The 111,562-nt window shown below is 45.5% G+C and overlaps 2 protein-coding genes across 2 annotated transcripts in view; one reads left to right on the forward strand and one right to left on the reverse strand.

The window, feature by feature from the left end:
• Positions 1 to 15,668: 15,668 nt before the first annotated feature.
• On the forward strand, positions 15,669 to 94,941 carry TMCO4 (transmembrane and coiled-coil domains 4). The gene is made up of 14 exons (XM_026660048.2): positions 15,669 to 15,785; positions 25,132 to 25,316; positions 28,109 to 28,283; positions 34,001 to 34,028; positions 36,876 to 37,008; positions 51,311 to 51,408; positions 52,464 to 52,607; positions 53,246 to 53,365; positions 57,699 to 57,863; positions 58,969 to 59,105; positions 63,458 to 63,542; positions 69,685 to 69,802; positions 72,846 to 72,963; positions 93,972 to 94,941. Exons 2-14 carry the CDS (start codon positions 25,138 to 25,140, stop codon positions 94,434 to 94,436), a joined length of 1,965 nt encoding a protein of 654 aa, XP_026515833.1. The 5' UTR covers positions 15,669 to 15,785; positions 25,132 to 25,137; the 3' UTR covers positions 94,437 to 94,941.
• Positions 94,942 to 99,644: 4,703 nt separating this feature from the next.
• Positions 99,645 to 111,562, reverse strand: part of HTR6 (5-hydroxytryptamine receptor 6) — a 15,538-nt gene continuing 3,620 nt past the window's right edge. The window contains exons 2-3 of the mRNA XM_024217281.1: positions 100,999 to 101,157; positions 99,645 to 100,070 (exon numbers count right to left, since the gene is read on the reverse strand). Coding sequence (XP_024073049.1) covers positions 99,645 to 100,070; positions 100,999 to 101,157 — 585 coding nt within the window. The remainder of the gene's footprint in view (positions 100,071 to 100,998; positions 101,158 to 111,562) is intronic.

Raw genomic sequence — 111,562 nt, forward strand, 5'->3', positions numbered from 1 at the left:
CAAGGTAAAGAGCACTGATACTGAAATTGATTGTGCGAAACAAACTTAAAACCTATCAAAGTCCTATATAGTGGATATTTGTTGAAGTCTCTTATTCTATCAAAGAGTCATTCTTGGTGCGGGAGAAAGGATTAATTCTGTTGTTCAATTCTGAATTGAAAATAATAGTCACTTTTGTGCCTTAGACAAAAAAGACAGACACAGAAGGGAGAGAAGCGATAGAATAGTAAAGATGGGGAAAATATTGCTTTTGTGATGTTCTCAGGATACAAGGCAGTCAGTCAGTCCTGGAGGGATGCTTTGGGCTGGCAGTTGGCACGACAGCTCTTAATTTGGACTTCGACTCACCTCCCTGGTCAGGGACATCATCTTGTTGGTCTGGTCAAGTCCCTCTCATTCACTGATCCTTCTCAGACTGGGCAGAGCTGGATGGTCCGTCTCGTCTCACTATGCTGCTGCAATGCATTACAGCTGATTTCAGGATCAGGTGAAAACTTGAGAGAGATAGGACAGTAGGAAAATGGGAGGCAGAAAGGAGCACTTGAGGGAGGGCAAGACAGAGAAGGATCTCGCATGTATCACATGGGGATCGTCACTGATGCTGTGATGAAGATCAAGTGTCTCCACCCAAGGTCTGGTGTCATGGCAACAACCCTTCCACCACAGCCATGCTGATGGTAAAAGTTCTTGTTGTGTTCTCCCACAGAGTCTCTTTTAAAGGGCCCAAACAGGCGATGGGTGGAATAATCCATCCTCACTTTATTCTGTCCAGCAATTAGGCCTATTTTCCAACACCCCAGTTTGGTTTCTTGATTTCCAATCCTCTGCTCCTCTTGTTTACCAGTCATCATCTTAACACAGTCCTTGAGTGGTATAATTTGGCCCTTTCTGTTTAAAACAATTCAGTCTTTCTGTCTCCACCTTTTCTTAAACTGTTCTCTATAACAAATCATTGTGATAATTCATGAACCTCTACCCATTTTTCACCAGTTGAGTTTACAGTTAGGATAAATGTGTAGGCCCAGTTATCACAATATCAACAAAGTGCAGCCTCCTCTCCGACTAGTGAAGCCTACCCCTAAGAGTTTTTTGTTTTCTTATCGATTGCCACCCCACGCACACACTTTGGAGGGCCCTGCTCTGAGCCAATGTCCTCCCAGCAAACTAACCTGTATTCTTGTGATCCCACCAACCTTTAGCTTCCATAGATCTGCTCCCCAGTCTACGCTCCATATTAGCTGCCGACATCATAGACCTCTAGTGACAAGCACCCTATGATTCTGCTCATTCGTGAAGCCTTGCCGCTCCCCAATGTGCTATGTGGGTTGCTGTTGTCTCCCTGGAGCCTCAGATGTCTTATTCCTCACAGGACCACAGAAACCTGTGATTAGCTCTGCAAGTGTTCCCCCTTCAGAGAGGCTCAAGAGGGGAGGTTCAGCAGCAAAAGTCCTTTGAGTGAAAGATGAGAGGCTGGATTTTATTAACTCATGGTCATTGTCCATTGTGATCCTTGCCTGAGAGATCATTCTTATAAGCCTTACCCCTGCTCTAAAACTTCCTCCCAAAATTAGGAAGTGGGCCAGAAATACCAGAACAATGATTGTGTCTCTTGCCAGAATCCCAAAGGTCACAGAGGGTGGATTTCTCTGTTTCCCTAGAAAGCTATAACTCCAGGAAGCTTTCTCAGCTAGAAAACTAGCTGTCTTTTCTGGAAGAGGGTTTGATAAAGAAAACTTCCTGTAGTTTGACATCTAACTCTCCATGGATCATCTTGAACTGCACCACAAACTACAGAGTACAGTATGTGAAAGCAGAGGCTTTTTATGGCATCTCTAGAGCTTTTATAATCCCTGTTAGGAACTGTGGGCGACAAAGGCATGATTTTTGATAGACAATCTACCTTATCGTGCTGTAACATTCTCAGTGGAGTTCCCCAGGAAGTATTGATGGCTGCTGTGCAGCCTTTAATGCTGTAGAAAAGGTCAAGGAGATGATAAAAACACAAGGACAAAGGAGGAAGCCAAGCCACAGCTCAGTCCCCAAGATTCTCCCGCTTAGGGGGCCAGAGAGAAACTTGCTACTTTTTTATTCTATTTAGTTCCTGATGAATATTCATTTACATCAAGCTCTCCAGCTCCTCTTTTCTCTTTCTTGCTTCCTTTCCTTTCTTTGTCTAATTCCCTCTCCTTCTCTTTCCACTCTCTCCTTTGTTTCTGTCCCTTTGACCACACTTCCACCCCCAAATAATGCTCTACTTTGCCAGTCTCCATGGGCCTGATCTGAAATTCACCGAAGTCAAGAGGACTCCCATTGACTTCACTGGGCTTTAGATCAGGCCCCCAAAGCCCTCCTTCATTCTCCTCTCCCAGCTCTCTTCTAGAAGTGGGCACAATTTTTCAGACAAAACTTATTTTTTTTTTCCAGATTCGGGACAACTAAAACATTTCACCAATTTGTGTCGAAATGGAAAAAAAAAATCAGAAATGTCAAAAGAACCATGTCAACATTATCAAAATGAAACATTTTGGGGGGCTAGAGTCACAAGGGAATTTGGCATCAGTCACAAAAACACAGGAGATGGAGATGCTCCTGGTAACCTCTAGCCTAGGGAATAGCGTACTCACCAGGGACATGGGACACCTGTAGAAGGACCCCCACCACCTTGTTTTCCTTCTTCTCTGGTTGTTGTGAATGTGGTCTCTCGTTTCTTTTGCTTTTATTAAAAATGCCCAAACCAAATTTTTTCTGATTTGATTCACTGAAAATCCCCCTCCCCCCAAAGAAATGGGTTGGGTTTGAACTGAACTATTTTATTTTTCAGAATTGGCTGTGAACCAAACAATCAGTTATTCACATAGTTCTGTCCCCTTCTCCCTCTTCTCTCCATTCCTTTCTCTACCCATTTTTGCTCATTCTACCTCAGGGATAAATGGCCATCAGGTTTGGGGGGGTTTATTTCTTTATGCTTTTCCTAGTTGAAAAAATATGGCCTCCATTCTCATCCAATCGAAGGAACTTCTGACACTGTACTCTGGGTACTGACCCTGCACAGCAAGCTTTACTTTACAGAAAAGTATGATGGCCTTCTGCAGAAATAGCCCCAATACAGTTTACATGATATCTGTGAGATTGCAAGGTCTGGGGCCATTACTGTACAATAGTGTGATGTAAGTGGTGAGTTCAACTCCTGGTATGGCGCTTGAAAGTATGATCTTTTGGCCCACAGGTAAGACAAGATAATAGGCTGGTAGGGGTGCAGCATTTTGGGGTGTGTGGGTGGGTGGTGATGTGAAGTATGAAAGGCAGGGGGGACCCTCATCTGTTAGGTTTACCATCGAGAAATAGAGTGATCAGGACCTCTTTCACTCTGCTGAGAGCAAACAGCACTCCGACCATAAAATATCCTTCCCACCCTTGTCAGTGACAACTGGTTCAAAGACCATCTGGCCATCCACTACCAGTGCAATCATGTGCTGTCCCTACATCAATAACTCATGTTCCATTTATTTATCACCCCTGGACTCTGCACTTTATTTATTGCCCTGTTTTCTTATTAGAACTATGATGACCTTAGCAGGATTTGCCTGCTGTTTTCAGGACCGCTGCATTCCAGATGAATTGACAGCTGATTAATTTCTAGTTCCCTTTGTCTGGGAAGTTGATTGAAGTGACATTGTCTGATGGCCCCCCGGGAAATGCTCAGAATGGTAGAAAAGGACATTGAGGCAGAAAAAGTGAGTCGATTCCCTTGGAATGAGCATTACAAATATGCTGCCTAAGCTCAGCCATGTAGTCCTGCCCCAGAGCAGGACCGACGGGGCAAGCTAAGGTGGCCACTTGTGACTGTGTGTAAAACTGGGCCTGGCTCCCCTGTGTCAGCGAAAGGGAGCCAAATCCAGCCAGTTACAAGGGGCTGGGCTACACCCATGCCTATGAAGGACTGCCAGAGGGCAGGAAATACTAGAAGTGGGAAGCTGCCAGGAACAAGGGCACCAGAAACCCCTGCGAGGGGTGACCTTGAAGCCTGAGAGCAAAGGACTGAGTTAAAAGACTGGTTGCTGTTACTTTATTTGCCTGTGTTAAGTGAATAGACCTTTTTAAAGAAGACAGGGCGTGGCAGCAAGTGGTTGGAAACTAGGGAAAAGCCCTGCGACAATGTGTCTATGTGGATTTTCAGGTCTTGTCCAGCAAGTTGAACGTGTCTGATAGAGTGTGGCTTTATTTCTATGCTGAGCTCCATCATCAATACCCTCTTTTTCTTTGTCAGTGTAATAAATTCCTTGGCTTTTAAGGGTAAGCCTAAAGGTCCAGCCATAACAACAAACAAGACCTGGGACTGTCTGGGATGCAATACAGGGGGTGTCTCACGATAGCCTCAGTAACTCATGGCCTAGTTTCACCACTCCCAGCTCCCCAGCAGTAGGATCAAAGGGGCGTGTCCCATGCTTCTGGGGGCTTTGTGAGATTATTATTGTTTGGGATCCCACAAACCATGATGGTATCTCCAGTAGCCTAGGAGAAAGAAGGAAAGAATTGTGCTGCACTCTCTTCTCACTTGCTCTGCTGAAAATCAGGAGTAACTCCATTGAAGTCAGTGGAGTTACACCAGTGTAAAATTGGTGTATGGGGGAAAAGAGAATGCGTTCTAATGTCTGTCCATCTGTAAATATCTCTATTTCCTCTGTTAGAATCATAGAATATCAGGGTTGGAAGGGACCTCAGGAGGTCATCTAGTCCAATCCGCTGCTCAAAGCGGGACCAATCCCCAGACATATTTTTGCCCCAGATCCCTAAATGACCCCCTCAAGGACTGAACTTACAACCCTGAGTTTAGTAGGCCGATGCTCAAACCACTGAGCTATCCCTCCCCCACATGTTGCTACATTGTAAGTTGCATTAAAAGTCTGAAGGTGCATTTATATTCGCTGAAGTTTGCTGCTTTACTCATATTTACTGTGGGTGACAGGCAACACATCAAGAGTCTCTGCATCTGAACTGACTGTACAAACTGACTTTTGATCAGCATTGCTGGGGTAGCAGATGGAAGGTGCTTACGTGCCCCTGGTAGCCATTTTACACTAAGGCTGCTGCTTAAGACAGAAAATAAACTGTGGGGCATGTTGAGGAATCAACACAACTGTTGTTTGCTCTCTTCACTCGAAAAAAATATTGTTTCAAAACATATCTGTTTCCAAGATCTGGGGAACATGTTAGGTCTGAGGAAAGGTGTGGTCATTCTCCTATCCCAAAGTTAGAACATTTGAAATGTATCATGAACAGTAGAAGCAGCTCAGGGGACTATCAATAGGGCCCTACCAAATTCACGGTCCATTTTGGTCAATTTCACAGTCATAGGATTTTTAAAATTGTAAATTTCATGATTTCAGCTATTTAAATCTGAAACTTCACCGTGTTGTAATTGCAGGGGTCCTGACCCAAAAATGGGTTGGGGTTGTGTGTCACAAGATTATTGTAGGGGGGTCACGGTATTGCCACCCTTACTTCTGTGCTGTTGCCTTCAGAGCTGGGCCCTTGGCCTGCAGACGCCACTCTCCGGGGCGCCCAGCTCTGAAGGCAGCAGCGCAGAAGTAAGAGTGGCATGGTATGGTATTGCCACCCTTGCTTCTGCTGGCAGGGCACTGCCTTCGGAGCTGGGCTCTCCAGCCACCCAGCTCTGAAGGCAGCACAGAAGTAAGGGTGGCAATACTGTGACCCCCTACAATAACCTTGCGACCCCTCCCCTCCATGATCCCCTTTTGGGTTGGAACCCTCAGTTTGAGAAACGCTGGTCTCTCCCGTGAAATCTGTATAGTATAGAGTAAAAGTACACAAAAGACCCGATTTCACGGGGGAGACCAGATTTCACGGTCCATGATGTGTTTTTCACAGTGGTAATTTGGTAGGGCCCTAATATCAATATTCTCTCATTGGACACCAGGCTTGTGAAGTTGTGAGCTTGGTTATGGTATTCGATGCCCCACAGCAATCCTGTCCTTTGACTTTCCCTGCTTGCTATAAGGAAATCTCATGAGAAGAAACATTCCACAGAAATGCTTTTTTGTATGCAGATGAAGAGAGACGAAGACTGAGGATACCAAGCGATCACAAATGATTAAAGAAACAGTAATAGTATTAAATATTTACCGTACCATAGTCCTATTCTCAGATAAGTGAGTGCAACTTGCAGGGAAGTCATTTGCAGTTGCACCCATGTAGCAAAGGACATAACTTGGCCAAAAGTTCTTTCCAAATGTTGGGGCAGATCCTTCAAGCCCTCTGCAAACACAACTCCCATACACTGCACTGAGAGTTTCATGCGTGGAAGCTTCTGGGATCAGGCCCATTAAATAGGTGGTTTTTAATCCCATTTAACAGATCTGAAAAGAGAGCTCAGGAGTGCTCTGGCTCCAGCTTCCTGGGCGTTACCCTACCATACAGCCTCACTTAAGGCTATGTTGTGCTTTTAGGCCTAGCCAGGAGCAAGGGTTAGCATATAAATTGCATCACATGGGAGGCATTGCTCCCTTGAGAAGCAGTGCCTTTCTTGCTTACCCCTTGCTCCAGACAGTTGTAATCTGCCATTGGTCTACATCAGCTACAAATTATAATGTCCCCATGTCACCTCCACTGTTCTGGTTGGTGTGTTGTAGGAGATAGAGCCAAGACTCCACTCTTTACAGCCCAATTTCCGCTGCCTAAGCAGGGGGTGAAAGGTGGGCTGCGAAGACAGGAACACGTGAGCATGCAGTGCCTACATCTTCCAGCGCACCAGGACTCAAGATGCATATAGCCTTTGCAGGGGGTTGAGGGAGGTACAACCCAGCTTGAAGGACTCACAGTTTGAAGGACTCAAAGGCTTCTTGTTCCAGAATGAACTAATTGGTATCCATGGGTATTAACGAATCACTAACAGACCACCTAGCTACCCATTATCATTGATTAGGTTAGGTAAAGATTACAGGAGAGGTGCCTTTTACCACCAATAAAGAAATGTGTACAGTATCTAGGAACTGCAAAGCTCTAGAAATCAGAGGGAGTCGAGAGTAAACCCATAGCATGGGGGCTAATTAATGACAATGAAAGAGCGCATGGCTTACTGTGTTTGTTTGGAAGGTGAGTACAGGCCTCCTCTCCATCCACTTTTTTGGGGCAGGGTTTGTTTCAGGACTGAACTTGTCTGGGCTGCTGTTTCTAATCAATCACCATTTCTGACTTTCATTTTCATTCCCCACCGCAAGCTCATCTGGAAGAGGTGTGGATTTAAAGCGGTTGTAGGTCCCACGGGCAGGATCACCTTGGCATATTCATATACCCCGGTAGTGGCATGTGTTGGTTTTTCTGTAGCACTTGTCTGTCTGGGTTTCAGTATCCATTTCCCATCACACACAAGGGGGCTGGGTATTTGTTTAATGTGGCCCAGCAGATTCAGTTATTCTGGTTTCTCCAACAATTGACTGAGACTGTTCAAATTCTAGGACCTGATTATGGGGAACTGACAGTCTAAATGCGGGAGAGACACGGTGGGCAAGGTAATATCTTTTATTGGACCAACTTATGTTGGTGAGAGAGACAAGCTTTCGAGTTTACACAGAGCTCTTCATCAGGTCTGGGAAACTAGTATTGTGTAAGCTCGGAAGCTCGTCTCTCTCCACAACAGAAGTTGGTCCAATAAAAGATATGACCTCACCCACTTTGTCTCTCTAATATCCTGGGACCGATACAGCTACAACAACACTGCATTATTTTAATGAGTAACTTTGGAAGCACATGTAGAATCAGGCCCATCATTTTCACTTTTCCCTATACCTGCTCTTCTCCTGTGGAACTCCTCTGACTTAAATGGAGATTTCTCCTGATTCTCGCTAGTGTAAGAGCGGTCTATCCACAAGACTGCACTACCTAATATCACTAATAATGCCATCAGTCTAATAACAAAATTCCTCCAACTCTGTCTCAGTCCAACATAGTGGCATTTGAGAACTAGTTGAAATTGCTTTCAAAAAACCAAGTACTGCTTTTATGATTATAGTGGTTCTATTGCCAGAGTCTGACCACCTTAGCAAGACTGGTTTGTCACTTCAATTTTATTAATGCCACAAGGTCTACTTCTTGGAGAGGAATTGCTCTGTGATGTTATCAGGCATTATAAAATATCTTAGCCGTTAAGTTACTGATTAACACAGATTCCCGCCTTGTAAAAACGTCATTGTTGTCATAGAGTACGAGGTGCTTGAAGCCAGCAGTCACTATTCAAACACACACAACAGGAATAAAACACTGTATAAAGAGAGCCACAGAATCAGTAAACACTTTAACTGAGCAAAGTAAAACTGCCCCAAGATCTCGCTCCATGGAGGGATCAACTGGCAAGCTACACATCGAAAATGAATCAAGGTCTCCTGGACCATCAGCTGCAGACATGGACAGACTGGAGTCCACTAAAGAAGAAGCTGTAGACAAGGATTGTCCAGGCTCCTCTTCACCATCGGCCACAGAACTGAACAATCCAGATGCCTCTAAACCAGCAGCTTCAGAAATGAACTGTCCAAACTCAAGTAAGCCTCCAGTGACAGTAATGGACTCTCTTGACTCCTGTAAAGTATTAGTTTCAGAAATGGACCACCGACGTTCATCCAAAGCATCAATGGCAGATATAGACTGCCTCATCTGCTTCAACAGGTATCACATTTACAGGAGACCTAAGCTTCTGGCTTGCCAACATGCCTTCTGTGAAGTCTGCCTCAAGCTCATCCTTCAGAACGAGGACAATACCTGGATGATCACCTGCCCTCTGTGCAGAAAACCCACTGTTGTGTTTGGAGGGCTTATCCGCACCCTTCTTGATAAAGAAGATATCGTAGGCCGTTTGGAAAGCCCTTGTCCAAATGCTGAGATACACCTCTCTGCTGAAGGGCTACATGGTACTGGTGGAACTCAATCCAGCCATGCCACTGTCTGTGAAAACCAGGACATTCCCAGTATCAATCAAACAGCTGTCCAAAGACTTGTGTTGCTCTTGCTGCTCGTGGTGATCCTGATCATCCTCGTACTCCCATTTGTGTACACTGGACTGATTAAATGGGTCCTCTGCCTTGTGCTTATATTGGGGTTGATCATGTCTTTGGTGCTTTGCTGCAACCCTAACTTCAATTGCAGCTCTTTGGGGATTTCAATTCCCTTCTTCCACAAGAAAGAGAGCCACGTTATATCCATTGCCTGAAAACTGGCGTGTATTCTAGAGACAGCGGACTGGCGTTATTTGCAAGTTGCCAAATGGGAAACAATGGCTGATCATTACAATATAGATCTTTAGGAACCACTGTTCTTAGAATAAATTCAAAACACATCCTTAAAGTATCCCGGTAAGAAGTAGCCACAACACACAATATCGCTTAATTTTATTATTTGACCTAGTGAAATATTTGTATTTAATATTTTTGATATGTGAGATACAATTAGTAAGGATTTTCCTTGTTTGGGTTTGGTTTTGTTCTGGCGTATTGCATTTTGACTTGTACTGCAGAATGTTTATTATATGAAATGCTTATCAGCTGGCTTCCTGGGAAGACCAGTAAAACATCTGCCAGTGTGTTTGTAGATACCCTTCTTAGCTTGTGTATATTTGTTTTTGGTAGAGAGGCCTGGGATAAAGTTAAAAACAACCATAAAGACAATGCTCTTGGTGGGCACATTGAGTCTGTTTTTTAAGTAGGGTTTCTGGTATGTAGAATTTCTCCATAGCCTTGATGGAGACTCTCCTGTGTTCTTTACCAAGCAAATGGTTCCACTTACTTGAACAAAGAACACTAACCTGAATCTGAATTTCTCACTATTCAGTCTTATGCCTGCCCCACCTCTGTTCTTGCCCTCTTCACATAAAGCCTAGAGTATGACATTGTATTCTGAGATGTGTGGTTCCTTAGGCAGGGATCAAAGAGAAGGAACTTGTTAATCACTAAAACACACCTTGTGGTATTTCTGTATGCAATGTGTCCATTAAAGTTTAATAACATTAATTGCTCTTTGACTTCTGTGTCTCATTAGGTTTCACACATAAATTAGCTGTCAGAACAGTTCAGAGCTCTCTTCCTGAAGGGAACTGGAGCTGATAAAGCACCTAAGAAATGTAGTGAAATAAGAATCAGCAATTAAAGCTGAGAGATTATGGGCTACCTCTATTGGTGCGGGGCAAACAGTAATTGAGTTGATATGAAGAAAAGACTGTATAACCCAACTAAAATTATTGGTCTGTATTAAACTGGGGGAACTAAAGTTTTCACTAACCAGTTATATTTTTGGGAAGACTTCCACTGATGTCAGTGGGCTTTGGATCAGGCCCCTGGTAACTATTAATATTTGTTAAGGTCAAAACACTAAGAAGGGAAACTGAAGTACTCTAGCTGTGAATGTCTTTGATGGACAGAGAGATTAGTGAGACAGACTGACTAAAATAGATGATGCCCTTTTAAAGGCATCAGCCTTGGCAGAACTATTCTTCTCTGGGATAAAACACAAATCTTTCTTCCGGCTTAAACTCTTTGAAGAGCATAAAATCTCTGGGTCTTCCTATATATTTGGGCACTACTGTAATACTAATAATCCCAAAAAGAATGGGAGTCTCCACTGACACTAAGAAACCCAGCTGTAGATTTGAGGCCCGAGTGTTAACTATTTCAGTAGATGCTGAAAATCCATTTAGTGGGAATAGAAATAGAAACCTTTCTTATGCTTTGAAGGTTAGAAAGCAAGTTGAATAGTAAGAGACTGACAGCCCTGGAGAATGTTGTTCTTTATGGATCCACAGAACATGATCACAGGCAGAGGCAGTACTGGTTTCCCTCCCACTGCCTTGTGTCAATATACTTCAAGCCTGACTTGAAGGGCCTAGTATGAGAGGGGTAGCCATGTTAGTCTGAATCTGTAAAAAGCAACAGAGGGTCCTGTGGCACCTTTAAGACTAACAGAAGTATTGGAGCATAAGCTTTCGTGGGTGAATGCCCACTTCATCATTACTTGCGTCTGATGAAGTGGGCATTCACCCATGAAAGCTTATGCTCCAATACTTCTGTTAGTCTTAAAGGTGCCACAGGACCCTCTGTTGCTTTTTGAAGGGCCTAGAGATCTATCGGATAAGAGGTAGTTCAGCTTAGATGTCTCTTCAGTCCTTGAGAAGACTGCTGACAATGGGTTTGATCACAAGCCCATTGGAGGGAACGGGAATCTTTCAACTAATTTCAGTGGGAGGTGGATTGGGCCCTAGGAGCTTGACTCATTTCACAACTGCTGCTAAATCGCACCTGGAGAAACACGCTCCAGTGTGCAAATAAATATTTGCAACAGTGAACAACTAGGTTTTTAGAGCAAAGGACAAATAAACTTTCTATTCATACTGTACAAGACAATAGGACTTTCTTGCGCTCATTATGTATCATACCAATTTTTTCCCTTTTTAGGAGAATTTCAGCTCTTCTTAGTTAGAATTCCTGAGAATTTTTTGCTCTTCCTAGCTTTCAGTCTCTCTTGTTTCTGAATTAGCATAATGATTAGGCAACAGGCTTCAGCCTGACAGGGAGAGAGGTTATTAATGAGAAAAGTGTTGAGGTGGTAATAAGGTGCAAATTACATGCAGAATAAATATCTTGCAACTGTGACTTCAGAACTCAAATCCCATCAAGAGATTCTAAGGGCATGATAAGACCTGACAGTTAAGTTTAAGTAGTTTGTGTAGGCAGCAGAATCTTGAGTCTGAGAATTCAAATTTGCCTGGTTGATCTTTCATATATTAAATTATCCACTCTTCTCTCATCTTCTATTTCTTCTTCCCCCCTGCTTCTTATCCCGCCAGAAGAAGAGCCAAATGAGCTGTAATCATCTTGGAGCTGATCTACAGCTTGTATAAATAAATGTAACTCCATTAATTTCAGTGCTGATTCACACCATCAGATCTGGTCCCTTGTTCTGATTAGTTGATTTTGACAACTACCTGTAGTGTCATACTTGTGACTTATCAGAAGGTTTCTTCCCTGGGTTAAAATGTGTTTCCCACCGCAGTCCTTTTTATGTCATCATAATTACACTGCTGCTTTCATGTTCCACTTCAGTAACTAACTACCCACTTTGCAACCCACCAATCAACAGGGACAACCTTGTGTCAGACTCCTATTTCTAAAGTAATAATTGCACACAACTATTTGCCTTTATAGCCATCAGTGGACTAGTTCATAAAAAGCAATCTCTGGCTTTTGCAGACTGCACCAGAGTTAAGCTATTTGTAGAGGAATTACTGCAGCATAAGTCCACTTGACATCAGCCTGTTCTCTTGCCAACTACAGTAGAGGTGTAAGGCACTGCTAAGTACAGAAGCCTAATTTTATGTTATTTACCCAACTTCAAATCATACTGTAATTAGGTTGGTTTTCTTTATTTTAGTACAATAAAACCATATTATAATGTCCCTAAAGTTTATAACATCCGATAATACTCAGTTGCAACAATCATTCCATTCTGTTTTCTTCACTTACAACATCCCCAGCTATAACTTATGTTTATAAACTAGGGATGTAAATATTGTTTAAAAAGTTAACCATTTAAATGATTAAAATTCTATCGTTTAAATGGTTGACCGATTAAAAGGAGAGGGGCTGGGGTTGCTGTGGCCGGCGAGGCGGGGGCTGCGGTTGGTCGGCCGGCCACGAGGCAGGGGTCAGCTGGCCGGCCGCCAGGGCACGGCCGGGGCTGGGGTCCGGCCAGCGGGGCCAGGATCCAATGCTGTGTGGCCAGGGTCTGGTGTTGCGTGGCACGGCTGGGGGCCAGCACTGCTCGGCTGGGGTCCGGCCCGGGGGGGGTGGGTCGGGGTCTGGCCGGGCCCGGGGTCCGGCCGGGGGGCGGGTCTGGGGTTGGGGTGCGATCGGGGCTGGGGGCCAGGGGCCGGCCGGGGGTTAACGGTTAATATTGGTTAACTGGCTCCTGAGTGGCCCTTCACTCAGTTCAAGGCTACCCTGGATTACACTGTGGTTGGCCTGTATTTGGCCTCTGGGAGTCACTTTAGCCACCTGTATGTAAAGGTATTGTGCCTTATGTACTTTAATATATGGTTTTGCCTAGAGATGCGCTCAAGCAAAAATCTCAGAGCAGAACACTCCTAAATTTTGGTGAAATACAGATCCAGTTTTTTGCAGCTTGCATCAAGTTATATAATGGACTGGACCAAAATCCTCATTCTGAATGCTTCAAGTTTGTGGCTCTGCATCCAAACTTTGCATTTGGGCCTATTTTTAAAAAAGCTTCAAATATTTGTTCAGTTTCAAAAGCAAATTTTGATTCAGCCAAATTCATGAACTAGATGACTCCTGAGGTCCCTTACAGCCCTACATTTCTATGATCCTCTTGTCATGTCTTACTGCCATTTGAGCACCTAAGTTTTACGAGCACTAATACTCATCACAAATACATTTTAAGACTGAATGTTCTATATTCACCAAAAGTGACATGTTTGAGTTTATAATTCACAATTCATGCTATGTTGGTGAGTTATCTGATTCCTCTAGTCAAGGAACAGAAAGCATTTGATTTACCACATGAATTGTGTAATGACCCACCACAGACCAGTTGCAAGTTTGGGATATTCATAACTAACTGTGAATCTTCTGAAGACCAAGAATTATTCACTGAGGAAATATGTAAATCAGGGGTTTATTGCAGATTTTCAATTACCCATTTGCAATTGTAAAGATCTGTCAGTAGATAATTTGAGAGCTGGGGGAAAAAAGACAAGTTAGATCAAGATGGGACAGTTCAGTCTTCACAGAATATCAGGGTTGGAAGGGACCTCAGGAGATCATCTAGTCCAACCTGCTGCTCAAAATAGGACCAATCCCCAGACAGATTTTTGTCCCCAATCACCCCCTCAAAGATTGAACTCACAACCCTGGGTTTAGCAGGCCAATGCTCAAACCACTGAGCTATCCCTCCTGTTGGCTTTACCTCTGGCTGAAGGATGAGGGTGGTCACAATCTGTCTCTTGATACAGCCCCTGGGCTTCTGATAAATTGTCATTGTGGCCCCTGATTATTAAAAAAGTTTTGACACTGTTGTTTTAAATGATCCTCTTAGGTTTTAAATTTCCTTATCCAACTTTAATCTCAAGAATAATGACTGTACAAAGGCTCTGAGTTGTATTATATAAGAAATGCACTCTAGGTCAGTCATCTTTGATTTCGAGGCTGCAATCTCAATACAGAAACCCAGAAAATGTGAGTCTGTACTGAGTAATATATACTCCTCTCTCCCTTTCTCTTTCTCAGAGGGTGTTAACATTTGCCAGGCCAAGAAATATGTGTCACACTGATTGAAAAAAAGGTATTTTATAATGAGCTTCGCAGGAACTCAAAGCCACAGAACCCTGGCACAGTGAAATCCCACAGCCAAAGCAGGAGACAATGCCATGGAGAAGAATTGAACAATGAAAAAAGCATGGTAAAAGCAGATGGGTCAGCAGTGGTGTCCAGCCTCTGAAAAGGAATGAAAGTTGATAGATATCAGGAGGCATTGGCATTTACATAGCACTTTTCATATTCAGCGCTTACAAACCCTGAGTAATCCTGACAACGCACCCATGAGATAGACAAATAAATATGATCATCCCCACTTTACCGACAGGGAATTGAGGAAGTGACGTTAAAATTGCCTTCCACAAACCACAAAATGAGTCAGTGTCCCAGGAGGATGTAGGCCTAGAAAACACCCGGATTCTAGTACTGTACTCTGGCCCATAGGCAGTTATACCCTTGGGATGCATGACACATATGTTTGGCATGTGGCCAAGTAGGACAATACTGACCAATCAGGACCACTTGGTTGGGTGGGCTCATTGAACAACATGAGTTTTAATAAAGCCAGATGCAAGATCTTACATCTAGGAACAAAGATGATGGGGAACTGTACCCTGGAATGCAGTGACACTGAAAAAGACTTGGGGATCATGGTAGATAACCAATTGAACATGAGCTCCCACTATGATGCTATAGCTAAGACGACTTACGCAATCCTTGGATGCATAAAAAGAGGAATGCCAAGTAGGAGTGGGGAGGAGGGATTATCTCTGAATACTGCATTAGTAAGACTACTGGACTCAGTAAGTCCAGTTCTGGTGTCCACACACCAAAAAGAAGGTTGAAAAATTATAAAGGGTTCAGACAAGAGCTACAAGAACGTTTTGTGGTCTGGAAAACATGCCCTGTAATGAAAGACTTAAGAAGCTGTAACTATTTAATTTATCCAAACGAAGATTAAGGCTGGCTGGGAGGATCCTGGCCCATCTGAGTTAGAGCGAGGGGGGGGCCCACTGAGGTGTCTGGCTCCACATGTACCTGAAACTGAGAGTCAGGCTAGGAGCCCCCTGTTCTAGGCTATGGAGAGTTGTGTGGTGATCTCATGCTACTACGATGGTGTTTAATGGGCCCGGCCCTGCCTGGAGCAAGCCACCTCCTGACAAGGGCCCAGCCACACGGCCGAGCTGGAGCTCAAAGTCCAGCCGGAGCGCCCCGCTCCCGTTACGCACTTTGCGTAGCCGTTTCGCTCCTCCGCGCTGGCTACGTCAGGCAGCCGCCGCATTCACCGTTTGGCAATAGCTCCCCCTACGCGATCTGCGTAACTCGGGCCCTCTCGGCGTCCCTGAGCCTCGGGGTGGGGTTGAGCACCGAGCCGGCCTGAGGAGACGGGAGAGCGGGGAAGCGATGGCGGCTTAGCACGGTGCCTCCCTGACGGTTTGCGGGTGGAGACGCACGGTAGGACAAGGGATGGGTCGTTTCTGCCTGGCTCGGACCCGGACATGCGTGGGGGGCGGGTTCCCCCAGCCCGGGGTCCAGGGGGAGCCCCCCTCACTGGGGTCCGAGCAGGGGGGCTCCCCTCCCCGGGGAGGCGGATCAGGGCGGGGAGTTGCCCTCACGCGCCTAGATCCAGAGGTGGCTCCCCCGCCCCCCACATTGGGGCTCAGGTTCAGACAGGGCTTCGCTGCCCCCCCCCCCCCCCATGCCCAAAGGGGGGGGGGGGTCCTGGAGCCGCCCCCCCGAGTCTGAGCCCTTTGGGGAACCGTGCACTCTGCTGCCCCCGGCTAGTTACCCTAGGGGGCCACAGGGGAGCTGCTGCTGTCGGAGCAGGAGCCTGGACGGGGAATTCAGCGTGAGTGTAAAAAGTTTTTGGAAAGAGGTGTGTGTGTGTGGGGGGGGGGAATGGAGGAAATGGGACCCTCACTCCATATCACCCCCAGCCTTGCACCTGTTCAGTGGGTGATAACAGGTCACATGCACACAAGAGCCTTCCTGCACCCTGGGTGGATCTGGTTTCTGGATCTAATCCTGTGTATAAGCAATCTTATCCATCTGGGTGTTTAGGATTCATGGGGTAAGAATTGTATTTGCACTGATACATTCCCCACTCAGAGATCCACCATCTGCTTTACTGTGTCCCACAGTACGGCTCCACGTTTAACCATCTTCATGCTTTAATAAGAAGTGCTTTCTCCCCTGGAATCTTACTGAAACACGGCCGCTGCCTGTCACTCCGTCTGGCTCCCTGCTACCTTCCCTTCAAGACACTTTAGAGCAGAACGGTGCAGAGCCTTGGTCTCTGCTCTCATCTCTACTCTCCCTTCGCTCGTCCCATGCCTCATACCTAACGTCTCCCTTTCTATTAATCTGCTAGTGCTTCCCTCCCTGGCCTCCTGTAGCAGGCATCTACTCCTTTTTACCTCCCTCCCGAAAATAAGTTTCCTTCATGTCAATTTCCTCCCCAGGGAAGTGCTGTGTGTTTTGTTTTGTTATTAAATATTATTTTCTAACATCTTATCTAAAACAATATTTACACTTATTTTACTCAAATAAAAAGCACTCACAGAACTACACAGGAAACACTATAATAAACAAACAAAAACGAGGAGTCCGGTGGCACCTTAAACACTAACAGATTTACTTGGGCATAAGCTTTCGTGGGTAGAAAACCCACTACTACTTCTTGCATCTGAAGAAGTGAGTTTTTTACCCATGAAAGCTTATGCCCAAATAAATCTGCTAGTCTTTAAGGTGCCACCGGACTCCTTGTTGTTTTTGTGGATACAGACTAACACGGCTACTCCATGATACTATAATATTAAATTATATCCAATTTAAGATCAGTATGGGTCCCCTATTGTCTTAAATGTCTCTGGTTGATCTCTGAAAGTGAAATTCACTCCTCTGAGGACCAGCACAAAGCTGAAGATAGACAAATTCAGACTTGGAATAAGGCATACATCTTTAACAGAGAGGGTAATTACGGTAATCATTGGAACAATTTACCATGGGATGTAGTAGATTTTCCATCATTTAATTTTTTAAATCAAGATTAGCCATCTTTCTAAAAACTTGATCTAGCTTGAACAGGCAGTTATAGGCTTGATACAGCTTCAATGGGTGAAGTACTGTGGCCTGAGCTATACATGAGGTCAGACTAGATTATCATAATGGTCCATTCTGGCCTTAAAATCTACGAAAGGTCTATGCACCATGTAAATCCCACTTGATCCCTATTCTGAGGGTTTAAATTAGATGTAAGTGTTCGTTGGCCTTTTGCTGGCCCTTTGTGCACCCCGAATGGAAAAAAAGGCCTGATCTAAAGACCAGTGAGATCAGTGAGCTTTGCATGAGTTCCCAATAAAATAATACCAATACTGTCAACCCCAAATGTTCAGATTTTGTGAGTCAAGCTGCAAAAATCATGAGTTTGTCTTTAAAATAATGAGTTTTTAAATAAAATAGACTTTGGATTGTTTTTATTTGCCTCTTGTGTTTTTGAACCTTTAGGGCTTCTTAGGTGTGGGCAGAGTGAAGGGGGAGTACAGTGAGATGCGAACAGAGACAGCAAGAGCTGAGTTGTACAGAGCCTTGAAGGTGACTTTCTGGGGAAGGCAGTAGAGGGGTGTAATCACTGTCAGGTCTTTAGGATGCTGTGTGTTTTTAAGCTTTTTTCTGCAAGCATGAGTACTAGCAAAAACTTTTTTTTTTTTTTTAAAGAAAGCTGAGATTTTCCAGGTACTGTCCTGATTCCAGTACTCTGTGGTTTACATTAAGTATATGGCTCTGCAGCGGAATTCTACATTATATTTGTATGTTTTATGTCGATGTATAATCCATTCTGAAAAGTAAATGTTTATTGTGTGCTTCTGCGTCGTGGACCTAGATTATGCAAGCACTTAAACGTGTGTGTGACTTATATGAGTAGTCCAGTGGAAGTTAATGAGAGAACTCATGTGCGTAAAGCTGCTTATGTTCATAAATGTTTTCAAGATTATGGCCTTAACCAGCTTTTCGAGAGGAAGGATGGTCTAGTGGTTAGGGCACTGACTTGAGAGACCCAGGTTCAGTTCCCTGTTCTGCCACAGGCTTCCTGTGTGACCTTGGGCAAATCACTTAGCCTCTCTGTACCTCAGTTTACAAATGAGGCTCATGACACGTCCCTGCCATGTAGGGGTGTTGTGAGGATAACAAATACACTAAAAAGGTTGTGAGGAACTTTGAGATCTACTGATGAAAGATAAGAGTTAGGTGGTGTTATAGCAAATTACAATCTTCATCTGGATAAGATGTTTTTAATGTTGCATTGCATTTTTCTGTCAGCATCTGAAATAACTCTTAGAGGGTCCTGTGGCACCTTTAAGAGTCTTAAAGGTGCCACAGGACCCTCTGTTGCTTTTTACAGATTCAGACTAACACGGCTACCCCTCTGAAATAACTCTTGTGACTGCTATTCTAAAAGCTGTATAAATTAGAATTTCCAAAATACCCATTTGAAGTTCCTTTAATTCGTTTGTCCAAACTGCATTTACAGGAATAATAAGGCATTGGTATGAATAGTAAGAGCATCCACAGTTACATTAGATAAGATTAAAAAAATATAAGGGATACAACCCGCATGGTTGAAGGGATAAACCAATCACTAACTGCCTGAGGTTACAAAGACATTTCCCTTAATGGCAGTTTATTATATAATTGCCCATTTCTGAGGTTTTTTCACTTTCCTCTGAAGCATCTGAGACTGCTAGAAAGAGGATAGTGGACTAAACGGTCTGTTGGTCTCATACGGTGTGTCAGTCTTTGCATTTCTCCACATCCGGTAATAGCTGAGCGATAGAAATTGACAGCAGTGCTTTTGTTTTATCATTGAAAAAGGCATAACTATTCTCTTATCAAAGACATCCATTAACCTTATTGTGCCTTTCCTCCTAAAGACTAAATCAGGGAAACCTAAATAAAATCTCCCTCATTCTATTGACACCAGCAGAGCGCTTTTATGGCCACGTTTCAGGACAGCACCCCAATTTAAGAAAGTGCTCAATCCCACTGAAGTTTACACCATCTTAAAGTTACAAATGTATTTAAATAGTTTCCTAAATAGAAAGGGACTTACACACATGCTAAAGTGCTTTCCTGGACTGGGGCCCTTGTGATTAAAGATTACTTACATGAGTAAGGTTTTGCAGAGTCAAGCCCAATGCTAGGCAATCTGGAGGTATTATTTAATGATCATGAAGAAGAATATATTATCTGGTTGTAATTTTGTTTGTTAAATATGCTCCCCTGCTTTGCATTGAATCCATCATATGGTCACCTTGTGCTCTGTGTGTCTGTAATATTGTTTAGTGTATGTCTATTATATCCTAATCTTGCAATCGGATCCATGTGGGCAGATCTTTGCTGCCACGTAGACCACACTGATTTCAGTGAGTCTCCACGTGGTCAGAAAGTCTGCCCAGGCCAACCCAGTTGCAGGCCTTGAGCCTTTTACTGTAAACTGGTTGGGATTTCCTCCATGATCTATACAGCTCTGAGCATGCTGTCAGCTCTTAACAAATAATACGGTGAGAGATAGTACAGAGCCCCTCAATGCTACTCAGGTATTGTTGTGTGATGCAAGACAGTCCATCCCTCCAGCATCCGAGGTCCCTGCTTCCTCCCTTCTAATCATTCCCGCTCCTTTTTTCTTGGGGAATGAGACTCAGAAACTAAAAGCTAAATTGTGTCTTCCTTTGCACCGATGCAACCCCACTGGGTCAATGAGATGGCTCAGGTGCATTTGAGGGTTCCAAGGATTTAAGCCGTTCTGCTGGTTGGCAGTTCCAAGCATCTATATTTTAGCATTGAGGCGAATGTGAAGCTAGCATGCCTGTGTTTGCTTTTCCACCGGTAGGGAACACTCTAGTGTTTTACAGCTGTGGAGCTTTAATGTAGGATTATTATTTTACTTTTTAAATAGGATTGCTGAAGTCATTATATAAACTACAGCACCTTTCAAGACAACAAAGGGCACTTTATGTGAAAAGCTGCTGGTAAAAATTTTTCAAGTGACAGCTCAGATTATGGAAATGCTTTGGACTGCTGGATTACCTTGCTTGAGACAGGGGCACCTACTTCAGTGAAACAAGCCGAATATAATCCTCAGGATCTGAGCCTGCCTATGGGACCAATTTACTCCCGTTGGAGTCGGTGGCAAAATACCCAGGCCAAAATTTTCAAATTTAGCACCGAACTAAGTGGCCTGATTTTCAGAGGTGTTGAGTTCCTGCAGTTCCCATTGATAGAGCCCTGCGTGGATACAAAATATGTATCCGCATCCGATCCGTGATCTGCAAACGTGGTTCACGGATATCTACAGATTTGCAGGGCTCTACCCATTGATTTCAATAGCAGCAGGGTGTGATTGTTTATCAGGTAGGCCAATATGTTGAATTTGACTAAACCAGATGTTGTTATTCCTGACACTGCACTTCAGAAAATCCAGCTGTTTCTAGATACCTATATATACACCTCTACCCCGATATAACGCTGTCCTCGGGAGCCAAAAAATCTTACTGCGTTATAGGTGAAACCGCATTATATCGAACTTGCTTTGATCCGCTGGAGTATGCAGCCCCGCCCCCCCCGGGGCGCTGCTTTACCGCAGTATATCCGAATTCATGTTATATCGGGTTGCGTTATATCGGGGTAGAGGTGTACTTAGATACCTAACTGTGGGGTCCCACGTTCGAAAATTATTGCCCATAATATCACCTCAAAGCTTTGATTTGTGGATGGCAGAACACAGAGAATAGGGCTTCTTAGAACCTTAATAACTTTTCAGCAAATTCAACATCATTGGTGCGAAACTCCCAAATCCTTTTTTTAATGATCTGTTTGTTGAGTTTTATGGAATAAGGTTACGTACAAAGAAGCTATTGTAGTGTCATTTCTACAGTTGGTTGTATTGGTTACACTAGCAGGAAATAAAGATTAGATCGTGCAGGTGACTGTACTACACACTAGAGTCAAGAATGAGGTAGATCATAAATAGATTGAAAACAATGTGCAGAAACTTCCTGGACAAACAGGGGCTCCCCACGTGAAGAAGGGGAGAGTGACTTTTAGTAAGGGAGTACACTGAACTTTGTTCAGAATGGGAGCATTCGTGTCCCGGGAATGTATATCCAGTCAAAAAATTAGCAGACACATTATATCTGGAATTAAATGTAAAGGTGAAAACACCTACTGTGCAATCCCAGCTTCTGCAGATGGCATTTCTCCCAGGATACTGTCTCTAGAACCTGCTCAGCTGCTCCATTTTTGGTGTCAGCCTATGGATGATAGTACCCAATAAATGTGACTCCCCACACCCTTCTAGTGGCTGGCAGGGAGAAGGAACTTTTTGTCTCTTCAGAGACACCTGAATGCTATTTTCTCCCCCTGGAATCTGTCATTCTTAGGGTTTCCTGTAATACCCAGCATCATAATATCCTAAGAGCTGTTCAGGAAAGTTAGGTCTGTATTAAATTCTCCAGAAGTTGCTAGTTTGGGCCCTTTCACTGGCCAAGAAAATCTTTGCTCTCGCTGGGAGCAAGTGGATTTTTCCAGTCATTTGTTTGTTATAATAATATGCTCACATCTGCAAGTCTGTAGGGCTGATAACAGAAATGCCAAGCTATGGTTTGCAAAAACTGCTGGCACTTGAAATATGAGCTATTTCATGGGAACAATTTATTCAATAAGTTGGAGTCAGGATGACACTTTAGGGCAGGGGTCGGCAGCGTTCGGCACGCGGCTCGCCAGGGTAAGCACCCTAGTGGGCCGGGCCAGTTTATTTACCTGCTGACGCGGCAGGTTCGGCCGATCGCGGCCCCCACTCGCCGCAGTTCGCTGTCCCGGGCCAATGGGGACAGCGGGAAGCCGCGGCCAGCACATCCCTCGGCCCGCGCCGCTTCCCACCGCCCCCATTGGCCCGGGACGGCAAACCGCGGCGAGTGGGGGCTGCGATTGGCCGAACCTGCCATGTCAGCAGGTAAATAAACTGGCCCGGCCCGCTAGGGTGCTTACCCTGGCGAGCCGCATGCCGAACGTTGCTGACCCCTGCTTTAGGGGGATCAGACTCTAGCTAATGCTGTAAAATAGATTTGTTTGCCCCAAAATAGAGCTTTGTGATTAGCTACATGATATGAAGTGTGCGGGTTTTGCTAAGCCTTACACTAAATGGTGTGAGTGCGGTGGAGATCTGCAAGTCACCTGTCCACATTTGAAAACCATGGCTGAACACATGGCCTGTCATAGAGACGACAAGCTGCCTGAACTGATAGATCAGCAGCATACAAGGAAAAGCATGTGAGGCAGTGAGACAAATAGGGACTTTTTTATCATTTGAGATTTCATAGAAAACTGTTAGCGAGTGGAGAAGGTTTAGCTCCCTTCTTCAGAGTTACAGCTTAACCTAGTAAGTGGTGACTCGGTGCTGACCCAAACGTCACATGCCCAAGATGGAACCTCACCCAAGGCCAGCAATGGAGCTGAGGAGACCGCTCAATCCCTTGGGAATCATGTGTCAGCTCCTGCCCTTCTTAGTCCGTACAGAGAATTAATGCAGTTTTATTATTTTGTTCGTTTATGGACTTTGGGTTCCTGCGTTGTGTTGTTTCCATGGAAATGCACTGAGATACCTCAGACCTGCATGGTCAAGTCACAGAACCAGGAGATGCATATGGGAGGGGCCTCAGTTTCCAGAAAGACAGGGGCATGAGTCATTGCGATCACCAGCTCTTGAAGAGAGCGATGGATTTTCATGGCATTTAAACAGTAGCACTTACATAGGGTAGGACTTGAATTGGCATATTTCTGAAATAACGTCAAGGCGATTCTGAATCGGGAGGAGCCCTCTTCCCCCTTTGCAGACAAACCCAGGCTGCCTTGGGATACTGATTAATGAATGATTCTTTTTAAACAGAGAGTTTAAGGTCAGAAGGGACCGTCAGGTCATCTAGTTAGACCAGTCTATCACAGGCCTCTAATACCACCCAGCCACCCACACGCTAAACCCAACATCTGGAATTAGACCAAAGTACTGCAGCCCTCAACAGACTACGCTCTTGTGTGCCACAGGCAGAGAATAGGATAAACCGAGGTGCACCATTACCTGAGGCCCCTGCAGTGGCAGAGAATTGATTAGGTGAGATGTACCGATATGGTCCTAGCAAATGACCCCCAAGGTCACTGTCCTGGGGGGAAATTCCTTCCCAACCCCACCCATGGTGATTGGTCCCATTCTGCACTCCTTTATGAGAAATTGTCACATGGATGCTGTCTGTGCACATCTGCCCACTCTGAAATTCCTAGTCTGATTAATGCTAGCCACAGCAGTCTGCCTTAAAGCTTGCCCTGGACCAGTTAGATCCTCACCCAAAGCCTGGTAAAGTCAATGGGAGTCTCTCCATTGACTCCAATGAGCTTCGAATCAGGCCCTTCATGCCTTGCCCAGCACACACAACGTGATGCATACCTAGAGGGAACATTTTTCACACCTTGACTGGCACACCTAGCCGCAGGTAGCACCCAGCTAGGAATTTAAGTGCAGGCAAGAATACAACTTTCTTGCCAAATCAGGGCCCTAATGCGTTGTTTGGCGGTTTAAAAGCCTATTTGCATATCTAAACCCACCCTTTTACCATTGTTATGGTAAAACCCTAAATGTTTGAAAATCTACACCACTCTATGATTTCCTTTGTTCTGGTTATTGCCAAAATTATTAGCCTCCTTTCTCTAGCAGCATAGATGTGCCTAAAGCATTACGGTAGCAAAGTTGCATATATCAAAACAGAACAAAAGTTCCTGCTACCACAAATCTTACAAACTCTGATCCTGAAATCACCGCTGACGAAATTGGTAGCAGAACCCCCATCAACTTAACTGGGTGTGGGACTGGACCTTAAAAGCAAAAATAGGTATGTTATGATTAACACATAGAGCACACAATGGGGGTGTGTGTATAATCAACACACATAAGCATTGTGGAACAGGTGGGTGGGAGAATTGGGGGTAATAGATGGGGGATTTGAAAGAGGAGCAAGGAGAATATAGGAAGAAATTTATCCCTGTGCAGAGGGCCAGCGCAAGACTATTTTGAGGAAACACGTACTGGGAGGTTGAGCCAAGCAGACTTGAGCTGGCAGTGGACAAAGGATGCAAAGGGAGCAGTGAAGAATGAGCCTTGAGCAGAGTATAGGAAGCAGGATGGGATGTAGAAAATCCAATAATCGCAACAGGAAAGTCCATTAGAAAACAAAAGTTTTCCCTTTAATCAGAGACTGCTTCTGAGCTGAACTTTCTTACCTGAATAAAATGCTTCCAGCATAATGAACAGAGGGGTAATTTGGTTTTGGGGAGGGGCGGGTGTATAAATTCCCAGACTGCAATAAATTAGTCATTGTGATAAGTGGCAGGGCTTTTGTACTACATGTTAATTTAGTGGTTTGCCTGTGTGAGGCATATGCTTCATTAGTATTCAATGAGCCCAGATCCTTTGCAGCTTGAAGTGGATTTCTGATCTGTTGTGTAAAGTGTAAATAATTAACTGTATTATGGAAACACTTGATAATTGTTGAAGGTGAAGACAAGGTGAAGCCTGAAGCCACATTGAGTGTGTTTTGTACAATGTCACACCATTGGGTAAACACACAAGGCTGCCCTTGGCAGACTCAATCAAAGACAGAGCCAGGAAGTGCAATCACTGGAAAGGAAAATCTATCAGTCACTTTCCTCAGTACTTTCACATACCTTTGTTTTTTTCATTATTTTGAAATGACAGGTGAGAATGGCCGAGGAACAGAAGTGGAGCAGGTGGGCTTGGAGACGACTCAGGATGGCTGAACAGACGGATGCAAAGGAGCCGTGTGAGCTTGTGGGCAAACAGCTGGGCGAACCAGGAAGGTTTGCATACGCAGCTCTCTGTGGGATATCTCTGGCTTGCTTGTTTCCTGAAAAGGAGCAAAGGTAGGATGGTGCACAAAGCAGATTTTGTGCAGTAGCTGAGACAGATTCTGATAACACGCCAATCATGTGCGTGGGATAGATTAGATTATATAGAAAAAGAGCGCCATGCTGGCTCTAGTGGTGGCATGAGGCTGTCTTTCCAAAGGCCAAGGAAGAGGACTCTTAAGTATGCCATGGGGCAGGCTGGTTAAATCAGAGGTTTTAGACCAGCTCCTTTGAGGTGCTGAAGTTTATGGGAATTGAGGTTCCACACAGGTTCAGATCCTTTGCTTTTGAAGGTACATCCCTGATTCAGGAAAGGCCCGAGCCTGTGATCTCTCTGAAATCTTACAGGAAAAAGCTTTCTTGTGAGCTTTCCCCAGTGAAATCTTGCAGGAGTTTGTCATGGCCAAGATAACAGTGGCCTGTATTTTTTCTGATCAAAGAGGTTGCACTTACCCGGATCCTGCAAAATGCCTATAGATCTTCTCAAAATGAAGAAAATGTGCATCAGCTGGGCATCCATGAAAGAGATTTGGGGTAGAATTTTTGGAAGTGCCCGAGTGACTTGGGCGCTTAAATCTCAAGGCTTGTCTGCACTGGGAAATGTACTGTCATGACTGTGCTACTATGGTTATACTGCTATAGTTATAGGTGTAACTCCTAGTGTGGACAGTCTTTTATTATAAGCATGTGCGCATGGGGTGGAATACCTGTATAACTACAGCACTATAGTTCTTTCCCCACGTAGACAAGCCCTAAGGCATTTAATGAGACTTAAGCTCCTAAATCTCTTTTGAAAATGGGAAAATGGCACAAGTCACGTTGGCACTTTTGAAAATTTTACCCTTTCTCCTTACAGTGTCGAATACACCATACAACCGCGAATAAAACATGGAAACAAATCTTCCCTTAGTCTCCTGGACCAGGGGTGGCCAACCTGGGGCTCCGGAGCCACATGCAGCTCTTCAGAAATTAATATGCGGCTCCTTGTCTAGGCACCGACTCCGGGGCTGGAGCTACAGGTGCCAACTTTCCAATGTGCCGGGGGGGGGGGCGGCGGGGGTGCTCACTGCTCAACCCCTGACTCTGCCACAGGCCCTGCCCCCACTCCACCCATTCCCGCCCACTCCCCTGAGCCTGCCATGCCCTCGCTCCTCCCACGCCCCCAAGCCTCCTGCACGCCACGAAACAGCTGATTGGGAGGTGCGGCGGGGCTGCCAGTGGGTGGGAGGCGTGGGGGGCGGGAGTGATGGGGGCTGCTGACATATTACTGTGGCTCTTTGGCAATGTACATTGGTAAATTCTGGCTCCTTCTCAGGCTCAGGTTGGCCACCCCTGTCCTGGACTATCAGGCTGCCTCAGTTGTGTCTTTAGATCCTGGGTCAGGACAGCGGGCATTGCATTCTGCTGGTACAGAGACAGAGATTAACTATTCTTCCCTGTGAGCATGCCACTTACTCCCATCCCCATTCGCGGCAACTCACAAGGGGAGCCCATATCCCAGAACGTCAATACAGAGCTTACAAGTCATAAGCATTTCTTTATGTTTGATGCCTAGACAATGTTAATTTCTGGCAGGGAAGAAAATGCAGGTCTTGACTTATATTTTCAGCTGTTTTAAACCCAATTTCTCTGTGATTCCCACAGCCAGAGCCTCTGAAATGTAACAGTATTATTCGTATTGAGTTTGTGCTTCCATAGCGCATTGGAACAGTAAGGAGAGATATACAGCCTAAGACTGATATTAGGGGTTTTCTTGGTTATTTTCTTGACCATATTTACTTTACTTTACATCTAAAATTTCCTTATGCTTCACTGCAAAGTGAGTCTCTTAACACTGCTGATGCCAAGCCCCAGGCCTACAAAGCTTAATGGTACTGTCCACTCCAGACTGCTTCCTTACCTACACAAAAGGCTGATCATGTTCAGATACCTCTGCTGACTTTTCATTGGTGGTTTGATTTTTGTGTGAACAACTAGAGATCTTTAGAAGTTGAAAGTAAGGCCCGGTGAAAGGCCAAGAAAAATCAATAAAGATCTCTAAAGTGCTTTACATTAGTGGTTCTCAAAGCTGGTCCGCCCTTTGTTCAGGGAAAGCCCCTGGCAGGCCAGGCCAGTTTGTTTACCGGCCGCGTCCACAGGTTCGGCCGATCGCGGCTCCCACTGGCCGCGGTTCGCCGCTCCAGACCAATGGGGGCTGCGAGAAGGGTGGCCAGCACATCCCTCAGCCCTCGCCACTTCCTGCAGCTCTCATTGGCCTGGAGTGGCCAGTGGGAGCCGTGATCGGCCGAACCTGCGGACGCGGCAGGTAAACAAACCGGCCCGGCCCGCCAGGGGCTTTCCCTGAACAAGCGGCAGACCAGCTTTGAGAACCACTGCTTTACATGCATTACATTATGTCTTGCACCACCTTTGTGAAGAATCCAAGTGTTTCGATTTCCTAAAACAGAGAGGGGCACAGACAGGTTAAGTGACTTGTCCTAGGTGACATGAAAGAGCCAGGATTGCAATGCAGCAGTGCTAACTTGTAGTCCTGCACTCTAACATCCAGACCACACTGTCACCTTTAAACAGTGATGTAAAACTTTCGCTTGACAGCCCAGGGCATTTTTTATATCCCTACAAAAAAAATTTTCTTTGCTTTCACCGTCTTTCTTTAATAAACTGAAGCGGAGAAGCTGAAGACTAAGGCTGGGCCTTGAATGCCTCTTAATCAGCGTTTCAAATCCTACCTGGAGTCTAAAATGAAGGTGACTTAGGAAAGAGGAAATGATGAATGTTTGACTCGTATTGCTTGTGTTGTCATGCAGCGCCTTTAGGATGGAGTTCATTGAAGGCTTGGTGAAATGGCTTGAGTTGTCAGACGCCGTCTTGCCTGCCATGACTGCGTTCACCAGCGGTTTGGGTGACGAGGGCGCAGAAACCTTTGCTCAGATTTTACTGAAGGATCCTGTCTTGGCAAATAATCCAGTCGTCATTACGCAAGTAAGTTCATCCCTTCCCCTCTTAGGGTACGTCTACACTTATCTCCAGGTCCAACGGCAGGCAATCGATGTTCTGGGATCGATTTATCGTGTCTTGTCTAGACGCGATAAATCGATCCCGGAAGTGCTCACCGTCGATGCCGGTACTCCAGCTCGGCGAGAGGAGTACGCGGCATCGACGGGGGAGCCTGCCTGCAGCGTCTGGACCCACGGTAAGTTCGGACTAAGGTACTTCGAATTCAGCTACGTTATTAACGTAGCTGAATTTGCGTACCTTAGTCCGAAGTGGGGGGGTAGTGTGGACCAGGCCTTACATTGGGCTTGTGGATAAAGGCCTTGTCAGAGCTGCCTGTCTGTTGTTGAAATTCTCTTTCTAGTGTATTGGGCATAGTAAATCCTAATTCTATATGTATTTAAAACTGCAGGTTACCTTCTGTTTAAAAATAAACAACGGGGGTGGGAGGGCGGCGAATAAAGTGACTGACTTTCCACCCCTCCATTCATTCATCCATCCATCCCTATAGTGTGTGAGTGCTAGACATCTGACCTGGCTAGATTCCACTGAATAAGTGACGCCTAGAGTCTTTGATACCTTCTCTGCTTCAAAATGTGCTGTACGCCCAGTGCATAGAGCCCTTCGTTCTAAAGGGAAAACTATTAACCCTTTCACTGCTACCATACTACTGCTGCTCTGTTCTCCTCCTCCCCATCTACATTTGACTGAAATCAGTGGAACACTTTAGGCAGGTCTACACTTTAGTGAAGACACAACTTCGCCACCCAGGAGAGCTTCTCCCATTGGCATAGTTAATCCGCCTCTGCAACATACTTATACCAATGTAAGTTTGTAGTGTAGACCCGGCCTTAGACATGATGGGCCTGATTCTCATTTACACTTAGGCCCCTTTACTCAGCTCAGGCAGTGTAAAGGGTCTTAAAGGAAGCATACATACCTACTTTAAGGCGATGTCTACACTACAGCCTCTGTCAGCATAACTTATGTCGCTCAGGGGTGTACAACAGAGACTCTTCTTGAATGTCCAGGGACTTTGTGTCTTTGGTTCAAAGAGAACAGTAGAATATAGGAGTCTTAGCTACTGATTCTCTCGGTGTTTCTGAGACAAGGTTTAGAGTAGTTGTATTTCCTCACTGGAAGAACAGCTGAACTTCTTGAAATAGGCCTGGGCTACACTAGCGGGGGGGTTCAAACTAAGACACGCAACTTCAACTACGCTATTCACGTAGCTGAAGTCGAAGTATCTTAGTTCGACTTACCTGGCCGTCCTCACGGCAGCGAGTCGACTGCCGCGGCTCCCCCATCGACTCCGCTTACTCCTCCTGCCAAAGTGGAGTATGGGCGTCGATTCACGGATCGATTTATCGCATCCAGACGAGACGTGATAAATCGATCCCCGATCCGGCAGGTAGTATAGACGTACCCATAGCTCACATGAGGAATTATATAGGGAAAAGGTCACTGATGCACCTGAGGCTTTTTCTGATGTAGCTGGCAAAACACTTTGATGGGTGGGAACCACCATATACTCAAACTGAGATCAGCGTTTCCTTGTGACTTGAAGGTAAACAATCTAAGAGACAAACCTTTGACTGCTTTTATCCAGCCATTCTGTGCTTTCCTGTTGTCTCTGTAGCCTGCACGTACTCACTTCACTTTTATGATTTGTTTGATTGAGTTCTGATAACCATAGACTTCTGGAATTCAGTGACAAGTTCCTGTTAGTGCTACGGCGTGTGCTTTTTTAAGATGGTTGCCTAATAATTGTTCTGCAACGATGCTGAAGGAATGATTCATGAAGGCAGGTAGCTGAGTGGTTTATGGGGATGTACAGAAGTACTTCTTTTTACCTTCTGTTGCACATTGGGCACAGTCTGCCCAGGGCTGAGATTTTCTTTTCTTTGTTGTGAAGTGGCAGGGAGGACTGAACATAAGTCATATCTTGACGCTTGTAAAGACACATGTTCTTGTGGATATTACAGATTAAAGGCCATCTTCTGCTGTCGGTTCTGAATGCTGTATTTTTCTCCCGGTCTAATTTTCTTACACTTCTGCTTTTAAATTCCCAACCCTCTGATGTCTCTCCCCATTCCTTGAATCTGAGAGGAGAGAGGCTGATTCTTATCAATGTCGTTAGCACTCTTCCCCATCTTCACGGTGTATCTTAAGCAGAATCTGTTGATTGAGTGAAATCTTGAGGATTATGGGTATTATTTATGTTCATTTCGAGTGACTAATGCAGTTGAGTGTTGGTAAGCTGAATCTTTTAAGGACAGTTAGCTCTGGCAAGTAAAACAGCAGCAATGCTATGAATGGAGATTGCTTTGCACACATAAAACAGCTCGGTAAAAATAAACTGTCAATGAAAACTAGTAAACTCTCTCTTGGAATGTATTTAAATAATCTTGTTGTTGTAAGGAACTTAAAGTTGCTAGTAAACGTTTTAAAGAGGGAGTTATTAAAGGTGACCTGAAGAAAGGGCAAAAATGAGCTTGTGCCCTTTTTTGTTTCTTTTTGGTATGTAAAGAAGAGCTGAAAACTTGTTACTCCTGCTTGACTTTTGGCTTAGAAATATCTAAAATGTCTGTTTTACCCTGTTTTTCTTCAAGAGACCTCCCTTGGGTGACCCTGAAATGTGGATTAGAAGCGCTCTGTTGTTGGGGAAAGGGTGTTGAATCTTTAACAAAACAACTTTTCTTCCAGCTGTTTATTGGGTTTTTGGGTTAAATAAGTTTTAACAAAAATATACAAAATCCAAAGAGTCTGAATAAAAATCACTTCCCTTTCTTCATCGGTTTTCACAAGTTTGGCATCTGTGGTGTCACATAACTACTAGGTCTCTAGTTCAGTGGCTCTCAAGCAGGGGTACATAGAGATCTTCCAAGGGGGTATATCCACTCATCTAGATACTTGCCTAGTTTTACAACAGGCTACATAAAAAGCACTGGCGAAGTCAGTACAAACTAAGATTTCATACAGCCAATGACTTGTTTATACTGCTCTATATACTGTACACTGAAATGTAAGTACAATATTTATATCCAGTCGATTTATTTAATAATTATATGGTAAAAATAAGAACATAAGCAATTTTTCTGTAGTAGTGTGCTATGACACTTTCGTATTTTTATGTCTGATATTGTAAGCAAGTAGTTTTTAAGTGAGGTGAAACTTGAGGGCACACAAGACAAATCAGACTCCTGCAAGGGGTACAGTACTCTGAAAAGGTTGAGAACCACTGCTCTAGTTGTCCATAGAGTTTTACAGGAGAAGCAGGACGTGAATTTCAAATGTAAAAAACAAGCCGTTATAAGACTGTTTAAAAGAGCCTCTCATGCCAACTTCATACATCATAAAGAAGCAAACAAGGGCACAAAGCCAATTTCATTTTTCTTTTGTAGATCATCTAAACAAAACTGCTGATGAGACAGGGAGAGAAAGAACAGACTATTATTTTTGATCTAAACTAATCGATACTTGTTTTGTTCCAGTTGACAGCACACCCAAGTGTAGTTCGAAGTCTGAGACAATTAGAAACAGGTGGGCACACCTATAGCATCTAATATAAGCATTAGCCCCAGTTTCTCAGTCAGTCGGAATATCTGCACCCACCTTTCGGCTTTTGAGACCTGCTTCAGTCCTCTAAACTCACAGGCCAACAGTTTCAAAAATGAGTGCCTGGAGTTAAGCTCCATATTTAGCCACCTAAATAAGTGGCCTTAGTTTAAAAAACGCTGAGCCTCCCACAACTCCCATTGAAGCCACTTCTGCCAATTGAATGTGCTTCCCATCTAGGTCAAACCTATCAAGAATTGTTATCCCGCAACAATCACCCCAAGAGTTTGCTGCCCAAGTCCTTCTCTTTTCTGGGTCAGCGGGTAACATCCACTTGGAAATGATGGCTGGGAACAATGTTGATCATTCACTTAAATTATGTGTAAAGATTTTAAAGTAAATTGACACCTGTTTGCCTGTTCTTCCGTGAAAGACTTTTCCCCAGTCTGTTTATTCCTGCAGGGGTGGCAGAACTGGGAAACGCTGTGGGGTGGCTCCACTCCTGCATAAACTCCTGCATGTCTGGGGTAGGCGAGAGCGTGACCCAGAGGGGTTAGAGTGGCCACTTTGGGGTCCGGGATTAGGCTGGGGAGCAGGAAGAGGGACCTTGGGGGTCTGGAACATCTCAAAAACAGATATGAACACCGGGAATCCTCCTTCCCAGGCTGGAGCCATCTGCCCTTCCCCTCCACCAAGTCTCAGTACCTCCCGTCACTCCCTTCTTATCCCTCAGCTCCCCTAGCTGCCAGTTGTTCCTTCCTCCATCTGTATTCATGTAACTGATTCGCACATCTGAATTATACTGCAGAACCTTCTCCATCTGGGAATAATATTACAGAGTCCAAGGAGTTACACTGGGTTCGGGAGTATCTATATTTTCCCCCTCTTGCATTAGCAATTGGCTAAGAGCAGCTCACTCACCATTTCAGATTTCCCATACTCGGGAGTGGAAAGAGGGTTGGAAGAGTTTCTAGGACACAAATTATGCTTAGGCGCAGGGGGACTAATAATCATAAACTCCCTGGCAGCAGCCTGGTTCTTCAGCTGTGCTCTTCATTTCCAAAGAGATTCCAGATTTTCCCTATAAACATGCACACTTCTGGCTTTTCTTCACAATGTCTTCCTGGTGGGCAAGAGAGAGGCTTGTCGACTGAATCATGTATGCTGTATGCTGTGTCTGCACACAACCTTAAACATTGTGAGCGATGAAACAAAAGGAGAACATAGTCATAACAACAGCACTTTGTCCTTCGTTAGCACCCTCCGTCTAAGCTCATAATTAATCCTCACAGCCTATATGTGAAAGGCCTGTATTACTCTGTCCGTTTTCCAGATGTGGAAACTGAGGCCCGAGAAATTAAATTCAAACATCTTTAAAAGTGGCCATCAGTTCTGGTGCTCAGCCTGAGGGTATGTCTACACTGCAATTAAACACCCACGACTGGACCGTGTCAGCTGACTCTGGATCTCGGGGCTCAGGCTAAGGGGCTGTTTGATTGTGGTGTAGATGTTCGGGCTCAGAATCCCAAGCCCAAAAGTCTACATCACAATTAAACAGCCATGCATTTTTAACTGCAGTGTAAACCTACCATGAGAGACCTGGTTTTTCAGAGATGCTGAGCACCCGTAGCTACCATTGACTTTAGCTAAAGTTATGGAAGCTCAGGGCTTCTGAAAATCAGGCCTAAGGTGCTTCAATTTAGGCATCCAAAACTTGGAGACCTCTGTTGAAAATCTGGACCTGAGTGAGTTGACCAAAGTCACACAGCATGTCTGTGGTAGAGACAGAACCCACATCTCCAGATTCACAAGCCCTGTATCATTGGTTGGTGCAATCCGATGGTGATATGATAATCTGTGATAAATTTACACACTGCTCCTTTATACATAAGTGAATTGTTCTCCCACTTTGCGGGTGACTATTTCTGCCCAATTACATATAGCAGGGTATGGATACCTTTGGGTTTAAAGCATCTGGCTTTGATATATACTGTTTTACTGAAATGATCCACCATGGTTTCTCCTATTCATATACTCACATGCTGAAATCACTCAATTATAGTGTATGTCTAATTCATTATTTTATTTTAGATTTTTGGGTAAAATGCCATCAAATTTAACTTACTTGTTTCATGTTTTTGTTTTAGGATCTTGTGTCCTTCTCTCTTAAGGATGGTGAGTGTTCTTCTTTGTTTTTAATGAGCTTTTATAATATAGACGTCACACACAGTAAAACAAAATCTTATTCCAAAGGTGAATATACCATCCCACCTATTATAATGTTATTTCCGTTCTTTTAATGTCAGCAGCACACTGTTTCCCTACTTTAACTTCAAGAAAACCAATTTTTGTTCTGTAATATAAATGTTTAATAGTAACCTGCAGTTAATGAATCTGTCCTGCTTTGTGATCTCCTGATCCTACAAACTTCTTTACATCATGGTTTAACATGCCAATGTGTCCGGTGTCAGAAAAGTTCTGAAGCTAAATAATTAAAATGATTTTTTTTTTTCGGAAGAGGCTTATGGAATTTAGGTGCCCAACTCCCACTGAAAGTCAATCAGGCCATTTTGAAAATCTCAGCCTAAACTATTTATTCTGTAAATTACTTCAAGTACTGGCGACCTGTCCAGGGAATAAATTCTTGATCTTCTGTGAAGCCTATTTTGAACAAATGATAATATTTTTGTTTTCTTTAACAAGCGAATGTTTTGTTTTAATCCAGGAGGTGGATTAAATTACTAGAACGAAATTTCTAGTGCTATAAAGAATGCCTAACTGTAGCAAAGTCTTCATGTCAGATCAATGGCTGCACTTGGCAACGGTGTTTTCAATTCACCTTTGCACAGGACTGAAGTTAATTTATTGTTGTTATGCCTCATCCACCTCAGGACAAAGTGGCTTTTTTTCATTGGCTTTCTCAGTTTATTTTTAATGGAAAACTGGAAAGTTAGGCAGCTATTACAAGAAAGGTTATTACATCCCTCTGAAATAATACAAAGTAGTATTTTCATGTCATCGCCTCGCAAGTTTATTTATCCCTGTGCTGGAAAAGCAGAAACCAAGCTGTGAGTTAGCAGAGAGGCAGGATGGCGCCATGATTCTGGCAGTAGCCTGAGACCCTGCTCTGCTACAGACTTCCTGTGTGACCTCAGCAAGTCACTTAGGCCCAGATCCTCAAAAATGTTTATGTATCTCATCCCAGTGAATCCTGGGTCAGGCAACTGAGCCTGGGTAACTACAGATGCTGTCAGTGCTCGTAACTCAGGCACTACCAAATTCACAGCCATGAAAAACGCATCACGGACCGTGAAATCTGGTCTCCCTCGTGAAATCTGGTCTTTTGTGGGCTTTTACCCTATACTATATCGATTTCACGAAGGAGACCAGAGTTTCTCAAATTGGGAGTCCTGACCCAAAACTGAGTTGCAGAGGGCCGCAAGGTTATTTTAGGGGGGGATTGTGGTATTGCCACCTTTACTTCTGCACTGCCTTCAGAGCTGGGCGGCTGGAGTGCAGCGGCTGTTGGCCAGGCGCCCGGCTCTGAAGGCAGCACCCCACCAGCAGCAGCGCAGAAGTAAGGGTAGCAGTACCACAACCCGTCCTACAATAACCTTGCGACTCCCCACAACTCCTTTTTGGGTCAGGACCCCTACAATGACAACACTGAGATTTCAGATTTAAATAGCTGAAATCATGAAATTTACTATTTTTAAAATCTTATGACTGTGAAATTGACCTCAATAGACCATGAATTTGGTAGGGCCCTACTCATAACATTATGCAGCTCTTTAGTCTTTCTGTGCCTCGGGTTCCCGTCTGTGAAATGGGGCTACTAATTCTTCCTTACCTTATGGGGATATTGTGAGAATAAATAATTAAAGACTGTGACATGCTCGGATCCTATAGTGATTGGGGTTAGATAAATAACCTTTCTGTTTAGATTAGGTAACAACTGTCCGTGAAGTGCAATCTCCATATTAGGTCTCTCACAGACTTGCCAGATGTTTCAAGCTGGTATCTTCACACGCACACCCTTAAAATGCAATGCCATCTTTCATGCCAGAGTGCACCCAGAATAAGTTACGAAAACAAGAGAACGATGCTCTGGAGATGTGCACAGGACAAGGAGTAGATCTGACACAAAGTGTTTAAAATCTAATCTGCTTAAAATATCTTTTTCTTTAGCGCCCCAGAGTAAATCGAAGGTGCCACAAGTACGCCTCGTTCTTTTTACCAGTGAATGCTGTCAGATTGAATTGTCCATTCCTTCAGCTCATGCAGGGAAGAATAAGTGCAAACAGCTGTCAGCAATATACATATACCAAAGCTAGCTTGTAACTAGATCTGTTTTTATTATTAAACTCCAGTCTCCCTGTTATAACAAATGAGAAGCACTGAATGTAAAGCTTATATCTGGAGGTGCATTTAGCCAAGCTAATAAATCTTGCGTTGTCACTTAGATGTTGGGAGCTGCCTCGTTTTCCCCACGCGTCTATTTCACGTTGTTTTTGGCACTGGTCTTGCTGCAGCCTCTCCCTGCTGGGAATGAAGTTATGACCCACCTCTCCACAACTGCCAGTGCTTCCTACCAACAGTGAGAGGGTGAAGCGAGGGCCTGCCCCAACTCCTGCAGTGAAAGGGGGGGAGATTCTTTGCCACGTAGGCACTCGCCTGTTATAGTGAATCTCTGCTGACAGTGAGGAGTTTTGTGGGACGGAATACTTCACTATAAGGTGACTTAGGTGGGCACGGAGGTCCTGATCCTCAGCTCTTATAAATCGGCCCAGGTCCGTTGATTTCAATGAAGCTAATGAATTCACAGTCCTGTGCTTTACCATGTTCTAATTGGTGAGCCCTCATTTCTCCCAAATCTGTGGATATGCTGGCATGAACTGAAAGGATAGACAATGCTATCTCGGTACTGTATAAACAGTCACCACCCAGAGCAGAGTGCAACATTTGCTGTTTGATCTGATCTGATTAAAATTGATCGATTCCCTGTGTTTCCATCTATTTAAGGCTATTACGATGCCCGAGCGAGGGTGCTGATCTGCCATGTCACTTGGCTGCTGAGAATCCCTTTAGAGGAGCTGGAAGTCTTGGAGGAGTCTCTGCTTGAGAGCCTGAAGGAGCAGAAGGAGGAAGAGTCAGAGTAAGAGCATTTGTAATAGAGCTTTGCGTTGGCTATGGGTTTAAAACAGGCACTGCTCCCAGCATGTAAGCTCACCGTGAATCGCCTGCAGTTTAGTCCGGTCTCTGACACTCCCTCCTGTGACCCTAGGCTAGTCAATTATGGATTGATTTTTTTTCAGAGGTGCTCACAGGGCCGGTTGACATGAGTTGGATCTGTGAATGCCCAGCGCTCTGAAAATATGGGCGCTGGGGACCAACCCTGCAAGATGCTGAAGGCCGCCCAACACCTCCCAGGATTGGGTCCTTAGCTCTCTGCCATCCTTACTTAAAGTGTGTAGCACCCTAGTTTACAGACAATTTTGATTATTTCAATTGGAATACTCACTAATAAGGTCCTAATCAGTATAAGTAAAGGTGGAAGAGTGAGGCCCCAAAGTAAGTGCTATGTATTATTATCCTTGTTCAATCCCAGTCTAATCCCCATCTCTACAGTAATGCCTCTGCCACTATGTCACTACAAACTTTTAGCTTCAGTTCCTCAGCTGGTGACTTCAATGGAGCTACCCCGGTTTACACCAGCTAAGGATCTGGGACTGGGTTTAAAAAGGTGTTTAGGTGCCTAAAGATGCAAATAGGTGCCTGGTGGGATTTGACTTCAGGGGGAGTTAGGCGCTAATCAGTTTAGCACTTCTGTAAATCTTGCTAGGCACCTGTCTGCATCTTTAGGCGCCCAAATATCTTTGTCAATCTGGTCCTTTGGTCTTAATATTTAAGATAATTCATTTCACCCTCATAATAAGAATCTTCATTATGAAACTGCCAAAGCAGTAGCGCCCATGGGTTGTGCTGGCTTGGGGATAGCGTGGACAGTACTTTAGTTGTCATGCAGAGGGAGCAGGTGGTGGCTTAGCAATGGGGTGGATGGTAAGTGTGTTTTAATTCACTTGCAGGAGGTCGACGTAAACACAAGAAGTTTATTAGCTTAATCTAATCAAATGCTAATAAACGCATTAATCAATCTCTGTGACCCAGTGTTGCTCAGATGTTGCCTTGGGTTTTCTGAACAGCTTGTCTCATGAATTTCTCGTTAATGACTTTATTGTAAAAATGAGTAGTCCAAATAATCTCAAAGGTTGTGAATGGCTGAGCAGGACGGGGTTTAACTGGAATCTGGGAGCAAGGGTCAGTATTGATGGATTTTTTTGTGCTGCAGCTGTTAGACATGGACTCCATCTCAGGCGCTAGTGTGAGAATGCACGTAGTGAGGGTGACGTTTTTTGATTAGTTTGCAAAGTTCTTGACCGTTCGAGATGGTATTACAACATGGGTCATTATATTTTGTTCAGACTGTGGCTCAGTTCCTGCGGTCTGATCCGTAGAGGAACCACAACCTAAACCAATTGGCGTTGCACATGTGCATGACTTCTTAGGCCAGTGTTGACTGCAGAATTGCATTATATACGTTAGAAGCTTTGCTTTGAAAACTTTCCTTTAGGCGCTAACCACCAGATCATAGGGAAGAGGAGCCTTAAACATTATTCGTAGGGGAGCGGATGGCTTAAGAGATTGGAAATTGGGATATGGAGTCTGTCAACTTCACCTCTTAGTCACTGGTTCAAATCCAGCGATGGTCAGTCAGAATCAGACGTTGTTGCCATTTGAAGCTTTTTGACTAGCAGTCTATGTGAAACAATCTGGTGTCCATATAACAAAAACTATTACCACAATTGGTCCCCTTGTTGGCAGTCTCAACAGAGAGGCCCCAGAGACTGTGGAAACTGAATGTGGAAACTGAGCACAGCATTCATTCCTAGCGGTGGTCCCTCCAGGTCTGGGCTGAGGAATATTGGCAAGGGACAGAGTGAGGAAAATGGCATTCGCTGTGTCCTACCTGGACTTCCGATAAATAGAAAATATATTTGCTAACACTCAGGAAGAGGAGTACGTCGCTTTGCTATGCGTCGAAATGAGAACCTGTCCGATGCATCTCTTCACTTGGATATATTCCGAGGGATCCTTTTTGGTCAACCTCAGCTCAGATACCAGTCTTTCAAGGATTCCTCCTGGCTTCAGTCAGCAGGAGGGCATGCCTTGGCTGCAGTGGGCCTTACAGTATGGAACTTATATCTGACTGGCATCAGTCTTAGCCCATTCCTCATGCTTTTCAACAGCTAAAGGCTTCTTCTCCCCAGAGTGTGCTTTGGTATCTCCACAGTCAGCCCCATATTTATAACCTTCCCTTCCCCCCTGTTTTTTTCCCCATGTCAGGTTTCCTCCTCTCTGTCCTGGTGAAGTCACTTTGGCCTTTGCCCCACTATCTGCCTGGTTGTTTTCATGGTATTTTAAGCACTGTGCCTTGGTCTTATTGTGATGTTGATGATGGTTATTTCAGTCGTGCTCTTATGCTGCCGTCCACTGATCCTCTCATAGGGTCAGATTGTCCCCAAAGATCCAAGCATGGGTGTCTCTTTCCACCCACTCCCTGTACATGAGTTCAGCTACCACTATGTCAGTGCCCACAGAGGACTCTTTGCAGCATTGGAACTTAGCAGGGAGTAGGCGGCCCTGTGTTGGTGGTGGGTAGGGCTAGATGGGGATGGAAAATACAAAATCACCCCCCACTCTAGCTTCACAGAGTTACTTAGGAAAAGGAGTCCAGCATGAGGCTGCACGGCTTCTGCCTTTTAAAGGGGTTCCCTAGGACAGCCCCTGCCAGCCAAGACTTTGGCAGCCTCTGCATATGCATTTTTACCCTATACTTGTAACAGAAAAGGTTTGCTCCTGTATCTTCTGATGCAGAAACTTTCACCTGTTGCCCAGTACATGCACAGTTGGATTTTCAATATGGGCATCTGTGACATACCCAGGGCACAGTTTAGAATAATGAGTAGCTGGGTCACCTCTGCCCTCTTACCGGGGGTGCCCTTTACACGGCTTTGCTGCTGTAGCCTCCGGTCTGGACTGTTCACAAACAGCCTCCAGCAAGTCACTCCCAGCTATGTCTGTGTGCATGCTGCAGCCAGCCACACCTTAGCTCTTTCCAGCGTTGGTTATACTGCAGGGTGACCCCAGCAACTCCCAGTCTCAGATTTCCCCCCAGATATGTATGTCCTGTACTGCCCAGCCTTCTCCTGGACAATACAAGTATGTTAAGTCGGTTGTTTCTTGAAGGTAATAATATGACAGCTTATTAGTTCAAATAGTTCTTCAGACACTTCCATTTAAACACACTGGATTAGATAAAACAGAAAAATGAGTTTATTAACTACAAAGAGAGATTTTAAGTGAATGCAAGTAATGAGACAAAAGTCAGAAATGGCTACAAGAAAAATAAAGATAAAACTGAACTAATGCCAAACTTAACAAACTATGTTAAATTCAAAGCAGAGTTTTTCTCACCACATGCTCTCACCAGTCTTACTGGCCAAACTTCCTAGTCAAGGACCTCTTCTCCTGTTTAATGGCTGCTTCCTTTGTCCCTTCTCATGCCGTGAAACAATGGACAGAAAGAGAGGAGGGGATGCCTTGGCACATTTATTCCTCCTTTTTATGGTGTCAGTCCCCCTCTTGGAAAACATTTCTAGCTTAGGTTCAGGAGATAGAGTATTTATAGGTAAGGCTGTTCCCTGCTGGTTTTCCTACCTGTTTGAACTCTCATTGTCTCCCTTCCTGTCCTCCCTTCTGTTTACTGCTTAAATGCACATTAAGCAGAGCACATATGCTCTTGTTTGAGACAGACCTGTTTGTCAACCTCAGTTTGGAGCATATGTTAAAACATCAGACAGGGAAACCTTATAACTTCACATACAGTGTTGCCATACACATTTTATCAGGACAATATTGACTAGCAAATTGAGTCTTCAAATGATACCTTACAAGACATAACTTGTACAAACATTATCTCAATAGTGTGTAGGGAATGAATAAAGGGGTAGATTCTGTCACAGCATCTACATAGCAGTGTTCCAAATATTTAAATCCGTGTTATCGGTGTCTGACATGTCTGAATGACAGATGTGAACTTCTGTGTTGTTGCATGGAGCACTACATGTTGTTTTACGAGAAATTGAAAAGCGTGACGAGTTATATATCAATTGCCCAATAAAATCTACTTATTTCCTTTCATCACTGGAGGATGAGCTATAATTCTACTTATAAAATCTGGCTGAAACAGTTTATGGTTCAGGAGAAGTAGTTGCAAATCTGAAGTCACTGAGGGTATAGAAAGACCAAATATAGGCAGGTAATTACCCATGTGGAAACAAAACAGCCTCATAACCCAACTATGAACCATAAAGTACAAGCCACTGGAAAGGCAGGGTGAAATACCAGAAATGTAGGAGTTTTCAAAGGCAGTTGATGCCTGCTGAAACCAGGCTGCAATGAAAGTTAAAGTTCTGATGATGATAGTTTTACAATGTTGTATTTATAGACAGGATTTAGCCACCAACTATCCCTGAACCCAGATACCTCAAGCCCTCATTACCGAACGTGAGAGCCAACCAGCTGTGTTCCTGTTCTCTTGATGTCCTTCAATTTCTGGTTAGGAAAACAAGAGGGAGATGTGCCTCTCTGCTTTGTAGAAGATCTGCTGGTACCACCACCATTTCTACTCTTTTCCATCCTCAGATGATAAAGCTTGGCAAATTTCAGACAACTACAAAAGCCTCGCAAGCAGAAGAGCATACAAACACCTGTGACAATGGACCATTTAAGGTCCTGCAACCAGGGCATTACAAAAGGCGGCTATAACTCTTGAGCAGCTTCCCAGTCTCTCCCCAGTAAAATCTTAGCATGTTCATTCATCCACACAGGAGCAAATACCATCTAGCACCACTAAGACTGAAGGAGTTCCATTAGGCAGTGAAGGTTCCAGTCCTGTAGGAGCAGGTACAGTACCGCAGGAGAATATAAGCAAATGTTACCTTGGAATAGGGCACAGGAATATTCTCAGGGAATCTCAATGCTAGTTAGCAACAAATAATGGTGTATTAAATGTAAATTTGAAATCCACTGAAAGAGACAGGGCAGCATGGTCTTGTGTTCAGGGCCGTGACCTGGCCTGGGGGAGATCCGAGCTCCTCTCCTGACTCTGCCACTGACCTACTGTGTGACCTTACACAAGTCACTTCCCCATCTATAAAATGGGGGTAAAATCTACTGGCCTTTGTAAAGTGCTTAGAGATCCTCAGGTGACCAGCACTGTCAAAGTGCAAAGTATTAGTCTCCCCATTGCTATGATCATGCTAACCTCTTAAGACACTTCTGTAACTTGTAAGCTCTTTGGGGCAAGGACCGTCTTTGTAGTCTGTGGTTTTTACAGTGCCTAGCACAGTGGTTCCTGGCCCATGCCTGTGGCTCATAGGCGTTACTACAACATTAATCATAGTGGGTTTGACTACACTGTAACTACAAACCCGCAGCTGGCCTATGCCAGCTGACTCAGACTTATGGGCTCAGGCTAAGGGGCTGTTGAATTGCTGTGTAGACGTTCAGGCTTGGGCTGGAGCCCAAGCTCTGGGACCCTGCAAGTGGGGAGGGTTAACTGGATAATTGGATAACTGCACATGTAATAGACAAAGTGTCAAAATATCCATTTGCCTATGGAATCATGGCACATGCACTTTTTCATGCAGACATTGTTAAAGATGTAGCCCTTGGTGGCAGCACAGACGTTCTCAGCTTCTAGAGGTTTTCTGTTGCATAATATGCAAAACGAGGTAAAAATAAGTAATGTTTTAAAAAGGATATATATTTATTGGGGAAACCTTAAACCCAATGATGTGGAAGAGAGTTTTGCCATTGACTTCAATGGTGCCAGGATTTCACCCATTGTTTCATTCTCTGCCTGTCATGTTTAGCAACTCTGCACAGTACAAGAGTTTGGGACTTGCTCTAAAGTTGTCTTTATCAAACATACAGAGTGTTTAGCAGGATTCCAAAAAGGTTAGACCAGTGGTTCCCAAACTTGTTCCACCGCTTGTGCAGGGAAAGCCCCTGGCAGGCCGGGCCGGTTTGTTTACCTGCCGCATCAGCAGGTTCGGCCGATCGTGGCTCCCAGTGGCCACGATTCGCTGCTCCAGGCCAATGGGAGCTGCTGGAAGCAGTGCGGGCCGAGGGACGTACCGGCAGCCGCTTCCAACAGCTCCCATTGGCCTGGAGCAGCGAACCGCGGCCACTGGGAGCCGCGATTGGCCGAACCTGCCGACGCGGCAGGTAAACAAACCGGCCCGGCCCACCAGGGGCTTTCCCTGCACAAGCGGCGGAACAAGTTTGGGAACCACTGGGTTAGACAATTGTATGGATAATGAAAGTATTCACAGTTATGTTAGCTGGGATTTTTAAAAAATTCCAAGTTTGGAAGGGATATAAACTCTCATGCTTCAGGTCTTAAGCCAAACCATGAGAGGGTTAGGAAGAAACTTCCTCATCTTCAGGCCATTCCATAATTGTCCTCTGTACATATAACTTCATCTGAAGAAGCTGGTATTGGCCACTCTCAGAAATAGGTCAGTGGACAAGTTTGGTAGTTCCCATGCTCCTGTTTACCATTCAGTATTTCCTCAAAGACTGACAAACAAGGGTTGTGGTGTGAACCGATTGACAGTGACTAACAAAACTGATATTGATTCCTTATGTTTCATGACTGGTTTATGATCACCTTACTATATTGCAGCTTAAATGCATACAATAAAGGGCAATAATGACTGTATTTTCATAATAACATATGTCACAGTTCAAGGCAACTGCACCTGTTTTTCTCTCTTGTGGTCCCCTACTCTAGTCTCCTGACTCCTCAGCTGTCGCCTCTCTTGGGCGGAGACCTGAATCTCCCTCCCTCCTCACTGGGATTTTTCCTGGCTGCACAGTTCTTTGCCTACACTGTATTATTCCAAGCAAGCCAGAATGCCTAACCTGACCAGCGGCTGTGCTTTGCGTACTCTACCAAGGCTCCGAACAGCGTAATTGCCAGCAGTTATGAGTTACCACACAGCTCTTTCTAAGCAAGCACATTTATTCTTAAGGTGAAAAGATTACAGAGAAAACATCTTTAAAACAGTGCTAATAAGCTTACCAGAAATCACCCCCAGCGGAGCTCTGGCAGGAGTCAGTCCTTCAAGCCCCACCAAGGGGTTTTTCTCTAGTAACAAGTTCATAATAGCTCAGCTCAGAACTGCGCAGATCAGCCTGTTTCTTGGGCCATAGATGGACAATCTTTGGGAACAGGTAATCGGCAGACGACGGTTCCCTCCTTAGGGTTTTTGTGTGACCAAGGGAAGGGATTTGCATTCACCTCCCCATTTGGATCTGCCACATTGTTCAGCATAGTCCTTTGATCATCCAGGCCCACAATAATACATAATCTTTGCATTTAATACAATGGACTCCAAAGATACTGAACTTAATTCAAGAAGGTTTTTATGGATATTTTAGGAAATTGCCATCTCTGTCACAGCATTCTTATCAAGTGATCTGTAATTCGAAAGTTACTGAATTACACATTATTGTTGGGAAATATAGTTTGACACTCGGGCTTGTCTACATGGTGCTTTAGTTGGCACCAGAGGGGTATTAAATTTTAGTCCACACTAGCATGTCACGCACTAACTGGCCCATGTCAACCCTGCTGACACGCATTAAAAGTTCCCTAGTGCACAGTAAGCTAGACCAGTCTAGTACTACTACTACCCTGATGGCCGCTAGTAGGGGCGGCTCCAGGCACCAGCGCACCAAGCACGTGCCTGGGGCGGCAAGCCGCGGGGGGCGGCCTGCCGGTCGCTGTTGGGGCGGCAGTCAGGGAGCCTTCGGCGGCGTGCCTGCGGGAGGTCCGCCGGTCTCGCGGCTTCGGCGTCTATTCGGCGGCGGGTACGCCGAAGCCGCAGGACCGGCGGACCTCCCACAGGCATGCTGCCGAATCCGCGTGACCAGCGGACCTCCCGCAGACGCGCCGCCTGACTGCCGTGCTTGGGGCGGCAAAATACATAGAGCCGTCCCTGGCCACTAGGAAGCTTTTAGGTCCACGCTGGCCAGTTATTGTGCAACATGCTAGTGCGGACTGAAATTTATAGCCCTCTGGTCTAAAGCGCTGTGTAGATAAGCCCTTCCCCTTCTTTAGTTAAGTTTGACTTTTATTACGGTACTTACCCCTGTTCTGTTCAAAACAACAATCTCAACTTGCTGATTTGATTTTCTTCCGTATTCCACTATGTTAGCTTATTTTATTTCCTTGTTCCTCCGAGGCATGGTCATGCTTTTTTCTTCAGTAAAGTTTGACAAAGTTGAGTCTTTACACTTTCAGAGACTTGATTTATTTTATTTGAAAGTCACACCAGGTATCATTTAAAAGAAACAGGCCAAATCTTCAGTTGATATAAATTGATGTGGCTCCATTGAATTCAGTGCCAGTGTACATCAGGTGAGGATCTCACCCAATATTTTCCCCCCAAATATACACCAAGTTGAATGATCATAGCAAAAGATTCCTGTATGTTTTCGAAGGAATTTTTGGAATCTAGAACCAAATTCTAATCTCCATTACCACCAATGTAATTCCAGCATAATTCCATTGTCTTCAGTGGCATTACTGTTGATTTTGAACTGGTGTAAATGAGACCAGAATCTGGCCCTGGTGTGTTTGAAGTAAGTGTAGTGGATCTCAGACTGTGGTCTGTGGCCCACTGGTAGTTTGCAGAGCATTTCCAGGTGGCCTACAGAGCTTCTTTCACTTCAGTAATGAAGAATTTGTCACTCTTCAAGCATTGATGTTTCCTCCTTCTTGCAGACCAGACTAGAAATCTTTGGGGGATTCCAATAACTTCAGTGATCATTAATCTTGTAAAATAAAGCACCTCTCTGCACTTTCTATGGCTGCTTCATGTTTGTTGGAGCTTTTCAAGAGGAGTAGGAGAGAGAATTTGGTGTAACGTTAACTGTGATCCAGTTTACAGATAGCACAGTTGGACCAGAAGTAAACCACGCAAAAAAAATATTACAGAACCAGATCGCCATGTGACCTGGAGAAATTAGGTCAGTGTAACGAAAGGAGGTAACGCGAGGAGATTTGGTCCTAATAAATGTAAAGCCCTGTGCCCACAACTGGAAATGAACAGCTCAGGTGCAGAAGGAAGGCATGTAACCAAGAAGGGACGTCCACCACATAAAGTAAGATTCTTTTAAATCATGCCATTTTATTACTTTTTCATGTTGCCAAGCACTCCAGTTACTGCAGAGTTTAAGATTAGGCAAGAGTGATGTCCACATGTAGGTTCCTGTGTTCAGAAGTGGTCCACAATATGGGCATGTTTGTGAATTACTTGAGTAAGTAATCGGAGCAGCACGTAGTCGGGCTGATGTGGAAACCCAGTGTCAAGTCAGATAGAAGATGTATGCCTAGATCAAAGTTCGGTTGCTGTCTTTTTATTCTGACTATATGGCTAGAGAAAGTATATGTATGCCCACCATATAGCTGTACTACAAATTGGTATAAGTGAGCTTTCAAAATGCTTAAGTTTTTTAGGAGCATAAGTCCCATTGAGTTTCAATGGAACTTGTGCGTTTAAGTAATGTAGGTACTTTTGAAAATCCCATTCTTCACTTTTGAAAATCCCACCCTTAGCCTTTTGATTTCCTGCTGTATTTGTCCCAGTTGAATATATACATTATTTGCCCTAGCTATGAATACCTAAGATATAGTATAAGCCATTCCATAATAAGTTTACAGTGTTGTACAAGGAGAGCCATGTTGAAATGCGTGTCTACACACAAATTTAAATTCAAATTGGTGCATGCTATTGTGCAGACACTCTCATTTCAATTTGGCTTAAACCTGTTCCAAATCAATTTAAGCTAAACCAGGAAAAGCCATTTTTAAACTGAAATAAGAATGTCCACACTGGCTTGCACCTGTCTAACTAAATCAGTTTTAATTCACATCATTAGATAAACTGGTGCAATTCTAAGTATAGAGGAGCTGTTAGAACAGAATTGTCTTTAAAAGGAAAGAAAAAAGTTAAACGGTGCTGAATTTCAGATGTATTTATTTTCACTCTGTTCTTCTGGTGCAGACTAGAAATGTTTACGGAGATCATGCAACCTTGGCTCATGCTGCAGCTTGGTTATCAAGACTATCAGACCTTGCACCTTATGATGTGAAGTTAAACTGGCGCTATCCTGTTTTACTGCCATTGCAGTTCACGTAGGAAACCCTATGCAGAGTTATTTCTTTTTGAAATGCTGGGAAACGGGCTGCTACATGGGGGCAGGTACATCCATCATGAGAGTCTTTGATTTGGAGGAAGGCAAAAATAAAAACCTGTGCTACGCATAGCAATTACGTAGTAGTGCACCACTGCGGGAAATCATCTCCTTAGCACAGCTGGTAGTAATAATAATAAATTCCACTTCTAGTGCCTTTCATCCAGAAGGCTCTCAAAGCACTTTACAAACTGCGTAGACAAACATCCACTTAACCTACTGGTGAAATGCAACCACCTCTGAGGTAGAACATGGCAACGCTATGCAACAGTTTGCAACAGGACAGGTAAGGATAATTTAACTAGTGCTGTCCATGTGAGGATCTCAGCCCCCTTTAACATCAGTGACTTCATCTCACAGTGCCCCTCTGAGGCAAAGTGAGGGTAGATGGGTTGGCCAAGGTCATCCAGGAAATCTTTGGCAGAGTCAGGGATCAAATCCAGATTTCCCAATTCTCAGTTTCATACTTTAAACACGAAGCTATCCTTCTCCTGGGAGAATTTTAGATAGGCACATAATGTATTTACTTAAAGTAGAATTTAGCCAGGATGGCACCGGGTACAGGATCTTTAATTATCACAAGTGAACAGGAAATAAGTTTTCCATCTCATCTGAAATACAGCCCCTCCAGCAGCACAGTACCCTTAACCCTATGATAATCAACAACGCTGGTGCCTGGGTTTTCTTTGGAGGCCTGCTATCCAAGTACCAATAAGATCTGACTCTCCCTGATGTAGCCTAGTGGTTAGATTGGAGGACTGGGAGTCAGAACTCCTGGGTTCTGGTCCCAATCCTACTCCCTGTGACCTTGAGGCTAGTCTGTGATTCAGTTTCCTCCCCTGTAAAATGGGTATAATAAGATATACCCCAGCTAACTCTCACTTGCTTAACTAATATTTGCAAAGCATGTTGAGATCTTCAGATGAAGGGCTGTATTGTAAGTGCCTATTTTGAGGAGATCTGATCAGCTAACAGCTCAGGGCAGTATAGCTGCGGGTTGTTCCCTTATCACATGAGGATTGAAAGCTCTGGCCGTTTTCCTCTTAACTAATGTATTGCCAATGCTGTACTCATTCAGGTGTGTTTCATCTTTTTAGAATCTTTATTAAGCTATTTGTTCCGGTAATATCCCATAGCCATGAATTGCTACTGTATGAGCTTTCCACAAGGCAGTGGCAAGAGCAGCGTATGCATTTACCAGTAGAATCACAAAGCAACTCTTCATTCTCTAGCAGGAGCCTCCATTTTGCAGTCTGGCTACATGTACCTTAAGCTCTCTGGCACATGTTCAGATCTCAGTTTACATGGATGCAAATCCAGAGTAATACCGTAAATGTCAGTGGATTTGCTCTGAGACAGTTGAGTTCAGAACCGATCCTGAGCATTTTCCTAAAGAGCCCAGTTTAAATAAAAGCTGATTTGATGGATTTGGGCACCTAAGTGTTTTGCTTCAGGATCAGACATGAGATGGCAGGGCTCCAGCTGGAAGGAGAGAGTTGTTTGTGAAGTCACACAGGCAATTAGGGGGTGTTGTGGGCTAAGGAAGGATCCTCTGCAGCTTGAGTTTGATCAACAAGGTAACATCATTTTTGTAGCAAAGAATCCTGTGGCACCTTATAGACTAACAGATGTATTGGAGCATGAGCTTTCGTGGGTGAATATCCACTTCGTCCACATGCATCCGACGAAGTGGATATTCACCCACGAAAGCTCATGCTCCAATACATCTGTTAGTCTATAAGGTGCCACAGGACTCTTTGCTGCTTTTACAGATCCAGACTAACACGGCTACCCCTCTGATACTTGACATCATTTTTGTAGCACTTTGTGAATAAACAGAGCAAATACCTTTCCTCCAGCCATAAAATCTGAGACCTACTGCTGGTGTCTGAAGTTATGTGGAAGGGGCAGTGTCTAGGATGGTGCTGTAGCACTGTGATTCCCAAACACTGAGCCCAGTACTAGAACTTTAGGTTCCTCCTTCCTTTGTTAAAGCTGAGTTGGGCACCCATGTGCTGCCACTGCCTGCCTTCTTACTGATTCTCTCTAATACTCAGCAGGTATAAATCGGTGTAGCTCCATTAAACCCATTGATTTACACCAGCTAAGGAACTGCATGCCATCTAACCTGTAACTGGCAAGACCAGACTTCAGAGCAGCCTGTGATCCATTGCTGGTTCGAGGAGCCAATGGGTACTGGCTGACTCAGCCTAGGTCTTACTTAGCTACACTGGTACGGTTGCCTGAAACACTTTGGAACCTCTGTCTCCAGTAAGGTATGGTGGGGTCACTCTCTGCCTGAATTGTGATTGTGTTTAACAGATCTAAGAATAGAAAGCTAAGCCCTCCACTAACAACGCTTCCACAGCACAGAGAAAGGAAAGGAAACGATTTGTTTCCCACAATCATTTGTTCTTCAGTATTGTTTTCTATCCCTCCTATTACAATCGGCCCCAATGGGAATCTGGCACCTTGGTATCCGTTAGCCAGTGGGGAATCTCCAGCCGCCACAAAACAACCTCAGGGAGGCAACGCTCCAGCTTACTTCCTGGCCGCAGCGACTCTAGTTTTCGGCTTTGATTTGATTTGTTGCTCTAAGGGCCTAGCAGGCAAGCAGCACTTTTTTCTTTTAAGTGCAGCTTTCATAAAAGCTGTTAAATAGGATTGACTTACAGCCAGTATCTAGGAAGAGAGGGAAATGAGACTACAAATGTGGAGCTTGCTTGTTTTTTTTTTTATTTGGGAGTGGGGGTGGGGGGTGTTAAGTCCAATTCCAGCCTCACCACCAGACGTAACCTTTAAAACTTCATCCACTGAGCCACAACATTCGCTGGAATTGTAATTCGTTTCTGCTTGGCATCTAACAGGCCTGGTCCAAAAGTAATAGTCTGAGTCAGTGCCATTAACATTAAGGGGAGATTTACTATTCACTGCAGTGGGATCAGCATCAGGCCCATACAGTACACTTAAGGAAAACCTACCCCATGTCAGTGAGGCGCACAGTTGGGGTTTACAGACTTGGGCTTGCAGGGCTCGTAGGATAGCACTAAAAATAGTGGTGTAGACATTCGGGCTCAGGGTGGAGCTTGGCCTCTGAAACCCTCCCCCCTTCCTGGGCTTCAGAGCCTGAGCCTGACCATACATACCACCATTTTTAGCACCTTGGCACAAGCCCAAGTCTGTAGATCTGGGATCTGAGACTCCCTGACAAGGGGTTTGTTTGGTTTTTTACCATGTAGACATACCTTTAGGAGAGCAATGAATTCTTCTGAATAGTGAAGGATTCACAGCCCTCGAGACTGTTTATGCACAGAATGTGTATCACCCCAACTTGGAAATGTCCTTTGAGTCCTGAACTGGAGGGGTCCTCTCTAGGGATGAGAACACTTCAGTCCTTGGTGTCTCTGCAGAGACAGCCAACAAGGGTGCCAGGTAGTACAATCTTCGGTGCAGGCACTTGTCTACTGAGAACTGGATCTACACCACCCTGCTCATTTCATAGAGGCTGCTCAACAGCTGGCAAATGATAATCAATCCAAACTGGGCTGGATTTAAACCTGTGACCTAGAAGTGAAAGGCTCTCTAGCCCATAATAGCAATCCCTAAGCCATCCACCCTCATGTTTCACCTGTAGGGCCCTATCTTGTTCAGTGAGACATTTTTGAATGGCATGATCTGCACAGTACTATAAAAAAGGTGTTGCATATTCTGCAAACGTCAAGAGAGCTTGTTGATCACTGTTACGTGCATATAAGCAATATATGGATGTTAAAATGCTCGCTTTTTTCATTGTACAAGCTGCATTCCTGTGTTAGGATGGATTTTCCAGGTGAGTCACTGTGTTGGGGTTTGTCATCAGTGACCTTGTTTCTGTTTAAATCTGTGGCTTTATTTTTGTGGTCATAAATCTAAGTGTGTTGCCGTAATGCACACCTGCATGACAGTGTTTACTGTTCCCAGTAGTGGAATTCTATGCTGTGAATCAGGAGAGCATAAACAGATCTGGGTGTTGTGGTGTTATCCGTCAGGCTTTCATGTCCGCGCTCATGATTTTTATTCCCACCCAGAACTGCAGAAGCATCAAGAAGAAAGAAAGAAAGGAAGCGGAAATTGAGGAGATACTTGATGATTGGCTTGGCAACAGTAGGGGGCGGAACAGTGATAGGTGAGGCTGGCCTGCAGTTTCTGGGACCTGACTGGGTTACACAGATGGTGGCAAGAGCAGAGTGGGAGTTCTGAAATGATTCATTGAGCAACAGCAGCTGTGCTTCCATCTTCGCCCGAGTTCTAATTTTAACACATTCATTGCTTGTAATGTTGTCACGTTCCAGGTAATAGTTCAAATCAGATACAAGGAAAACTCCAAAAGCCAGGAAGATTCTTATGGGCTTTGCAAAAACAAAACCTATGGGGTTAGGGGCAGTCAAGCCTCATTTTTTTTCTCAGGCCAGTGGTAAGGTAATGTGACTCCAATGACTTCTGGGGAGTTCCTGTTGATCTGCAAGATGCAGAAGATGGGAGTAAATGTACTTTTCAGCCTTCAGAAGGTGATTTTCCAGGACAAACTTGAGCTCAGTTGCTCAGCTGATCTATTAGGCAGAATTGTGTGGTGATTCAGATGTATACAAACATATGACCAGTTCCTCAGCTGATGTAAATAGACGTAGCGCCCTTGGATTTAATGGAGCTACACAGATTCATACCTGCTGAGGATCTGGCTCTTTAAACTTATTTCTCCTCATTTACCGTGGTGTTAGAGAGAATCAGACACATAATCTTCTCTAGACTCTCCAAAATCAGGATAATGTGGGATTGGCGCAGGATTTTTCTAATAAGAGATGGCTGGAATTTACATTCACTTACACCGATGTTTCTCCTTTGACTTCCATGGAGTTAATCCTCATTTATACTGGTGATAATGAGAAGACAATCCAGGCTGGAGACTCAGCGAGTGGGGAGGGTCTCTGAAAATCAGGGTTGGGTTTGTTGATGGAGCAGTGTGGGGAAGACCAGACTGGATTTCTGAGGGGAAGGTGATCCCTTCTAGCTTATGGTTCAGGTTCTTCCATGGGATGTGGTGGGTTAGCTCACTCCCTGGTGCTTGTGAGCTGTTCTCACAATAGGAAGTTATCCCCTCTGCTGACACATCACAAAGACATGAAAATCTGTTTGTCTTCCACCACGATCATGCACTGAAATTCTTACTTGCTGCACCCCTAGGTTTGACGGGGGGGCTTGCTGCCCCTCTCGTTGCTGCTGGAGCTGCAACTATCATTGGAAGTGCTGGGGCAGCAGCTTTAGGGTCAACGGCGGGAATCGCTGTCATGGCATCACTCTTTGGAGCAGCAGGAGCTGGCCTTACTGGTAAGATAACAGATTTAGATTCTGAACCGCCAAGCCACGGAATAATGTATGCAAAGTCAGGTACTAATGGCTGAGCTTGAGAGTTTGAGGTCTGCAAAGGGAATTGTGGACTAAACAGTCTACTTGTACAGCAGCAGAACTCAACCTCTGGTTCTCCAGCAGCCCCTGATCTTCATAGCCCTGCGCTGGCCCTCTTCTCGAGCCCGAGTTAGATATATAGACCATCTATCAGGGATGGTCTAGACAGTATTTGGTCCTGCCATGAGGGCAGGGGACTGGACTCGATGACCTCTCGATGTCCCTTCCAGCCCTAGAATCTATGAATCTATGAATTGTGCCGCACCCTGGTGACAATGCAGCATTTTCCCCTGGGTTAATGGCAACTGGGTTAGACACTGTAGACAAGATACCCTCATGCAGACAAGTTACCTTTGGGATTGTAGCTAACTACAGTAAATGGAAACCTTTTCAGTTTTAGCTTTAAGAACTATGGTTTAATAGAGGACAGTTATTACTGATAGCAGATAATGCATCCTGCTGCCGTCCCATCCGATCACCCAAACAAAGCGCTAAGAATTTGTTATTAATTTCTGCTGTTGGCAGCCCCTACCATTACTTTGTGATTTCTATACATGCAGGCTACAAGATGAAGAAACGAGTAGGAGCCATCGAAGAGTTCGAATTCCTCCCTTTAACTGAAGGGAAACAACTTCATATCACTATAGCCATCACTGGCTGGTTGTGTACTGGCAAATACGGTAAGAGCAAGACAAGAAATCCTAGACAGAATTTTGGAAAGCCATATTTGTATTGTCAAAGATGGGAAATAGTGTTTATATATGAATCGTGAAATATAGCAGGACCAAGCTGATGTGTTGGAACTTTTAATCCCCATCTGCTTAGGCTAGTGTGAATAGGTTCAAAATGTAAAAGGGAGCATTGGATGGCGCTGGAGGGTTGGAATAGAATTTGTGGAGTCTCACCTCTGGTCATCATGTCAATTCCATCCAATGTTGATAGTAACTGAAAGTCGTGATGGCCATTGGGTAGCCTGATGTAAGTTATGTGTTCGACACAATGTGCAGTGACTCTGGAGACCTCAGTCCAGTTTCTCTGGAGAGGTGTTCACATCACAAAAACTATCAGACCAGCTGACATTTTTTGGAACCTGAAGCAGGACAGAATGACAGAAGAGAAGAATTTGCTAGCGATTTAAGGTTAAATACGAGTCTTCCTCTCTGGGTCGGCCTTTATTGCAAGAGTTCTGGTTTAACCCAAATTGGTGCCTTCTATCAATGGTAGTGCACACCAGCTATGAACTATCAAATAGAGCTTCCCCTGCTCCCCTCCCCTCAACTGCAGTAGAACAGAGTTTAGTTACCAGTTAAAAGGTTTTCTTCATCAAGTGTTGAATATTCTGAAAGGGGAGCAGTGTTTAATATAGGGGAGGGGGCGTTACCTCAGCTCTGTTCCTAGGACCATCAGCCTTTACACTTGTAAATCTGGGCTATGATGTCTTTCCAGCTGTTCTCATGTGCCCTTACTGGCAGAGGTGAGATTTAAGCAATCTGAGGGTCCCCACCCCCCTTTAAAACGCAGACTGTAGCCTCATCCAGAAAAGAGAAAGGGTAAAGCACAGCAAACTGCTAGCAGGGATGGTTATAGAAAAATGGGAAGTGTTTCTATTAATATATCCTGCATGTGTGTTTGCTAGAGCTGATCTGACTTGCGTGGATGATGCCTAGTACCTGGCACAAAGTGCTTTCGCCAATTATTGGAGCTTTTTTTGTGCCTCGCATTTATCCACAGGCAATTAATAGAATGCAGTTTCTTTTTCTCTCCCAGTCTCTGCCAGCTAAAGAGGTTTATTGGCAAGAAGGTTCAGTCAAGTAAACCACGTTACATTCAGTGCTGAAGGGGTGAGCTAATAGCCTGCAACCTCTGAAAATTTGTAATATTATATTGTAATTTCAAATACAGTCACAGTTGTAACTTGTCATATGAAATATGTCAACCATCTGCTGTTAATATGTTCAGAGACCCTATTGAACGGCTGCCAGTACATTCCATTGAGGAATATAATAATAAATATTCTATATCATTAATACTATAAGGACATTTTCTGTCGGCCATTTCTTGTTACATCCATTCTCCCATCAGAATCTGGTGTTTTAAAATCTCTGCTTTCCCGTCATGTTGTTCTCTTGTTGATACCACACAAAGGTTTCAGAATTTTCTGGGACTGGAGCGTTATCAGGGGGCTGTTAAGAAGTCACTGTGTGCCTTTCGGTAGATGATTTAATCATTCTCAATCTCACTTTGCCCTTAAAATGAGAGTTATGGAGGATCTGAACTGGGAAGGGAGTTTCCATAACTAGAAACAGGATACACTGTTTAAAACAGCAGAAATAAAACAACCCTTCAGTTGCCTCCTTTAATGGTTTTATCTGTTTATCTTAAGTATTTATATGATCCCCGTCACCGTAGTATCTGGGGCCCTCTTCACACTACAGACATGACAGCTGCATGGCTACAGAGCCAAAGTGTAGACTCAGACTATAGCAGTGAAGGGGGTTTTTCCGTTTCTCCACCTCCCCGAGCGATCCACCAACCTAGCCACGTCTACACTGCGGGAGGGGATTGGTCAACATAGCTACAGCACTCAGGGGTATGGATTTTTCATACCCTGGAGCGTTTTATAGCTATGTCAATGTAAGTTTTAAGTGTAGACCAGGCCTGAGACCCTCACAGTCCTTTAATATATTTATCCTCACAACCCCCCGTGAGATAGGGAAGTGCTATTGTCCCCACTGTGCAGCTGGGCATCTGAGGCACAGAGAGACTAAGGACCAGATTTTTAAAGGTGTTTAGATGCCTAAACATGCAGAGAGGTGCCTAGTGCGATTTTTCAAAAGCACCTAGGCACCTAACTACATCTTTGGGCATCCAAATACTTTCAAATACCGACCCTAAGAGACGCGTCCAAGATCACTCAGGAAGTCTGTGGCAGAGCAGAGTAGTGAACCGTGGTCTCCTGAATCTTCCTTACCATTGAACCATCCTTCCTCAGTCCAGCTTTCTGTCCCCCTCCTCATGTACAAGAGGCCAGACTCCACTGTTTCCGATTGTGTGACAGTAAAGCAGCATCCCAGCCCTGCTCAGTAAAATACATATGCTATAGGAGTGTAGCAGAGCCAGATGGCACGTCTTGTACCAGCTTTCAGTCACGGTTAGTCACAGCAACAAGGAGTTAGTTTGGTTTATGGTATAAAAAGTACCTCATCGTACACTTTATATAGTGATTGGATTTAAACTACTCCGTCTCCTTCCATCTAACTGCTTTTGGGTGGTCTGTATGAAATGAACTGGTGGTCTCTTTCCAAGTCACTGTTGTTCACATGACAGAACAATTTCAGTTTACACTATTTGCCCTTTGATGGCTGTTTCAGCAGAGAAGCCAAGGAATGAATGGGCCATTAAGACTGAATTACAGTAGAATCTCAGAGTTACGAACACCTCGGAAATGGAGGTTGTTCGTAATTCTGAAATGTTCGTAACTCTGAACAAAACATTGTGGTTGTTCTTTCAAAAGTTTACAACTGAACATTGACTTAATACAGCTGTGAAACTTTACTATGCAGAAGAAGAATGTTGCTTTTAACCGTCTTAATTTAAATGAAACAAGCACAGAAACAGTTTCCTCACCTTGTCAAATTTTTTTTTTAAACTTTCCCTTTATTTTTTAGTAGTTTACATCTAACACTCTGCTGCTACCTGATTGCATACTTCCAGGTCCAAATGAGGTGTGTGGTTGACTGGTCAGTTCATAACTCTGAGGTTCTACTGTATAACTAAGTATGGTCCCTTCTAGTCAAGATTGAGGCAGGTTGGTAGGATATTGTGGTGGAAGCTTGCATGGCTTCTGCTAATGCTGTACTTATTCTGTGGCTGCCTCAGTATGCTATGTATTGTTCAGTAAGGGAACAAGGAGTAGGTGACCTTCGAATTTTAGGAGGCTAAATTATACTATTCCTCTTTACAATTTAGCTGGCATGTATTAGAGTTGCTGGCGTCCCCTCCTGACCCCTTAGCCCACACTTTTCCACTCAGCTGGCAGCAAAAAAATTGTGCTGACAGGAATTGCTACTGCTCTTGATTTGCGTCTAAGAAAAACTAAGCCAAAGAAAAAAGGGGTAGTAAACACACAGTCTGGGTCTCTAAATGGTCTTTATTCTCACTTTCAGACAGATCCATTAATTCAGTCTAAGCCTGCAAAACCCAAGTACCAGGAGGATAATATACCATAGCATAGCACTTAGGACATTCACAGTGAAGTGGCAGATTTAAGTCCTTTTTTTAAAAGGAAAAGAGCCCCAGAATTGCAGCAAAAATGATTAGGAGCATAGGAAGGGATCTGACAAGATCCTTAGCCCCTCTTGCAAGATAGTGAGCACCCTCTGTTCTCATCAAAGTCTCATGGAAACTGTCTCCACTCATCACCTTCTCATCAGAAATGACTAACAAATGCATTTGAAAACGCTATGGGCAAAATCCTGCCATGTTCCTTCAACTACTTTGGGCTGCATGCCCTGTGAGGTCAATCCAAATTTGGCCTAAATGAGGACACAGTATGAACTATAGGATTTAGTCTTATCTTTGGTGAGGGGAGGAAGGTCCTTAACTCCCATCATAATTAGCACTAATTGATCCCTTTTTGGCAGATTCCACAGCAGTCAAGGCATGAATGGGCCACGGAGACTGAACCTGGAGGTGGTCCCTCCATACTGGGTTAAGACTCATTGGCAGAGCAGCTTGGGGTAGCTGGATCTGTTCTTTTGATAAACAAAAGCTTTCAGTCTCCAGTGCTGTCAATCCATCTTTTAGCAACAAGAAATCCAGTTGAAATGAAGGACTTATGAAGACGTGTCCATCGTTAATAGCATTTCAAAATATGATCCCTGAATAATGGAGCAGATTAAAGTATTCTGCAGGTTGACATTATCACTCGCTCCTTGTTTGACTCCTGTGGCCAGTCAGTAGTTGTTTTTCCTCCTGTGAAACTGAATTCTTTGTGTTCCCATCGTTTCTTAGGCAGTTTCACAGCTCCCTGGAGCAGCATGTTGCAGTCCAGTGAGCAGTACTGTCTGGCCTGGGAATCCAAGTACCTGATGGAGTTGGGCAACGCTCTGGATTCACTGCTAAATGGTTTTGTGAACATCATGGCTCAGGAAGCCCTGAAGTTCACTGTCTTATCAGGTAAGCATCTGAGTTATACCGAGGCTGCTTGGGTGCTGAATCTGCTGGTTTCAGCATTTGTGTTTGTTCAAAGAGGCCCTCCCCCGAATAGGTGAATTTTTCCTATTCATTTGTTGATTATCCGAGAAGCAGTGTCACTTGCAAACTTTACATGTATTGACCTTAGTCCTGCAAAGATTTATGCACCTGCTTCATTTTACGCTCTGTAGTTGTCCCATTGACTTCAAAGGAAATACAAAGTGAAGCCCATCCATAAGCAGGATTGAAGGCATGGTATTCCAGAGCAACCCGCCTTTCTTTCAAACAGGGTCAGCGTGAGAGCCTGCTCTTTAGCAGCTCTTGTCATGTGGAACAGCCTTCCTGGATCATTCCATCTCATCAGTTTGTCATGGCATTTCAAATCTCAGCTGAAAACGTCTTTACTCCCTTACCTGTGTGCCTCAGTGTTTCTTTCCCTCTGCTATTTATTATTGTAACTCTTATCTACGCAATTTTACTCAGTAAGGAGTTTTGGATACAACTTGCACAAAAGACTATCCATATTGCATTGCATTGCATGCTTCATCCACAGCTTCCACATGTGCAAACTGCATCCATACGGGATGCCTGCCTGCTTCCGTTACATCTGTCCCAACATTACAAAGCATTAAGTGCACATGTTCTGCTTGTGCACACTGTATCTTTGCATTATACCTGAATGCACTGTATTCCCTGTGTTCTGCATGTGCACGCCCCGTCCATGCACTATACCTGGACACATCATATCCAACATTCCTATGCAGATGACAATGCATTATAACCTCATGCACTGTATTCCTCGTGTTGTACCTGGCCAATTTACATCTGAATGCATTAGGTTTCTCCTGTTTTGCTTGAGCACATTACATCCATGCATTACACCTGAATGCAGTGCATCTTCCTGTGCACATGACATTTAACAGATTCTGTCTTCTTTTTAATTTTGCAAAACACACCTTAAATCAATCTTGGGAAAGAAATGTTGACAGTGACAAAGATGCAGTGTTTTTACTCTAGCAAACCATCTGACTTTTGAAATTTGCCCAGATTTGTAACTTTGATTTCCTGTTTGCTTTGTACCGCTCAGGCATAGTGACAGCCCTGACATGGCCGGCTTCACTTCTTACTGTGGCCAGTGTCATTGACAACCCATGGGGAGTGTGCCTGAATCGATCAGCTGAAGTGGGCAAACATCTGGCACAGATATTGCTCAGTCGACAGCAGGTAATTGGCTGAGGGGGCAAAAAATGGCTCCAGTTATTACAGCTGGAAGGGACTGATATCTTGGGGACGCTCCAGGGGTCTGATGTTTTACAGCATGCTTGTCAAACAACAGGTGGTATTTGTCCATGGGGAAGAAAGTCAATAACAAGCTGAAGAATGCAAAATTGAGGCAGGAGGGAGACCAGCATATATCTCACTCTTCCATGCAGGGAATGAGGAGAACATGGGTTGATGAGAGGCTGCCTGCAAATGTTGGTTTAATTTAACCCAAACCTTTGCTAAATGCAGAAGAGGTCAGTCAGCAATCAGTCTAATAGAGAGTTCTGATAGCAAAAGAGATCGTAGCAGTCCTTTGAAATGCTTATACACCGTTCCCTGTGTAACGCCAACAAACCCGGTCGTCGGGATCAAACCGAGGATCTCTGGAGCTTAGTGCATGAGCCTCTACCACATGAGCTAAAAGCCAACTGGCCGTTAGCTAAGGCTGTAGAGCAGACTCATTAATTGCTTTCTCGCTCTCTAAGTGGTCTCGGTGCCACTAGATGGGACAGAACACCACACCCAGGAAGTGTGTGGGTTACACTTGCAAACAGGGCTTACAGACAGAGTCCAGTACTGAAGGGCAACAAACAAAATCATTGTAGGGAAAAAGCGACAAAGACTGTTGGTCTATAAGGTGCCACAGGACTCTTTGTCGCTTTTTACAGATCCAGACTAACACAGCTACCCCCCTGATAATTGCAGGAAAGTTTAACATGAGACATCCTATGGCATCTATTTTTTGTCACGCATCCATTTAATCCAGGAAGCTTGGTGACACACTGGGGTAATAACAAATCTAGCTTTTCACTGCCAGAGACCTGGATTCAGGTCTAATCCAAGTCAGAAGTGCAAATTGGTGTAATTTGTCCACTCGGCCCGATCTTGACAGTGGGGGAGTGAAAGCAGAGGATGAGGCGGGGGAGAAAGGAAGAGAAAAGACAGACAGCTGAAATACCCACCAAGAGGTAAGAGGCATCGGCAGAGTGGGGCGAGGGAAGATTGCATAGCACCTACCTGCAGCAAGGACCAAATTCTGCTCTGAGCTATGTTGGTATAAATCTGGAGTCATTCCAGTGAGGACGCTGGGTCTTACTTCCTTACTAATCCCAAACTGACATAAGCCCGGAAATTCACCAGGCTTCATTCTAAAATCATTATTTGTAAAACCAACCGTGGAGGGGAGGGGGGAAGTAAAGAATTGGCTTATTCTAGAGGCAGCCACCTTCTGCCAAGAGGAATTAAATTGGGCACAGGTCCTGTTAGCCTGAATTCTCCTCAACTAGCCCCCATTTCTATTGGACACCCAAGCAAAAAGTTCTCGCACAATGATCCCTGCTTCCTCATGGCGCTGAGGCAGTGGCATAGAACTGGCTGGGGTTGCAGGGTATTAGTCAGATTCAGATGGATGTTGTCTCCTCCAGGAAAGTGCTTTGTTGGAGCCAAGGCACAATTATGTTGAGTGATTGTCTGCTCCTGCTGGACGCCCCTGGAATAAAAGTCAAGGGAAAAGAGGGAAATAAAATGGGAGGTGGAGAGGGAAAGAAACAGAAATGCATACACAAAATGGAGGAGGGGGGTAGTGGATGAAGCAACAGGTTGTGAAGGAATAAGATTCAGAACATAAATCCAAAGGAGATGGGGAAGCAGAAGAGCTTAAGCCCAGAATAAACAAGAAGAAAAGAAAAAGGAGCCAAATAGACACATGGGATGGATTGGCACTGAAAGAAACAGCTCAGTAAAACCAGCCTTCCTGCCAAGTCGTCGTCTTCATCCCCAGCTGCCAAACCTGAAATGAAACTTCTGCCCAGGTCCTGCCATTATTTGCTATGAGTACAGGCTGATCTCTGGGTTCATCTTACAGCTACGCTAGTCCAGTATCTATTGTAGATGAGCTATTCAGGGCCGAGAGGTAAAGGGAGACATAGCCAAACACCAGAATGTCATAAATAACTCTGTGAAACAGGAATGTAAGCCAGCAAAGTTGATTTCTAATAAAAACACAGTGCCCAAAAGGCAATAATAAAGGCCTGGTTTGAAGTAAAGATTTGCCCAAGGGCATGTGACGTTGTCTTTTAGCTTTAGTTATGGTTAAAGCACAAAACCCTGCTGTGCCAAAGAACCTAAAACTAGTTAACAGGATGTTTCTGAACCCTATTATACCTGATGTGCGTTTAGCCCAAGGAGAAGGCACTTCTCACTGTTAAAATCCCTCCCTGCTTGATTTATAGAAAATCCTATTAAATGTATTTAAGATAAAATCTTGCTCATTGAAGTAGGATGCTCACATCACATTTTCATGATGACCCCACAAGTAGCAGCCATACACCCTTCCGGCTAATGCTGCTTGAAATAATATTTGACCAAAAAAATTTCTGCCAAAAAATAGGGCTTCATCAATTATTTTGCAGGAAGATGTTGCTTTTCCAATGGAAAATTTCAAAGCAAACCAAAATGAAAAATTTTCATTGAGTTTCCTTTGTTTACATTTACGGGAAATAATGCTACCTGCTTCTTATTTACAATGTCACCTGAAAGAGAAAACAGGCTCCCAGCCGTTACCTCTCTTGGTAGAGACTCAGGTGTGTCTCTCTCCTGACCAGTGTTTTTCCACACTGCACAGTTGCCTGCCTATACACAGTTGCCAGCAAGCCAGAGTGCCTAAACAAGCCAGCTTCTGAGCTTTGCTTTCTCTCCAGAGGCTATGAATAGCATAATGGCCCACAGTTATAAGTTACCACACAGTTCTTCATAAGCAACCACATCTATTCTTAAGGTGAAAGCATTGCAGAGAAAACATATGAAAACAATACAAGAACATGCATGCTAAAAAGCTTACCAAAGGTCATCCCATCTCCAACCTCGGCTCTGGTACGTGTCAGTCCTTCAAAACCCAGAAATGTTTTTTTTCCGTGACTACAAGTTCATAACAGTCTCAGGTTCAGAACCAGAGCCACTAGTTCAGTCTTTCTTTTATGCATCTTGGGCCTTTGATCTTGGCCTCATGTAACGCATGAACAGCAGACAGTGGCTCATTCCCCAAGGCATAGCTTCAAAAGGCTGGGGTTTTGCATAACTGGAGGTGGGGTATTTGCACTAAGCTCTCCCGAGATAGATATTCCCCAGGAAAATCCCTTTAACATTTTCTGTTCCAAAAGACCATTCTTGTCTGGCACATTGTTCACAATAGTCCTTTGAACCCCCAGGACTCACATCTGTCACATCTCCCACCTCGAGAGGTTACATAGAATCCCGGCCCACAATAATACACCATTCATTTCATACAATGGACCCCACAGACACTTAAATTTAATTAAATAAGGTCTCCCAATGATATTGCAGAAAATTGCCATATCTGTCACACAGATCACCACAAATCCCCAAGACCAAGGTTGGGAACCTCATTAACAAATGTCCAACACATGTTCAGTAGAAGGAGCTGAATCCTCTAAACGGTTCCCCATCAAACCAGCATTAGCTCTGGTTTATCTGGATTAAGTTTAAACCAGCTTGCTCGCATCCATATCTCCTCTTGGCTAGAGCTGGTAAATCATCTGTTAATAGAGGCTAGATATGCATACACCCCACTGTTTGCCTTTTCATGGAAAATTGACTGGCTGGCAGTGTTAAAAGCCATGGGAGCCTATTTCACCTGCCAGGTCTATTAACCCCGCAAGCATCGGAAAGGCATGGCACTGCCTTTTCGTCTTCATCTCTGCCAAAGATGGCATTACATTTCATTTCTTGGTGGTTGGGAGCCCCAAGAGAGAGAATGCTTTTGTAAGGCGGAAACAAGTTTCTCTCCTTGCTAGGAAAATGGCAGCAGTTGCTCTAATGGTATTTTACAGCCCTGAAATTACTTGCTTGGGGGTTGGACTTGATTTCCTGCCTTGAAAATGTGTTCCAACACCTCACTCATTTCCATGTTGTTATATGGGGCTTTGCATTCTTTGAAATTAAAATAGTGGTGGTAAGGCGCAGTGCATAGCAAATGGACCGTTCAATGAAAAGGAGCTTCCTTAGACGATGTGTGAGAAACTTGATCTTAATAAAGCAGGAAGAGTGCATTTGGACCCTTATCCAGCAAAGCACTTAATTTTAAGTTAAATGTAACTGTGCTTAACTTTAAGAACATCAGTAATATCATTGAAGTCAATGGAACGGCTCACATACTTAAAATTCAGCACATGCTTACATGATTTGCTGGATCAGAGCCTAGGCACCCACACCGGCCAGCCCTTTCTTTCCAGGTCTAGCAGACTGTTTGACAGCCATACCCTCCTCATTTGTGCCTGTGCCTCTTTGTTCCCTAGGGCAAACGACCTGTCACTTTGATTGGCTTCAGTCTGGGCGCAAGGGTCATTTACTTCTGCCTGAAGGAGATGGCGCAAGAAAAAGGTAGAGTCCAAACATTTAACCCTCTTTTTTTTTTTTCCATCCCCTTTTTTTTTTTTTTTTAATTTAGTGCTGGTAGAAGTTATCATGCCAACAGCTCTAGAGATCGAAGTCCTCTAGAATAGCCACAGAAGGACAGCACAGCCACATGGCATTGCTTTTGTTCTTTACAGCCTGACCTTGATGGACAACCTCTAGGGTTAAGGGAGCAGTTTAGTCTCCAGGGCTCATTCAGTCCTTGGGCTCTTCGCTGAGACAGTCAGCAAAGATGCTAGTTAGTGGTGGTTGTGGAGCTGTGTACGCAGCTCCTTAAGAAAGGCTAAGAGGCTCTGATTGTGTTAAGCTGGAGGAGATATAGATTAGTTTTTTCTGCTGATACAAGTTATCCATTGGGCCACCCTGATGCATAAATGGACCACTTGAACGGAGCTACCCCAGTGCACACAGCTAACAGGACACCCTAACTGGGCCACCCCAATGCACAGGCCTCGTTAGGGCAACAGGCACAAAGCTCACATTACATGGCCTTCATTCAGATGGGTACATGTTAACATTAAAAGGCCGCATATTATTCCTTTCCTTGGCCTCACAATACAGACTTCTCCTGTCAGTAGCAGAAATAACCTGGTCTGTGAACCAATAGAAGGATGTAGATATGCTGAAAGGTATGGACCGCACCTCCAGGCCTTACACCCTGCCCTGGGATACCCCTCCCCAGCTCTGGCTGCAGAGAGACTGTGAAGCAGCATCTCTGTGGGTTTGAAGGGAAGCAAGAGGCACCATGGATAGTTTCTATCCCATTGATCCCCTCCTGGCCACAGCACTTGGATTATGTGCATTCCAAGCCAGTATGTGGCTGAGGGTATTTACTTCCTGAGGTGCAGTCTAAATAGAAACCTACAAAACAGTTTTGAAATATGTTCAGAATTTAATTCTGCTGTCTCCGGTGTAAACCTGGAGTAACTCCACTGACTTCAGTAGTTATTTCAGATTTACACCAGTGTAATTGAGAGCAGAATTTGGCCCTCCATCTGCAAACAGCACTCTTGACGTTCTGTGACATTTGTCTGGTGAATCAGTCTGTGAGCGGCCCACGCTTCGCTGTGAACTTGGCAGAAGATGCTTCGCCTTTATTGGAAGCTCTCTGTAGCTACTGTATCTGATCCCATGAGTTGTCCCTCCCATTTAAGTCATTGAAATGCCACTGTCGTCAGCTATTTTCATGGTAATTTTTCCCTAAAGCCGAGCATAAAACCATCTGTCAATTTGTTACCAGTTGTGGTTTTGTTTATTAATAGATTCTATTCTTAATTTAGAAAAAGAATCAAGTCATTCTGATCAATTGATGTAAATTGCATGTTGGAGTTGAGTCAGTAGTAGTTTGTGCTTATCCCTCCCCCTACCTAGCCAATTTTATTAATTAACATTTGCCCTCAGAGAATGTAGCTAATAAGTAAGGAGCTTTACACTGGCAAACATTCATTAGTAGGTGTTGGCAGGTGGGAACAGATTAAACCAGCATGAGAGGAGGAGGTCAGCTTCCTTTCCGTTTACAGCTGCGTGCCAGGACTTCTCACAGCCCCTGCAATACAAGAGGCCAAATTCTAGTCTTTGTAGCACCAGACTGTATCCTAGTGACTTGATTAGAATCACTCTGAGTTTACCCTGGTAGAACTGAGTTCCGAATCTGGCCCCAGATTTACTCTTTTCTCCTCAGTGTCCTGAAAATGTCGGGGCCATAATGTTTTGAGGCTTTCGGTAGCCGTTAATAGCCCTGCAGTCTCTCTCAATGAGTCTGCACAGCACTAGAGCTAAGTAACATGTGAAAGGGAATCAGTAGGGGCTGTCTGGTTATTTGCCATTCTAAAGAAATCTAAGCATCATAAATACATCTTGTAGCGGCCTCCCCACGGCACACTGATTGTTCAGTCCTTTAATTGAATTATGAAAGCTGAGCTGTTTGTGGGACTAAAAGCAACGTGTTTAGTGCAGATTGCCAATGCGTCCTGCCAGTGCACATTCCAGCAGCAAGCCACAGAAGGAATGGAGCAGCCATCTGGGACATCTGGGTCTGGACTCTGAAGATGCATACATAATAAATACAAGGCCCAATCTTGCGGTCCTTTTTGTATACAATCTTAGTGGCATGACAGTATAAGAATAGAATGCGTGCGAAGGGTTGTAAAGAGCTTCAGAGGACAGTGATGAAAATTCATAGACGCGAAAGACGTCCAAATCAGGAGACATTAAAAAGATTGTGACAACCATACAATGGGGGTAAATGAGATGGGGCATGATGGAAGTATATTAAAATAGCATAGAGAGGAGGTGAGTCCGGAGGTCCTAATAACCCTTTCTCCTAATACAAGATCAAGGAGCTATCCCATGAAATAAAAAGACAAACAATTAAAAACCGATAAATGTAATACTTAGCTAAAAAATGTTTCATTAACTTGTGGAACTGCCCAGGGTGATATTTGAAGCCAGAAGCTTCATGGGAGTAAAAGAAGGATTATGCACGTACATCTGGTACTGGCTGCTATCAGTGGCAGGATACTGGACTAAAAGACCACGGGTCTGATCTTGTATGGTGGTTCCTATGTTCCTAGATGATTAATAAGTATATCCACAGTTAAACTAGGGAGGGTAAAAATTGATAATGGATCTCAGCCCTAGTACTTCAAAACATAAGCCAAGCTGGCTTGGGTTTAGGAAGAAACTTCATCCATTGGGTAAGTTATTGCAGAATTGTGCGTTTCTGGGCTTTTGTGCCTTTCTCTGAAAGCTCTGATGCAAGCTACTATCCGAGATGGAGTAATCTAACTGTGTGAACTGCTGGTCTGGTCCGGTATGGCAAGCCTGTGTTGCTCTGGGATGGAAAATGGTACCTGTGCCTTCTCTGGGGACTCAAGTTAAAATGAATGATATTTTTCAGTGGCTGTTTCAAACATTTTATTTAGGCTTAATAGTTATGTTACTTTGCTAGGCAGGTTTGCCAGTTTGCATTAAATGAGTAGTTTTTACAAATCGTAATAATACTCATAAATAATTCCTTGCTTCTATATCATCCTGAGGAGCCCAATGAGCTTCACAAATTATAAATTACAGAAACACTGCAATGCAGCCAACCAGCATTGCAAACAGTGCCCAACAGTGGGCGAGGAGGGGAAATACTGCCCAAAGATACCTGGACAAACCCCTGTTAAGGCAAAACCTTTAAAGGCATGGGATCGTTAAGGCACCAGAGAGCAGACCAGATCTTGGCTTCTATGATGTCCTTAGAAAGCAAATTACCTGTCAGACATCCAGTGCTAACACTGTTTGGCTCATCTAGGCCTCCGTTCAGGACAGCACTTATTTATGTGCTTGACTTAAATCCCACTGGAGAGCTTAAATCCCACCTAAGTCAATGGGTATGTCTACACAGCCCACAGGAGTGAGCCTCCCAGCCCAGGTCCAGAGACTCGGGCTAGCTGGGTTCATGCTAGTGCTCTAGAATAGCTGTGTAGCCAGCGCTTTGACGTTATGATTCAGGCTGCAGCTCAGGCTCTGAAGCCTAGGGAGCGGGTGGGTTCAGAGCCTGAGCTCATGCCCACTGTTTTGAGGTTTTAAGTAGCACTTAAGTGATGCATATGTCTTGTACTTGCCCCTCTACGAAGGGTGGATTTCACCTGAATGGCACAATAGTGCCCTGTGTGTGTAACACTTCCAGACCTGGGAACGTGGCACCATCTCTCCCTGCTCCCAGAGACTGGTCCTAGCCCCAGGCTCAGTGTGCACCGCATGGGCCTTTTCCAAGATTATTTGCCTGTCAGTTATTGCCTCACGGCAAGCAAATACAGCTGCTTTCATCGCAAAAACCCTTTTTAGTAGCTAGCAGGCAATGGGAATTGCCAATCCCTGCCCCATTACTCTCCTATCAAATCCCAATATAGAATTGCGTCTTATCTACTAAGAAGTTGGCCAAGTGGAATAAAAGCCTTTTTTTCTTTTTACACATCCTGCCAGAATTAATGATGTTTCTGAGTCAGAGGCAGAAGGAGGCTGTGAGATGTATTAATCCCAAGAGGGGTTGACTAAGGGTAGAATCTTTTCTTTTCTCATATTATCTAGAATCATTAATTTTTCTTTTCCCTGTGCACATGGGCTTTATTATTCCTTATCAGTATAAACAATTTGTAGCCCACGGGATAGGTCTAATTAACTAGCGTGGTAGTAACCATGCAGATCAGTGATCTATATTCTTAAACGTCCCTCTTCCTCCATAATCATTCAAAAGAAATGAATACACAGCCAAGATTGAGCATCTTCATTTCAAACAGGAACAGAACAGAGGAAGGGAGGGAAAGAAATCAGACCTTCCAATGGTTAGTTCCAGTCTATGAGCTGCTTTTTCTTGCTCTTTCAATTGACCTTACGCTAGAGACTGGAATTATTGCCCTGTCCACATGGCTCTGTTTTTCCATTACCCATTTACTGTGGAAGCAGTAGTCTCCTTGCCCATCGAGTTAAGCTAACAAAATCGAATCACTGTTGTTGTTGTTTTTTAATGTGTGTGAAATTTGCTTCATAATTAAGAAATGAAACCAACAGCGCTCATTTCAGATTGTCATCGGGGGGGTTGGAATTTACATCATAGTAAAACTGTGTAGAATAATGCTCTCTGCAGGGAGCGCCGGGTTATTATTGCTGTTAGAGAAAGGAAATCAATTGCATTGATTAAAAATCTATCCAGGCATCGTCTCCTTGGCCATGACTTGACGCGGTATGTAATTGCTTTCACATTTATTTCCTCATAATCCCAACCCCCTATTCTACAAACCAGGTACACTCTCCTGAAAATGACCAAAACCCACATATGCTGAGCTGCGCTCTCCAAAGGTCAAGATTCTGGTTTTGGCAGAATAAGCTCTTCAGGGCAGGGACTGTCTTTTTGTTCTGTGTTTGTACAGCACCTAGCACCATAGGGTCCTGGGCTAGGACGGGGGCTCCTAAATGCTACCACCATACAAATAAATAATAATATATATGGGACTCTAGTTGATAGATAGAATTCCCAGTCATATCAACATACAATTACTATATCGGAAGGCACTTTACTGTCTCTTTTTCACAACTCTACATAAACAGAGAGTCAGTTGTTAAAATTGCACCTTCTTTTTTGATACATACTGTGTAATTAAACATTAATATCTATTGTTTCTATAGACCTAATATGCATGCATGCACACACGTTGGGATTTTAGTTTGCTTATTAGGAATTGATTTCAACTTTCTCTAACCCACGGTGCTCTGGAAGGTGAACTAAAAACCAGAAGCTCTGTGTCCCACCCCCAGACTGAGACTGCTTTGTGGAGCTCTGTCCTGGCAATAGTGAATGTATCATAGCACCGTTTTTATTGAAAAGCACAGAAGAGCTGCCCAATCTTTCTCAATCCATCGCTTGCTTCTACTGGGATTTCTTAGCTGCAGTTTGTCCACTAAGAATAAAAGAGGAGCATTAATTTTGATCAGACTCAACACACCTTTTGAGCAGATTGTACCCAGAGAGTATGAAGAGCTAAACTGCTTCAGAGTTGTGATTGGGAATTGCCACTAGGAATTCTGTTGTCGTGCATTCAGTGGACGGATGCATTAGCAACTTCCAGGGCTGGTCAGGTGGAAGGGTTTATTGAACTTAATTATACATTTGCTTCAGTGGTCTCACTTGTCCCCTCATTCCATATATTGTGAAACAATGCCAATCTCACACTGACTCTACTGATTGGCAGTATGGGAAGAACCTTCCACACTACTGCTTGCGCTCTACCTGCTCTGTGACAAGAGAACTTCACTCCCCATTGCTGTCAGCCTGACACCTTTCACAATTGCCAGGGCCCTGATTTTCATAGATGTTGGGCTCCCATTGGCTTTAGTTGGAACTGTGGATTCTCCATGCTTCTGCAGATCAGACCTGAGAGCTTAGTTTATCTTTACAAATGAATCAACAGAAATAAAGTAAGTGAATTCCACTAAATATACTCTCATCCCTCAGAGGGCAAGTCTCACTTGTCTGTATCGTATGTATATAGATGCATTTTCTGGGCTGCCTTCCAAATCCAAGTAACACCCTTTGTCTTGTGGGGGGCTGTTCCCATCTTTATAGACTGTGAGGGGATCGTCGAGGATGTGGTCCTGCTGGGAGCTCCAGTGGAAGGAGACGCCAAGTACTGGAAAGCTTTCACAAAGGTGGTGTCGGGCAGGATCATAAATGGCTATTGCAGGTCTGTACATGCACAAGCTCGACGTCTCATTATGGCTGGGTCGCTGTTAGTGGATCTTTTATTTATTGCTTTTGAACATTTTGACAGCCCCAAAGATTGAAGTATTAAGGAGCGCTCAGTAGAGAACCATCTTCTTTAGAAGTCATTGCGTCCATTACTTGGATTTGAAGGTCTTCAGGAGGCAACATAAGGCTGTTCTGTCTTGGGCTTTGATTAACTATTTATGGTGAACTTTAGACTGGAAGCCTGCGCATATAAAGGATTTGGTACTTAGAGACTGTATTTCATATACACTTACGGCTGCTTTACAACCCTCTGGCAGCGTAAAGGGGCCTCAGACAAGGTGTAAATGTAACTTACATCCACTCTTAAGCCTCTTAAAACCAGCTCTTCAATTCACAGAGGGTATGTCTACACTACAGCAGCACTGCTACAGGACTGCAGTTATGCTGCTGTAGCACTGCAGTGTAGACGCTTCCGATGTCAACAGAAGGGGTTTTTCCATCGATTGTACATAATCCACCCTCTCAAGAGGCAGTAGCTAGGTCAACAGTAGAATTTTTCCATCAACCTGGCAGTGGCAGTTGGGCCAACAGCCTTGAGCAATATAGCTTAGGTCGAGCTAATGTTTAGGTGTTGACCAGGCCTGAGAGCTAATTTGTGGAATTACTTGTTTTTAACATATGTTAAATCACCTAATTGGCCAAGCCTTAACAATGATGCAAATTTGTCTACAAATAAGTATACAGAGAGAGAGAGAGAGAGAGAGGTGTGTGTTAATATACAATATATTCTATTATTTTACATACCTTAAAACGATCAGAAGAGAGAAATTAAAATCACAAGCACTTGAGATTAAAACAAGAAATCTTCATTACTCCCATCCGTATGGCTGAGCTGAGAGATGCTGCTTTTGCTAATTTTGTATCGCTGAGGTCTTATAGATGCAGGATGTGTATGCAAATTACTGCATTTCTTCATGTAACATAGCAAAAAAAGCAACTGCTGTCTCCTGTACAGTAGTTTCTGGGGGATGTTTCTGTTTTCCTCCAGGAAGCCATTCATGATTAGCAATTTACGTGTATAACTGAATTTGCTGTAGTGTGACTATAGATCATCCCAGAACTGCAAAACAACCTCTACTTATTCCAGTGCAGAAAGCATAGTATATTTGTTTCCTGTAATATAAGAGAGATAATCTTGTTATCGTTTCAGAGCTTGACTGTGCTACTGAAATAAAATGGGCTATGTGTGTATAATTCAAGTTAGTCTCTTTACTTTGGCAGGCCATATTTCGACTGTTCAACAAACAGCGGTTAATAAATTACAGCTCAGTTGCACACAAACAGGAGTGACCAGGGGATGAGATTCCAGATACATATCCTAGTACATTTAATCGCTAAAATCCCACAGGATGCTGCAGCTGAGAAGCACCAGGTCCATATGAAGGGTGATGTGAGGTGTTAATTGGAGAGCTATGGGGTGGATTTCGGTGAGAGTATCTGAGACATGAATCAGGGAAATATGTTATTTCCTAATAAGACGTTCACATGGGTCTGGAGATGTGGGGGTTCCCTGCCTTGGTGTTTGCATAAATATTGAGCCAGATGGTGGTGGATCAGAAGTAACTTCACGGAAGTTTGTGGACTTACATTGGTGTAAAACGGGTGTGAGATCAGAATCAGGCCCATTTACTTGAGTTTCAGTTCACACCTCCCAACGTTGACGTTTCAATGAACCAAACATCTCGAAGTGAAAGCCAGTTGAAACTGCTACATTGGATTTCGTATCATCCGAACTACCAATGTCCTGTGATCGCCCTGTAATACCATAAGTCAAGCCATGTTTGCATGGCTAGACCTTTCAAACAACCTGGTCTGAGTAATGAGTTAGCAACAAATACAAAACCGAGTGAATTTCATGTGGCCTTGGGAGTGTTGCACACATTTGGCATAGCTCCATGTGGGCTTTATTCACATCTGATAGTCAAGGACAGTGGTGAACAGGCACAGCTGGAAGTGGCAGCTCTTAGAGTAAAATTCACCTGTGCAGAAGGCCAGCACAAGGGTCTATACACCACTGCAGTCCTACTTAAGCCTTCATCATAGAGCCCAGTTGGATGTAAGTGATGTCCAGGCTTTATGCCAGCTCTCTGCACTGGAGAGAATTTCACCTTTCCAAATGCATAGTCATTTTATTAATCTTTAGACCAGCCATGCCATCTCTGGCCCACCACTCAAGATTGGAAGCACGATCTTGCTACTTCTCCTATTAAAAATCTTTCATCCAGAAAGATCCTAAATTACTTTATAATTTGCATATATGTCAGCAGCCACGGTGCCTGTGCTCAACATGTTTACAGATGCTACAGGCTGGCAAACTTCTACGTGTTAACATATTACAAGGAGAGTGTGCAATAGCTGGGTGCAGCCCTGTCTCCCTGCGAATCTGAAATAATTTTAAAGAACTTGATCCGGAAGCCTCTATTCACGGGAGTAGTCCTGGTGAACTCAGTGAGGCTACTCATGTGAGTCAGGATTATTCCTAAAATTTTTACAGCTGTACCCCAATTATTTTATCCAGCATGATATTCCAGGCTTGATTCCAGGACAGATGAAGCTGCAGCAGCTATTGGTACAGACTTTGCCCAGGTCTACACTAGTGGGGTGGTTGACCTAAGATAGCAACTTCAGCTACGCGAATAGGGTAGCCGAAGTCGGTGTATCTTAGGTCGACTTACCTGGCCATGAGGACAGCGGCGAGTCGACTGCTGCCGCTCCCCCGTCAACTCCGCTTCCGCCTCTCGCGAGCTGGAGTTCCGGAGTCGACGGGGAGTGCAATCAGGGATTGATTTTATCGTGTCTACACTAGACGCGATAAATAGACCCCCGATAGATCGATCGGCGGGTAGTGAAGACCTGCCCTTAGCTGGGCTGCCTGGTCCTGTCATCTCTGTCTTTTCCTGTGTTCCCCGAATGTCTTCGTGCATTTTGTCAGTCTTCCAGCAAGGCTTATTAATACCTCTGTTCCATTTTCCTCCTAGGGGAGACTGGCTGCTGAGTTTTGTCTACCGGACCTCCTCTGCTCAGCTCAACGTTGCAGGCCTTCAGCCAGTCAGCCTGGATGACAGGAGGATGGTTAATATGGATCTTTCATCTGTAGTGAGTAGCCCTCTTCATTTCCTTAGTATTTCACTCTGTCCTTACCGGTCATAGCCTTGTGTTCATCTTCCATCCACCTAGCCGCATCTACACCAGGAACACTTAGGGCACGACATTTTTCACAACCCTGGGTGATGTAGCTAGGTCAGTCTAATTTTTAAGTATAGATCAGGCCTAAGAAGAGTGAGTAACTTTGTGTGTGGGGGGGGAGGGATAGCTCAGTGGTTTGAGCATTGGCCTGCTAAACCCAGGGTTGTGAGTTCAATCCTTGAGGGGGCCATTTAGGGACTGGGGTAAAAATCTGTCTGGGGATTGGTCCTGCTTTGAGCAGGGGGTTGGACTAGATACCTCCTGAGGTCTCTTTCCAACCCTGATATTCTATGATTCTTCCCTCTATATGTGCACAAACCTCACAACTCCATGACTTTACCATAAACTCCATGTCAGATAAGCCTTAAGTCTGGACCTACACCTAATGGAAGCTAGAACCTGAATGTTATGTAACGTTGTAGGGAGTATTTTGTTTCCACTGTTGCTTTTTTTAAAAATTCTGTAATATCCTGCATTGGAGAAAATGGTGTTTCTATCCCATCAGATCCTACAGGAGTGGCATCACTTTCAGAAAGACAGTGTGGCCTGGTGCGCTGTCTGCACTTGCCCTAAACTCAAACACTGAGGCTCGGTGGTGCTGGAACTAAAGTTGCCGGGAGTGCTGCCGCAACCCCTGGCTTGACGTACTACTAACACACACCAAATACCTGGTTGCCATCATCAGCACCCCCACTATAAGAGTTGTTCCAGTGCCCCTGATGAGACCTGATCTACGCTTAAAAACTGAGTGCCATAGTTAGGTTGACCTAACCCCAAATGTAGACATGGCTAGGTCAGTGGAAGAAATCTTCCCTCGGCCTAGCTACCACCTCTCGGAGAGCCCTATTAACTATATCAATGGGAAAGCCCCTTCCGTCAGTGTAGGAAGTGGCTATGGTATGGTGCATCAGCGGCACAGCTACAGCACCGTCGCTGTGCTGCTGTCACGACTGTAGTGTAGATGTGGCCTGTGCCTACTCCCCAACAGAGTACCCCACTTGTGAAATTTAACAACCGCTTCATACTCTTGTACAGCCCCTTCACACTTGCACACAGGATACCACCAAAATACCTGCTCTCCCCTACCCACCACTAAATCCATAACCTGCTTTCATATCCCACCTCACTACTACAGTCCCCATGGCATGAAGACTCCAGTACCCTGTTACTTACACAACCTACACAATTCTGTAATGAAATGATGCAGACTCAGCATACATAAGCACCTCTTTGCTTTGATGACATACACGGGGGATTCAGATCCTGATCTCCTCATCTCACAGTCACAGCTCTATGATGTTCCTCAAACTGATCCCCAGTTCTCTTCATCTCACAATCACAGCCCTTCCAAGCTGTTCCAGCTTATTCCTCCGCTATTCAATACAGCTACACTACCACAGTGAATGCAGTTGGAGTGCCTGCAGATAATTCCCAGGAGCTGTTGCCAACTGCGGGTTATCTTAACTTTGTATTTCCTGGTCCACAGAAGTTTGAGTTTTGCTGAACCTGACATTCTGGAAGGACACGAACTATCACCGGGCGTCCTTAACTTTGCTTTAACTAAGGTTTTGCCATTTAGTTTCCAGTATGGTCAGAGACTGCTTGCAAACTACTAGTACTCTTGGGGACCATGCACAGCAGCCTAGCCCAAGAAGGGAACATCTGCAAAGTAGCAGGGCCCCCCTGCTTTGTGTCTCATAATTCGAGCACCGCTATGAGTAGGGACCAGGGGGAACCCGCAGTCTCATCTAGCTGGAGCTTTTGACGGTCTTGAGCAAGTCATTTGACCTTGTGCTTCAGTTCGCATTTCTGTCCCGCCCTCTTGCAAAGCGCCTCAGGATCCTGTAGAGAAACTACATGAAAATATAAATGACAGAATTCTGGAGGAGGCTGGGAGTGCTATGCAGTGGCGAGCTCTGCTTCTGGTGAGGGCAGGAGTCTCCTGTGTCGCGCCAGCAGCAACTTCTGCAGGCTCCAGCATAGGTGCTGCATGGGATGGGTTCGGCACAGATTTCTAGTTATGGTGGCACAAGGCCATGGGAGAGGGAAGGAGGGGAGGTTATCAAGGAGCAAAGTATGGACTTCAGGAAGGTGCTTCGTGCGAAATTCATTCTAGCACCCTTCACGTTCAAGCCATCTCCCAGTTTATCCATGGTGAGGGCCATTTCTCCCTGCGGATCCTTTCAGACTTCAGAACTGAGCACAATGGTTAGAGTTCCCCTTTCAATCTGGGGTGGGGGGATGCTGGAGTCCAAGGAGCCTGATTCTTGCTGCTGTGGCAATTTAAAGGAGTCTCAAAGTGCGTGGGATATAAGGGATATATAAAGGGCCTTCGCATAAATGAGAATCAGGGCGCAAGGCATTTAGCCTGTGTCTGTTTTGATTAGTACGGTCTGCTTTACCGTTTCCATTTGTCCTGCCAGGGCCCTCTCCTTTCATTCTCCTCCAAACTTTTAAGGCCTCATTTCTCTAAATCTGTCCGTGAGGAAACTAACAAAATGTCCTCCCACTCAGCAAATGCAGTTCTAAAAGCTTCCTGAGCGCTTACAATGAGACTGATTGGTTCAGCGGATTTATTTGAGTTGTAACATATTAGGCTGATTGCTGTTTGTGCAAGTGGGATGCTGGAGATTACGATTTACATTAGCATCTGAATATCGAAGCAATGTTGTTAAGAGTCGGAATGTAGGCAAAATGCTTTTCATGTGGGCTTGGACGTTACAGGCATTTGCTTAGGTTTCTTTAGGCAATTTTAATGTAACCAAAATCTGAGATGAACTTAAAGGCATGAAAATAGATCTGAAGGTCTGTCTCTGTAGGTCGAGTGATGAACTTCATGAAAGATGCAGGAAGTTAGTACTGCCATGTTGTTAAAGGTGGGAGAAGGGCTATGCATATATCTCTCTCCATATACCATCCCAATAAAGGAATCACAGATTATCCAGGGCTACAAAGTTTATTTTCTGCTTTACATACCCATATAAGCAAACCCCAATTTCCACTTTGGGCCGTTTATAAAATATCTGTTATATAAAGTTTAAAGACCTTTAGCCACGATTAGGACTTGCATTCACCTTGAAATTCCCTGCTTTCCCATGCATTCAAATGGCAGCTGAATTCTCCTAGTTCTACTCTTTATCATTCAGATGTCACCTTCCTAGATGATGTTGATGATGATTATTAATTTCTCTTAAGGTAGCACATAGAATGCCCAGGTGAGATCAGAACCCCATTGTGCTAACCACTGTACACAGGAAAAGACGGCCGCTACCCTGAAGAGTTTTAAAGGGTTAATAGACAAGACAAGACTAAGGTGTGAGGGGAAACTGAGGCACAGAGCGGTGATGTGACTTGCCTGTGGTTATATAGCAGGTCAGTGGCAGAACCAGTAATAAAACCCAAGTCTCCTGAGTTGGATACAATTTTGTCACAGTAAAATTAGGCAAAATTCATGGTAAAAATGTACAAAATCAGAGTATGGTCTCGGCAACGAAAAATGTGTAACAATAAGGTATTGTGTATCGCGGAGGCGTTGACACTGACCCACAGGCTGAGTGACCCGCTGAGGTGAGTCAGGGAATAGAGGTGGTACTCCCTCTCCGAGTCCTACCACCTGGGGTTGACATCAAAGCCCCAAGCCCTGCCACCTGGGACTGAAGCCGAAGCCCGAGCCCCACTGCCCAGGGCTGAAGGCTGAACTCAGACATCTCCTAAAATCATGGAATCCATGACCTCCGTGACGGAATCGTAGCCTTAATTATCATTGTCATAACAAAACTGAAAGAAGTGTTGTCCGAGCACCACACTGGGAGCCAGGTACTCCCGAGTTCTAATCCCAGTACTGGAACTAATTCCCACTGCAGCCTTGAGCAAGTCACTTCCCCGTTGTGTGCCTCAGTTTCCCCATCTGTAAAATGGGTATAATACTGCCATCAAAGGAAGGTCATAAAGATTAATCAATGTTTAATGTGCTTTGAAGACTGAAAGCATGTCGGGCCAGCTAATCATTATTACTCTGTCATTTAAGACCATTTTAAAAGCACTGATTTACCCTTCTTTGCAATAAGATGTAGTGATGAGAATTTGTGACCTGTTTTACACTCCGATGTTCCTGTAAAATTGGAGAAGCAAGAAAAGGCTGAATAAAAGAGCTCTTTTTGGAATATGCTGCACCAGACATCACCATAGCTCTGGCTTTTCCCCTTGAGATAGTTACAAACCTTTTTGACTTGTTCTTTTCTCGGCTGCTGAAACTGAGCAGTGAAAAGCCAGATCTGTGACAGTGATAATTAAAATGGAATTCCTGCTCTTGCCCTCCAAAACCTTTCTTAGAAGTGATGCCTTGTTACTAGCGTCTCGAGTGATTCCAGGGCAGCCTGGTTCACCACCTGCGTGGGCTCTTTGGATGCAGCAAACAGACAAAAAAACAGTATTCTAACAATCTATTGATTTAGCACTTGTGTGATTCGGGCTTTTCCTCAAAGGTGCATTAAACTGTGTTCTCATCGTGGGCCCAAAACTTGCAGCAAAGAATGAATTCTGATGCTGAAATGCAGGTTTATTAAGGACCCTGGGGACTGAGCATGGAAGTAGGTTGCCTGGGTCTTATTGCTCCCAGACAGAATGACTTGTTTCAGATGAGCAGTACCACCTTAGGCAGGTAGGACAGGAATGAATACAATCCAAAGAAGAAAAGCAAGAACGGGAACTTGATTCAATCAGAAGCTAAACATTTCCCTGGATAGGAACTTGTAGCGATTCTATCACGCTGCAGGAAGGAAAAGCAGCTAAAACCACCACTTTGTTGGTGATGTTGTGGGAGGGTGAGGGACCGGGGGGAAAAACATGACCTGGAAGATTTCATTAAGTCCCTGTAATGTCAACTTCCAGTCCAGCTTCAGTTCTGTTTCAAGGGAGTGCCAGCTCTCACAGGTTCTCAAAAGAGAATAGGCATGTGGTCACATTTCACAGAAATAGGTCTAAACAGCCCTATTTCTCCCCCCTCAGTCACTCACTCTCAGGGCTGCACAGAACTTTTTGGGCACCTGGAGCAAAATCTGAAACTGAGCAGCCCCCCTTCCAAAGAAGGGACGCCCCTGGTAGAGGGGTTGGAGAGCGAGCCCGCCCACACTCACCCGGCAGTAGTGGCTCCTGTCCCGTGGGCCTGTGCCTGGCTCCCCGCTCTTGGCGCTGCACACGGGGTTGCAGCGTTGCTCAGGTTTGGCCCACGGAGGGTCATCTGAGCTCAACGTGAGTGGTGCTGCAACCCTGCATGTCAGGTCACAATGCCACTCTGTTTCGGGGCCCTCTCAAACAGGGGCTCAGGGCAAACTGCCTCTTTTGCCCTCTCCTCCCCCAGGTGGCCCTTTCCTCCCACACAGCTACCAATTTTCCACCCTGAAATTCCTCCTTGTGAGCTGTGCTTGCTAAATGGTCAAAATCTGGCGCTTCTACGGACAGACAAGCAGAGACACCAGCTCTCACATACCAGCTGCAGATGTGGCCTCTTCAGACTATTTTGTATAGAAAACCACTCTCTCGTCACTCTTCCCTATTCTGTCCCACCACTTGTAACTGACTGCGTCAGGGCAGGCCCCAGGGTTACCAGGGCAGAGGGCAGCCGCTGAAGCCATCAGATAACCAGGCCTGAAGGAGCAAAGTGAGCCAGCCCCTCTCAACTAGTTTGCGAACAAAGGCTGTTAGCGTCACAGCTTCGATTCAAGCCTGCAGGGAATTGGCCTGTCTGAGCTTTTTTATCTGTTGAACAACTCACTCTAGCTCTAATTTTCCACTTGATTAAGCTCTCGGAAATGAAAAAGCTTCTTTACCAACGGTCGTCACACCACTTATTCTCTCATCCCTTTGTCAAGCTGCAGAATAGAGAAATACTGTACAGCCCCATTTCCTTAGGCTCTTCAGTACAACAGCAGCCAAGCTAATAACTAGGAGCTCTGAACCTACAGGATCCTCAAGCACTTCACCTGCCACTAGCATGCGGCCACCTCTGGGATGAGAGGTGGAAGCTGTTTAACAAGCATTTCACAGCAGTATAGGACAGAAAGTGAAAGATCATACTGCATCCATTTGAAAATGCCGGGAGAATTTAGGGAGGCATAAAGTAACTACCGGACTTGGCATTTGGTAGGACGCTGGTATTAACGCCCTTGCTCTTGTAAAAAGTGCTGTGGCAGGTTAATTATCAGTATCTTGCTGCCAATACTGTAATGCACTAAAGCAAGACGTACTTCCAAGCGTCTTCTGAATCTGTCCAACGCCATCTGGAAAGGGGAGTGGTTTTTCATCAGAACTTGTTAGACCAGAGAGAGATCCACAGCCACATGTCAAAGGAGAATCCAATGGCTTAAGCATCCTTGTTCACGTCCATAGATTTGTTAAGAAATTAGAATAACTAATAGACGTGTCAGTGCACAATTTGGGCTCTGTAACAGATTAGCCTTAACTACGGCTGTTCAGTGAACTATGTGAGTGAATTGGTTTGCTGTGCTCCTCAAGGATAAGATTTTGTATAGCAAAAAACTCCATCAAATTTGCTGGCATCCTCCGTGGATATGCCAAAGGTTTAATGGGAATGTGAACTTAATTACCCTTTTTCCCCTTAGAGGTGATTCACGGAGGTCATGAATGAGGCACCTTGGTTAGGGGCGGGGTGTGGTTTGGAATTTAAGGGAAGCTTACACTGCTGTTTCCCACAGTCTGTGCATAGTGAGGTTATCAGGCTCCAGGGCTGTCGGCTTAGCACCAGCCACAGAACGCTGCGGAAATGATTTTGAAAGAGAGAAGTGTAGTTTGGTGGGGGGGGGGGGAAGGTGTCATAGTTTAAATAACAACACAATCCAAAGTATGCAATCTCCCACCTGAGATTCTCAGCTAAAGTAACCAGGAACGGTATTAATGTGATACAGGAGCACGTGGTCTCTTCCCCACAGCACGACACTTTGCATCATCTCGGGCACCCATGGGAGATGTTTTAAATGTTGGAGAACATTGCATTTGAGACAAACCGTCCTAGTAGATCCCGAAGGCTCAGACTCCGTCCCTGACTGGGCTCACAGTGTATAGGAATAACAGATCATCACAGTTATTAATGTTACAAATAATTGTCCAGATCACAAAGTCTGTGATCATGACGGTCCCTTCTGACCGGAAAGTCTGAGTCCATTCAGGCAAAACTCCCAGCAAAATCAATGGGAGTCTTCCCTGAATAAGGATAGCAGGATCAGGCCCCATAAGAGTCACAGCAAGGTGCTTTTACGGACAGAGCACGTTGTATGTTGCGTGGATATTTTTGCCTTGTGTTTACATTAACGGTATTTCAACAAAGTATTTCCGTTTGGGTTTCATTTCCTTTCTATTTTCTTACGCCAACGTATGAAAAGAAAATTCAGATTTTAAAGCCAATTAAAAATGTTAATGAAGTTGAAAATTGACTCCCCTGACTCGCTGTGTTTACAAGGTATATCACCCATCACGTAGTTTCCAGACGTGTTTGAGATTTTACAGTTGTACCATAAGATGTTATTGACGCTCATAATGTAGATAAAGTACCGTGGAAAAGTTAGCACTTCCTGTTAGCCTCTGAATTCTTGCTACCTCAAATGATAATCTCATCAGAGTTTACAAGCCAAGCAGAATCAGGCCTGGTCAGGATAAAAGCTGAGGGAAATCCCTGTGCAGTAAGTAATGGCGTTGATGACTAACAGCAGGTGGTACTCCTCCCTCTGAGTCACTATTGATGTCTGCAGAGTGATCCTACGGGTGCTGTGTTGCTGGAAGGTGCCATCTTTCAAGTGAGATGTAAAACTGAGGGTCTCATGCTTACGGTCTCCTGGATAATTATATTCTGTCTGCCTACAGTTCCCCCAGGAATTTCAACTGTGTATGGAATTCTTCAGTTCTTCTCCTAAAGCATTGCGTCGAGTTGTTGTATTTATAGTTTATATTGTGGTAGGGCTTAGAGGACTCCACTATATTGAGCCTCATCATGCTAGCCCTCTAGTAAGTGACCATCCCTGAGAGTTTACCATCTAAAAGGCAAGAAAAAACGGGGATGAATAGAGCCCTGCAAATCCGTGGATATCCATCCGCTTTATATCCTCAGATAGCCGCATCCACGGCTACGGATATCCGCGGACCATTTTTGCGGAGCGGATGCAAGTACACATTTTGTATCTGCGCAGGGCTCTATGGATGGAGCAAACAAGTAGGTAGAAGGACTGATCTGTAGACGCAAGAACTAATAAACTGGCCATGGACAAATTCAGGCTGGAAATTAGAAGACTGTTTCTAACCATCGGAGGGGTGAGATTTTGGAACAGCCTCCTCGTGGGAGTTGTGGGGGCAAACAACTTAATTAGTTTTGAGAGAGCTAGACAAATTTCTGAGTGGGATTGTATGACAGGGTTGCTTATGAGGTAAAGGGCATGGTTCAGGCGTCTTGGGACTCAGTTCCGGTTTATGTCTTACATTCCTGAAAGTTCAGGCTTCAGGGTTTCAGCCAGCCACCAGCCGGGATCAGGAAGGGATTCACTACCCCACTACCACCACCCACCATGTATTCTGATTTGTTTTTTTTATGTCCTTCCTCTGAAGAGTCGGGGGTGGCCGTGGCTAGTGATGGGACATTGGGTGGAATGGCCGGGGCTCTGAGGTGGCACCAAGCATTCTCTCATTCAGGTGCTTGGCTGGCTGATCTTGCTCTCATGGTCAGGGTCTAACTGATCGCCACATGTGGGGTAGAGAAGGAATTTTCTCCCAGGTCAGATTGGCAGCGACACTCAGGTGGGTTTCATCTTCGTCCACAGCGTGTGGGTACAGGTTACTTGCCAGGATTATCTGGGTGCATCTCACTTAATTCTGTCCCTGCCATTGTGAGGACCTCTGGCACTAGTGCATGTTAATCCTTCCTGTTCTCTCCTGTGGCACATAATAGACTAGTCTCTGGTGGGCTCTAATACTTTGGTCTAATTTCGGTTGTTGGGTTTAGTGTGTGGGTGCTGGGAGGTGTTGGTGGCCTGTGATATCCAGGAGGTCAGAGTAGATGATCTAGTGATCCCTTCCAGCCTTAAACTCTATGATTCCATGTAGCTGTAATCACAAGTGGTATGTGCAGATTTAGCTATGCTGCCTTTCACGCCAGAGGCGGCTGCATATCAGTGGTGGGCAAAGTGTACGCACAGTACAAAATTTGTAACACATGAAGGGATTCATTTGGATGACAGGCACTAGAGAAAGGCAAGCTCATTATCTGATCGTTACAGCAGCACGGTTCCCAGCCGTAGCAAAAAGCAGCAATTCACACAAAGGACGAAATAGCAACATTTCAGAAGTGAAATGAAGCTGTTTTTAACGCATGGTGATTTTTTTTTTAAACCCCGCAAGCTCTTCATTCTTTGACTGTTACAGAGCTTGACGGTTTGAGCTACTTCATAGAAAAGCTATGTGGAATCCAGGCTGACCATCTGCTTTCCAAGTTTTAGCCTGGTGCAAGTTTAAAGCGGCTGAGTTAGAAACCCCTGTAAATGGAAAGGGTCATAGAGGCAGCAAGAACACTATAAATCTGGTGTCATGAACATTCTGCTGAAATAACACAGCTTCCTCCTGGAAATGCTCCTTACTGTAAAGAGGCGAGTGGAAACGGGGCAGTTTGGATTCTGAATGTCTGATAGTTCTGTAGGGGGGTTTTGTGCATGACCCTGCTGGGGTCTAGAACTCCAATAACTTTTTCTAAGAGCCACTGGCAGACTGGCAACCACCATCTGCTTTCCTCTTATCACTGTCTGCAATCATTTCTATCTTATAATTTTCCTTGACACATTGAGAGTCAAGGGAAATGCAATCCAGAGCCCTTGCAAAGGTGTTCAGTACAAGCAGATGTGACAGTAGAACTGATGAATCTCCTCTTGAGCGGAATTTCGGATGCTGGTGGAGTGGCAATGGCTGTGAAGCTGGTTATTATGGTCCAGCTGCAGATGAAGGGATTGAAGGAGGCTGCTTCAAATAGGCCCTTCTGAAGTTACCAATTTCCTCTTCTTTCCTGGCGTCTTTGAATTTGAGTCATGATTTGATATATGGAAAGTTAGCAGGATTTCAGAGTCAACAGATCATTAGCTGGTGCCTGTGCTAGAGACAGAAATTTCTAGGAGATTGTGGGGGAAGGATGGGTTGGCATCACAATCTGAGAAAGCTCACGTCCTCTCTCCACCATGGGGCCAGATCCTCAGCTGTTGTAAATTGGCAAGGCTTCAGTGGAAGTCAATGGGACAATTTTGATTTATACCAGCTGAAGATCTGACTCAGAGAGCCCTAAGCCAATGATATTCAGATGCCAAATCCGGTACGTTCCTGAATCAGGAACAGAATGAGAGAAGGAGCATATGTGTTCCTTGATCAAGAATGGGATGAGGGGGGTGATCAGTCCCCTCCAAGATGACCAAGAAGGAGGCTTTCTCTGAGGTAGCTCATTTCAGGTGACAGAGTTGCTGAATAGTATTGTTGCCACTGATCTGTTGTTGAATGTGTTGGAGTTATTCCTGGGGGAATTCTGCGCCACTGCGTGTCTGCAGAATTTGTGTCCCGCACAGATTTCTTTGCTTCCTTGCAGAAAAATTACTTTCTGATGGGGAAGCAAAAGGAAGCCACAAGAGAGGTCATGCGACCCTCCCCAGCAGTATGTTTCAGGTGTCCAGGGCAGCCGGCAGAGAGGTAAATCATTGTGGAGCAGGAGCCAAGACTGCAGAAGACCCGGCTGGTGGCTCCTACCCTGCATCAAGCTCAGCTGCTAGTCCTAGTTGGGCTGGGGAGGACGGGACTTCCTCTTCCCCTGCACGGCATCCACGGCCATGTCAGACCCATCCCCAGATTTCTCCCCCAGCTGTAAGAAGCTCCGCAAACTCACACACACACACACACACACTTCCTGCACCCATTGCTCCTCAGCTGCAGGGGAAGGGATCACTGTACAGGGAGCTGCTCCCCCATGCATCCAGACCCCCTCAGACCCAGACCCTCCTGCCAAACCTCAGCCCCTTGCACCCAGAACTCCCCCCCCCGACGAGCCCCACTCCTCCTGCACCTGGACCACCCCAAAGAGCCACCCGCACCTGGATCCCCACCCCACTCCAGCATCTGGACCCCCCTTCCGAGTCCCATTACCGTTTCACCTAGAACCCTCCAACAAGCCCCTGTGCATCCAGATCCCCCCTGCACCTGGATCCCCCACTGAGCCACACTCAGATTTCCCCACACAGAACCCTCTCAACCCACATCTGAATCTCCCCACACTGAGCCCTTCCACACTTGGGTCCTTCTTGCTGAGCCTGCCTGCCCGCACCTGGCAAGGAGGGGCAGGGCCCTGGGGTGTTTCTGGGGCAGGCCCGGTCCTTGCGCTGTGTCAGGGTTGGGTGCAGCCTCACTGCTGAGTCCCTGTCCTGGGGGGGGGGGGGGGGGGGGGGGGAGGGAGCTGTGCAGTGATCTCCCACCTCCGTGCAGCCAGTGGCCCGTGCTCCCCAATGCCATGCTGCAGCCTCCACATTTATTTGACAAATAAAATTTGCAGATTTGTGCAGAATTTTAAAATATTGTGTGCAGAATTTTTAATTTTTTTGTGCAGAACTTTTAATTTGATGGCTCAGGATGCCCTCAGGAGTACGCAGTGATGCTCAAGGGTTACAGAAGGCTCCCAGAAAGTGTGCTGTAGAGAGATTCTGCCTTACAATCTCATGGGACAGGCTTTCAAAAGAACTCTGGGACAGATTTTCAGGTGCTCAGCACACACAGTCAGGGCTAGGTTTTCAGAATAGCTCAGCTCCCATCCAGCCACCTAAATAAGAGCAAGATTTGCAAAAGATTGTGTGCTCAGCTCTTCGGCAACGATGGCCTAAGAGTCTCTATCTCTATCTCAATGGGAACTGGTGGGTGCTGAGCAGTTTGAAAATCTGGCTCAATAGAGGTTTAACTCTCTTTAAATCTGTCTCTTACTGTCTCTTTTGAAAAGAGGGGATCCATTTAGAAGCTTTGTCGCAGACCCAAGTCAACCCAATAGATTTAGCAAAGACCTGATGCGTTGGGTCACTTGTGGATCACACTAGTCCTTGATGCCAGTAATCTCTGCTCTCCCAAATTATTTCCCAGAAAACTCTGGCCAGATACTCCAATCCGACCCTCCCATGTCACACTCAGGGTGGTTCTTCCGTCAGCACCCCCATGCTCCAGTGTCATGTATAGTCCTTTGCTGAGTCTTTTCAACACTTTTTGCACCATCTAATTTAAAGAACACAGATTTGGATTGGCATTCAGAGACAAGTATTTGATTATAGCAATCCTAGAAATAAATGGCACCTAATATGACCTGGGTATAGCTGGAAAAACTTAGTGTGCTGTGATACCAACTTAAGGGCTAAAGAAAAAAGCCTGATTCAGCTCCTGGTACCAGCTAACAGTCTCAGCTCTTCACTTCAGCCTGATTGCCTGGTACATGGAGTGCACTAGCTGACAGCAGGAAGGGCATCAGGGAAAACATCTTCCCCCTCAAAAGACTCTCTGGAGCCCTCTGATTAATTTTTATGCATGGAGTTCCTTCCTTTTTTCTTTGTCCCTCCCCATAGCTTTCAGAATGTCTGAGTAGGCTTGAAAGGTTTAGATTTTTAACGGTAAAGGTGGGTGAAAGTCGATTTCACTACACAAACCAAAAAAATATTTCATCAATAGTAATCAGAATGTGCAGGCAGGCAAAGTAAGAAAAATGCTGCCTGAGAACGTCTGAGAGTTTGATTTAAGGATATATTTTAAGGGTGATAAAGCTTTAACTTTTTGACTATCAACATCTGCTGTTATTCAGACCAGACGCGATAAATCGAACCCGGAAGTTCGATTGCCAGCCGTCGAACTACCGCGGTAGTGTAGACCTGGCCTGAGAGAATATCTTTTAATGGACCAACTTCCGTTGATGGGAGAGACAAGCTTTCGAGCTAAACAAAGCTCTTCTTAGACCTGAAGAAGAGCTCTGTCTCGCTTGAAAGCTGGTCTCTCTCACCAGCAGAAGTTGGTCCAATAAAATTATTACCTCACTCACCTGGTCCCTCTAATATCCTGGAACTGACACAGCTACAACAGCCCATTGACTGGCAGCCCTCCATAATTTTCCACAGCTGTGAAAATTTAAATCGGTAAACATTTAAAAATATGCTTAAAAATAAACATTGATGTTATCTGTCAAAATTGTATTAAAAAATCCAATTCTGCCATTCCTATGTATGAGCTCTACCCCAGTCACCTCCGGTGGTTTATCAATGTATCTTTTCTTCTCTGTCATCTTTCTTCCCACCCTTAATCCCTCTAATTTTTTCTTTGTCATATTCTGACTCCATTCTTTCTTTCGTCTCTTCTCCTCTCCATTATACTGCCACTTTAGATGCAATATATATAAGATTAGACGTAGAGCTCAAAATTTTTCAACAGAACAATTTGCCATCAAAAAATGCAGTTTTGTTGAAATCAGAATGTTGATTCTGACACTTTTTAGATGGGAAAAGTTGAAACGTTTAATTTCAACATCATCATTTTGATTCATTTAGTTTCAACTTTTACATTCTATTAAAATATGAGTGTTGATATATTTATATTTAATACTATGTATACAATGTTATATTTGATATTTTCATTTAATGTAAAAGTTGAAGTGACGTGTATCAAGACAACGCTGTCAGTTACATTTTTTTTTGAATATTCATTTATGAGAAATGTCTGGCTTCTTGTTTCAATTCAGAAGTCGTGTCGTTTCCTCCACCTTCCCCCCGAAATGTCAGAATTTCCCAAGGAATGGAAGTTCCAGATTCCAACCATGTCTAGTAAGAAGGTCCCTTTTGGGATGTCTCAGATGCTCTGGTTGGAGACTGATAATTAGCACATTCAGATCCATGTCTGGCATTTGGCAGTCCTATGCTGTCAAAGTGATGTGGCATTTCCAAAGAGCCAGGGTGGCAAGTCATCTGAGTGAATCATTGTAGCATTTGATTAGCACTCAACTTGCCTTTAAGATTTGACTCCTCCTGGAACGAGAGTGAATTTGGTCTGGTGTTGAAAAAAATTAATCAAAGCAAACTAAGGAGTTTCATGCTGTTAATTTTTAGGTCTGAAAATGGTCACAATTGAATCGATGTGCATTCAGAGAACCTATTGCTGAGCCAAGCTCAGATGTGATGTAAGCAGGTATAATGCTCTTGATTTCAGGGGAATTACACCCATTTATACTAGCCCGCTGTAAGTAGGTAAGTGTATGCATACGTTTAGATAGGCCTCTTGTTGTATTAGCCCTTTGCCATGACGCCTGCTGTGAGAAAACTCTACATGACAGAAAAATGCTTCCCTATCTCTCATTTCTTAGCCAAGACTGTTCTCTCCAGTTAGGGTCTAGGAAGATCCCAGAATGAAGGGCAACGTGTATATCACTCTTTTTCTCTTTCTTGAGCACAAACATTCAGCCACAAATGTTACCCAACTCCTTCCTTGGCCATTCCCACTGCAGCCGTCAAACAATTTAAAGCGAGCTCTCCCTGTGGTTTCCACTGTTCCATGTCTGGTGAGTGGCTAGAATTAAAGCTGGATCAGCCTCTCACTTACACTAATTTAAATCCGTTAAGTCAATTGAGTTACAATCATAGACAACTGGTGTAAGTGCAAGAAACTGAGACCCACAACTTGCATGAAAGAATTAGCAAAAAGCTGGGACAAATAATTTCACTGTGTTTGAATATTGTTTTGCAGCAAAAGCAGCCGCATTTTTAAATGTCCAGTCTGTCTTCTGCGGGGGCACTGTGTGCCACAGAATGAACTGCAGGTGCAAATCTGAATAATCACACCCACCATTCATTTCTCAAGCATAAAATTGCAGGTGCAAACAACACTTGCCAAAAAGCATGGGCTGGCCTCAGCCCTTCTGCAAAATCAACCCCTAATTAGCGGCCATAGAGGACACTGAGATGAGAAGTACAAACCTCTGAGGCACGGGGGCGGGGTTGCTTATTGCCCTTGCTATCTGTTTCTATGGAGAAGTGCTTCAGATTGCATCCATGTGAAATTGACCTGAGCTGCATCTGGGGACAATATCCATCAGTTAGGATCTCTTATGTAAGAATGACTTTCTCAGTAAGGCTTGGGTCAGAGATATGATTGCACATAATGATTACGCGCCCCTCCATCTCCACCGACTCCAGAAATGTCACGGTAATTAAAGGGCCACTTTTACCTACAATTCAACCTGCTTTGAAATGAGAAAAAACTGTGGATTGAGTGGTTTATTTAATTCATAAGAAATATATCCCTGGGAGAGCACAATTCAGAAAAGAAAATAACTTCTGCCCGGCGGGTCTATCTTTGATGTAGCTCCGTTGACTTCAGATGAGTCACACTACAGATTAATTTGACCCCCTGATTTTCACTCTATCAGCTTTTGTGTCAGGGAGAGAAACAATAGCAAGGGATAATGTTAATAACATCAGCTTTAACCCTATAATTTGCCTGTACATGAGTTTTTGAAAAAATTCTCTTCTCCTGTATGTTTGAATTGTTAAAACTAGTCATTTTTAAGTGAGGGGGCTCTGGAAAAATTTAGATACGAGATCTACATTTTTTAAAATGGTCATCTAAAATTCACTCCAGCTGCTGAACTACTGAAGAGATTCACTTTCAACTTTTCCAGAAATCACTTCATGTCCTAACAGTAAGTGATGTAATCTAGGTTGTGATCAACATTTGCTTTCATGCCTAACGAAAGGATTTTAACTCTGCTTTAACTGAACTCAACCTTAACTAAGGAGTCACTGCCAAAGACTCCATAATATGTTCTATACAACTCTGCCAGTGCACCTCGATCCTGACCTGTTGGAACTCTGCCTTTCCACGGGTGGGACCCTGTGCATCTCAATACCTGTCACTCCTAGGCTACGCTGCCCTTGCTGTTTCACTTCTAGGTCTGTCGATGTGAGGGTTCAGAGTACAGGGTACTGAGCCTTTTCTGGGACAGGCTGTATGTCCTCTACTCCCATCTTGTGGGAAGTACTCAACACCCTGCAGGATCAGGGTTACAGACAAATGTCGCTTTGTGACCAGAGTAATCTTCCCACTGGGCAAAGATTAATGCTCTGCATTTTGGCACTGGAAAGGCTGGCATTGCTCATGTGTCCTACCCTCAGCCCTCGCTGCCTTCTGCTGGAAGAGCAGAGCCGCACTGGTACTGAGGTGGAACTGACGACAACCGTTTGGGGATTTTAGGAGGAGAATATGATGGGAGACTTTGCATTTCCTTCCCTCTATTAGCAGCAGCAGCAGCAAACCTCTGGCAGCTCAACCGATACTTCAGACTCCAGAGTTGTTAATTTGACTCTTGTCATGAATAATAGATTCAATGACACAGTCTGAAAAGGAAAATAATTGAAAATAAATACATGAATTCACAATAAATGAAGGTGCTTACTGCTCCCCCAGCTGAGGCGCTCTGCCTCAACGGTGCTTGCATTTCATTAGCATGGTCTATGCAAGTAGAGCATTTGATGGTCCTTTGGGAAGAACAGTGCTTTATAAAAGTAAGATATGATTATTGTGTGTGCTCCAGAAGCAGCAATTCCCTTTATTACCCCTACCCATCTCACACAGAAATAAATTTAAAAAATATTGTAGATGGTGGTTTTTTTTTTTTTTTTAAAGCAAACCCTGTTATTGTGGTTCCTGCAAGATAGTGCCGTACTGACCCTACCAAAGCAAGGCAGCCTTGGACTGTCATTTTAGTTTGTGCGGGTTTTACCACATGATAAAGCTGCTCTGTGAATATTACAAGCTGCTCCCTGGATATTACAAGTGTCAAGAAAATCAAAGAAAATGAAATTCTCAGCCATCCAGATGTCCTGGGCTCTTGTAAACAGCAGAGTGTGCCCGTGAGTTCATTGCCAGGGCCATGTGCTTATTGCTTCTTTGTAATCCTCACTGAATACTCAGGAGGCCTCATCAGCTGGAGCAGGGGGAACGTTGCCTGGCTCAGCTGCTCTGCCCTTTATCTCTCCTGTAGCCCACGAAAGCTTATGCTCAAATAAATTTGTTAGTCTCTAAGGTGCCACAAGTACTCCTGTTCTTTTTGCGGATACAGATTAACACGGCTGCTACTCTGAAACTTCCCATCTCTGGTTCCTCTCTCATCGTCTGTCTGTCTTGTCTGTTTGGACTGCAAATTCTTCCAGATACTGACTTTCTCTTGCTTTGTGTTACAATGTATAGTGACTAGCACAACAGGGTTGCAGGCAGGGGTCTCTAGCTGCTACTACTAATTAATGAGACACAGCTTGACTAAGGGTATTGGAATCTGGTTCATACCGATAGTGAGTCAATGACAAAGCCAAAATTAGAGCTGAGTTGCCTGCTTCCTAGGTCACTCCCTGTCCACCACGCCATACACCCTCTCAAGTGTCGCCTCCAGGTTGTACGCAGTTGAAGGTCACGTTTTGCAGTCGTATAGCCAAAAATGCTTTAAAATTGTAATAATCCCTTCCCTGTTCTCAAAGGCTGATCCTTGGGCAAGGATCCTCTCTTATACATATACTGCTGCTTTATCTGTTCCTTCTCGGAGCTTCTCAAACAGCCCAGTCAGTTGAGCAGAGCTGTACGACCAGCAACAGCTTATGACTAACAGAAGGCCGTGCGATAACTGCAAATTGATCCCATTGTCATCACTTTTCAGACCCAGCTGTGTATCCCCCTCTCCTCTCCACCTGGAATTGCTGTCATTAATCCAGTCAACTGCATCCACGGCAGAAGGCCCATCACTTGTCTCCAGGCAGAGACCTTCAGTGGTTTGCTTTCAGGCATGGGACAACATTTTTTTTTATTTTAAAAGCTCCTGCAAATTGAACTGCGTTTTTATGACCCCATAACCCCAGGCACTTATTACACTGAGCAGAAATCATTCTGCCTGAATTTATTAGGCACAGCTGAGAATGTACAAGGACATTTCTGGCACTCTTGGATGGGTCTGAATTTTAAAACATTTCCAAAATGTCTCTGATGGGGACTCCTTTAAATTGTACTGTAGTTCAGAGGAGAAGTCGGTAGCTACACCCGCAGCTTTCTGCACCCTTGTTCCGTGCTACTCGGGCAGAATTCGTGGTACAGTCCAGCAGCGTTGTGCCGCTCTGGTGATGCAAGCGACTGTAAAACCCACTTTAACGGGGTAAGGCCACCAGTGCATAGCGGTGACTCTGGCCCATGATTTTTATTTTCCCGCCACAAGCTATAAAGTAATAACTTTGGCCAGAAAAGCACTTTTTTAATTGCATTTCTTTTTATAGTTCTTACTGCAGCTGGCCACGAAGAATAACCAAACAGGTGTTTGCATTTTACACTCTCTATTCTTCCATTAAAGCCTTATAACGCTTTTTGAAAAGCACCCTTTAGATTCCCCCTCCTTCCCTGTTTTTAAGGCTCTCCTTGTGCAACAGCTGAGGTGCAACCGCCAAGATTTCTGAAGGATGGATTGCATTTCAAAAGCAGGCTGTCAAGGACCTAGAACAGCTGCACTTTCCAGTCATGATGGCAGAGGAATTTCCCTGAAACCCTGGCTTCTTCCATTTGGCTAACAGTTTTTGCTGGCAATTCTTTGCTCAGCTCTACAGTATGTAGTGCACTTTTGGGAGAGTCTTGCCTACCATTAAGCTCTGTACAGCGCTTGCATTTATCTGGCTTTTCAGACTCCTGGGCAATCATCTCCAGTTCCATATAAGGCTTCATGGGGGCACGGGTCCCTTGGGACTACCTCTTCTCCTTAAGGCCCCGATCCACAGCCCGCTGAAGTCAATGTAAGTCCAAACAGTAAGAATTCATGTGCCCCTGGATGCTGGGCTCTGTACCATATGGAATCAGCCCTGTAGTAAGAATGATTTCAAGAGTTGGCTCACTGAGCAGTCTTGCCCAACTAGAGGAAATCTAACAGCTGTCTTTAAAGGGAGCACATCTCGGGATGGAAATGGAGCCAAACAGGAGACTTTACACATTTTATTTTCCAGTAAATCCAGTACCTGTTCCTCTCCACTTAATCCACCTCTCAACTAACGTCCTTTATTTCACTGCCTCCTAAACCCCCATACTGATGCATAAAGGATTCATACTTTTTCTGAGAACAGTGTGCACATCTGAACAGTCAATCCATTAGGCCTTTGGTGGTTATTTTAATTAAAGTACTAATCTGTTCAAAATATAACAAGCCTGTTGAGCCATCTGGGCTGATTAAAGTTGCATATTGAATTATTAATGTGCTGATTAAATCCTTCAATTCGCTCCAAGTTCTAAGTGCATCCAAATGTTACCACTCAAAAGCTGCTTTCTACAAATGGCTAGGTTTGAGTTTTGACTTCACAGGAAATAATTCTGGACTGGTTTAGTATCTGGAGACTCTATTCACGTTGCCAGTAATTGGGCCAGATCTTTGATTCCGACTAAATCCCCTTTGCAGCACTTAAAAGTGTCCTAAGGATGCAGCTGGGGATCTCCTCGTCCTAAGGGAATTCCCCACTGGCTGTATCCCCCGCAGCTCTACATAGACTTAGTTGGTCAGACATTATTCTAGTGGGGTAAATATCTTCGAAAAATGAAAATCAAGCATTAGACATATTTATTCAAATAACAAGGCTATTAGAGTTCATGCTTCAGGGTGTTGCTGATTACCAGCTGGGGTAAGGAAGGAACTTCTATCATGGTGCATTATGAGCCAGCCGTTGGAGAGCGGATTGGCTGCAGACACTAAGGACCCCTAGGATTAAAAATCATACACCTTTAGTCTCTGCTAAAATCTCTACTGCCAGCTGAGCTGGGGGCCATGAAAGCAGTCATGACTCAGGCTAATGGCGTTTTCATGGTAATTCCAGGCTGTTTCTCTTCTGCTGGCAGATGCATCCGCACATTTGGCTGAGTAGAATAGAAAAGGATATTTAAAGATAAGTCTTTTCTATTGAGGATCTTAGCTGCACTACTTCAAAAGCCTCACTCCGCAGACGCTGCACTTTGGAGTGAAACGGCAGCTGGCTGCCATCAGACTGGCGGGTTAGGATCCTTAATGTTCCCTTGTTCCTTTTAAACTGATTATACTTAAACATAATTATTATAATTAAACAGAGGGAAATCTGACTATTTTTTCTCTCTCTTGCTTGCACTGATTTAGGGAGGAGTCCAATATGCCTCTCAGAAGGTAGTTATCTTGTAATTACATGTGATCACAATGTAAGAGAGAGCCCTGCCTTATGTATACTCCAAACACAGTCCTATCTCAGTATGTTCTTAAGGCTAGAACAGTGTTTCAGTAGTGTCTTATTTCAGGTTCCATCCAACAACCTTAAAACTCTTAATACATCTTAATTCTCACTACACACCTTGGATGTAGACACAATTATCTGCATTTTACGGGTGGAGAAACTAAGGCACAGAGAGGTGAGGACTTGCCCACAGCAAATCAGTGGCAGAGCCAGAAACAGAACCCAGACCTCCTGACTCCCAGCCTCGAACTCTAACCACTACAAACACGTCCTCTCTTAGCCTGACAACATCAAGACTTTTTCTTAAAAGCTAGAGGTGTCCAAGGCTTTAAACACGCCGCATAAATAATGCTCATGAAGCAAAGGTGATGAAGAGTGTGGAGTGATGCAGGAATGGAGCAGCCAGTGGGAATCTGCATGTGGCTGGGGTAGTGGTTAATCACCAATAGTCTTGGGGAACTGAATTTTTCAGACGTATTTCTCCCTGTCTTTCAAAGCCAAGGCTGAATCTCCCTGCAGCTGCTAGCCCCCGTGTGCAGAGCTCTGCCTATCTGGCGTAGTTGGGCGTTAATGGGACTTTTCATACTCACAGGACTATGTTGTTTTTTGCAGGTGAATGGCCACCTGGACTACATGAAGCAAATGGACACTATCCTGAAGGCTGTGGGCATTAAAACCAAGGAGTGTCGTCTGGAGGAGAAGGGGAATCTCAGCCTTTTCTCCAACCAGGGTGAGCAAAGACAGCCGACAGCAGAGAGTCAGGAAGAGGAAAGCACCTTGGGAGATGATAATTCCATCAGCCATGATCACTGGTCCTGGCAACCTGTACCCAGCGAAAGTCTGCACCCTAGTGACAGGAACTCGGATCTTGCACACCCTGAGGTTTCTGAATTTCCAGGCCCTTTGGATGCCAGCAGAGACCAGAACCCAGCCGGGCTGGAAAAACCTTTACCAGCCAACCCTCTGCCCTGCCCTGATTCTGCTGCTCATGTCCTGGGAGGAACCTTCCTTCCCTGCCCAGGCTGTTCAGACACTAATGACCTCAAAAAGCCGGCAGCACACCAAGGTCTGGACTGAATCCCTGCCTCAGAATGAATTACTGACTCTTCCCTTGGTCGCTGCATCATGGCCACAGCACGCGATCTGTCCAGCACTCCAGTGCAGAAGGGCATCTACCAAACCCCTCCCCTCAAAACAACACTGGTGCCATTGGCCAGTTCTAGGGGCAGTGACTACAGAACATTCATCCCAGGGGAATCCCAGGACTTGTGGAGCTATAGGACCCTCCAGAAAATGGATGTGACAAACCGGTTGTTAGCAAAGGTAATAACGCCCATAGTTGCTGTGCTATTGCATTAGAGAGGCACTAGACGCATCAAATAACCCAGAGTTGTCTGTCTTGAGGGGAAACAAATCAGGGATCCTTTTGAGTGTGTTACGGTGGGAGGATGTTCTGCTAGGATTAAAACCTCTCTCACATGACTCTACAACCCGGTGAGCTTCCCAGCGGCCGGGGGTGGGATGCCATGGTCACTGCTTCCTCCTGTTTTCCCATCACTTCACGCTACATAATGGGAAACGCCAGCTGGTGTGGAAAGGCCCAACTGCTGCCATTGCAGGCACATGGTCAGCCAGGCCGCTTTGATCTAACAGGGGAGCAGCCATCTGCTTTCCAGAGGGGAATATTGATTGCTGTGACAGGCGGGGCTGAAATCTCACAGCCGTTCCTGCAGCCTCTCGGGTTGGTTCTGTTTCCTCCCCTGCTACCCATGAAAAATTCATGACTCAGTGGGAGTTTGACATGAGACATCGGGCTCTCTCCCTTGTCCCTCTAGCGTCTGCTGCTGCCCTAGGAGTGCCTCATGGCCGGCTGGTGGGACTGTGGTGTCAGTGGTGAGCCCCCCACTCCTCCTCTCCCCTCAGTGCTTTTGTGCACAAACTAGCACAGAGACGGACATACCAATGTACTAGCCATGTCACTGATGCTGCGTAGAGATGCTTTAACAAGGTGCTGTCGCCCTGCACGTGGTAACAGAACCCCGAAGAGAACACTTCAACGGCTGCTTTCAGGACCACATGGAAACTGGCATACAGCGTAGGAGCGTTACTGGATCAAAACCTTCAGAGCTACTGCCGATGGGTTCTCCCGTGTGCGGAGGAAAGGACCCCGGGGCAGATGCTCAGCTGCTCTAGTTCAGTGATGGATATACACCAGCTGAGGCACTGGCCTTTATTCTTTGGGGAACAACTGTCACCTTTATAAGAAAATGCTGCTGTAACTTGTGAGTCTTAGAGAACCAGGTGACTTGATGGGCATTGAAAGAGTATCTTGGAGACCAGGAACCCCCCTGTTTAGTATTCTCACTAGGAAATTAAAAGGTTTAATTTGTTTTGCACTGTTGGGTTTTTTGTTTTTGTTTTTTAATGTGGCCAGGTATGTTTGGAGTTTTACATGTACAATTGGGCTTGATTCACCTGTGCCTGTCCATCTCAGATCTTGTTAACCAGCCTTTCATACGGAGGCAATAGAGGGAGCAAACCCGGGTTCATTCATCATGACTCTGCTAATGGCTGGTTGAGACGTTGCACAAGACATTTTGCGAAGTCCCTGCCTCAGTTTCCCCATATGAGCATATCCCTGGTGGGGATTGAGACAGTTTTGCGCTCCCTGGATGAAAGGTGCTAGAGAAGAACAAAGTCTCTCGTGATTTTACCGTTGAGTTGATTCAGTCCAGCAGGCTGTCAAAGACTTACCCCCCATTCTAATTACAGCTTCAAGTTTTATGTTTAAAACAACATAAGTTGGTAAAATCTTGCTCCAAATGCAGGCTTAGTAGGAAACTAAGCCTGTTTGGGGGGTGGGAAGTGGGAGCATAGGCTGGTGCTGCTGTTGTTGACACATACACAGTCTTCCTTTACTTCCCTCCATGGACAGGCGTCACGTCAGTACTAATAGCATAGTATATCTTTTATTCCAACGTTTTTTACAAACCTTATGCACCAATCACTTCTCCCACCGTTGAAGCCCTGCAGCCATTTCACAGGGCACGAGAATAAAACTATACCTTGTATCCAAAGTGCTGGGGCAGTTGAAGGTAGGAAAGCTGCAATTGCCGATCTCAAAGTTCAACCAGGACACCACCTCTGCTGTGACCCCGAGCGTATTTCGTGCTGCACCGTGACTCAGGCCTAACGTCACAAGGCGCACAGAGCAGCAGCAGTGCCAAAATGCAGAGCAGATTTGATTTTTTCCCCCTTAAGAGTTTTCCCCTGATTTTTTTTCATAACACAAATGCCCATTATAATGAATCCCTTCCCTCCAACAGCATCCAGAATGACAACAACATCACGGCGCCGTCACTTAGCCACATTTCATCTGAGTCTCTCAAAACACTTTACAAAAGTGGGGGGATCGTTCTTATCCCCCACCTTACAAGTGAGGAAACTCAGGCAGAGAGCAGTTACTGGTCTGGTTTTCAGCGGGGCACGGCCCCGGCAATGCCTACTGCCTTCATTGGCAGTTATGGGTGCTCATGGCATCTTCTTCCCCACTCCATGGGCATGCTGGCAGCTGGGCATTGCTGGAGCAGAATGGCACTCTACCCCCACATGCTTTCTCCACCCACCCTCCCTGACATGAACCCCACACTGGGGGGTTTCAAACAGGAAGACTCACGAGAAGCAGCCAGGGGTTGTTTAAGGAGAACAAGGAGAACTGGCTGTTTAAGCCTGTATCAAAGAGACGGGGTTGTTGCACCATCTTTTAAAAGCTATTGTAATTAAATGGGTCGGGGGCAGGGCATAAGCATAGTAATTCTACGTGAAAGTGGGGGGTCCCCCCTTAGACTGAACAAATCAAGCCCTTGAGTACCAGACCATGAGTTCTGCACAGCTGAGGGGGGCAGCTGGGCTTTCTGCTCACAGCGGCGCCATGAGACTTTCCCAGCACTAGCTAACCCTGCTGCTCTCTGGCCAGTGGCCTCATTAACAGAGCTTCTAAAAGCACAGTGGCCGGTGTCACCCGCTGTGGTTCACATCCCATCAGCCTCTGCAGTGGGATTGTAAGAGCCAAAAAAAAATCATTATTTCTGAAGCTAGTTACCAGTGACCCTTTTCCTCTTTGTGGCCGAGACGCACCATATAATGAGTCTTTCAGCATCCTGATGTTCTGCTCAGACACCCACCGCGCTGATGATTTCTCAAGGAAACAGCAGCATGAAAAGACTCGAGGGATGCCTCACGCCATCAGTGCTGGTACTCTGAGAGCAAGTGTGTGTGTGTGTGTGTGTGTGTGTGTGTTAGGAGGTGGCAATGTGGGACTGTTCAGTACCTGCGTAGGAGCAGCAAACACTGGATGATAGTCATGCAGCTAGCAGGGAGTGGCCCTTCCAACTAAAAGCATCACACCAGCCCTTACTTCCAATGCTTCTCAGGCAACAACCCCAGTTTGTAGGACTAAGCCCTTGGTTGTAATCGCCCATTACCCACAATCGCCCATTCAACTGCACATGTTCTAACCCACGCTAGGGACTGGCTTTGGGTGAGCATGAGGCTTGGAGCTGCTCGTGATCCAGCTCAGGAATGCGAATGTGCAAGAAAGGCGTCAGGCACTAGGGCAGAGAAGAGAGGCTGAGAATTAGAGTAGCGATTAGAGCAGAGAGCCTTGATTCCAGTACTGTAACACAGCACAGTGTCTGAGAATCACAGCCTTAGCTGACCCTACAGCTGCTCTTCATGATGGTCTAAGGCAACAAAAATGATTAGGGGTCTGGAACAGCTGCCATATGAGGAGAGATTAATAAGACTGGGACTTTTCAGCTGGGAAAAGAGACGACTAAGGGGGGATATGATAGAGGTCTATAAAATCATGACTGGTGTGGAGACAGTAAATGAGGAAGTGTTGTTTACTCCTTCTCTTAACACAAGAACCAGAGGGTCACCAAATGAAATGAATAGGCAGCAGATTTAAAACAAACTAAAGGAAGTATTTTTTCACACAATGCACAGTCCATCTGTGGAACTCCTTGCCAGAGGATGTTGTGAAGGTCAAGACTATAACAGGATTCAAAAAAGAGCTAGATAAATTCATGGAGGATAGGTCCATCGATGGCTATTAGCCAGGGTGGACAGGGATGGTGGCCCTAGCCTCTGTTTGCCAGAAGCTGGGAATGGGCAACGGGATGGATCGCTTGATTATTCCTGGTCTGTTCATCCCCTCTGGGGCACCTGGCATTGGCCACTGTTGGAAGACAGGCTACTGGGCTGGATGGACCTTTGGTCTGGCCCAGTGTGGCCATTCTTATGTCTTATCATCTTCTCTTGTCAGATAATGCTATGCCCTCCGCACTGTAGCATCTGAGCACTTGAAGGTTGATGTTCTCCTGCTAACAAAGTGCTCGGGGTCCAGTGGCGATGGCCAGCAGTGGCTGCCTTTGGCTGCTCTGAACCCCTCTGCCTTCAGTGCCTGGTAGGTTTTGTTTCTCTCTCTCTGGCGGTAATTTTACTATGTGGTGCTTTTTAATCCACTTTTAAAATTCCACATTATAGGCGAGCGGAGGCGAAAATGTCGCCGCTGTTTTCTTAGCTCCGGGACCATAAAACACTTACAACCTGGGCAGATCACGCGTGGGTCAGGCTGTAAAAGGGCCTGTGCTGCTGTCCACATTACAAAGCAGGAGGGGGAAGTGAGACCGTGAGAAAACACGTAGAGACGAAGGAAAGCGACACCAGGCAGGTAAACTTGGCAATAGCGTTTCGGCTTCATCGTATTTAAACAATCCCAACCTGTAACCACTGGAAAATGGTCAGTGATTTCCATACAAAGAATCAGGGGGTAGCCGTGTTAGTCTGTATCTACAAAAACAACAAGGAGTCTGGTGGCACCTTAAAGACTAACAGATTTTTTTGGGCATAAGCTTTCGTGGGTAAAAACCTCCCTTCTTCAGATGCACAGAGTGAAAGTTACAGAGAAAGCTTATGCCCAAATAAATCTGTTAGTCTTTAAGGTGCCACCAGACTCCTTGTTGTTTCCATACAAAGAAGAGACACGTTTTCCCTCCCACCCACGATTAGGGAGACAGCAAACTTTGGGATCAGTTTCTATGTATAGAGGGAGTGTATTGTGGTATAGCAATGCTTCACTTTGGCTCAGAAGGCGTGTCCATGTACCCACACGCCCTCGTTGGCTTCCCCATCCAGGGGGTCACTATGCATAGCCTAAGCTTGCGGGGGGAACCAAGAGCAGGTCCCTCCTAACCTCATGCCACCCGCATTGGGGCAGCGTGGTCAATCCATGGGCGTGTTCAGCTGGCTGATCTGCAGCTCCTGGTCCGTGTGATCTAAGTCGAAGAGGTTGACTGAGTCGGCAGCCGTGGCTGGGATGGACTCCAGGTGGGGGTCTTTGCAGGCCGGCGGCAAGATGTGCTCGTTCACCTGGATGACTGAGTCAACTGAGTCCGTCTCGCCCTGCAGTGTGAGGACGTTCTTGAGGGACATCCCCAGCCGGGGTCTGCTGTTGGAGTTCTGCATGGACAGGGAAATGGCGCTAGGCCTGCCTTCCCAAGAGCGCCGGCAGCAGGGCAGGTACTTAGCCATGGCTCTTTTGAAGTCCCTCATGAAGAGGGGGTAGATGATGGGGTTCATGGTGCTGTTGCAGTACCCAAGCCAGGTGAGGACGTCAAAGAAGCCAGCAGGGACGCAGTCACACACTGCCTGGGAGGGAGACAGAGCACAGATTAGAACAGGCCGTGCCTCCTGACCAATCCCAGCATCATCTGCAATGGCATGGCAACACCTTGCTGCTACGGCTCACGTCCCACTCAGCTCTGCACAACGTAGGTCGGAGGCGAAGCCTGGCCTTTCCCCTGTTCTCCAAGGAGGCAGATCCCCATGGGGGTTAAGAGAAAAGGAACTGCATGCAATAAACACGGCAGGGTCCTGGGGCAGATCCCATCCGGCTCAAGGGTTGGGGCAGGCAACTAAAGAAACTGCTCAGCCAATGAAGACAGGGCCATTGTGGAAAGGGAAGGGAGACAAGGGGTCCAAACTCCATTTCCAGAGGGAGCTGGATTTGGCTACAGGTGCAATGGTGACGCTGTCCGCACCCCAGACAGGTTAGATTTCAGCAGTTGGCTGCCTGTAGTGCACCCTCTCCTGGTTGATGTATGCAGCAGCATAGATTAGCAAGGCGCGCCCAGCGGCAAGGTGTTGGCATAGAGGCAGCTGTGTGGCTGGGAGGTTGTGGGCATAAAGCGATTTCCGAGGGGGGCTGGACTTGGTAAACTGATTTTTAGGAAGGGCCATGAATAAAATCTCCGAATTCCTTGCTTCCTAAATCTTGGCCCTAACTCATTGTCATTGATACGGGGCTGGGTGTTTTACAAACATAAAAAGATGACAGTCCTCGCCCCAAAGAGATTACAGTCTAAAAGTCCATCTGGGCAGGGCCAGAGGGCCAGAAGGAGGGAAGCTCCCTACCATTAAATGCAGAAGATGCCCTGGCTAAGTCAATCATAGACATTGAGCTAATCACTATCAGACGCGCCAGTGACCAACTCTCCTTCTCGGGCCTTCCCGGGGCTGTGAGTGGGTTTGACGTACAAGGGCAGGGCATCTCCGGCCTCTTCTGCCCAGGACTTACTTGTGCCATATTAGCCACAAAGAAGGGGAGCCAGGCCACGAAGAACATTCCCAACAGGATTCCCAGGGTCAGGCTGGCCTTCAGCGCCTTTCTGCTGTGCTTATTGGCAAATTTCCTGTTCTCGCCCATGGCCACCGCTTGGCTCTGAGCTCCAGGGACCTGCAAAGGACAAGAAACCATGTGAGAAAAGGGGGCTGGCGAAAGAACAGGCCAGACGAGAGGAGCCTCTGCCTTACGTATCGAGGACCTGCCGCTCCAGCAGAGGTAGGTCTTACTATTCACTTGTGCTGCAGTCGCACCTCGAGGCCACTGGGGTGTACAGACCTAGAACAAAGCAAGGGCCCGTCCCAAAGCGCTTGTTTCACTTGCCAGCGGTATAAAAGGCGCCTGTGACTGTGCTCCTGGGCGCTTGTACAAAGCTAAGGAACGTGGTAGTTAACTCTAGCGCCAGGTAAAGAGCCAAGCAGCATTCCCCAGCGCGACAGCCAGGCTCTGTCGGAGCAGTTGAGGAAGCATAGGGGGAAAGCTGAGGGCACGTCTCAGGTACTGCAGTGAGCACGGTACGAGAACCGGCATAGCACAGAAGGCTGTGCTCCAGCCATTCCCAGCCAGCAGGCCAGCCCCGGGGGAGCCGTTACAAGCTGGCAAATCTAAGCGCAGCCCTGGGGCTATTGTCATCCACACTAGGGATGGATCAGGGATTGGCTGTGCACAAAGATGACGTAAAGCTCCCTTTGTGCCACAACGCTGTCAGCCGAGCTCGTGTGTCCTTCTCCAGCATTGGCCCAACTTAACGAGATTGGCGTCAGCCGCCTCTGAGCGGGGGGAAGTGACCGCACTGGATGGTGTGGCGTTGGATAGATCTCCATCGCTCAGCCACCGCGGCGTTTATTACGTGCTTGGTAGCGTCTTCCCGTAAACCAGCGCCAATGACCAGTGTTAAGTCCTTCCCTCGCTCTCTTTTCCACTGCCCTCAGCGCACGTGCACCCCCTCAGACGAGCATCAAACTCGCTCCGTTGGGGCCCACGCCACCGGTCCCTGCACCTAGCGGAGACGATTCTGACTGGCCCAATGGGGTATCATTTTACACCCACTACGCCCAGCTGTAGGGTGATGCCATAAGGAGGGAGGAGACGGGGAAATCAGGCTCTAAATGGTTTTCTGGCGTGAGTGCGCCAGGCCTCAAGCACCCACCAAAAACAATCGGGGGTGCTCAGCACCCACAAGCCATAGTCATAGGCAGCGCATGACCTTGCATTTGGGGAGGCAGGGCAGGAGCGCGGGAAGCTCCCTAGAAGTGGGGGGGGCCACCGGTGCCCACACTGTGGCCCTGCCCCCGCTCCGCCCCATGGCCCCGCCTCTGCTCGGCCTCCTCCCCCGGCCCCCCCTTGCTCCACCCTGGCTCTGTCGCTTCCCCTGAGGCTTCACCCCCCCAATCTGCCTCTTCCCCTAAGGTGCCCTCCCTGATCACTCCTCTCCACCTCCTCCCCCAAATCCCCCCCATCCACCACTCACTGCTTGCCACCCCCTGCCCTGAGAGGCCCCCGCCCACTCCTCTCAGTCCCCTCCCCCAAGGCCCCACCGCCCACTAAGATACCAGTGATGGGCACGTATTCAATAACTAGAATATGAAGGACGTGTATAAATATGCTGAAAATAGCCTCCCCCCAAAACTGGCAGAGTTCCCCCCCCCCACAAAAACCAAAACCCCCCCCCCAAACCCCCCCCCCCCCAAAAACAAACGCCACCCCCCCTGTTTGCTGGACTATTATTTCTCCCCCTCCACCCCGGTGCAACATGTAGCTATAACTTGGGCAAACCAAAGCGGCCCTCTCTCTGCCACCCCTTCCCTGTGTGCTCCAGACCTGCTGCTCCATTGCACCGCACCTCGTGGGGCCATTTACACCAGGGCAAAGTGAGTGCAAAACCAGCTGATCAGCACCTAGCCCGGGGGTAAATGGCTCGCTGTATGAAGGGCAGGGCAGCAGAGAATAGGGCCCTTCGTCTGCCCCAGCTCCAAGTGTTCCTTGATCCCTCCACTCCCCCTTTCGTCCATGTCTGTGCCTACCTGTAATACCCCGGGCCCAAGGAGAGCTGTGCTAGCCTAGTGACACGCTGGCTAATCTCTAATGCAATCACTCCCCTTGTCAGGGGGTTGACAGGCAAGCAGCTCAACGTGACACCAAGCAAATGGGATTTGTCCCCAGTGACTGACAGTCCCTTCATGCAGGAAGGAGGGACGCGGTTATCCCCGCTCCTCCTTCCACACTCTGCCAGCTTTCCTGGAGCCTTGTTTATTCCCCTCGCTTTGGCCTGCTCGAAATGAGTCACTGCACCCGATGCCAATCTCACGCTGCCATAAAAAGCGAGTAACCGCCCTGCAATCAGTAGCTTTACCCCAGAGACAGGGCCTAGTCCTGGACTCCACGGTGGCCCCTTAGAGCCCAAAGGGGAACCGTACCCAGCTGGGGCTTGTCATTCGCACTAAGGCCGCAGGAGTAGTACAGAGCCAGCAGACAGGCCTAGCCTCGGGCATGGCCAGTAAAAAAGCAGGGCTGCCTGATGGGCACCTGCACTCCTGTGATCCTTGATGGCTGGAGAGGCCCTTTGCAGCTGGTATCATTTAGAACAGCCACGAGGTGCCGCTACACTGCGCCGCGGACAAATGTGGCGTCTTCCCCAGCTTTGGGGGGAGAGGCACAAACAGATTCTTTATACTCCCCCTCCTCCCCCAGCCCCAGCTGTGGCCAGGGCTTACTGGGCTCAGCTGGGGCCCCAGAGAGGAAGGGAAACTGGTCTAGGTTGTAGATCTGTTACAAAGTGATGCTCAGAAGCAAAGCAGCCTCCTGGAGTGGATTGTACACGTCAGTGTTAGAAGCCCGCCGAGACTAATATGCCTGGGTGAAGAAAACAAGCAGCAACAGCTCCGTTTTATACAGATTCTCTCGCTGGGCTATCACGTTCTTTCAACGTTAGACCAGTGCAAACGCTGGGCTAAAAGGGAAGCTGTTCAGGTCTTCGCCCTTTAAACACCAGCGTGGCTGGCTACACCAACAGGTGACAACGGCTAGAAAGAAAACACACCTTGACAAAGACATAAGTCACTTTAGCTTGCCATCAGTGGGTTGGCTGTGCCCAGATACGCATGGTCCTTGAGCCATAGATTAGTTAGTCGGGGGAAGCCAAGGAAATCCTCAATAACTTTCCCAGCCAGCGGATGGATGTCCCAGCACTACACTCCCTGGGCCAGAGCCTCCTGCATAGTAGCTATACTTCTAAGTAGATTTATCCCAGCTGGGGATGTGGCCCTCTATATTTTTTGCATTAGCGTTGGCAAAAATGATGACAACCTGCTTCCGACCACTGTTTGCAGTATGGAGCCATTGGTGGGCCTCGCTGTCCCACATACACAGCACGGCCTTCACTTGCAAGTCAGTTGCCTTTCCCAGCAGCTCACTCATTCCACAGCTACCCCCTGCCGCTCCAGAGAGAAGGACCCAGCAACTTGTTGGAGAGAAGGAGCAGATCCCCTTTTATGAGCCAGCAGCACATTCCCCGGTGTGGTGTGCCACACAAACGGTGGTGCCATAAGGAAACTGTTGTCCTGGCCCGTGACTGGAGAACATGTGACGAGGGCACAGTGAGCTGTGGGACAAATCCAATGACCCCCTTCTATGGCCCTCATCCCGCAAGATGCTGAGGGGCTAATTGTTCTCAACAGCCATTGACTTTTAGCCACCTGACTCCCATTGAAATGGCCGTGAGTTCGGTCCGGAAATATCTTTGAGGCTGTGGGTCAAAGAGCTTAAGTGAATTACCCGAGCTCTCACGGGGTCGGGTCAGGCTTAGTGCACACAAACTACATGAACTGAGGTGTAGTGCATTGAATTCCCAGGGGATTTATGGAGCAATCAACCTTTGGGTGCCAAGCGTGAAAGAAACCACCATGATCCTTCACTGACAGCCCAGACCCGCCCTGCAGGGGGTGCTGTGGTTAAAAGAAGCCACTGTGGAAAGAAAAATGACTACTCACTGAACCATAATGGCTATATTATTCGGGGATTTTTTATTATTGCAGAAATCCAAATGCCTCCAGCTACTGAAGATCGAGTGATGATAAAGCCTAGTCTCAGGGTGAATATCTAGCTATTGATTAGCACAGCAGCTTAATTACATTTTTCAAAGAAAGGGCTCAAGTGTTTCAATCTACAACGCTCAGAGCCAGTTCTGGTTTCTATCCAGTCCTGCAATCTCAAATTAAATTATCCTGTCGTAATTAAATAAGTTGCAGCTTGCTGATCTGCCCCCCCCCCCCCAAGGAACAGAAGAGATTTAAAACAGAACACCCTGATGGCGCTCTGCTTTGCATGTTATTTCTACTTATCATCCCATTTAAATTCATTCAGAGGTGGAGACAAATGACAGCTGTACTATTAGAGATGTAACAAGACCCTTTGTTATATACCAGCTACTGTCATTCCTTGTACAGAATGATCAGGAAAGCTTAATTTTCACTCCATTGGCTTAACTGGGAGCAGGATGTTTACGTTCTAAGCCCCTGATTCAACAACACGTGAGCACATGCTGAACTTGAGCACTCACTTAAGTCCCATTGACTTCAAAGATTTAAGCATGTGCTTTAAAAGTGCTTGGCTGAAATGAGGCCTAATACAGCTTGTAAAGTCCTTGCTGTCCAGGGTGCTGAAAGTCCTCCATTTTTATCAATGAGGGACACGGTTTCACAGCCCGAAGTCCATCAGTGTGAATAGGGATGTTAGTTAAAGAAACATTCTGGGTCAATGGATCTGACCTAGAATGTGTAAATGCATTTTGTGGCCAAATCTGATCTCTCAGAAAAGGCCTTTCAAAATTGCTCCAGTATTTTGTGTATTTATTCTCTGCTTCTCCTTCCACCTATTAAAATACTTTAGGACTTATCCACAAGTGAGTTGGCTGAATCAGAGACTCCCAGCTCCTTATGCGGAAGAAAAAGAACAGCGAGCTAAATCAAGGTATTTAAAAGCAATTAAGTTGGTCTTTTCACTGTAGGATACTAGGTCAATAGAGACCATTACTAGGGCATTAAAGCTGTTCCATTTAGTAACAAATAATTTTCTCCTGCAGAACTATATATTATATGCAAAATCAGACATCTTCCATGTGTAAAAACACCTCTAGCAGCTCAACCAGTGATTTTTGAAAAAGGAATCTATGCTGTATCTTGCTTAATATTGTAGCCTATATAATAAAATCAGAAGAAGGGTATTCAAAATAACGTAGTGTGGAAGAATTTCAAATTCTCTACCAGTTAGAACTAATTTCTTCCCATATGTATGCAGCATCTGATGCACATATGCATATATAAACCCACACACGTAATTAGAAAGATTTGTGATTAGAAAAAGAGATAAATGAGCTTGGATATTACATGTGTGATGGCTAAGGCTAAGATTTTGTCATGGATATTATTAGTAAAGGTCACAGAAAGCTCACGGGGAAAAAAAGAAAAATTCATGGACGCTGTGACCCGTCTGTGACTTTTACTAAAAATATCTGTGACAAAATGGGGATCTGTGGGTCCCGCCCCACCTGAAGAGGGGCAGCTGCACAGGGGCTAGGAGCCGCCTGCGGCAGCTGGGGGCCACAGGGTACCCCTGCCACCTGCAACTCCAGGGGCTGCAGCGGCCAGGAGCTTGGGGGTTCCCCCACCGCCCACAGTGTCCGGGAGCTGTGGGGAGACCCCTGCCACCCACAGCTCCGGGGGCCGACGGTGGCCAGGAGCTCAGGGATTCCCCCGCGGCAGCCAGGAGCTCAGGGGTTCCCCTGCCATTTGCAGGGACCCCACCACCTATGGCAGCTGGGAGCTCAGGGGTTCTGACAGGTAGCTCGGGGTTCCCCCGCCGTGGCCAGGATTTGCAGGGTTCCCCACCGCCCATGGCATCCGGGAGCTTGGGGGTTCCCCTGCTGCCCGCGGCAGTCAGGAGCTGTGGGGTACCCTGCCACCAGTGGCGGCTTGGCGCTCTGGGGGCCACCAGGGGCAGTGGGGGGAACCCGCAGCTCCCTGCCCCCGTGGGCGGCGTGGGACCCTCCAGATCCTGACCACCTCAGGCTGAAGTCATGGAGGTTGCTGGACGTCACGGATTCCGTGACTAAGTCGTAGCCTTAGTGATAGCAATAGCCATATGACAAATTGTGGAACCACGTCATAAATTGCATTTATCGCCTACTACTGACAATTTTCACCTGCCCGTTAGCCATCTATATTTCTATTCAGACTGCTTCTAACTTTCTACATCCTGAATAGCTTAAAACAGCTACCCTTTTGGTGGAGGTGGGGAGAGCCTGATGATATGTACAGCTATACAGATAGTCCTTCTTTCCCCACAAATATTGCGGTGGGCTGAGTCGATAAATGGACAATATTCAGCATTGGCTCAGAAATGGATTTAAAGTCCAATGTTTCATGACACATCAGGGCTAGGGATCAGTGATTTATAGCACTGGAGACGAATTGGAAATCCTCCATTACTGGGCCATGTTTTCCTCTCACACCAGTGTAAATTACAAGTAATTCCACTGGCTTTGGTGGAATTTCATTAGTATAAATCAAGAATGACTCAGAGGAGAATCTTGGCCCATCACATAGGAAGTAAGGCCCTTATTTTAAAGGGGCTTAGATGTTGCTCTGCTCAGCATTGCAACATCTAACTGATTTAGGAGCTTAAGACTCCTTTTCAAAAGAGACTCCTAAGTCCCATCATTGAAACTTCAGTTCCCAAATGCCTGAGTCATTTTGAAAAGGAGACCCAGGCTCCTAATTTGGTTAGACTTTGCAACACTGAGCAGAACCACACTTAAATACCTTTAAAAATCTGCACCCATGTCCCTGTACACTCGTACTGTCCGTAATTCATTCTCACTGTGAGTGCTGCTTTCATCTCGCTACACCTCCTGAATCGATACAGTTGTACTTATTAGTTCATTGATTAAATGCTCTTTTTTTTTTTAAGCAAGTTGGCAAATTAAAATACACTTGCCTGGAACATTAGTAACTGTCATGACAGCTGAAAGTGACAGAGCGGGGAGATTTCTCTGGCATTGTTTTTTAAGTGCAGCGGGCGAGACTGTATTAGTCAGCTCAGCCTTCAGTTCCCTTCACCAATCTGGTGAATGTATGGCTGGCCAATTCCTAGTTACAACTATTATTGAACTCAGCTCTTAGGTTAATTAGATCTCCTGGTGGAGACAAATAGAAGCTGAGTGGGCTGCACTTAAGGCTTGCTGCAGAAATCTGGGGGGTTGGGGTGTAATTTTCTCCCCTCTTTTCTAATCCTACCACTCATCGAGTTATCACAGGGCAGAACTGACGCATGCCTACATGGCCAGGGCATGGGCTTAGCTGAGACTTAAGTGATGCGTAGGCCTTACACTGCCCCTCTGCGCAGGAGAGAGACAAGGTAGGTGAGGGAATGTCTTTATTGGACAAACTTCTGTTCACGGCAGGGACAAGCGTTGGGGCTGCACTGGAGTCAGTGAAACGCTATAGCGAAAGCTCTTGCAAAGGAAGTTTATTTCTCACTAATCCCAACCCCACTACTGTCCTGCAAAGCTCAGCACACAGCCATGGGAACAGGCTCTTCTGAAAAGAAACCAAAAAAAATTGTGTCAAATGCTTTGAAGCTGCTGTCAATCCAGATACTTTGCCCCACCCACCCCTTCCCCAACCATAATCAGCACTGACACCCCCCCACACCTAGCAATTTGAGGGGAATGGGAAATTATTCCTTTCCTGAGAGTGACATCAAGCTCCACAATTCTTAATAACGGGCATGACAGCTTCTCCTCCTCCGTACAATTATTTGGTGACTGCTGTTACCTTCTCCATAAGTGAATGAGCGAGAAGCAGGGAGAGCGAGAGACTGAGCCTCTTTTTCTCCAGCAAAACTCCTGGGCTCCCCAGCATTCATAAAGGCCAGACTGTGAAATCCCATCATGCTCTAGATTGCCAGACACCTGTGAGAACCAAAGTACCGCATGCCGAGCAGGGGACTGGAAGAGGGAGGGGGTCAGGGCCATTGCAGGAGAGAAATAACTTCTGCTGATTTTAAGGAGATGGCACCTGGATTCTATTCCCAGCATGTGTCTCTGAGCAAGTCACTGAACTGCCTCGTGCCTCAGTTTCCCCATCTATAAAACAGGGGTAAATAATATTTAACACACACCCCGGGAGTGCTGGGACGCATAATTAATCGAGTGCTGTGAGATTCTAGAAGGAAGGGTGCTCTAGGTGTGCAAATGTCATCCCAAGGTGCCTAGAGAAAGGATGGAGAGCGATTTGGGGGGAAAACTGGAAGGAGCCAGACACTTTACATTAAACTACCCTCTAAGTTTTCTCCTCCCTGTAAGAAACCTTGTCATTTCTGGGAGTCACTGGACAGACATCTCCCACCCATCATGTACTTTGATCCCCTTGAAGGCAATAGGTTAAAGAACACACTCAGCTGAGAGAATGAAAACACTGCCAAGAGCGTCAAACCAAGAAAGGCCTAAAATCATCAACACATGAACTCTGAACTCATCCAATATGTGGAGTTATAGAAGAACCATCTATTTTTAAACTCTCCAGGTCATTTTTTCCCCCTCCTGTTCTTTTCTAGCATCTCAATCGTTTAGAAATTAATCTTGGTGTTCTTCAGATCTCTAGACATAAGTATCCTACGATTGCATCTAAGAGCTTGAACCTGTGGGAATGGGCTTTCCCCCACATACTCTTCGCTTAGAAAAGGATTTGTTCCATAGACATGAAAGCAATCTGGACGCAAAGGGGATCGCCACTTACTCACACCGGTGCAAATCCAGAGTAACGCCAGTGGAGTTCCCCAGTATAAACCTGATGTGAGTGGGAAAGCAGGCCCCTTGCTCCGTTCCCTGGGGAGAAAAATCTTTAAACTAACAAAATAAAATCCACTTTTGCTATATGGTCTGGGATCGGCGCAATCTCCAGCAGGGCTTCCCGGTTATACCATGGACTAACAAAGGATTTAAACAAACGGTCTGACAGGTGAGACTGTGGATGCAGCTAAATACTAGGCTCTCCTCAGTGTTCCCAGGGCACAATCAACATCCCGTTGTTCTTCTGGAGTGAATCTCAATGGGGAAATAAGCAAGAACTACAAACACCCGCAGGTCCTGGGTCGCCTCACACCTGCTTCGGAGTAAATCAGGTGTAACCGCTCTGTAAAACCAGGACAGTCGGGCCCATGGACTCTGGCTCTGAGTTCCGGCAACTGATTTACTGCTGATTTGCACTCTTGCAATGAGCACAGGATCAGGCCCAGATAATGTAACTCCGGTGCTGTCTCCAACTCGGCGCTGCTGAGAGAGTACCAAACAGACTAGACCCCAGCACTGAGGTTTGGCCCCATGGGATATCCTTATTTACATTGTGCAAGTCAGGAAACTTTCCTTCAACTAGCCGATGCGTGTGGCAGAACATTCTCAGGGTGGATTTTCTGTTTTGGAGGGTTTTAGTAGCCGAGGTATAAACAAACATCTATGATTCAAATCCTCAGCTACTGTCACCAGACCATGGACTTCAGTACAGCTGGGCCCGTCTAGTCTAGCTGAGGGTCTGTCCTATATGCCAAGAGCGAGAGACACACACACGCACACGCTTTGGTTCTCTCTCATACCAGTAGCGTGCCGTCTACACACCATCCCTCTTTCACAAATGGCACTTCAAGGGGCGGGCCTCTTACCTCAGCCACAAACGAGTCTCTTCCTCCCTCATGTTGAACCTGACACAAGGCTCCCGAAGAGGAAGGCAGCTCTTGGGGTGAAGGCGCCGTGCTGGGATTCAGAGCTGGGTCCTAAGCTCTGCCACAGACTCCATGTGGGACCTTGGGTAAGTCCCCTAATTTCTCTGGGCCTCAGCTGCCCCACTGTAAAATGCGGGTGGTAAATATTCCTTTGTGTTTCTTGTCTGTTTAGATCTTGAGCTCTTTGAGGCAGGGTCTGTCTCTCGCTATGGGTATGTACAGCGCCTAGCACAATGGGGCCTCTGGCTCAGTTGGGGTCTCTAAAGGCCCAGCTCCACAAAGGGGCTTAGACATCGCAATGCTGAGCATTGTGGCCCCTAACTTTTAGGTGCCTAGCCCATCACAGGAAAGCCTGAGTGAGTTGCTAGGTTCCCCAAGCAATGAATAGCCGCAAAAGCCAGCACGCTCGGCTGTGTGCTTCAAGGCCGTGGGGAGAGGTGGAGGACGGAGGGCTGAGCCAGGGCCGTGGGGAGAGGTGGGGGACGGAGGGCCGAGCATGGGCCGTGGGGAGAGGTGGGGGACGAAGGGCTGAGCATGGGCCGTGGGGAGAGGTGGGGGACGGAGGGCTGAGCATGGGCCGTGGGGAGAGGTGGGGGACGGAGGGCTGAGCCAGGGCCGTGGGGAGAGGTGGGGGACGGAGGGCTGAGCCAGGGCCGTGGGGAGAGGTGGGAAGGGGCAGGGATGCTCACCTCAGCCCGGGGCTGGAAAAAAATCCTGAGATTTGAGCGTTCTATCACAAGATCAC

The sequence above is a fragment of the Terrapene carolina genome, unplaced genomic scaffold (genome assembly GCF_002925995.2).
Source record: "Terrapene carolina triunguis isolate 2854851 unplaced genomic scaffold, T_m_triunguis-2.0 Scaffold714, whole genome shotgun sequence".
Classification (NCBI taxonomy): Eukaryota; Metazoa; Chordata; order Testudines; family Emydidae; genus Terrapene; species Terrapene triunguis.

Coding starts and splice junctions, on each gene's coding strand:
- TMCO4 (XM_026660048.2), top strand. CDS start 25,138: ATGGCCGAGGAACAGAAGTGGAGCAGGTGGGCTTGGAGACGACTCAGG. Junction 25,317..28,108: donor TTTCCTGAAAAGGAGCAAAG/GTAGGATGGTGC, acceptor GTTGTCATGCAG/CGCCTTTAGGATGGAGTTCA. Junction 52,608..53,245: donor AGCAGGAGCTGGCCTTACTG/GTAAGATAACAG, acceptor CTATACATGCAG/GCTACAAGATGAAGAAACGA.